Source organism: Mauremys reevesii, linkage group 17, assembly GCF_016161935.1.
Source record: "Mauremys reevesii isolate NIE-2019 linkage group 17, ASM1616193v1, whole genome shotgun sequence".
Taxonomy (NCBI): Eukaryota; Metazoa; Chordata; order Testudines; family Geoemydidae; genus Mauremys; species Mauremys reevesii.
Window position 1 is genome coordinate 8,669,438 of NC_052639.1, and position 141,988 is coordinate 8,811,425.

The 141,988-nt window shown below is 51.4% G+C and overlaps 16 non-coding genes and 1 pseudogene across 16 annotated transcripts; 10 read left to right on the plus strand and 7 right to left on the minus strand.

Moving 5' to 3' along the window:
* Positions 1 to 5,580: 5,580 nt before the first annotated feature.
* On the plus strand, positions 5,581 to 5,668 carry TRNAT-AGU. The gene has a single exon. It is a non-coding gene; the product is annotated as a tRNA-Thr (tRNA).
* A 1,941-nt stretch (positions 5,669 to 7,609) lies between these two features.
* TRNAT-UGU lies at positions 7,610 to 7,683 on the plus strand. The gene has a single exon. It is a non-coding gene; the product is annotated as a tRNA-Thr (tRNA).
* A 4,084-nt stretch (positions 7,684 to 11,767) lies between these two features.
* On the plus strand, positions 11,768 to 11,839 carry TRNAG-UCC. The gene has a single exon. It is a non-coding gene; the product is annotated as a tRNA-Gly (tRNA).
* A 5,915-nt stretch (positions 11,840 to 17,754) lies between these two features.
* Positions 17,755 to 17,827, minus strand: TRNAK-UUU. Its single transcript has one exon. It is a non-coding gene; the product is annotated as a tRNA-Lys (tRNA).
* A 5,240-nt stretch (positions 17,828 to 23,067) lies between these two features.
* On the minus strand, positions 23,068 to 23,149 carry TRNAS-CGA. Its single transcript has one exon. It is a non-coding gene; the product is annotated as a tRNA-Ser (tRNA).
* Positions 23,150 to 41,323: 18,174 nt separating this feature from the next.
* TRNAQ-CUG lies at positions 41,324 to 41,395 on the minus strand. Its single transcript has one exon. It is a non-coding gene; the product is annotated as a tRNA-Gln (tRNA).
* Positions 41,396 to 42,831: 1,436 nt separating this feature from the next.
* On the plus strand, positions 42,832 to 42,911 carry TRNAS-CGA. The gene has a single exon. It is a non-coding gene; the product is annotated as a tRNA-Ser (tRNA).
* Positions 42,912 to 55,318: 12,407 nt separating this feature from the next.
* TRNAA-UGC lies at positions 55,319 to 55,390 on the plus strand. Its single transcript has one exon. It is a non-coding gene; the product is annotated as a tRNA-Ala (tRNA).
* Positions 55,391 to 72,841: 17,451 nt separating this feature from the next.
* On the plus strand, positions 72,842 to 72,913 carry TRNAG-UCC. Its single transcript has one exon. It is a non-coding gene; the product is annotated as a tRNA-Gly (tRNA).
* A 6,165-nt stretch (positions 72,914 to 79,078) lies between these two features.
* On the minus strand, positions 79,079 to 79,150 carry TRNAC-GCA. The gene has a single exon. It is a non-coding gene; the product is annotated as a tRNA-Cys (tRNA).
* An 11,747-nt stretch (positions 79,151 to 90,897) lies between these two features.
* TRNAQ-UUG lies at positions 90,898 to 90,969 on the plus strand. Its single transcript has one exon. It is a non-coding gene; the product is annotated as a tRNA-Gln (tRNA).
* Positions 90,970 to 97,941: 6,972 nt separating this feature from the next.
* On the plus strand, positions 97,942 to 98,023 carry TRNAS-GCU. The gene has a single exon. It is a non-coding gene; the product is annotated as a tRNA-Ser (tRNA).
* A 1,896-nt stretch (positions 98,024 to 99,919) lies between these two features.
* TRNAT-AGU lies at positions 99,920 to 99,993 on the minus strand. The gene has a single exon. It is a non-coding gene; the product is annotated as a tRNA-Thr (tRNA).
* An 18,636-nt stretch (positions 99,994 to 118,629) lies between these two features.
* LOC120385256 lies at positions 118,630 to 118,759 on the minus strand (annotated as a pseudogene).
* A 9,795-nt stretch (positions 118,760 to 128,554) lies between these two features.
* Positions 128,555 to 128,627, minus strand: TRNAR-UCU. Its single transcript has one exon. It is a non-coding gene; the product is annotated as a tRNA-Arg (tRNA).
* Positions 128,628 to 137,599: 8,972 nt separating this feature from the next.
* Positions 137,600 to 137,679, plus strand: TRNAS-UGA. Its single transcript has one exon. It is a non-coding gene; the product is annotated as a tRNA-Ser (tRNA).
* Positions 137,680 to 138,916: 1,237 nt separating this feature from the next.
* TRNAF-GAA lies at positions 138,917 to 138,989 on the plus strand. Its single transcript has one exon. It is a non-coding gene; the product is annotated as a tRNA-Phe (tRNA).
* The last annotated feature ends 2,999 nt before the right edge of the window (positions 138,990 to 141,988 follow it).

Below are 141,988 nucleotides of genomic sequence, written 5' to 3' on the forward strand. Positions count from 1 at the left end.
TGGCAGGATCTGCTGGAGCTGTGTTGTATTGGTACGAAGCCCCAGAGGCCCTACTGCTCAGCATCCCAATTGCACAAAGGTCTCTCTTGTCCCTCCTGCTTGGTTACTAATGCCTACTCAAGGGAGATCTTTGGTCCAGATGGCCCCATGCTATTGAACCTGAGAGTCCAGCTAGAGATGCCTTCCCTCCTTTGGGGTGACTTATAGCTGCATTCCTGGCTGCCTCAGCTGATGACCACAGGCTCTTCGGCACCCCGGCCCCTAAGCCAGGGCAGGTGGAGGGTTTGGAGCTCCCCATAGTGGCTTGGGCTCCCTAGGTGGCTTTTACCATGGCCCTGCTTCAGCTTCTGTCCTGGCTTGGGGGCAGGGCCTCCAGGGGAAGAAGAGAGTTGGGGCCATGGAGAAGGGCAGGGCCTCGGGGCTCCCCCACTTCTACCGAGGTTCCGGTGCTTTTGCTCAGGAGCAGAGGCTGCATCATTGTTTAAATCTAAACCAACCCCAGATGGGGGTGGAGACATTCCCCAGGGATCTCAGTCCGAACCTGCAGCCCTCAGCTGTTGCTGCTGGAGGGCGTGAAGCCCTTTCAGTCGTATTGCCTAGTGTCCCTAGCTCTGAGGCCTTTCTCTCGCCTCGTCCTGAGGGACCTTCCACTCCATTCCCAACCCACCTCCTAATTATCCAGGGGCTCTTCTCCCAGAAGAGGATCACTCGGGGGCTGGATCCCTCTTTGCCTTTTCTCTGTGTCTAGCACAGTCCGAGGTGCCCATGGGTGGGGTGTTTGATCACAATGACCCTCCGTGGAGCTGCCATTCAGCTTCCCTCATTTGGTCTCATCTTTCACTGAGTCCAACATTTTTTCAATCCCTCATCACCATCCTCCCAAGCACATTTCAACTGCCTCCACATCCCTTCACCAGGCAGCGTCCCTGTAGTGTGGGCTGTCTGCATAGGCCCTTTCTCAATCTTTCTCACCCTCTTGTCTTGAGTCTCCTGTGTCTCTGCTTTCTAAGCACAGACTCACTCTGGCTGTTCAGAGGAGGGAGAACCATGCCTATGCGTGGCCAGCAGACAGCGACAAAGACCCCCAGCCAGCCTGCTCCCTGCCATGCCAAACACCCACTGAAGGCCACTCACAGACCAGCATGTGGGGAGGCTGCTGATGCTCTGTGGCCAACATCAGAAGACGGTAGGAAAGCAGGGTCAGCCCCCCCGGTGGGGCCTCTTACCGTTCCCACTCCAGGTGCTCACTTTGGCAGTGGGGCAGGAGATTTTACCCCGAGAGGCTTTTCCCCAGCTGGCGAGAAGCAGAGAAACACCCAGGCTCCCAAGGGGCTATGTAGCAAGTACCCTCCAGCACAGGGACAGGCGCACACTTGGAAGAGGGAAACTGCTCCACACACTAGCCCGGGCAGCCGCCCATTTTCTTTGGCAAGTCAGGAAGGGCAAAGGTGAGACTGGAAGCACCTGGGGCTCATGCCCCAGCCTTTGTGACACCCAACCCCCAACTCCTTCCCGGGGCTCTAGCTGAAGCCAGAGCATTGGCCTGAGCGGCCAAGAAGAGGTTCCAGCCCCGAAGGGAGCAGGACGTTCAGCACAAAGGTAAAACTGGACAAGCACAACCATGAAGGGACATGAACCCTCAATTGCCTGATCCAGACTCAGATGCCTTATCTATTAGGCCACATGGTCACGTATAATTTCTCCACCTACTTCTTTAGAGAAGACGGACACTGTGTTTCTCAGACTCGGGTCATCTACTGAGGGGGGTTGAGACTCTCTGGGCACAGAAGTCAAGTTCCCTGCGAGATGTGAGACTTAATTCTATGGAGCCAGGTGCAGGGCTTTGGCAGGGAGGCTCAGGCATGGGGGATTGGGGTGCAGCGGATGGACCAGCTGTCTAGGTGTGGAGATTTTGTTGCACTGAGGTACAGGAGGGAGGAGGAATCCTGCTGATGGTCAGTGGCTGTGCAGAAAAAAGGGTGTTGATTCCCCCATCCTAAATGGGCTGGTTGGCTTGACCCTTCTCCCCTCTGCAGAGCATGGTGGGGCTGCAGCTCACCCTCTTGTGGGGCAGGAGGGAACAAGTGCAGGGTGCTGGGCTCCAGTGCGGTGGGGTGGGGCAGGGCCTGTGGTTTACGTTCTGCGTTGCCTGGTGCTGGGCCATTGCACAATCCCCAGCCACGCCGCACAGCGCACCCCGAGAGGGGGCAGGGGGCCAAGCAGACGATCCAGCACGAGGGGGGAGAGGATGTGTGGTTGGGGGGAGGAAAGGCCTTGGGCTACACTGGGGGAGCGCAGAGCAGGGGTGACACCCCAGAAACCTGCAGCAAAGGGATGGACAGGTGGGGTGGGTGGATAGAAGAGGCAGCGAGCCTAAAAGAGGAGTGGGGTCTAGTGGTCAGAGCAGGGAGGGGGCTGGGCACCAGGCGCCAGGGACCTCTGGGTTCTATCCCTGACTCTGGGAGCAGAGGTGGGTCTAGAGGTCATAGCAGGGGGACTGGGAGCCAGGACTCCTGGGTTCAATAGTGGCGGCTGCTTTTTCCTGTCTCTCCCGCCCTACAGATCCCAGCCCAGCCCCCTAGCAGAATCTGACTGGGGGAGGGGTTTGTCCTGCCACTCCAGACTCGTGATTCGAACCACTCTCACCATAGGCTCTGACATCACGGAATCTCCCCCTCAAGACAGAAAGTAGGAGCCCCTCCCCACATGCGGAGGAAGCTAGTGAGTTTCTTGGGGGTCTCTGGTGGAGGTGACGGCACCCACCAGACACCCACTCATGGTTGCAAGGAGACCCCCCTGCACAGCCCCCTGCTACAAGGAGCCGGGGGCGCCCAGCCAGGGTCAGGAGGTGAGATGGGGATGCAGTGGCAGGAAGGGGGCAGAGCTGGGGGTGGTGCCAGGTCTGGTGCTGGCTACACGGGGAAAAACCACACTGCTCCCCCATAACACACACACACACACACACACACACACCTCCTGGTCTTGGGAGGGGAACAGGAGAAAGGACAAAAGAAGCAAGAGACAAAGAGAAAGGATGGATGGATGAAAAGGTGAAACAAAAAGGACAAACCCCAATGACCCCAGTGATTCTAAGGGACAAAATCCCAGGTGCGCAATAAAATTCTGCCTCCTTAAGCTCGTGGTTTCCATGCCTATAATTCAATGGTCACCAGATGGATCAGACTGAACAGGTTTCAAACCTCGAGGAGGCTCTTACCTTCTAAACAGGGACGGCTGTTTTCTAGTAAAATCAGGAAAAGGGAAGGAGAAAACTCGAAAGAGGTTCCTCCTGGCGCTCACGTCCGTGAACCCGAATACTCTCTCAGTCCTCAAAGAGAGACCTGGAGAAGGAGACTTGCTGAAGCAAAGCCACAGGGTCTCTGAGGTTTCCCTGGCCCCTCGCCCCTGTCCTGCCTGGCTGATGTCAGCATCTCTCTGTGAGGTCACCACCTCCCCACCACCTTTGACCAATAGTCTGAGGTCCTGCAAAAAGCCTTTGTGATGTCACTGCCACACCCCTCCCTTGCTGTGCTAATGTCCTGCCCCTGCCCAGGCACTTTGGAGGTTTGAGCTACTCCCTGTGGATCACCCCACTCAAGGAGCATTCGTTCTAGGAAGCAAGCCGGCTAGACAGGAAAACATCAGATGCTGCTCCCAATGCTACACTCAGTTTTTCAGAAATTAGTCGCCTTTATGGCCAGAAGAGACGATTAGAGCATCTAATCTGACCACTTGAGGATCACTTGAGCTGCAGTCATGCACTCTACCGCTGAGCTATACCCCCACAATGACCTGAGTAGGGAATCGTGATTTTCAGGACTTTGAAGGACAAACCCTGATTCATCGAGCTCCTTTGCCATTCCCAGACCACAGGTGGTTTTAAAAATGGGGTTTGATTAAACTTCTTAAATGTGGCAAACACCACAGCTTGCACACCCACCGATATAGCTTCTCCCACTGACATAGCTGCCACCTCTTGGGAAGTGGATTAACTACACCCCCAGGAAAACTCTCTCCCATCAGCATAGAGCAGTGGTTCTCAAGCTGTGGGTCAGGCCCCCAAAGTGGGTCATAACCCTGTTTTAGTGGGGTTGGCAGGGCTGGCGTTAGACTTGTTGGGGCCTGGGGCTGAAGCCAAATTTCTGAGCCCCACCACCCAGGGCTGAATCCTTCAAGCTCTGGTTTTGCCCTCCCCTAACTGGGGCAGGGCTCAGGCTTTGTCTTCCCTGCCTCTGCCCAGTGTGGAGGGGCCTGGTCCCTCTTTCCAGGGCCATGGAGTAAGTTTTTTCTGGGCAGAAGGGGGTTGCAGTGAAAGGAAGTTTGAGGAACCCTGGCATAGAGCCTCTGAGTATGTCTAGACTTGGCTCCCTGGGGCAGATCAGACACTGAAAGTGCAGCCATGGAGACACCACACACCAGCCTTGCCTAACAGGCAAGAATCAAACCTCCACAGAAAGACGCCTGTTGTTTTCTAACCCATCTCCCTAAGCCCTCAGCCACCACCACTTAACAAAGGGGCTTTTCTACACGATGGTTCTGGTCTCACTGAAGGGTCATTTCCAATTGTTTGCTCAGACCAGCATTAGGGAAAATGGTGCCCTGGGCAAAGCTTGTACTTTGGCACTTCCCCATTGCCCCTGGACGATCCCCACTCCCCCTTTACCGCTAGCTCCTGCACTCCCACCCCTTGCACCTCCTTCACCCCTAACTCCTGCCCCCTCCTGTGCCCCCTTTGCCCTTAACTCCCTGGGCCACCAGCCATTGCCCCTCTCCTGCAGCCCCTTCACATGGCTCCAGTGCTGGGGGCCCGCACTTGTTCTCCCTTTCCCTGGGCTTTGGCATCACTAGCCCCTGCTTAGCGAGTAGGGTTCAGTGGTTCCCAAAATGTGGGGCATGACTCCTAGGGGGACACAGAGGAACATTCATGGGGGCACCTCAGGGCCTGAGCCAGCCCCCATGGAGGGAGCACTCAGCCCCACTCTGCCCCAGCTCTTCCCCAACCCCAACGTCAGCCTGGGGCTCTGGCTCCCAGCTCAGCCTCGACCCCCTTACCCCTGTCTGCACCCCTCTCCCCAGCAAGCAACAGCCCCACTCTCAGCATCAGTTCTTGACTGCGGCTTCCAAGGGGCCACAGCCATGGCTAAGAGGGCACAGAGTGAAATGTTTGGGGACCACTGGTTTAGGGTGATGTTCTCAATCACTTCTATGAAGTCCAATAAAAGCTATTCCTCACCCACCCACCCACCCCTCCATCAGGACAGACTAGGTATGTTCTGCTGCCCTTCAATCATGCAGGAAGGATAATAACATTTCATTCCATTGAATCCTAAAGTGATTTGTAACCCACCACCAGCTGAAACTGGTCATTTTGGGAAAGCAGCTCCATCATGCTGCACACCTAGGCAGAGTAGGTGTGTCTGTGCAAACACGCTCTGTTCCTGAAGTCTTTCCCCCAGCTCCTCACTAGATGTGAGGGGGGAGCTCATTCAGCCCCTGCTTCTGCGTAGTATTTAAAAACTCCTTATTGGCCCTAGCTCTGCTGGCCTTAGATTTCTCCTCCTGTCCCTTTTTAACAGCTCAGATGAGGTAGCCAAGTGGTTAAGGTGATGGACTAGTAATCCATTGTGCTCTGCATGCATGGGTTCAAATCCCATCCTCAATGAATGCATTTAGTTTTCACCCCTTCTTTGTAGACAACCATCTCCCCCTTTGGTACAATGACAGCTCAAACAATCTTGCTTCTTGCAAACAAAAACCTTCTCAGAAACTCAGAACTCCCTTGCTTTAAATAAAATGTCTAAATCCCAGATTTCTTTAAAAAAGAAATTCTCTAGTGCTGTATTTCTTAGTTTTTATCTCAAGAGGTAACATCCTCATCTTCTCCCCCAAACACCCTGGGACCTGCCCAAATTATTAAAATACCCTCAACGCGAGCAAGGCCAGAGCAGTGAACCAGAGCTAGTGTCTAGGCCAAGCTGTTCTGAAGGAGGCAACTCCAACATTTTCTCCCTGCTTCCCTTGGCAAGGTCTGACTGAGAAAACAAAATTCCCCAAACTGAAAATTTTCTGCTGAAAAACCAGTACTAGTCTGTTAGGGGACTTTGGTTTGCAAGTATTATTGTTATTATTCTCTTCTGATTTCTGAGTCAGTTCAGTTCAGTCTTTGTCCTCCAGGTGTGTTTGCAGCTGCTGAGTTGTGGGGGAGAGAGGCCAAGTCATGATGTCTCTTCCCCTCTTTCATAGTTTCTTCCAACTTGCTAGGAAGCTCCTTTGCTACGATGTGAGTCAAGCAGTGTCCATTGTCGCTGTGCTATCTCGGAGAAGTCTGCATTGTACACGGTTCCTGGGATAGTCCTTGGGAGTGTGGATCCCTTCAATGGGCCAGCAGTGAGTCTGGCTCCTCCCTTGTCACACCTGAAAGGCTGGTGGGGGGCATTTCCCAACCTCATAACATATCTCAGTAACACACACAGAGCAAAACTTCATAACTTCCCAACCAATGCGAGCACACACAATCCAACCCGATATTAATGTTCAACAGATCAAGACTTTTGAAATGATACCTCACAAGGCAGACTTTGTACAAACCATCTCATCATTATATGAGAGTGGTGAATATGGGGCTTCCAGGTGCTGCTCTGAGCACAGCGTGCCACACCTGGGCTTACATTGCAATGGAGAGGTACCCTTAGAGTCCATCTCTCCTGGGATAAAGATGGCCCACACCTGACTCTCTGCCAATCCCCACTGGGCCCTGAGAAGTGTTGTTCGTGTTTGTATTCTATAAAGCAGAGGAGCAGATGAAGTTTTGCTCCCAAGGTGTGTGTGTGATTCTTTGGACAGCTCTACACTACAAAATTAGGTTGGTGTAATTACATGGCTTAGGCTGGCAATGCAGTTCTATCAAGCTAATCCCGGTTAGATAGTGGCTCAGCTGTCAGAACTTTCTGGAGCTATGAAAGGGGAGGGGCCCATGGCTCTGTAGCAGGAATGCAGGGCAGGCGAGTTCACGGCAGGCATTGTGGGATACTGGAGGAGGCCAGTAATGGTGATATAATGACCAGCAGCATTTACACTGACATTTGTCACTTTTAAGTTTGCTGCAAAAAGCACTAGGCCTCTCGTCGAGGTGGTTTTATTTTGTCACCAAAACAGGGCAATTTTGTCCCCAGATGTGGTATTGCAGTGTGTGCACCAGCCAAAAGCTGCTGACCGAGGGAGCGTTGTGTGTTTTTCACACAGCTGAGCAATATAATGATGCTGAAATAACTTTGTAGTGCAGACCTGGCCAAAGATTCCTTCTCTTTCTCTCTCTCTCTCTCTCACACACACACACACACACACACACACACACACACACACACACACACACACACACACACACACACACACACACACACACACACACACACACACACACACACACACACACACACACACACACACACACACACACACACACACACACACACACACACACACAGCTTGCAAGGAAAACCTGACCTGCTCCTCTGCTTTGCAGAATCCAAACACAAGCAAAGCTTGTCAGGCCCCGGTGGGGATGGCAGGGAGTCAGGTGTGGGCAGACACTGTGCTGTTGCCACAGGCAGGCACCATGGCTTAGCTGGCTAAAGCACCTGTCTTGTAAACAGGAGATCCTGGGTTCAATTCCCAGTGGTGCCTTATTAACTAGCTCTTGGGCAACCTGGTATTGGCTACTGTGGGAGGACAAAACACAGAGCTTTTTGGTCTGGTCCAGTATAGTTGTTTAAATTATACTCACAGGCACTGATAACAGACTTACTGAAAATTTGGGAGTTAAGAGCTGATAGGTCAGTGTTCCAGCCTGTCACAGATGATCCTGCTTCCTCTGGGACAGAGGCAGGTCTGGGCTCTCACACCAAATGGCTCATTGTGGCTGCCAGAACCTGTGGGCAGCTCATTTAGTTTACACCAAGGATTGAGTCCTGCTTCGTGCACCGTGTGTGAGAAAGAAAATCCTAAACCGCCCTTTGAAATAACAAATGCAGCAGGACGTGTTATTGTCCCTGCCCCAAAGCAGACAGACCAATGGAGAAATGCCATTGAGTCCAGGGTAATACTCCACTGCCATTTTACCTTTTTTGCTTGCTAAACTCCCTCCCAACCTTGAGGTCTCCCAGAGCCCAGTATTGACCCTGAGCCGAGATGTCTACGTGCAAATTTACCACCTCATGGCCCTTGCCTGGGATCCTGAACTGGCATGGGACACCCGTGGGTGTTTCATCGCAGTACGGATATAGCCTAGCATTATGTCTACACTGCCATTAACACACCCAAGTCACTATTCTCAAACCCTTGGTCAGTTGATTCAGGCTTGTGGGGCTTGTGCTGCAGGGTTATAAAATGACAGTGTAGACACTTGGGCTTCAGCCCAGCCTCCGAGACCCCACGAGGGGTGAGGGGCTCGAAGCCTGGGCTCCAGTCTGAACCCAAATGTCTACGCTGTAGTTTTTAGCTCCACAATCTGAGCCCATAGGAGCCCAAATCAGACCATCCAGGCCAGCGGGATTTTGTCACAGTCTAGATGCCCTCTCAGGGTATGTCTACACTGCAATGTAAGCCCAGGGTTAGCAGAAGTCATGTCAGCAGCCCCAACACATAAACCACGAGGGAAAGACCCACCCCCCAGATAAGCTGGACAGTGTCCTTCTCCCTACGGTTCGTAAGTCCAGCAACCAAAAGTCCTTTAACATGAGCCATCCCCGCTCTGCACCCCACTCACAGCTGTTGTCCTTAGTCAGAGCAAGCCCAGAGGTGCCTCTGTAGAGTTCACCTGCCATCCTGGGTGGAAAAGGGGGGAAAATAAGAAGGCTCCCTACTCACTATGTTGTCTAGGGACTCACTCATCCCTCCACAGCCACCCTGTCCTAACGTTGGTCTGATACCTACATTTTAGTATTGGGACGCAAGCCCCAGCCCACTTGGCTTTGGAACCCCTGTCCCCTGCCTAGCAAGTGCTATTGAATTGAGGGTGAGTCCCTCAGTCGGGGTCTGCCAAGCACAGTTGTGCTGCCCTCGATTCACACAACAAGGATAACAACCCTTTATTTCTCCTGCCCCTATAACATGGAGACTGGGAGTCCAACACCAACCACAAGTGATCATTTCGGCAAGCAACCCAACCTATTTCCAACATACTGTAAAATCCACATGCAGACTCATACACGAAACCCTGCAAGAAAATCTTCCTGAGGGGGTCTGAAGCACCTGCTGCTGGAGGGAAGGAGGGAGCTGTGGGTTGGGATTGAGGAGCAGCATGAGGAGAAGGGGCCTGTGGGTTGGGACAGAGGAGAAGGGTGAAGAGGAGCAGGCTCTGGTTGGGAGTGAGGAGCAGTGAGCATAGGAGGGACTGAGGGTTGGGTCTGAGGGGCACTGGGAAAAGAGGCGACATGGGTTTAGGCTGAAGAGCATCTTCATTTGGGGATCCAGCAGGACAGGGGAAGGAGCAGGTGATTCTAATTCCTTAGGGGTATTCTGTGTGTGTGTGTGTGTGTGCAGGGGAGGAACATGCTCTATGCCCAGAGGCCTTTATTCCTCCAGGCTGCAAGGACAGAGGGGCTGTCAGGAAGTTGCCCCTTCAAACCACACACAAAAGGGCCCTTCTGAGGAAAGGGAAAATCCTGAAGAGAAAAAGTAACATCAAAGAGGACTCCAGCAAGACAGTGTAAGATCTTGGGGAGTAGTTTATCACCTGACCAGGGACTTGAAACCTGGACCCTCAGATTAAAAGTTTGATGCTCTGCCCACTGAGCTAGCCAGGCTCACCAAAAAAAACAGCAAGTTGGTGCAGAGGAGAAACTAGTCAAGAAAACAAGAGTGGGAAACAATAGGGGAAACCTGCTGCTCTCTCTGGCCTGGTCAACACTACGAGTTTATATCGAATTTAGCAGCGTTAAATCGCATTAACCCTGCACCCATCCACACAACAAAGCCCTTTATATCGATATAAAGGTCTCTTAATACCGGTATCTGTACTCCTCCCCGACGAGGGGAGTAGCGTTGAAATCGGCATTGCCATGTCAGATTAGGGTTAATGTGGCCACAATTCGACGATATTGGCCTCCGGGTGCTATCCCACAGTGCACCATTGTGACCGCTCTGGACAGCAATCTGAACTCGGATGCACTGGCCAGGTAAACAGAAAAAGCCCCATGAACTTTTGAATTTCATTTCCTGTTTGCCCAGCGTGGAGCGCCGATGAACACAGGTGACCATGCAGTCCCAGAATCAAAAAAGAGCTCCAGCATTGACTGTAGGGGAGATACTGAAGCTGATCTTTGTATGGGGAGATGAATCTGTTCTATCAGAACTCCGTTCCAAAAGACAAAATGCCAAAACATTTTAAAAAAATCTCCAAGGCCATGATAGACAGAGGCCGCAACAGAGACTCAACACAGTGCTGAAACTTAAGGAGCTGAGGCAAGCGTACCAGAAAGCCAAAGAATGAAATGGACGCTCACGGAGGGAGGGGCGACTGACAAGTGTAGCTATCCCACAGTTCTCGCACTCACCGAAAACCATTTGAATTCTTGGCTGAGTTCCCAAAGCCTGAAGGGTCAAAAACATTGTCACGGGTGGTTCAGGGTATATGTCATCACCACCCCCATGAAAGCAAAGGGGAAAAATCATTTTTTGATTTATGTCGACTGGATGCTGCTGGCAGATGTGGTGCTGCAGCGCTACACAGCAGCATCCCCTTCCCTTCCATTCTGGCCGGCAGACGGTACAGTAGGACTGTTATCCGTCATCGTTGTCCCGTGAGTGCTCCTGGCTGGCCTCTGTGAGGTCGCCCGGGGGCACCTGGGCAAAATGGGAATGACCATTTACTCTCTGGTTCTTTAGTAGGTTTGCCCGATAGTCCAGACAGGACTGACTCTCCCATTAGACAATACTTAAGGAAGGGAATGACCTGGGGAGTCATTCCCATTTTTGTCCCTGTGACCCCAGCTGACCTCACCAAGGCCGGCCAGGAGCACCCATGACAGCAGCAGACGGTACAGTATAACTGGGAACTGTTATTGTCAACTTGCAAGGCAGCAGACAGGACAGTATGGCTGGTAACCGTCTCTGCTAACTTGCAAAGGCAAGGGATGCTGCTGTGTAGCACTGCAGTACCACGTCTGTCAGCACCATCCAGTAGAGATACGGTGACAGTGAAAAGAGGCTGAATGGGCTCCATGGTTGCCGTGCTATGGCGTCTGCCCGGGCAATCCAGGGAAAAGGGTGTGAAATGATTGTCTGCCGTTGCTTTCATGGAGGGAGGATTGAGTGACAACATTTACCCAGAATCACCCACGACACTGTTTTTGCCCCATCAGGCACTGGGATCTCAACCCAGAATTCCAATGGGCAGGAGAGACTGCGGGATCTATGGGATAGCTATAGCATAGCTACCCACAGTGCAACGCTCTGGAAATCAACGCCAGCCTCGGTACATGGACACACACGGCCGAATTAATGTGCTTACTGGGGCTCCATGCACTCGACTTTATACAATCTGTTTCCAAAAAACAGTTTCTGTAAAATTGGAATAATCCCATAGTGTAGACATACCCTGTGGTTAACAACTTTGGTGGCTAATTGAAAGGCTGATGGTTCAAACCCAAGTGAAGATGGAGGTGTTTTTTTTTTAGTGATGAGAATCCAGTACATTTTAACAGGCAGAAAATCTTCTCAATGCTGCTCTAGCCTCATTGGGCAAGCATAAGTATTGCTTTTCTTAGATGCATTGGTGGTATAGTGGTGAGCATAGCTGCCTTCCAAGCAGTTGACTTGGGCTCGATTCCCAGCCAATGCAGGGATGTGATGTTTTCTCTCCTGGGAATTGGTTTAATTTCAGTCACATTGTATCAGTTTATCAATGGAATGACAAAATCCATGTGCTGCAGGTCATTCAACACACAATGGAGGAAGAAAGGGGCAGAACTATACAATGAGCTGTTGGAGTTATCCTGGTATTACAATGTTAGGTTTATTTTTTTAAAAAAAATCCTTTACTTCCCTCTCCCTTTTAGACTCAGAGCCTTTAAGGTCAGAAGGGACCAATGTGATCATCTAGTCCGACCTGCTGCACCTTGCAGGCCAAAAGACCCCACCCACCCACTCCTGTAATAGACCCGGGAGGGGATGCAGCTCTGTGCACTGCCCCTACCCCAGGTAGCACATGGAGGCCCTCTGCTCCCCTCCCCATGGGTGTGCAGAGATGTGCCAGCAGCACTGAGGTGGCTCCCTGCCCACTCTGCCTCCGTCATACTGTGCCGCTTCTAGAAATGGCCGGCATGTCCCAGCATCCCCTGGTGTGGGGTGAGTGTCTCCATTCACTGCCCCTGCCCCGGGTACCAACTCCGCAGCGCCCATTGGCCAGGAACTGCAGCCAATGGGAGCTCTGGGGGCAGTGCCTGCAGGCAGCGGCACACGGAGACCCCCTGGCCCCACCCACCTACGAGCTGCTTATGCAGGGTTGTGTGTACCAGTCACTTTGGGAGCTGCAGTGCCCAGGGTAAGCGCCACCCCTCCTGCACTCCAACCCCCTCCCCCAGCACAGAGCCAGCACCCCGCACCCAAAGTTCCTCCCAGAGCTTTGCTTGTCTTCCTTTCACCCAGAACCATCCTTCTCCTGGGCTGCAAGTAGCCATCCCTGGGAAGCCAAGAGGCAGGCACAGGATTCTACCTCCCAGCAGCCAACCGCACCTCCCCAGGCTTTGCAGAACGAATGGTGATGCTCTACTAACCCCACTTAGCCGCACTGAGGCGCTGAGCTTCTGCCCTGCCTTCCTCAGCTCGACTTTCCTCTTTTGCCCCATTCCCGCCTCACTCCCTCCTTTGGCAAGTCACACAGAGGAGGCAGCAGGAAGAGCCGGCCGCCATAGGCCAACCTCCCAGGGCAGAGGAGACCAAACCACAAGTCTTCAAAAGGTGACTGGCCAAGATCCTCTAGCTTTCCCGTGCTGATGCCAAGGCTTTTTCCTCAGCTCATTTCACCACCCTCTGCCATGCAGGGGTTGGGGTTTATCGCAGGTGTTACCCGAAATTGGGCCAGCTAGTCAGCGTAGGGAGGACTAATGACCCACCAGAGTTTGGCAGAAAGCAGCACGTTTGTTATAATGACAGCTAAGCTCAAAAGAAGAAGCGGGAGAGGGTGTCACACTCGCATACTCACGCTCCCAGGACTGGCAGGGAACTGGAGATGTCAGGATTCTGCAAGGTAAGTGTCCCACAGCACAGCTATGGATGGTGCGATGAAGGTAACTCTCCCTGAGGCACAATGAAATACAACGCAGACAACCACTGGCCAGGCGGTCCGGGCAAAGAGCATTCACTGGAGGTACAAGCTTGTGAGTGCTCTCCTGAGCACAGGGCCCTTCCCCCTTTTAAGGGCCTGCACCTCATGGCCTGCGACTAGAGATGACTTGGCTGCATCTGGTTGGTCACACTCCACCCTGGGCAGTGTCCATGCTCTGGGTGTGTGAGTGCTGCCTAATTAGAGTCCCAGACACCTTGTCTACCTGGGAGCTCTTCTGCTCTTCAACCAGAACATTCATCCCAGGAGCATTCCAGGAGGGAGCGGGAGGGGAAAAGCCACTTCACAGGCATTCAGAGAGGGAGAGGAGACAAAAGTGGGAGCAGGGGAAGTATAACAGACCTTCTGCGCATAGAAATCACTCCTGCTCTTACAACAGCAGAGATAGGCCAGTAGGAGCTGGGAAAATTAAGCCATTGTGTTTCTGTCTGGTTTCAAACCAGGGACCTTTTGCGTGTTAGGCAAACATGATAACCACTACACTACAGAAACTCTGTCACAGTGTTTTGCCCCTCCCTTCATAAGAACATAAGAATGGTCACACTGGGTCAGACCAAAGGTCCATCCAACCCCACATCCTATCTGCCAACAGTGGCCAATGCCAGGTGCCCCAGAGGGACTGAACCTAACAGGTAATGATCAAGTGATCTCTCTCCTACCATCCATCTCCACCCTCTGACAAACAGAGGCTAGGGATACCATTCCTTACCCATCCTGGCTAATAGCCATTCATGGACTTAATCTCCATTAATTTATCTGCAAAAAGAACAAGGAGTACTTGTGGCACCTTAGAGACTAACAAATTTATTTGAGCATAAGCTTTGCTGGGCTAAAACCCATTTAATCGGATGCATGCAGTGGAAATAAAGCAGTAAGATATATATATACACACAGAACATGAAAAAAATGGGTGTTGCCATACACACTCTAACAAGAATGAGCAGTTAAGGTGAGCTATTAGCAGCAGGAGAAAAAAACCTTTTGTAGTGATAATCAGGATGGCACATTTCCAACAGTTGACAGGAAGGTGTGAGTAACAGTAGGGGGACAAATAAACATGGGGAAATAGTTTGACTTTGTGTAATGACCCATCCACTCCCAGTCTTTATTCAAGCCTAATTTAATGGTGTCCAGTTTGCAAATTAATTCCAATTCAGCAGTCTCTCATTGGAGTCTGTTGTTGAAGGTTTTTTGTTGTAATATTGCGACTTTTAGGTCTGTAAATGCGTGACCAGGAGATTGAAGTGTTCTCCGACTGGTTTTTGAATGTTATAATTCTTGACATGTGATTTGTGTCCATTTATTATTTTACGTGGAGACTGTCTGGTTTGGCCAATGTACAGGGCAGAGGGGCATTGCTGGTACATGATGGCATATATCACATTGGTAGATATGCAGGTGAATGAGCCTCTGATAGTGTGGCTGATGTGATTAGGTCCTATGATGGTGTCCCCTGAATAGATATGTGGACAGAGTTGGCAACAGGCTTTGTTGCAAGGATAGGTTCCTGGGTTAGTGTTTTTGTTGTGTCATTGCTGGTAAGTATTTGCTTCAGGTTGGGGGGCTGTCTGTAAGCAAGGACTGGCCTGTCTCCCAAGATCTGTGAGAGTGAGGGATCGTCCTTCAGGATAGGTTGTAGATCCTTGATGATGCGCTGGAGAGGTTTCAGTTGGGGGCTGAAGGTGATGGCTAGTGGGGTTCTGTTCCTTTCTTTGTTGGGCCTGTCCTGTATTAGGTGACTTCTGGGTACTCTTCTGGCTCTGTCAATCTGTTTCTTCACTTCAGCTGGTGGGTACTGCAGTTGTAAGAACGCTTGATAGAGATCTTGTAGGTGTTTGTCTCTCTGAGGGTTTGGAGCATATATGTGGTTGTATCTTAGAGCGTGGCTGTAGACAATGGACTGTGTGATGTGGTCTGGGTGAAAGCTGGAGGCATGTAGGTAAGTATAGCGGTCAGTATGTTTCCGGTATAGGGTGGTGTTTATGTGACCATCGCTTATTAGCACTGTAGTGTCCAGGAAGTGGATCTCTTGTGTGGACTGGTCCAGGCTGAGGTTGATGGTGGGATGGAAATTGTTGAAATCATGGTGGAATTCCTCAAGGCTTTTCTTTTCCATGGGTCCAGATGATGAAGGTGTCATCAGTGTAGCGCAAGTAGAGTAGGGGCATTAGAGGATGAGAGCTGAGGAAGCGTTGTTCTAAGTCAGCCACAAAAATGTTGGCATACTGTGGGGCCATGCGGGTACCCATAGCAGTGCCCCTGACTTGAAGGTATACATTGTCCCCAAATCTGAAATAGTTTTGGGTGAGGACAAAGTCACAAAGTTCAGCCACCAGGTTTGCTGTGACATTATCGGGGATACTGTTCCTGAAGGCTTGTAGTCCATCTTTGTGTGGAACGTTGGTGTAGAGGGCTTCTACCTCTATAGTGGCCAGGATGGTGTTTTCTGGAAGATCACCAAAGGACTGTAGTTTCCTCAGGAAGTCAGTGGTGTCTCGAAGATAGCTAGGAGTGCTGGTAGCGTAGGGCCTGAGAAGGGAGTCTACACAGCCAGACAATCCTGCTGTCAGGGTGCCATTGCCTGAAATGATGGGGCATCCATGATTTCCAGGTTTATGGATCTTGGGTAGCAGACAGAATACCCCTGCTGCTTTTTTGGCCTGCTGCTTCTCTGTCTGGGATGTTTTTGTCAGTCCTGGCACACAAAAGGGCATCATTGCGAGCGCCCATGAAGGCAAGATGAATTTTTCCTGCCTTGCTCAGCTTGACTTGCTTCCTCACCCCATTCCTGCCTTAGATCCTGGGTCACCTGGTGGCTGAAGATGGTCCATTGTCTCTAGCGGTGCCAGAGCCTGACACAGTGCCCCGGGAAGCCTTTGCTTTGCACATGCCGGCCGTGCACATTTGCAAATACTTTAAAACTCCTGTCAGTAAGTTCTGGGCACAGTTGCTCACCTTCAGAGGAAGCTCCTTAAAATTGACCTGTCTCACCCAGTGGTACATTGATCTCTGTTCAGACTGAGCCGAAGGGGGGGCCTTGCTGTTGTGGCTGCCACTGCTGTGAGGGTGGCCCCTGTTGTGGATGAAGCCATCCTACAAGCACCTTCCACCTAGCCACCCACTGAAAATCCTGTAGGATGTAAGGTGGGAATAGAAGAACACTGGGGGAGGGGAGGTTTCCTAATCTCCTCCCCCCTTCTGCCACCATCGGCCATCCCATACCTGGTGCTGCACCCAGTGGGGTAAAAAAAAAAATACAGCCATATTGGAAGAGTCGGTTGTGTTCTTCGTGGTTGCCCCACCATTCCCCTCGGGCCTGACCTGCCCTCCAGCTCAGCCACCCACTGAAAATTGAAAAACAAAAAAGTAGAGCCGTAAAAGTCTTCAAAGCCCACCAGGCCCAACCCCTCTTCTAATACAACAGAAAAGCCGCACTTCTGACTAGGTAGGGACGTCCTATGGCCCCACAAGAAGTGGAAGGCCATCGTGTTCGGTCTCAGCAGCACTCGTGGAGCAGGGGGAAATACCTGGCTGAAGATATTCCCCACAGATGGGTCTTGAGCATCACAACTTTGTAGGCTAATGACAAGGTCCACCTACATCACTGGCTGAGTCATTCCTCACAGGCCACCAACCATTTCTCCCAGTTCGTGTTCCCCACGTCATCCCCAGCCGAATGCTAGAAGGCCCAGCTCATCAACCTGCCCACTCTTGCAGCCCTTCTCTTCCACCCTGACTGATGGTGGGGGTATTGAGCGTCCCTCCCTTAGGCCCTTCAGCATCCCTGGGGAACACCAACACCGCCCAAGTGACTTTGGGCCAGTAGGTGAACCAACAGGGCTGCCTGCTAGGCCAGGCTGCAGCCCAGCTTCAGGACTCACAGGAAATGGAGCTTGTATCCCTACCTACAGGACTCCAGTCACGGCCAGGCTTCTGGATCAAACGTCCCCTCTTGTGCTCAAGTCACAACAGCTAGCGGGCAAAAGACAGGCATTCATGGCATTGGAGAGAGCAAGACAGAGCCTTGGAAGACCCAGCAGGGTTTGTGGCACAGGAATTGTCCTCAGATCCCACCGAGACTTCAGCTCAGATTGCAGGATTCAAAGTCCCGAGTGCTGGCCCTTACACCATGGGACCAATAGGGAACACCCAGACCTCTGGTGAGGATGACCCTGTGCAGGCAGCCCTGCATTTGCTCACCAAGTTGTCATGCAGCAGTTTGCTGCAGCTCCCAGAGGCCTTTCTTAATCCTGACTGAGAGGCCAGTGGGCGTGTGAGGAAGTTGCCCCTTCAGTCCCAGGCAGTACATGGCCCTTCCTAGTGAAAATCCAAGTACTGGGGAAAAAAAGGTGATGCCAAATAACATCCTGGAGAGACACTTTCTTCCATTTTGAGGGGAAGGGTTCCTTTTTCACCTGACCAGGGACTTGAACCCTGGACCCTCAGATTAAAAGTCTGATGCTCTGCCAACTGAGCTAGTCAGGCTCACATAGAAACAAAAACAAATTTCATGCAGAAGAGAAACTAGTCATGAAAATGAGGGCAGGAAACAATACAGAAAACCTGCTACTCTCGCTCTCTTAGCAGTCCTAGCCCCAGCCTGCTCCTCCATCCAGCGCCCTGAGGCCTTATTCTTTTTTTAGTTAAATATCAAATCCAGGAGAAAACACAGTTATACAAAGCAAAACGAAATCACAAACAGAAATGTCATTGGAAATAAAAAACTAAAAAAGGAAAATGCAATCCCCATCACTTTATCTGTCAGGGCCATTCCTGTATCAAGAGCACCTGCTAAGGTCCCTGTGTGCTTACAAGAAACCTGGAGGAACTCATCCCACAGCCTGAACATGAAACTCAACTGCTCCCAGGTGCCGCAGTAAAACCCTTTCCCTGCTGTGATGTTGATGATTTTATGAAACTATGCTAATGAGTGTGAATATAATAGGAGTACTTATGGCACCTTAGAGACTAACAAATTTATTTCAGCATAAGCTTTCATGGGCTACAGCTCACTTTAGATGCATCCGAAGAAGTGAGCTGTAGCCCATGAAAGCTTATGCTAAAATAAATTTGTTATTCTCTAAGGTGCCACAAGTACTCCTGTTCTTTTTGCGGATACAGACTAACACAGCTGCTACTCTGAAACCTGTGAATATAATGTAACTGGAACATGCTTCATGCAAAAGGTCTCTTGTACAGTATCATTACAAAGCTTATTATCTATTGTGTGTGTTCATCCTATTTGTATGACTCAATCATTCTTGTATCTGAAACGAGAAATATGAACTATAACTCTGAGGTCCTGTTGTAATGATGCAAAGTGTGGGCCATTAATAGTGGTTTGGACTCTTGATGGCTCCCATTAACCAGGACAATTGACTGGAGATGGCTCTGTCCTGCACCATCTGTGAGTCAGGCCAGGAAGAATGAAGGCTTGGGGGTCTCACAGGACATGTGACCATGTCACCTGGTACAGGAATCCATCTTAAACCTGGGGCTTTTCCCCAGGAGAGAGACAAAAGATTCCTGCCTTGTACCAAAGCTATATAAGGGGGTGGAACAGAAGAAAGGTGGCTGCAGTTATGAGACATCCCCTAGCTACCACCTGAGCTGGAACAAGGACTGTACTAGGTGAAAAGATTGGGCCCAGACAAGAAATAAGTCTAGTCTGCGAAAGAAGCTTATTGGAAGATCTCTGAGGGTGAGATTTGATCTGTATTGAGTTTCATACTGTATTAGGCTTGGACTTGCATGTTTTTGTTTTATTTTGCTCTATGGAGAATACAAACTGCACAGAGAAGGAAAAGTTAATGCCTTAGAAAAGTCTGTGTGTGTGTGTGAGATGGGTGGGAGGGTGTCTAGAAACCACTCTCCTATAGTTTCTTTTCTCTGATTTCCTTCAGAAAATCTGAAGCAGGGAGCTAAACCCACTGCCTTCTCTGAGGCTTGAACTCAGGACCTTTAGATTATGCAACTGACACGCTGCCAACTGCGCTAAAAAGGCTTGGAAAAGTTTGAGGCTCAGTGTATATAGGACCCTCCTACAGCCATGACTGGGGCAGGGAAGGAGCCAGAGATGTGCTGGAAGAAGCAGGGAGCTCTGGTGACCAGAGACTTTTCATGGCAGCTTTCACAGCAGCAAAGAAATCAATTCAGGCTGCCAGTGAACAATCTACTGGAACTAATAGCAGCACAGGGGGGATGTTTCCAAGCTATGCACCTACTGCCACCTTTTAGAACTTACTCTCCTTTTCCTAGTAGGGCACTTTCCATGGGAATTAAGCAAAGCAAGTTGGGGAAACTACACAGGTAATAAAAACCAGTGCTCCAAATAAGGCTTGAATTCATAACCCCAGCAGTAGCCCCCTCTGCGCTAACCAGTTGCACCAGTGCAGGTGCTTCTTTGGCAAAATTGGGAAGTAGGCAGTTATCAGTCTCTGTGATTCACACCTTTGCCTGGTCATTGAAAGGCTGATGCATCAAACCTAACTCAAGATGCGGCTTTTCAGCCATGAGACTCCAGGACATTTTGACAGAAAGAAAATCTCTGTTTTGGTTTAGCCCCATTTGACTCCTTCTGCTCATCTTCTCCCCCTCCCTCCAGTCTCTTTCCTTCCCCACTGGGGCCATGCAGAGAGGAGCCCCAGTCAGTCTCTGTCACAGAGTCTGTATCCCATAAAGGGAGGGAGGGAGGGAGGGAGGGATTGCTCCAAAACATTGATAATGGGGGGTGGGCATGGTTAGGGGGAGAAAGGATGGAGAATTAACAGTGGGGCCCAGAGAGATTCCCCCAGATTGGGGAGATCCCCTGCTGCCCCCCATCAGCCAGCTGTGGGAAGAACAACTTGGGATTGCTTGGGGAAGCCACCTTTAAAAACACAAGTGTAACATGCTAGTTACATTTTAATAAGACCAAAGCCTCCTCAATCCCAGGGTCACAATCACTGGAATGATTTTGCCTTGATATTTTACCAGCCGCAGACACAAAGCGAGTCAAATTACAGTTTCCGTTTGGAGTCAGTGCACACACAAGAATCCGGAGGCTTTTAATTCCTTAGGTTCTGCTGCCATTTCATTTCTGTCCTGTTCCAAGATTTATCATTGTGCAAAGCAACGTTAGGCCCTTGGGAATGTCCCCCTCAGTGCTGCCTGCCACCCTTGGGCAATTTAAAAGGGCCCAGGGACCCCCGCCACCACCGCCAGCAGGCCAAGGGGACTAAGGCAGTTTCCTGCCCGCCCTCACTCCATGTGGCACGTCACTCCCGGAAACGGCTGGCACCTCCCTGGTGTGGGGGAGGTCTCCGTATTCTGCCCCGCCCTGAGTGCCAACTCTGCCAGCTGTGGCAATGGGAGCTGCGGGGGTGAAGTGTGCAGGCAGCCATGCACAGAGACACCCCTGGCCCTCCCGCTTAGGGGCTGCTGCCAGAGGAGGGTGCAGGTTGCTTTTGGGAGATGCCCGAGGTAAATGCTGCACCCCTCACCCTCTCCTGCACCCCCAACCCCAACCCAGACCCCACACCTGCACCCAAACTCCCTCCAAGAGCTTGCCCCCTGCACACCCTCCTGCAGCACAACCCCCTGACTGAGTCCAGACCCTGCACCCAAACTCTCCCAGAGCCCAGCCCCTCTCCCTCCCTCACCCAAACTCCCTCCCAGAGCCTTAGGCAGGTGTGTGTGGGGGGGTGGGGCAGGACTTGATCCCATTCTGGGCACCACCAAAAATTGTACAAACCTGCCGCCCCGTCCAGCCCAACTTTCTGCTGATGCACCTCAGCCCACACCCGTGCAGGGTTTGAAGCTTCTATTGCTTAAACTCCAGGACACTGAGGGATTTCAGCTCCCCTTTGCCCAGAGGGAACTTCACCCCACTCCCAGCCAGGTTCTTGTCCATGGGATCACTGTAGGGGGGCTGGGTCCCGCTGGGTCTTTTCTCTCTCTGTGACAGGCCAGGGTGCAATAACTGGGGCATCTGAGCACCCAGGACCTTCTGTGGGGCTGCCATTCCCCTTCCCCTTCTGTGGTCTCGTCTGTCATTGACTCCAGACTCTTTTCTATCCATCGTCAGCACCGTCCCAAGCCAGCTGCACTCACCTCAAAAAGACAGTGTCCCCTGTTGGGTGTGAATCACTGACCTCTCTCCTCCCTGAGCACTGACTGCCCCTCTGTTTCCTTGCCTCTCAGTCTGTGCAGCAAAATATAATACCGTCTATTGAAGCAGGCAAGTGCTGCTTCTGACTTTCCACTTTTAATTGACCCTTGTAATCTTGTGGTGCCAACGTGTTGTAGCTTCATTTTATATCGGCTTACAGGGCGGGAGCGGGGGGAGGCACCACCAAAAGGTTATACAAGCCTGCCACCTCTGGCTGTGCTCCCAGAGAACAAACCACCTCCTGCACAAAGGGGATGAAAGGACCTGCCTTAGTCTGGGGTTGAAGCAGGGACCTTTAGATCTTCAGTCTAACGCTCTCCCAGCTGAGCTACTTTAGCAGCTGTGTAACAGCCCTTTGGCCTGTTGCTTCTCTGTCTGGGATGTGTTTGTCAGCAGTTGCACACAAAAAGGACAGGAAAACGAACGGCTGCTCCACACCCCCACCGGAGGAACCCGGCGCCCTTAGCTGTGGGGAGTAAGAAGTGGCTGTTGGCTGACAGGGCCTGTCCCCGAGGAGCTGGAACAGCAGCTGCCGCCTCCCCCTCGGCTCCAGGCTGTGGGAAATGCTCATTGCCTGGCTGCATGGGCGGCTGCTGCTCTGTGCTCTGGAGAGCGTCTGTATTGCTCTGTCAACTCCCCATCTTCACTGAGCCAGTCTGGTAAGGTCCCAAGTGCCCCCTCCGGCCTGGCAGCTGAGAGTCTGTGCAGACATCAGCCCCCCTGCCAGCCCCACAGGCAAAAGCAGCGCCAGCCCCCCAGCACCACAGGGACACTCAATGCACTTCCTGTGGGGAAATGGCTCCTTGGCGTCCAGCTGCTAGAGTGAGAGCCAGGAGAGAGCAGTGTCTGGCTCACCGTGGGGGAGAGAAGAGACCTGGTGAGTGCAGATCTCCCTCAGCCTCCCCCGCAAGGCTGGTCAGTTGTATTGTCACTGTGAGAGTCGGTGCTTCCCTGCAGGGCCGGCCCTAGAGGGGTGAAGGGCCCAGGACAAATCCCCCCCCCCTTCTGTACCAGGCCCTGCACTCACTCCACCCCTTCCCCCAAGCCCCCACCCCTGTCCCATCTCTTCCTGGCCTGCACCTTCCTGCCCCATTCCTCTCCCTCCCCCACCTCTTACTGTCCCTTCTCCTCCCCCTCCCCGCCCAGCGCCTCCTGCACCCCACTGAACAGCTGATCACTGGCAGGTGGGAGGGGCTGAAGGGGAAGAGGAGGAGCTTGTCAGCAAGGCCTGTAGTGGGTGGGGGGAGCTGGCTGCCAGTGGGCGCTGAGCACCTATTTTTTCTCTGCTGGTTCTGCAGCCCCATAGCTCCCATGGAGTCGCTGACTCAGCTCCTTTCACAAGCTAGAGAGAGGAGCCAGAACCAGGGCTAATCTATGGGGCACCAGGTGAGTGGCAGAGGCTTCAGGTGCTGAGAGTTTGCCTGACCCCTCAGGGACACAGGGTGAGGGGGTGTCCCAGGGATCTCTATGAAAGGAGCAGAACAGGATTTCCTTGGGGTGGGGAGAGAATTGAGAGTGTCTCAGGGGGTTGGACAGAGGTATTGCCCGGGTGAGGGACTGGCTAAAACACAGACCTCGCTGTGAGCAGGATTTGAACCTGCGCAGGGGAACCCTATTGGATTTCGACTCCAATGCCTTAACCACTCGGCCATCACAGCTCTAAGCCTAAAACTGCCCCAATGCCAGAGAAACTGGTAAAGAATCCCAATGCCCAGGTGTGAAGTTATCTAACTACAGAATTCCCACCACAAACCTGGCCCCCAAAGCACAGGTGGGATTGGGGGTTTGTTCTCTTTGCTTAGCCACGTGCAGTCGCACAGAGAGCGCGTTTAACAGTCTCCCCTCCCACAGAGCGGGAAGGGGAAATGATTCTCAACTTGGAGCCTGATGTAGGGTGACCAGACGTCCTGATTGTATCGGGACTGTCCCGATATTTGCTTGTTTGTCCCACGTCCCGACTGATGTTTGGTCGGGACACTGGACAAACAAATAATTTTGCCCTCTGCTCCGGCACACAGGCAGATCCTGGAGGGACACTCACCCCCCGCTCCCGCCCCCTCCTTCCCCCATTGGATCCCTCCCCAAATCCTCACCCTGGCCCTGCCCCCAGCCCCACCCCCTCACTGCCCCATTGGATCCCTCCCCAAATCCCCGCCCTGGCCCTGCCCCCCTCCCCCTCACTGCCCCATTGGATCCCACCCCAAATCCTCGCCCTGGCCCTGCCTCTTCCCCAAGCAGGCAGCATCCTCCTCCCTCCCAGGTTTGCACACGGGCCATGGCCATGGCCGGGAGCGCAGCATGGAGGCTGCTCCAGCCCTGGAGCCTGGAGGGCAGCGCAGTGGGGCTATGGGCTGTGCTGAGCAGGCAGGACCCATGTGGGAGGGGGGCGGGGAGACACGTGAGGCAGACACACTCCTCAGACCTGTCTGTCCTCAGCTCTGCAGGCAGAGGGGAAGGGGCATGATGGGAACACACACGCCCCATTCCAGACACCACGCAGCATCCACAGGGCTACCAAAGCACGTCACCTTCGGCCAAAACCATCCCCCACCCCGAGGGAGCAAAAAGCCTTTGTGAGCTCGGCACACACAAACCAGGAAAAGATTAACACCCCCACCGAGCCCAGCCAAAGTGGGAGCTTCCCCCCCTTCCCGGCCACAGGCCCACGGGGCTCATGGATGGAGGAGTTTGGGGGGCTGTGGGGGCCCCTGAAGGACTAGCTCAGCGTGTGAATGAGGGACTGGGATGTATGTGGGGGCCGGACTGTGGGTTGGGGTGTCCAGGAGGACCCCAGGGAAGGGACGAGGGGGATTAGGGATAGAGGAGGGTGGGGTTACCAAGGTGCATTGTGGGAATGTGGGATTTAGAGCCCAGTGTGGTGGGGGGGGGGCGGGTTGGAGGACCCCACGGTGGCTGAAAAGGGGAACCCGGCAGGTTGGGGGGCAGCAGAGATTGGAGATGAGGAACCTCACACCCTGGGGATGGACTGGGGCAGTGGGGGGATGGGAAAGTGGGGCCCAGCCATGGGGAAATGGGCTGGATGCAATTAGGGGGCAGGGCGCTGAGGACAGGGATGGGGGGGAGGAGGAGGAGGAAGGGGGCAGGGTGCTGAGGAGGATGTCGGGGTGGGGCTAGAGGAGGAGTTTGGGGTCGGGGCACTGAGGACGGGGAGGAGGAGGAGGAGGAGGAGGGCAGGGGGGTGAAGGGAAAGGCCAGGCAGATCGGACAGGGTGGGGGAGGGGACGCTGGGGGCCGAGGGATCCCCACAGATGGGGGTGGGGCTGCCGTGAGGGTCACAACAGAGGACGGAGGGACATGGGGGGGCAGGTTGGGGGGGCTTGAAGGGGCTATTGGGGCCCTACAGAGGGGGAGGAGGAGGGCGGGGCTGAGCCCTCTCCCCCGCTGCTGCCCCCCAGGCCCAGCTGGGGGGGGTTGTTAGCCAAAAGGGCTCGTTTCCCCCTGGAGCTTACCTAATTACACCAAGGAGGCACGGAGACAGGAAGACGAGTACCACACCCTTTATTGATCGGTCAGCTGAGCGGGTGTTCCTCTCGGCTAGTGCCAGAGAAAGAGACACACCTTTCATGGCCAAACGGCCTACCTTTATAGCCGGTAACAAATAACTTAGCCTACGTTTGTCTACGTCATTTGGTTGACCTATAAACCCTGTGGATAATTGGGTACGCAGGATACATATATCATTTTGTGGGGGCTACAAGAGACATACAGCTGTTGAGGATACATTTGTCATTCTGAAGGGGACACAAGATACATCAGTTGACCCTTTGTACTAGATACTTTGGATGCATACATGTGAACGCAGCTGCATACACTTGGGGAGCCAACATATACTTGGGGAGCCAAACAAAACTGATAAGCGAAATAGCTGACTTAGGTAGATACACGGCCTTCAGTCTAATGAGTTCTGTAAGCTTTCCAACACAGTTTGGACAAGCATAACATAACTTTGGTTTACTCAGGCCTAATACGGAAAGGCTTCATTAGCACTATGATTTTTCCAACAACTCCCCCCTTTGAGAATACTCACCAAACCTTTTGGCTGAGTTTTCTCACACTTTGAGGCCAAAAAGCAATGAAGCTCTGCAGAAATATTTACAACTGCTCTTTTAAGCTTAGTCACCCCAACCCAGGAATGAATGCATGGACAAAAGAGTGGAACCTTGTTCATTGAACAACTAAGGGATTGGGGCACTGACTATAACTCAGGTAGGTATACCTAATGGTTTAATTTCCCAGATGTCTCAGTGAATAATTTAGTCCCATATGCATCCTCCCCATGGACCCGGCAGGATTCGGTATGTGGGAGCCACACCCACCCTAACCGGTCCATATGCTTGGAAGGAGCACTGTAAATGTACACACTTTCATACAGAAAGTGTCCGAATATGTTTCCATGACCACAGATCAGATGGTACTTCAGATGTGTCTGTAAGGGCAGTGGGCCAAGTCTGGTACTCAAGATTACTCCAAATGGCCATCAGCTGGTCATTCAGGAAATCCTGAAATTTTAAACATACTAGATCCCACTGCAATGCCTTCCCAGCGTCAGTGATATTCAATACCATCTCTGTCAGTAACTTCTGGGTTATAGAACTAAGGGTGGAAATGACATGTAACTCACCAGCTCCAGCCTGTACTTAAGATAGCTGAGCTTAAAAAATAAGGCTAGTGGCCCTTTCTAGTCGGCCCAATTTCTTATTATGTTCTTGGCCTTTAAGAATATTCCAAATGGCTGTTACAGTGTTAGCCCCAGCCCACAGGGATCTGCCCAATTTCTTCTTTTTCCAGAGGAAATAACCCAGGCTCTTTGTTGTGCTAATCTAATGGCAGCCCCTTGTGAGCAATCTGGGTATGTAAAAGTGCTCTGAAAACTGGATAAAGGCAATGTCATTTAAAATCCAATTAGGGAGGGCAATACATACTAAAGGATTTATCCAAAACACAGGGCGCAGCCTGTAGAATAAACCCCAAAATTCAATTAATACCACATTTCCAAACAGGATCCCACAAGTTTCTTCCTGCCAGTGTAGAATTTTTGTTTCTTTACCAGGGTCAGTTCTCAATGTCCTTTTTAGTCAGGAATTCCTGGACTTTGGCAATGTCAGTGGAGTGAGTGGTTTTTTTCTTCTTTCCCCAAACAGTTGTAGTTCAGCATTCTACAGGGGAGGGATTAGGAATACACCAGCCTGTAATGGTTTTTGATTCTTCTAGAAAAGTTCAAAGGCACAGTAGGTCTGTCAGCGGACAAGGGAGAGGTTAGCTAGCACGTCACCTTGTCCTTTTTCCCTGCTGTCCAGAAGGCACAGTGGAGCTAGAAGAAGGAATAGCTAATCATATAGGAGAGTTCTCCTTATGTGGACGGGTCTTTTTGCAGTGAGAATCATGGGCCCAAGCAGTCAGTCTTTGGCACTTCACAGCGGTGTTGGTAATCAGCAGGACTCAATAAGGGCCTTTCCAGCGTGGAGCCAAAGCAGTCTTTTGTTGGTGGACCTGTACATTGATCCGGTCTCCAGGTTCCATGGAGTGGCAGGGCTGCTAGGGTCTTCGGGTAGTGCGTCTTTACCTGTGTAAAAAGGAAACCTAACACATTGCATTAGTGTCTTTGCAGATTGTACAGCCCCCCTTTTCTGGTTGTTAGCCAAGTGTCCTTGAACGAAGTCAGTGTATTTTTTTTTTTTTTTTGGACTGAGCTTGCTAGTTAAAGTATTTCAAATTTAACTCTTTCTTATTCCTTTTCCCCATTTTGGCTTCCTTTTTAACCTACAAAGGAAACTTTTACTTTGTACTTATACACCTTTTGTTAACAATGAACACATACACATTGCTGTTATACAGTACATTAGTCTTATTATTTAATGTATGCCACATGTATCCTTCTACTAAAATAACCTTATTACAGAGCTTTGGAACAACAAGCTAGGATAAGCACACCCACTTTGATGAGTTCATTTAATACAAGCTCTAGTTCAATAGCTTCCCACCATCCCCAGCCCTCTGGCTAGAAATCTGAGGTAGCCAGAAGGATCCCATGTACAATATGGGGAGTGGGTTAACTTTTTATGTCCTTGCTTCCAAAGACTGTTAGTATGCAATTTGGCCAATGCAGTTTTTTTTTTTTCTTTTACTTAAGAAAATACATAAGACTTTAGTATATTACATTTTTCTGATGTATTCAAACACTTTGTATTTTAAGTTGAACAAAACAAATATCTGCATTTCAATTCAAGCCTTCTGCTTTATTTCAAACCAGACCATCCCATGAAAATATTAAACACATTCTGGCCACTTGAGACAGACACCACGAGACAGAACATAGAACACAAAACATAATTTTTACTCTGCCAGTAAATCATGGTATGTTGTATGCTGTTTAGCTGGCATTAGTTTTCTTTGATTATCTGAAAGACAAAAACAGAGGTCTACCCCTTCTGGGCAGTCAATTATTGCTTAAAATATACAAATACCCTTGTTGATTTTAGGCAAAACAGGGGAATTACCCCATATTTTCTTGTATATGTTTTATAGGCAGCCCAGGTTTCAGTGGCTTTTACCTTATCAGTTAGATAATTTGCATTAATACAGATGCTTTCTGGCTTGCTTTTTACTTTTAACTCCTGCTTTTAAACACTGAAAGAAAACATCACCACTTATAGTGCCTTAGAGCCTAATAAATTTTCATTTACATAGCACTGTATACATTCTTCAGCTAATTCAACAAAATTGTTCATAGCCAAATGATTGCAATCTAATAATTTCTTTGCCTGAATTTATTTACAAACATTTAAAAAAAAAACACCAAGAACTTTTCTCTTTAGCATTTTTACAAAGTTCAACTACTATTCCCTCCAGCAACTACAGAGTTAACTTTTCACTCTCCTTCAAATCACTTGCTCTTTCCTTGTATCACTTGCTTTGTCTTTCAACAGCCACTTACCAATTCAAATCGCCATTCCAAATATCCTCCTGAGTATTTGAAATCCCCATGCTTACACTCACTTACTTCTTCCTTCCACGAGACCCTCAAAAGTTTCCAACCTGTTCTCCAAGCTCTCTGTCTGTTGCCCGCCCACCTGGGCCCGATCCTTTTTTTTTTTTTTTTTTTTGCGCTGAACCGTTTCTTTCATGGGCTTCTGCCCCCACCCTTCTGGTTTTTTTTCCTAAAACATTTTATTCACAAGACGACCCGAGTCCTCCCTCGTGAGGCTTGCCACCTGGGCAAAACGCATGGCCCACTGGCGTTAACTATTTAATTGCCTCTTGTAGCAAACACACTGCTGTTACGGGGTATGCTGAGCACGAATGGTTACATTTTAACAAGTCCCTGAAGGACTGGTACTTGCTTAGCCAGGGCTTCCTTTTCTCCAACTACTCTATTGCCCAGTCCTGCTACGACTGGGGGTAGATCCTTTCACCTGCCACCCTTCCTGGTCAACCAGGGTGGAGAGAGGAATGCTAAACCCTTCTCCAGTTCTCAGACTTACTGCAGCTGAGAATGGGCACATCTTTAATTATGCAATCCTCAACATATAACACCAACAGAACCAAATAAAACAAACATAAAACAACAAGGGTAAAACAAATAGATGGTGTAAATTCTACAGGGTTCCCCCATTCTCTATTGCTCACCAAACTGTGACAAATTTCTGTTACCAATTTATGCCTCATGTCAGGTGATCAAACTGACACTTCAGGACGGTGGGGGAGGATAGAGAAAATACACCATATAACCAAATTTTAAAGCTTCATTAAAATGATAAAACAACAATGGAGAGCATTGGGAACGCTTCCACATCACTCATAACAAATACGAATGCCCCATACTTACACATATCCAGACTGGCCACGTCTGTATATAACATTCAGAAAAGGGGAATAGGTGGACGGGAGATTATCCTGTATACAGCTTGTTCAGAATTTCCAACATGCTTCCGCTCTTGGGAGGGCTGTTCTTTTACACCCTGGAATCTCCTGCGGTGTCTCTTTCAGAGATTCTAGTCCAGGTCAGCTACCTGTGGCTTCTCCAGTGTCACCAAGCCACACCAGCACCGGCATCCGTCACAAAGTCAGACTGTTGGATCTCACCAAACAGTTAAGCTTTGCAAATGTAATCTCAGTTCTGTAACTTGTACTGCCTTTAGTTTGCCTGTCTCTATTTTTCCACAGCCAGCTGGGGCTGAAAGCAGTTGTTTTTTTTTTTTTTTTTTTTTTTTTTGTACTTAACATAGTCTGTACTGATTTTTGACCTTGAGCATAAAACAACTTTTTCTTCATCTCTCTGCCAAGCTGAATTTTAAATTAACCCGTTTCTAGACAAATTGCTCACACTGTGTCAGAGGCTTTTCTTTGGTGATTAAAAGCTCCTCTGAGATATATGATCTTATCTAGATTAAAGGTACCTTTTAATGGGCATTGTTTAGATGGATCTTCACGCGTATAAAGATTCCAATTCTCTAAATACCTGCAGGTTTTAGAACCATAATGTACGTACATATAATATGCTGGGGTACCCTTAGGGGGTGAGGTGGAATGTTTAGACTGTCCCTTACCCACACGGAAAAGAAGGGGGGGGAAGAGAAGATGGGTTCACACGCTCCTAGACCCGATTACAGTTTTGGCTTCCAGCATACCAATAGAACAAGAAACAAAAGTACCCCTACCAAAAAGAAAAGCCAGCCCTGGGGCTGCTCTAAGTCCCAGTAATTGTTCAGCACGGCCCACGGACTCGTGGAGTTAATGGAATTATTCATTAGCCGTGTCTGAACCTAGGTACCTTAACCAGAAAGCTTTTACCCACACACCTTCCTATTTGTGGGTTCCTTTACCGTTAGGGGCCCAAGGTCCCAACCCTCACTCTTCGGGGGCGTTAATCCTCAAACCCAGGAGGTAACGCACTTACCACGCCCGGAGTGGCCACGTCTGGCAGGTGGACTCCCCTCTTCTGGTACTGTCTTGCCTCCGTGTCGTTTGGAGTTCTCTATGGAGGGGGCGTAGCCGTCCCGGCCGATTGCGGCGACCCGGAGCTCGAGCAAACCAATAGCTCAAGGTGGCCACTCTCCTGAGCCGTCCTCGGTCGCCGGTCAGCGCCCCCAACAGGGAGAGAAGTCCCGGCGTGGAGTCGCCATTTGTTAGCCAAAAGGGCTCGTTTCCCCCTGGAGCTTACCTAATTACACCAAGGAGGCACGGAGACAGGAAGACGAGTACCACACCCTTTATTGATCGGTCAGCTGAGCGGGTGTTCCTCTCGGCTAGTGCCAGAGAAAGAGACACACCTTTCATGGCCAAACGGCCTACCTTTATAGCCGGTAACAAACAACTTAGCCTACGTTTGTCTACGTCATTTGGTTGACCTATAAACCCTGTGGATAATTGGGTACGCAGGATACAAATATCATTTTGTGGGGGCTACAAGAGACATACAGCTGTTGAGGATACATTTGTCATTCTGAAGGGGACACAAGATACATCAGTTGACCCTTTGTACTAGATACTTTGGATGCATACATGTGAACGCAGCTGCATACACTTGGGGAGCCAACATATACTTGGGGAGCCAAACAAAACTGATAAGCGAAATAGCTGACTTAGGTAGATACACGGCCTTCAGTCTAATGAGTTCTGTAAGCTTTCCAACACAGTTTGGACAAGCATAACATAACTTTGGTTTACTCAGGCCTAATACGGAAAGGCTTCATTAGCACTATGATTTTTCCAACAGGGTGAAGCCCTTTCACTCTGCGCTGCCTCTGCCCTGCGCCCCCCCCCAGCCCGGAACCCACGTGGGATTCGAATCCCAACGGCCGCAGCGCGCGCCCGGAGGGGGGGGCAGCAAAGCCTCAGGGCGAAGGAACCGGGGCCTCCCCCCACGCGCCGAGTCTCTGTCCCGCGCTCTCTCCGCCAATCAGGGAGGGGCGCGGCAAAGTGACGAGTTACGGCCCCTCCTCCAATAGAGGCCGCGTGTGTGAAAGGGAGAACTACGCTTCCCAGAGTGCACAGGGAGGGGGCGTTGTCTGAGCAACTGTCCGTCAATTCCGCTCTGAGACGAGCCAGGAACTACAACTCCCAGCCTGCCCCGGGGCGCCTCCGTCCTCCCCAGCCCAGGTGAGGGCGGGTCCCTGGGTCAACCCGACACCTCCCCCCCCCCAACGCAACTCCTCACTCCCGCCCCGCCCCCAGAGAGCCCCGGGCCCGCCCCCCCGGTGCAGGGTGTGACGCTGCCCGCGCAGGAACGTGCTGCGCCGCTTCGCCCCTTTCACCCCCCGCACAAAGCAGCGGGGGCAGGAGCGCGCAGGGGGGGCGAAGCTCCGGCTGTCGAAACGCCTCCCCCCCCCCACCCCGGGCGGGGCGGGGCCGGGTCTGGCTCTGTGCGGGGGCTGGATCCCGTGTCCGCCCGCGGGATGTTCCCGCGCCCTTGTAACCCCGGCTGGGTGTGAGCGGGTCCGGGTGGGTCCGCGGGCCCAGGCACCGGCGCGTGTCACCCCGACTCCGCTGCCCCGCCCGCCCCTGCCCGGGAGCCCGGCTCCAAACACCCGCTGCAGGGACAGCGACACCCACAGACAGACCTGCCCCTGCCCCCGCCCGCTGTGCCCGCCCCAAAGCCCCGCCCCTCGCTGTGCCCGCCCCAAAGCCCCGCCCCGGACCCCTTTCCTAAAGCCCCGTCCCCGCTGTGCCCGCCCCCAAAGCCCTGCCCCTGCACCCCGCTGTGCCCGCCCCTTCCCCAAAGCCCCAACCCCCTCGCTGTGCCCGCCCCAAAGCCCCGCCCCTGCACCCCCGCTGTGCCCGCCGCAAAGCCCCGCCCCGGACCCCCTTTCCCCAAAGCCCTGCCCCCGCTGGTCCTGCCTCACATCGCCTGTTCCCCTAATCCCGCCCCTTTCCTGAAGTCCTGCCCCGCCGTCCCTTCCCGCAAGGCACCACCTTCGCATTGCCCCTTTTCCCCAATACCTCACCCTCGCTCTGCCCCTTCCCGACTCCCCACTCCCACATTGCCCCCAATACACCCCTCCCTGCACCTTTTCCCCAGGACCCACCCCACATGGCCCCTTCCCCGAGTTCCCGCCCTTGAGCTTCCCTTTCTCCTCGAGACCCCGCCCCTGCACCGCCCCTTCCCCTGAGACCCCGCCCTGCACCGCCCCTTCCCCTGAGACCCTGCCCTGCACCGCCCCTTCCCCTGGGACCCCGCCCTGCACCGCCCCTTCCCCTGAGACCCCGCCCCTGCACCGCCCCTTCCCACTGGGACCCCGCCCTGCACCGCCCCTTCCCCTGAGACCCCGCCCTTCCCCTGGGACCCTGCCCCTGCCCCCCCTTCCCCTGGGACCCCGCCCTGCACCGCCCCTTCCCCTTGGGGCCCTGTCCTCACATTGCCCCAAGACCCCACCCTGAACCACCTGTTCCTCTAATCCCTGCCCCTGCATTGCCCCTTCCCCAAGACCCCGCCCCCGCAGCGCCACACCGCGCCCCAGCGCCCACTCCCGCCTGCTTCTCCCTTGGCCTCCTCTCTCCCAACGAGGGGGTAGGGGGGGCTGTTGGATTGAGCTATATGGAAATACGGGGAGGGGCAGGGCTGGGAGCCAGGACTCCTGGGTTCTCCCCCAGCTCTGGGAGGGGAGTGGGGCGAGGGGGGTAGAGTGGGGGAGGGGCAGGGCTGGGCGCCAGGACTCCTGGGGTCTCCCCCAGCTCTGGGAGGGGAGGGGAGGGGAGGGGGGTAGAGTGGGGGAGGGGCTGGGGTGCCTGCTGCCCTCGGGGTGACCAGCAGAGCCCCCTGCAGCTTGCCCCCCAACCAGGCACTGGGTGTGCTGGTGCCTGGAGCCGCCCCTGGTTCTAGCCCCTCTGCCCAGGCACCAACACACCCAGCCCCTGCACCCGTCCCACTCCAGGTCTGCTCAGCCCAGAGGGGAGCCCCCCGGCTGAGTGGGGAATCAGAACCCCCGAAATTACCCTGGGACCAGCATGATCAGCCTCCGCCCTGCCCTGCTCCACATGTATTTGGAGTGAGTCAGTTTCCTGTCCCAACATGTGTCCTGCCCTGTGTCTCTTCTCCTCCCCAGTTCCTCCAAACCACGCCATTTCCCCTGCACCCGGGCTGGGTCTCTGCCAACCCCCTTCTCCTCCTGCCCCAATAGCTCCCGGCCCCTACAGGTCTATAGGGCTGGATCCCTCTCTCCCCCTTCTCCCCTCATTTCCTGCCTCTGGGGTCTATGGAGATGGGTATCTCCTCTGCCATCCCCTCTCCTACCCCCCCATATCCCGCTGCCTCTAGGGGTCTATGGGGCTGGGTCTCTCCCCCCACCCACCCCACCCCAGCCCCCAAAATCCCTCAGGGGCACAGTGGGGCTGGGGCTCTCTCCCTGCCCCTGTGCTCCCCCCTGCACACGATGTCCTGGGAGTGACTCAGTTTCCCTGGACCAACATTTCACACCCCCCATCCCCACCCGACATGTCTCCCTCCACCCCACCCCATTTCCCCAGCACCCCGGGCTGGGGCTCTGCCAATCCCCCGTCTCCCCTCCAGACCCCAATATACCCAGTCCCTGCCGGTCGATGGGGCGGGGTATCTCCTTCCCCTTCTCCCCCCATCCCCCATCCCTTCCCCCAATGTCTCCCTGCCCCAGTCTGTCTATGGGGCTGGGTCTCTCCCTGAAGCCCCGCCCCCAGCGCGGGGCTCACAGACAATCCCCGCCCGGCGGCTGTGACGTGCGCTGGGGCTGTGACGTGCGCTGACGGGCTCACTCCCCGCAGGCGACTCGTTCACTGGAGACCAGAACGACAGTAGGTGTCACGTGTCCATGGGCGGGGCTATGCAGATGAGCAGTGTCTGGTGGCAGGACGGGGAGCAGCGAGAGGAACCGAAGGAGCCCGGCGGAGAGAATTCTCTGCGTGTGGACAGAATCCGGTGTGGGGAGTTCGTGCTGTGGGTGCCTGCACCGGAGTCACTTCGGGGCAGTGATTGCCACTGAGCTGCATAGTGACCAAAGGGGTGTGAATGGGGTGTGGTGCCTGGCGGGGAGCAGCTCCTGGTGAAAAGAAAGCAGCAGATCCTGTCCTAGCAGTGTAAGGTGACCATTTTTTTCTAATTTAAAACCAGGACATTTAAAATAGCTCAGCCAGCATGAGTAATAGTCGCTGTCGTAGAATATAAGTTGAAAAAATATTGCAGAGTATGCTTATCTTTTTTTTTCTTTAAGTGAAAGAATACAATAAAATGTACTTCTTTTATTTATATTATATATTATGAAAGTAATTTTGTGGAAAAAAAAATTTGATATGGGTAGATTAGTACATAATTGTATATTTAGGATTTTGGGATCCAAGTAATAAAGAAACAAGTGTAGCAGTAAAACAAAATGATTTTAATAAAAAATGGTACAAAAGTACTTAATCTACATTCCTAATTTTGCTTCTTATATTTTTGTGAAGAGTGGATTGATTTTAATAATAATTCATTTTCCTGGATGTTTTTATAAAATTCCATGCAAGTTTGGTTAAAATTATATTTAGTAATTAGCAAACATTTCAAAGTTTCAACGTGTACTTGAGTTTTATCACTGGACCAGATACTGTTCATCAAAGAAAAAAAGACGTTCGGCAGGTGCATTGGTTCCTGGTAAACAGAGACAATATTCTACCAATTTGCCAATATTTTTGTAGGAAACATCATTTTCACTGAAGGCTTTGAATATTTCAATCCATCTGTTCGATAGTGGTACAGAATTTTGTCTCCAGTGAGTAATTTTTTCATCTGTAATGTAGCGCAGGACAAAGCAGGTTTCATCAAACAGTTCATCTTCTACTAAATTGATTTCAGAAAAATACTGAAGAATGTAATCACTGCAAACTTGAATGTTGCCATGGGTGAGTTTAGTGTTTAACAAAACCCAATTGAATTTTTCGGTATGCTTAATAGGTCCTTCCCATTCTTCTAGATATTGAATACATGTGTCATAAAATTCTACCACTTTTTCTTTGAAAATAGCAGGTTTTAATATGCCTTCTTCCTCAAGCTGCTTTGCCGCACCTGTAACGGCAAGAAAACGTTTGCTTTTCTGTCAGCTAATTTTGTTTTTAAGTCACTGTAAATATTGCTAGTTTCTATAATAGAAATCTCCTGTCCTTCTATTTTCAAAATAGCATTGTGGAACATTGATGACACGTTATATGCAAAAAGTAAAGCCAAGACTCTGTCTCTGAATTATCAAAATAATTTGTGATAATTGTGGGGCTCTTCTCGTTTGAGGCAAAATATGATTTTAAGGCAGGATATATTTGTAGGGCGCGCTCAATCGCGGGTCGTAACGCCAACCATCATGTGACACTGTATCCCAAGACTTTCTTATATTCGATGTCCACGAATTCACAAAATTCTTTCAATTCATTAACGCGCACTGTATATATATAAAAGTATGAATAAATCTTGGTGATGAAAGTTTGCACATCAATTGGTACACAGTCGGCTGCAGTTTGTATAGCATTGTTCAAAATATGAGCGGCACAACCAATTCCCACAAGCTCTCTTCCACCCAAATTTGATTTCAGCTTGGTAAAAATGTTATTTTTCCCACTTCTTCGCATTCCTCCAAAGTTAGTATTGGTGTTGTCAGCACAAAATCCAAGTACTTTGGTATCTAAACGATACTTTTTTAACACTTCCAAAATATAACCAGTAACTATGTCAGATGTTTCGCCTGGCAAATCTCTTACTTCCAAAATTTTGACGTGTATTCCAGACTGGTATGAAAAATATCTTCTTATTATGGGAATCAACTTTACTTCCTTGTGGTTTGATGCATCCGAATAAATAGAAATAAAATGTGCAGCATCTAAATCCTCTTCCAATAACTGTTTCACATAAGGCACCAGCACATCGGTAACTATTGCCTCGCATTTTGTTCTAGAACATGTAAACCTGGCATCAAAACATGTTTTAATCAGTTTGCAGGTACAATCCATTGATCGGAATGAGTGATTATGCATTACTGTGTGGTACGCCCATAAACCTTCAGCTGCAGCTAGTTTTCTTTCAGCATCTTCAAATTGTTTTTTCTTAAAATATGATGTCACACTCGTACTTGCAATTGCTGCAGACACGGCCCGTTTATGTTTGACTGTTTGTATGTGGTTTTCAATGTCGGTTTTTCCACTGTTTGCAATAGAAAATATACTTCTGCATTTTACACATTCCACCTCACTATTGTCATTATTAGTACTTGCTTTGATGAATGTATATTTCGATTTCAACTCGTCATTGAAGACGCACTTTCATCGTTTTGACGCCATGGGTGTCCAAAAATAAACAATTATTACAAACTTCGTCGGATGTCGGTCTTGGTCCGAGGGGGAGAAGTCACCGGTCCAGGATCGAGGGGAGCGAAGACGCTGGTCCTGGTCCAAAGGGGCGAAGGCGTCGATCCTGGTCCAAGGGGGCGAAGTCATCGGGTCCTGGCGAAGCAGCGAGGTGCGCCGTGAAAACGGTGGAGCGAAAAGCTCGAGTAACCGAGAGAGCGCGGAGCTCTGAGGGCCAGTGTCACGGTCCGAAGATGCCAGATCACTGGTGCCTGTCCTGTGTTGCGGAGGGCCTTTTATAGTCCGAAGCTAACACCGAATTGGTCGATTTTGGCGGGCTCTGTGTGATGACATCATCATCGAGTTCCCACAGTCGGGCTGTATGTAATGCGCGGGAGTATTATTGAAGAGTCGCCGCGGCCACAATATAGTGAGAGTGCATGTGCTGAATGCTGAGTATTGCCGAGATCCAACGACGAGAACCGTCGTGTAAAATAAAACTAAAACTAGGATAAATTAATAAAATTGATTTAGGCTGGTTTATCAAGGATTGATTTGATGTACTCAATCTTTTGATAAATTAATAATTTTTGATTTTGTAGTCCTAAACTGTACTGGTTACATCTCACGACTAACCAGACCAATGTCCAAAAAACCAGTACTGTACTGGTAAAACCAGTACGTATGGTCACTTTATAGCAGTGGTTTGTGGGGATGTGGGGATTTCTTTGCAACCATGAGTGGGATTGTTGTGGGTGCAACTAAACCCCCCCTTCTCTGGGGGGGCGGGGCTTCTACTGTCTGCCTTGGGGAGGGAGGGGTCCATGATGTCACAGCCCATGGTGGAGGGGAGGGTTGAATCATGTGGGGGAGTAACTTCCCCTGCTCCCACTCACTCTCCACTAGGGGGCGGGGCTGGGATCTCTAGGGAGGGAAGTACAGAAAAAACAGTTTCCCCTATGGAACCCAGGAGTCCTGGCTCCCAGTCCCCCTGCTCTAGACCCCCTCCACTCCCTGGGCCAGGGATAGAACCCAGGGGTCCTGGTGCCCAGCCCCCTCCCTGCTCTGACCACTCAACCCCACTCCCCTCCCAGGGTGGTGCAGGGGTCACTGGGTCTGTGTCCCAGCTCTGCTAAGGGCCTTGACTGATTTTCCCAAAGTGCTTCCTTCTGAATCCAGCACATCTGCCCCCCCCCGCCCGGTCACTGCCCACCCCCGTGTGGGGGCACCAGCACTGTGCCGGGTCGTGATGGGAAATTGTCCAAGCTGGCCCAGGAGAGACGTGTGTGTCCCTGCTGCCCCCTGCTGGTGGGGCTGAGCCCCGCTCTGTGTGTGTGTGGGGGGGGTGTGTGGCTTTGCAGGATTTTGTATCCAGCAGCAAGTGACACACACACACACATTGACGCACAAAGGGACTCAGACAATCCCCAAAACACTCACACACAACACACCCAGAGAGGCATGCTAGCCCAACCCGCAAAGAGAGAAACGATCACACCCCCAGCCACACTCACAATCACACACACACCAGAATATTCACAACTGTGCTCAGAGACACAACCACACACAGTTCACTCCCACTGCTCCCAACACAAGGACTTCCTGCCCCACACAGCGTGTGCCGAGGCCTGTGGAACTCACTGCCACTGGACAGTTACCAAGGAGAATGGACCTTTCCAGGAGACCAATAGACATGGCCGTGGCGACAGAGGGGGCTGGCTCCCAGGGTCTGACCCGGGCTGAGACTGGTTCTGACCTAGAGGGGTCTATCCAGCAGGGGGCAGCGTGACCCACACACAAACCCACCAGAAGCGCCTTTCTTAGCGGGTCTCCCAGGCCATCCCCCACCCTGCCCCGGGTTGGGTAACAAAGGGGCAGTACGGGACTCTGGGCTGTGTCACAACCGGCCCCAGCCCCTCGCTCCCACACGCTGGTGAGTTGGGTAACTGCCGAGGGATTGCACAAGAGAGTCAGAGCCAGGGAGAGAACCCAGGAGTCCTGGCTCTCCCCCTGACACACTCTAACCACTGGACCCCACTCCCCTCCCAGGGCTGGAGATAGAACCCAGGAATTCTGACCACCAAACCCGCCCCCCCCCCGCTCTGACCACTAGACTCCACACTCCCCTTTTAGATTTTAGTCTCGCTGACTCTTCTATCCACCCAGCCCACCTGTCCATCCCTTTGCTGCAGGTTTCTGGGGTGTCACCCCTGCTCTGCGCTCCCCCAGTGCAGCCCAAGGCTTTTCCTCCCCCCAGCCACATATCCTCTCCCCCCTCGTGCTGGGTTGTCTGGCACAGGCTCCTTCAGGGGTTTGCATTTCTTGGTAGTTTTTAACCCCATCACCACTTCCTGCCCAGCTCCCTCCTGCTGTGCAAGATGGTTTGGGGGGGATGGGAAGAACCCAGGAGTCCTGGCTCCCAGTCTCACCTGTGCTAACATATGAGACTCCACTCTAACCCCAGCGCTGGGACTGGAACCCAGGAGTCCTGACACCCATCTTCCATTCCTCTAACCACTAGACCCCACTCCCGCCCTTTTGGGGAGCCAGGGCTCCTGGGTTCTGTCCCCAACTCTGGGAGCAGAGTGGGGTCTAGTGGTTAGAGCAGGAGGAGCCAGGACTCCTGGGTTTTATTCTCAGTGCTGCTGTGTGATACTGGGCCTCTGTTTCTCCTCCCACTTTTTGGGTGTGGAGCCTGTAAACTCTCTGGGGCATGGCCTGTCTCTCACTGTGTCTGGGCAGCGCCTGGCCCAACGGGGGCCTTGATTCTGCGCCGGTCTCTGAAGGTGCTGCTGTTGTACAGATAAATAGTCGTGATACTAAAAGATGTGGCAGTGCGTGAGTGTACCACCATTACCGTGCAAGGGCTAAATGTGATTCTTATCCCTCTGACCTCCCGTGCACCCTTCCCCCCCCCGATTCTGCACCCTGAGCCCCTTGTGCCGCTGCCCTTGTCAACGGCAGCGCAGGAAGCCACCCAGCCCTAGCCCTAAAACAAGAAGATGAGAGAAAAAAATAAAGCTCACACCAACAGGAAACCAGCCCCAGCAGTTTGTGCCTTCACTTCCCAAAATATTTTTTACACACACACACACACACACACACACACACACACACACACACACACACACACACACACACAGAACCCTGCTCAAACAGCCCCCTTTGCCAATGCACCACCTCACCTCGTCCAGGCAGGTCTAGGCGGGAAGCTCCGTGTGGGAGCGGTGATGGACGGCACCATCAAGGTAGGTTCTGCAGATCGTCCTCCAGGTACGGGCGTCTCGGCTCCAACTGGCACTGGGCTCATGCTGGGCTGCGTTCAGTTCCTGTCTCTGGTGTGCGTCCCGGCTCCACAAACGCCCCCGCCCCCTGCTCTTTCCTTCTGGTACTAAAAATATCCTCTTCCTTCGCCCCAGAGAGACACACCCACGGTGCTGCTCAGCACACGGCTTCCCCCCACCTTTCCCCATTCCCAGGAGGGTGCGGGGAGGGGGTCAGGATTGGGGAGAGCCCATGTCCCGAGGGGAGGGTATTTTGGGGCTTGTCCCCTGCTCAGAGCATGGGGGTACCAATAGGCACCTATGGATGGTCCCCCCAAGCAGGGCCAGGACTGAAATGGGAGGCCTGTGCCCCCAACATGGAGAATCTGGGGTGCAACCTTACTTAACGGGTCAGTCTGTCCTTTCTCTGACTCTCCCATTCCAGCTTCAACTAGCGCTTGTGGTTCATTCGTTCTTTTTCATTCCTTTCCTTCTCTAGCTTGTATGTTCTTGCTTTCTTTTTTCCCCTCTGCCTTTCACGCTCTTGCTTTCTTTCCTTCTTTTTCTAATATTTTTTCTCTCCCTTTATTTCTTTCTCTGCCTTTCACGTTCTTTTCGCTTGCTCTCTCACAAGTTATTTTGTTCACTTGCTCTTTTTCCTCGCTCCTTCTGAGCCAAGTGGGTTCTCCTCGCACACAGATTTTGACAGGTTTTCCTCCTGATCAGCAAGTGGATTAAGCACATCTTCAGTAGGGGTTTGCCATGCCAGGGAGCAGGCTGACCGAGTGTCTTTGTGGCCGTCTGCTGGCCACACATAGGCATGGTCCTCTCCTCCTCTGGCCCTGCCCTCGGTTGCTCGGTAGCTTTTAAGCCTTCCCTTGGAGCTGTCAGCACCAGCTGCCTCTGCTCTAGGTGCCCAGAGGAGGAGAGGTGCTGGGCTCCAGCCTGGGACTCTGCCTCCCTCCTGCCTAGCCCTGACTATGAAGCCTGGCCCTGGCCCTCCTTCCTTCAAGTGCCAGGTGGACAAGAGGTAACGTGGCTGCAAGCAAAATGGCCAAACTTGTGGGCCTCATGTGAAGCAGCAAGAATCCCAACCACCTGGTCAAACCACAGGAATCAGGGTCACAAGTTCTAGAGCCCCAACCAATTCTGGCCATTCACCACCCAAGACCTAGCTCCAGTGGGCGAGTCACACAGCAGGAGGGGAAAGATTGGCTCTTAGACAGCTGGAGACAAGGAAGTTGAGCACTGGGAGCTTTACCACAAGCCAGCACAAGGTCCCACTGAGATTTGAACTCAGATTGCAGGATTCAGAGTCCTGAGTGCTGCCCATTACACCATGGGACCAGCTTGTGCTGCTTTTTCTGTACAGTGGTGACCCTCACGGGGCTGGCTCATGTAAGGGACTGTAGGCCCCTTACTAAAACTTAGTGGGGTTTTTGGTTGGCTAGTTCCCAGTCCCAATAGAAGGGGGAAGGGCCAATGGGAAATCAGGACCCTGAGACTGACAGTCCCCAGGGGCAATGGGGAGAGGCCAAAGCTCCAAGTTAGCCACACTGACAGGCCAGGCAGTGTAATGAGGGAGTCACCAGGCCAGGGGGTCCCATCCTCCGCGGGAGCTGGAACTGCCTGGGTCAGAGTGGGGCAGAGCTAAGGAGAGAGCAGGAGCCCGAGAAGAGCCGGGGAGCAGAGCTGGGCAGGTGTAGTGCCAGAAACTGCTCCCTGTAGGACTTTGCTGCCTGCAGCAGTTACTGAGACCTGAGGTTGTTCTTATTTGCTGACTTGTCCTAACTGGCTAAAACTTGACAGTGGTTTCTCTAGCAAAGGCCAGTCCCTGCCCCCTTGGTCCAGACATCCTCATTCACATCAGGCTGGGGTGACCAGATGTCAAAGATGAAATATCGGGACGCGGGGGCAGAGCAAAAAAAAAAAAAAAAAAGCTGGAGGCTCCCCCCTCCCCCGCCAGGCGGCAGTGGCACAGCCCCGTTTCCACCCAAGTCTCCGCTCCGACCCCTGATACACCCCCAGCTCCCCTGTCCCCTCGCTCCTGGGCCCAGCCTGGGCTCCGAGCTCTGCAGCCGAGCCGCACTCCAGGTCCCTCCTGCAGCTCCCGGGCAAGGGGCGAACCAGGCAGCCGGGCCCGGGCCCTCCTGGCAGAAGCGTGTCTGCCCCATGTGTGTCTCTGCCCCCCACCCACATGGGTCCTGCCCGCTCCCCACTGCCATCAGCCCCACTGCGCTGCCCCGCAGGCTCCAGGGCTGGAGCAGCCTCCATGCTGTGCTCCTGGCCATGGCCCGTGTGCAAACCTGGGAGGGAGGAGGATGCCGCCTGCTTGGGGAAGAGGCAGGGCCAGGGCGGGGATTTGGGGAGGGATCCAATGGGGGAAGGAGGGGGCGGGGTCGGGGGGTGAGTGTCCCTCCAGGATCTGCCTGTGTGCCGGAGCAGAGAGCAAAATTGTTTGTTTGTCCAGTGTCCTGACCAAACATCGGTCGGGACGCGGGACAAACAGGCAAATATCGGGACAGTCCCGTTAAAATTGGGAAGTCTGGTCACCCTACATCAGGCTTCAAGTTGAGAATCATTTCCCCTTCCCGCTCTGTGGGAGGGGAGACTGTTAAACGCGCTCTCTGTGCGACTGCACGTGGCTAAGCAAAGAGAACAAACCCCCAATCCCCCCTGTGCTTTGGGGGCCAGGTTTGTGGTGGGAATTCTGTAGTTCAGATGACTTCACACCTGGGCATTGGGATTCTTTACCAGTTTCTCTGGCATTGGGGCATTTTTGTGCTGATGGCTGAGTGGTTAAGGCGTTGGAGTCGAACTCCAATAGGGTTCCCGTGTGCAGGTTCAAATCCTGCTCGCAGCGAGGCCTGTGTTTTAGCCAGTCTCTCACCCGGGAAATACCTCTGTACAACCCCCTGAGACACTCTCCATTCTCTCCCCACCCCAAGTAAATTCTGTTCTGCTCCTTTCACAGAGATCCCTGGGACACCCCCTCACACTGTGTCCCTGAGGTGTCAGGCAAACTCTCAGCACCTGAAGCCTCTGCCACTCACCTGGTGCCCCATAGATCAGCCATAGCCCTGGTTCTGCTCCCCCCGCACCCTGATCCTCATCCCCAGCCAGAGCCCTCATCCCCCCGCACCCTGATCCTCAGCCCGAGCCAGAGCCCTCATCCCCCTGCACCCTGATCCTCAGCCCCAGCCAGAGCCCTCATCCCCCTGCACCCTAATCCTCAGCCCCAGCCAGAGCCCTCATCCCCCCGCACCCCGATCCTCAGCCCCCGCCAGAGCCCTCCTCCCCCTGCACCCGCATCCTCAGCCCCAGCCAGAGCCCTCATCCCCCTGCACCCTAATCCTCAGCCCCAGCCCTGAGCCCTCATCCCCCCGCACCCTGATCCTCAGCCACAGCCCTGAGCCCTCATCCCCCTGCACCCTGATCCTCTGCCCGTGCCAGAGCCCTCATCCCCCCGCACCCTGATCCTCAGCCCCAGCCAGAGCCCTCATCCCCCTGCACCCTAATCCTCAGCCCCAGCCCTGAGCCCTCATCCCCCCCCACCCTGATCCTCAGCCCCAGACAGAGCCCTCGTCCCCACACCCTAATCCTCAGCCACAGCCCTGAGCGCCCCATCATGAACCCTCAGCCCCACAGCCCTCACCCCACACCCCAACCCTCTTCCTGAGCCCTCCTGCATCATGAACCCCTCATCCTCAGCCCCACAGCCCTCACCCCTGCACTCCTCCTATCCCCAAACTCCCTCCCAGAGCATGCACCCCTTCCCAGAGCATGCACCCTCCCCTTCCTACACCCCACCCCAGCCCAGAACCTGCACCCAAACTCCATCTCAAAGCCTGCACCCTGCACCCCTCCTGCACACTCACCCCTGCCCCAGCCCAGAGCCTGCACCCAAACTCCATCCCAAAGCCTGCACCCTGCACCCCTCCTGCACCCTAATCCCCAGCCCAGGATCTGCACCCTAGACCTCCCTCCCCCCCAGAGCCTTAGGCAGATGGGGGCGGAGTTTGGGGGGGCGGAGTTGGGGGGCGGGTTCTGGGCACCACCAAAATTTCTACAAACTTGCCACCCATGAATGTGTTAGTGAATGTGTAAATGGATTGTTGTTTGTGCAAGTCCCATATGGTCTAGTGGCCAGGATTATTGGTGTTTTCATGCAGGCAGCCTGGATTCAATTCCCAGTGTGGGAACAGTCCAGAGCTTTTGCTCAGAGGGGAGGCAGGAAATGAAAGGAATGGGAAGGGAACTGGCCAGCAGGGGAGTTGGACAGTGTTGGGAGGGGATCCCAGAAGTGGGGGTGGAGGGCAGAGGTCTGAGGGGAGATCAGGGAAGAATCCCAGCTGTGTGGGAAGTTGAAACTCTGGAGAGCACAGGCCTGGCATGGGGAGTGGGAGGAGTGACTCTGTCCTTTTAAACTCACCACCGGCAGACTCAGCAGGACTGGAAGAATTACGTATTTGTTGGTAAATGTCAATTTCTGTGTAAACACAAAACCCAATGGCAAAATATTTCCATCGATAATAATCAAAATTGACAGATGGGCAAAGTAAGAAACATGCTGCTTGAGAACGTGTCCTGTTCTAATCCTATAGGGGTCCCTTCTGCCTTAGGCACCAGCATGTGGGAGTTTCATTTCCCTCCCCATTTTCACACAGAAACACAATTTCCTTTGTACAGATCCAAGAACAGCAAAACCTCCCTGTGTCTCTTGTCTGAGCCAGGGCATTCGATTCCATTGAAACCTTCTCTCCTGCAATGGCAATGCTCAAACAGAGGGGATGTGGCCACCTTCCCCCCCATCCCCTCCGGCAGTGAGATATTCCCTCTCCTCTTCATGCTGCTGTTGTTATTCCATGAGACTTCAAGGATGGAATAAAAAACTGAGTTTACTCCAGGAAAGAAATGAGCCACCAACTCCCTGAAAAATCTCAGTGCCCAGAGAAAACCTGCCCTGCTATTGGAATCACAGAGGTGCTGGCGATATGACGGGAAAAGGGACTGTCTGAATTGCAAAGGCAGGGAATGAACAATCTACAGCAGCATCATTAACCATAAACACACTCTAGCCATGCTTCAGCCAGTAGGGAAAAGGGCAGGAATTCTTGCTGTTCAGCCATGGCCACACGTACAGAGCTGCACAGCAGTGAGTGTGCTGGGGAAGCTGGTCTGAGCAAACCATTGGAAATGACCCTTCAGTGAGAACAGAACCAGAGTGTAGAAAGGCCCCTGTGTTAAGTGCTTGTGGCTGAGAGCTTAGAGAGCTGGGCTAGAAAACCATGGGTGTCTTTCTGTGGAGGCTTGATTATTGCCAGCAAGCCAAGGCTGGTGTGTGGTATCTTCATGGCTGCACTTTCAGTGTCAGATCACCCACAGTGCGTCAAGTCTAGACGTATTCAGAGGCTAAGGACAAGTCAACATTTCAAACACTGTCTCTATGTCACTGCAGCTCATTAATGGAGATGCTCCATGCCAGGGTTTCTCAAACTTCCTTTCACTACAACCCCCTTCTGCCAAAAAAATTACTACATGGTCCCTGGGAAGGGAGGTGGAAGGATGCCATATCTTATACTGACATGGGCCAACTTCTCATAAACTCAAGGTTGGATCTGTGGGAAGAACGTCTCCCTACAGAAGAGACTAACACAATATGAACAGGGATTCTTTGTTCAATCTGCAACTCTGAATAAGACACAATTCTTTAGTTCTTAGCTCCAACACCTGGCAATTTGCTGACCAGGCCTATCTTAGCAAGCAAGGCTTTCTGTTTACCCAGCTTTCTCTTAGCTGATCACGATTTGCTAGGCCTCTGGTCCCTTGACCATACTCTGGACTTTGGGTCTGGAAAAGAGCTAGCAAAATCCATAGACCAGGTTGTTATACAAAATGCAGATGGATTTTAACCCTTCACATTCAGTAATGGCAAAGTTCTTGGTTCAGGCTTGTAGCAGTGATGGAATAAACTGCAGGTTCAAATCAAATCTCTGGAGTCCATCCACAGCTGGGATGGGTCACTCAGTCCTTTGTCTAGAGCTTCAGTTTGTAGCAAAGTCCCTCCAGAGGTATGAAGCAGGATTGAAGACAAGATGGAGATGAGGCATCAGCCTTGTATAGTCTCTTGCCAAGTGGTCTTTGCTTTCTTTGTCTTAAGGACACTCTATCCAGCATGTGGCATAGAAAAACCTTAGAGTTCTGTCCATAGGCAGGTCCCTGCACACCTTGCTGAGTGACAAGGGATATCTGCCTTCTCTCAATGGGTCGATTGTATAGCTGATGGTCCTTAATGAGCCATCAAGCAGGCTAGGCAGAACTGACACCAACTTGTCTGGCTGGGGTGTTCCCCGGAAGCGTAGCACAAGTTTGAAATACGGGCAGCATAGACCCAATATTCATAACGTCAACTACAAAAATGATACACCTATAGAGATAGCATAATTATAATCAGCCAATCAGAACCTCTCCATAGACCCCTTACACGACAACCTTTCTACCATATTGGCTGCAAATATAGAACAGTGGTCGCAACAGTGATCTATACAGTTACAGATTATGTCAATAACATCACAGGAGGTTGAAAAAGATGTTGTGAAATTGGAGCTGGGGCAGCAAAGAGCCACCAAATGTTCTGAGGGCTGGAGAAAAATGTCTTCTAGGGAGCTATTGAAAGACCTCAACCTGTTTAGCTTATCAAAAGAAGATTGAAAGGTGACTTCATTGAAGTGTTGAAGGGCCTTAATGGAAAGAAAATATTGGGTATTAAAGGGCTCTTGAATCTAGCAAAGAAAGGCATAACAAGACCCAATGGCTGGAAGGTGAAAAGAGACAAATTCATATTACAACTAAGGCACAAAAATTCAACAGCGAGGATGTTTCACCACAGGAACAAGCTACCAAGGAAAGTGGTGGATTCTCCATCTCTTGATGTCATTTAATGAAGACTAGATGCCTTTCTGGGATGTGTTTGCCCCAAAAGTAGCTATTGTGTCATACAGGAGGCCTGTGATATGCAGGGGGTCAGATTAGATACACTCAGATTAGATTTTCGACTAATTTCTGAAAAACTGAGTGTAGCATTGGGAGCAGCGTCTTGTGTTTTCCTGTCTAGCCAGCTTGCTTCCTAGAACGAACGCTTCTTGAGTGGGGTGATCCACAGGGAGCAGCTCAAACCTCCACAGTGCCTGGCCAGGGGCAGGACATTAGCACAGCATGGGAGGGGTGTGGCAGTGACATCACAAAGGCCTTTTGCAGGACCTCAGACTATTGGTCAAAGGTGGTGGGGAGGTGGTGACCTCACAGAGAGATGCTGACATCAGGCAGGCAGGACAGGGGCGAGGGGCCAGGGAAACCTCAGAGACCCCTGTGGCTTTGCTTCAGCAAGTCTCCTTCTCCAGGTCTCTCTTTGAGGACTGAGAGAGTATTCGGGTTCACGGACGTGAGCACCAGGAGAAACCTCTTTCTAGTTTTCTCCTTCCCTTTTCCTGATTTTACTAGAAAACAGAAGTCCCTGTTTAGAAGGTAAGAGCCTCCTCGAGGGAAGGGGTGTCCTGGGGGTGTCACAGTTCAGATGCCAGTGGCCCCCCATGTAAGGAAGTTCCCGCCGCCAGCTTTGTATTCGCAGTGCGGGAGAGAGCAGCATCCACGGCAGTGATTTGCTCCTGGCTGCTGGAGCAGAGCAGCAGGCTCAGCTGTGAGAACTTCCCGGAGCGATGAAAGGGGAGGGGCCCAAGGCTCTGTAGCAGGAATACAGGGCAGGCGAGTTCACGGCGGGCATTGTGGGATACTGGAGGAGGCCAGTTATGGTGATATAATGAACAGCAGTGTTTACTCTGTTAATTTAAGTTTGCTGCAAAAAGCTCCAGACCTCTCATCAAAGTCGTTTTATTTTGTCAGCAAAACAGGGCAGTTTTGTCACCAGACGTGGCATTGCAGTGTGTGCACCAGCCACAAGCTACCGACCGAGGGAGTGTTGTGTGTTTTTCACACAACTGAGCAATATAATTCTGCTGAAACAACTTTGTTGTGCAGACCTGCCCGCCCCCCCCCCCCCCCACACACACCTTGCAAGGAAAACGTCACCTGCTCCTCTGCTTTGCAGAATCCAAACACAAGCAAAGCTTCTCAGGCCCTGGTGGCGATGGCAGGGAGTCAGGTGTGGGCAGACAGTGTGTTATAGCTACCCACAGGCACCATGGCTTAGCTGGCTAAAACGTCTGTTTCGTAAACAGGAGATTCCCAGGTTCAACTCCCAGTGGTGCCTTGTTGAGTGGTTGTTGGGACACCTGCTATTGGCTACTGTCAGAAGACAAGATTCAGAGCTAGATGGGCCTTTGGTCTGGCCCAGTGTGGTTTTTCTTATGGTTTAAATAACACTCACAGGCACTGATAATAGAGTTACTGAAGGTTTGGGAGTTAGGAGTGGGTAGGTCAGTGGTCCAATCCCCACACAGATGACCCCCGTCTCCCTCAGGTACAGGGGCAGGTCTGAGCTCTCACCCAAATGCTCATTGTGGCTGCCAGAATCTGTGGGCAGCTTGTTTAGTTGATGCCAAAGGTTGGATCCTGCTTTGTGCACCATGTGTGAGAATGAAAATCCTAAACCTCCCTTTGAAATAACGAATGCAGCAGGACGTGTTATTGTCCCTGCCCCTAAGCAGACAGACCAATGGGGAAATGCCGTCGAGTCCAAGGTGATACTCCACTGCCATTTTACCTTTTTTGCTTGCTAAACTCCTTCTTATCTGCCCGGCCCAGGCTGTCCTCTGCCTCAGCTGCTGCTCCCGGCCTGCTCTAGAGTCAAACACGCAGGGCCCCCAGGGGAACAGAGGCTGGGACAGGGCAGCAGCCTGGGCTGGGCTGGGAAGATGCTGGGAGTTCTCGTTCCCTGAGAACTGGCCTGGCTCCCTTCTCAACAGCAAACAAATCAATTCCATTTCCCCTCCCCAGAAAAACCAGCCTGGAGCCAAGGGCAGCAGGGGACGATTCCCTCCAGTTCCCACCAAGGCAGGAGAGAAGCCAGGGTGTTTCTAGCAGAGCTTATGGAACAGACGTGGGGAAACCAGCCTTTACTAACAGGCAGTTCCTGTTTAAGCTCAGTGTTTTTAACAATTTCTACAACATTAAAAAACCCTTTAATCGTGGTGTCACCATCCATAAAATTGCTTCAGCCTTACAGGTTCCCAAGTGCACAACTAAACATCTCTTCAAATCCAAGGGAGTGGAGATCAGTCAGTGTTCAGAGTCATCCCACATAAAAGAACCATATTGTGGTACATACTGGCCCCATCATGTGGCCATCACCTTTCCCTCCTCCTCCAGAGTCAGAATGTGACCAGCTCACACTGAGGGGGTGCAACACCCCTCCCTTGGTCTCTGTGCCAGAGCTCCTATCAGCTCAGTGTCCTTCCCACAAGAGTTGGCTGCTGAGAGGCTTGCAATGGGGTAAATGAAGGCAGAGGAGGATTGTTCCTCATGGGTTTTCTTTGTGTTGCTCTGTGATCCTGCTGGAGGAAGCATCATTTGTGTTTGTTTCAGTGTCTTGGGTTGGGCTCAGGTTGTGACCCTGAGTACAGGGATTCCTGCACTTTCTGCTCTTAGCCCCATAGGGAACGGACAATGGAGCAGCTTCAGAAATTGGATAGAAAGTAGCCTAAGAAGAGCCTGGTCTACACTAGGCGTTTAAATCGGTTTTAGGAGCGTAAAACCGATTAACGCCACAACCGTCCACACTAGGAGGCACCTTATATCGATTTTAATGGCTCTTTAAATCAGTTTCTGTACTCCTCCCCGACGAGAGGAGTAGCGCTAATATCGGTATTAACATATCGGAATAGGGTTAGTGTGGCCGCAAATCGACGGTATTGGCCTCCGGGCGGTATCCCACAGTGCACCAGTGACCGCTCTGGACAGCAATCTGAACTCGGATGCACTGGCCAGGTAGACAGGAAAAGCCCCGCGAACTTTTGAAATTCATTTCCTGCTTGCCCAGCGTGGAGAGCTCATCAGCACAGGTGACCACGCACAGCTCATCTGCACAGGTAACAATGCAGTCTCCTGAGAATCGAAAAAGAGCCCCAGCATGGACCGCTCGGGAGGTACTGGATCTGATCGCTATATGGGGAGAGGATTCAGTGCTAACAGAACTGCGTTCCAAAAGACGAAATGAAAAAGTATTTGAAAGAATTTCTAAGGCTATGACGGATAAAGGCCACAGCAGGGACTCAGTGCAGTGCAGAGTGAAAGTTAAGGAGCTCAGACAAGCCTACCAGAAAACCAAAGAAGCAAACGGAAGGTCCGGGCAGGTCGAAAACATGCCGCTTCTATGCTGAGCTGCATGCAATTTTAGGGGGCTGCGCCACAAGTACCCCACCCCTGACCGTGGATTCCGAGGTGGGGGTTGTAATCTCTGCCATGTCTGAGGATTATGCAGACGGGGAAGATGAAGAGGAAGAAGAAGAGGAAGACCTAGCAGAGAGCACACAGCACTCCGTGAGCCCCAGCAGCCAGGAGCTTTTTATCACCCTGACGGAATTACCCTCCTCCCAGCCCTCACAAGCCACTATCCCAGACAATGACGCCATGGAAGGGAGCTCTGGTGAGTGAACCTTTGCAAATAGCAAACAGTGTTTTTTAAGCAAGCCTTTTTTAATGATTGATTTGCCCTGAGGACTTGGGATGCATTCGCAGACAGTGTAGTTACTTAGAAAAGTTTGTTAACATGTCTGGGGATTGAGAGGAAATCCTCCAGGGACATCTCGATGAAGCGCTCCTGTAGGTACTCCAGAAGCCTTTGCAGAAGGTTTCTGGGCAAGGCAGCCTTGTTCCGCCCACCATGGTAGGACACTTTACCATGCCATGCATGTAGCAAGTAATCAGGTATCATTGCGTGGCAAAGCATAGCAGCGTATGGTCCCGGTGACTGCTGGCATTCAAGAAGCATCCGCTCTTTATCTTGTTGTGTTATCCTCAGCAAAGTGATATCGTTCAGGATAACCTGGTTAAAAATCAGGAATTTAAGTAAGGGGGGTGGCCATTTTACTACTGGGTTCGTGGACTGCAGCAGCTTAAAAAAAAACCTTTCCTGCACGTAGCGAAGCGGGGGGAGGGGAGGAGTGAAATGCCAATGATATTTTTTGTGTTTGGTCACCGGCGATCTTCCCCAAGCTACCAGCCACGCAGTGGGTGGGGGGGTGGGAAGGTTGTTGATTAGCAGGGAGCTAGCATGGTATTAGCCATGCGTTGGGGGGGAGGGGTAAATCACTACAGAAGCCGAAAGACAGTGGCTTACCATGGCCGCATGCAAGCTGAATTCTGATGCCTGGACCTGTGTCTGTGAGATCTGTAACCCCAGAGCTGCAAGCACTCACTATTAAGATGAAAAATGCGACCTTGTAGGGAAATCATATGTGCTAGGTGAATAGTGCTGTTCACTGTGAAAGAGTATAACCATTGTTCTGTAAAATGTATCTTTCTAAATATTTATCTCCCTCATGCAGCTGCAAATTTTTCAACCATCCCTCCTCCATCCCAAAGGCTAGCACAGATAAGGCGGAGGAAAAAGAAGACGCGAGATGAGATGTTCTCGGATATTATGGAAGTTACACGCAATGAAAGAGCTCATCTGAATGAGTGGAAGGACGAGGTATCAAATTACAGGAAAGAGGCCAGTGAACGTGAGGACAGGAGGGATGAACGTGAGGACAGGAGGGACAACCGAGATGAGAGGTGGCGGCAGGAAAATCAGCAGTGGCGGCAGGAAGATCAGCGGTGGCGGGATGCAACTCTGGGGCTGCTGTGTGATCAAACTGACATGCTCCAGCGTCTGGTGGAGCTTCAGGAACAGCAGCAGGATCACAGAGTGCCGCTGCAGCCCCTGTATAACCACCCTCAACCCTCACCATGTTCCACATCCTCCTCACCCAGACGTGTAAGAACGTGTGGGGGGAGGCTCCGTGCACCCGCCCACTCCACCCCCGTAGACAGCCCAACCAGAAGGCTGTCATTACTGTGAATTTTTTTTAATGGCCTTCTCCATCCCTCCTATCCTCCTCCCAAACCACACCCTTACTTCTCTCCCTCTTTTTATAATGAATTAATAAAGAATTCATGCTTTTTAAATGAGAGTGACTTTATTTGCATAAGTAAGCTGTACTCGAAGGGGGAGGGGGAGTTGCTTACAGGGACTGAGTCAATCAAGGGGGTTGGGTGTTCATCAACAAACACAGCAGTCACACTGTACCCTGGCCATTGATGAAGCTCGTTTTCAAAGCTTCACACTTCCTGGTGTGCTCTTCTAATCTCCCTGGTGTCTGGCTGCGCGTAATCAGCGGCCAGGTGATTTGCCTCAGCCTCCCACCCCGCCATAAAGGTCTCCCCCTTACTCTCACAGAGATTGTGGAGAATACAGCAAGCAGCAATAACATAGGGGACATTGGTTTGGCTGAGGTCTGAGTGAGTCAGTAATGTGCGCCAGCGAGCCTTTAAACGGCCAAATGCACATTCCACCACCATTCTGCACTTGCTCAGCCTGTAATTGAACAGATCCTGACCACTGTCCAGGCTGCCTGTGTATGGCTTCATGAGCCATGGCATCAAGGGGTAGGCTGGGTCCCCCAGGATAACGAAAGGCATTTCAACATCCCCAACTGTTATTTTCTGGTCTGGGAAGTAAGTCCCTTGCTGCAGCCGTTTAAACAGAGTAGTGCTTCTGAAGACGCGAGCGTCATGAACCCTCCCTGGCCATCCCACGTGGATGTTTGTGAAATGTCCCTTGTGATCTACCAGTGCTTGCAGCACCATTGAAAAGTACCCCTTGCGGTTTACGTACTGGGTGCCCTGGAGCTGCGGTGCCAAGATAGGGATATGGGTTCCATCTATCGCCCCCCCACAGTTAGGGAATCCCAGTGCAGCAAAGCCATCCACTATGGCCTGCACGTTTCCCAGAGTCACAACCTTTCGTAGCAGCAGCTTAGTGATTGCTTTGGCTACTTGCATCACAGCAGCCCCCACAGTAGATTTTCCAACTCCAAATTGATTCCCGACTGACCGGTAGCTGTCTGGCGTTGCAAGCTTCCACAGGGCTATTGCCACTCGCTTCTCTACTGTGAGGGCTGCTCTCATCTTGGTATTATGGCGTTTCAGGGCAGGGGCAAGCAAGTCACAAAGTTCCATGAAAGTGCCCTTACGCATGCGAAAGTTTCGCAGCCACTGGGAATCGTCCCACACCTGCAACACAATGCGGTCCACCAGTCTGTGCTTGTTTCCCGGGCCCAAAATCGGCGTTCAATGGATAGAATCTGCCCCATTACCATCAGGAGCTCCAAAGCGCAGGGGCCCGCGGTTTGAGAGAATTCTGTGTCTACGTCCTCATCACTGTCATCGCCGCGCTGCCGTATCCACCTCCTCCTCGCCTCGGTTTGAAGGTCCTGGTTCACCATATACTGCACGAGAGTGCGCGAGGTGTTTAAAACATTCACGATTGCGGTATGGAGCTGAGCAGGGTCCATGCTTGCTGTGCTATGGCGTCTGCACAGTTCACCAAGCAAAAAAGGCGCGAAACGGTTGTCTGCTGCTTTCAGGGAGGGAGGGGTGAGGCTGTACCCAGAACCACCCGCGACAATGATTTTTGCCCCATCAGGCACTGGGATCTCAACCCGGAAATGCCAAGGGGCGGGGGAGGCTGCGGGAACTATGGGATAGCTACGGGATAGCTACCCACAGTGCAACGCTCCAGAAATCGACGCTAGCCTCGGACCATGGACGCACACACCGATTTAATGTGTTTAGTGTGGCCGCACGCACTCGATTTTATACAATCTGTTTTGCTAAACCGGTTTATGTAAATTCGGAATAATCCCGTAGTGTAGACGTACCCAAAGTGTAACATAAGTGAGAAGAAAAACAACAGCATCACCTCCCTAGTGGTTAGTTAGGATTTGGCACTTTCACTGCCAAGGCCTGGGTTCAATTCCTACGTTCAATTCCCAGTGAGGGAAAAGTGACTTTAAACCAAAAATGCTTCAGTTATTCTTCACTTACAACATAAAAAAATCCATGTTATTTTCCTGATTCCCCCCATCTTCCCAGTGTCTCCATGGCAGGGCTGGCACCAGCGCAGAAAGCAGGTCCCTGGGGCAGTCAATGGAAAGGGGAGGCTTCAGCAGCAATTAGTCCCTCTCAGAGGGAAGGACTTGTGGCCAAAAGCAGCAGAGGTAGAGCTGCAGTTGATTGCAGCTTTTTTTCCCCCCACTTGGGGTGGCAAAAACACTGGAAGTGGCCCTGCTCCAGGGAAGACAATTTGTTAAATCCCAGATGAGTGGGGTTATATCAGTTCTCAGCCTGAGTCCTTAGGTCTTAATCCTGAGGAAATTGTCCCATCATGGGGCCATTTCCCGCCTCTCTTTCCTAGGGAAGCACAATTTTCCTTGCACAGACACAGGAACAGCAAGATCTTTCTCTGTCCCTTGTGCAAAGCAGGGGGCCAAATTCCATGGAAACAATGGACAAGCAGGGGGCCCTGGGCACATCCAGCCCTGGCCATGAGATGTTCCCTCCCCTCTTTCTTTATGCCCCTGTTGTTATTTCATGGATTGTCTGGGATGGGGGAAAAGCTGAGTTCACTCCAGGTGGAGGGGAAAAGAACCCTGAAAATCTCAGGCCCCAACCCCTGCTACCAGGATCACCGAGGTGCTGGGAATCTGCATGGGAAAGGGACTGTGTGAATTGTCAAGGTGGGGAATGAATAACAATCTACAACTAGACCCACCTCATTAACCACCGACACAGGCTAATCCTGCTGATGATAGAAAGGAAACTGGGAGTGATTCTTTGCTGTTCAGCCATGGAAACAGTGACCCAATTGCACCACAGTGAATGTGCTGGGGAAAGCTGGACTTCACAGGCAGGTGGAAAGAGCAGATCCTAGAAACACCTGGAGCTTCCCACAGCACGGCTGCCACCAGGGTCAGGTGCTGAGAGACTCACAGCGCCCCTCCCCTCCCATTACCTTCCAGCAGGAGGTGGCAGCGCCCCTCACCCAATGCAGGGGAGAGGGCTGAGTGCATCTCTGCACCCTGAGCCCAGGGCACCCACTCTCTCTGCCCCACACATCGAATCTGGCCCTACTGCAAAGTGACCCCTAAGAACCAGCAGCCTCCAGGACCGCAGGTTTGGCCCTCAGAGCAGGGAATGTGTCCCCCAGGCTGCTCTTAGACCACTGGATGCTCTGGGAATAGGACAGCTCTGAGTGTAACCTGCAGCCCAGCTGGGGATGTAGCTCAGTGGTAGAGCACATGCTTTGCATGTATGAGGCCCTGGGTTCAATCCCCAGCATCTCCAAGCTCTTTTTTTCACCCTGGTGCTTTGCTCATGCCCAGAGGGGATGTGGCCCAGCAGTCTCCCTGCAGGAGTTTCAATCCTGCTCAGTGAGGGGCAAGTGCCAATTGCATGGAAGGTCTGGGGCGGTTTCTGCTCCTAAGTCACCTCAGTACATGTAAGATTCCCACCGGCTGTGCTGCTTGGGACAAGGGTAGATGAGAAGGGTGAATCCTCCAGCGCTGGAGGGAAAGGTCCCATCTGCACAGACTGAGAGGCCAGGAAACAGAGGGGCAGTCAGTGCTCAGAGAGGAGAGAGGTCAGTGATTTACACCCAACAGGGGACACTGTCTTTCTGAGGTGAGTGCAGCTGGCTTGGGATGGTGCTGACGATGGGTAGAAAAAAGGCTGGAGTCAATGACAGACGAGACCACAGAAGGGGAAGGGGAATGGCAGCCCCACAGAAGGTCCTGGGTGCTCAGATGCCCCAGTTATTGCACCCTGGCCTGTCACAGAGAGAGAAAAGACCCAGCGGGACCCAGCCCCCCTACAGTGATCCCATGGACAAGAACCTGGCTGGGAGTGGGGTGAAAGCTCCCTGTGGGCAAAGGGGAGCTGAAATCCCTCAGTGTCCTGGAGTTTAAGCAATGGAAGCTTCAAACCCTGCACGGGTGGGGGCTGAGGTGCGTCAGCAGAAGGTTGGGCTGGACGGGGCGGCAGGTTTGGATAATTTTTGGTGGTGCCCAGAATGGGACCAAGTCCTGCCCCACCCCACCCCACCCCACCCCCACACAGGGCCAGCTTTAGGCTGATTCTCCTGATTCCCCTGAATTGGGCCCCACTCCTAAGAGGGCCCCGTGCCTAAGCCCTGGTACTGCGTACTGGCAAGAGCTGGTGCGCTGTACCAGGGTGGCCCGGCTTCCTCAGGGGGCAATTTAAAGGGCCTGGGGCTCCCAGCAGGGGCTGGGATAGGGCTGGGGTAGGGCTGCGGGGTGCTGGGGGCTATTTAAAAAGTCCAGGGTTCCCATTGCTTCTACCGCCCCGGCCCTTTAAATAGCCCCCAGAGCCCCGCCGCTTCCCCAGGGCTCCCTCAGCTATTTACAGGGCTGGGGCGGTGGAAGCAGGGGAGCCCCGGGCCATTTAAATAGCCCCCAAGCCCCGGGCTGCTGCTGCTACCCCAGTGCTGACGGAGGGAGGTGGGGGCACTTACCGTACAGGGTGGGCTGGACCCTCTGTACCTGCACCCCGTGCCTGCACCCAGCCCCTCACCCCCTGCCCTGCCTGCACCTGCCTCCAGCCAGCCCCTCACCCCCTGCCCTGCCTGCACCAGCCCCTGCCTCCAGCCAGCCCCACACCCCCTGCCCACCGCCAGCCCGACTCCCGCCAGCCCCCCACCCGCTGCCCGGCCCGCAGCCACCCCCAGCTGCACCCCCGGCCCTGCCTCCAGCCCCTCACCCCCTGCCCTGCCTGCACCAGCCCCTGCTTCCAGCCAGCCCCACACCCCTGCCTGCAGCCAGCCCATCTCCAGCCAGCCCTGCACCCCTGCCCTGCCTCCAGCCCTCACCCCTGCCCTGCCTGCACAAGCCCCTGCCCACAGCCAGCCCCACACCACCTGCCTGCAACCAGCCCGTCTCCAGCCAGCCCTGCACCCCCTGCCCTGCCCGCAGCCAGCCCCTCCTGCCCACCCAGCCTGCCCCCGCCCCCCACCCCCTGCAGCCAGCCCTGCACCCCGGGCCCAGACTCCAGCCCACCCCAGTCGTACCCCCGGCGACCCAGCCGGAAGCCAGCCACCTCCCCACCCCCCTGCCCGCACCAGCCCTACACCACCGGCCCTGCAACTCCTGCCCTGTCTGCAGCCAGCCCAGCACCTCCTGCCCTGTCTCCAGCCAACCCCAGCTGCACCCCCCCTGCCTGAAGCCTGCCAGCCCCACACACCCCGTCTCCAGCCAGCCCCGAACCCCTTGCCCTGCCTGCAGCCAGACCCTACCTCCAGTCAGCCCCTGCCCTGCCTCCAGCCAGCCCCATGTCCACTGGTGCCTGCAGTTCCCAGGGCAGTAACCCTGCACACCTGCTTCAATGAGGGGGGCAGGGAGCAGCTGGGACCCACACATGTGCACACCGTAGGGTGACCAGACAGCAAGTGTGAAAAATCGGGACAGGGGGTGGGGGTTATTAGGATCCTATATAAGAAAAAGTCCCAAAAATTGGGACTGTCCCTATAAAATCAGGACATCTGGTCACCCTAGCACACCCCCAGGGAGTGGCAGGGACCCACACATGTAAAATGGAATTCGTTTCTAGTTCAGGCCCATCTTTTTTAAAAAGAACTTTAGGTAGGGTTAACATACACCCGTATTTTCCTGGACATGTCAGGCTTTTTGATTCTTAAATCACTGTCTGGGAGGAATTTTAAAAAATTAAAAATTTAAAAATTCCTCCTGGGAAAATACGGACGCATGGTAACACTATTGGTACAAAAAATACGTACTGTGGCACATCCCTTAAATCAGAACTTTTTATAGGGAACCGGTTCCTAAGGAATGAAAGTCTTTTTTATATATACATATATATATCTATATAAATTTTTAGTTATCTGCCGGGCCTCACGAAAATGACTGCCCAGAGTTCGAGAACTGTCCTTGTTCTCATTGGACAGATGGGGAGACGCCTGAAGTACAAAGAAGGGAAGCGACCTTCCCAAGGGCCTACACAGCAAGGTGGTGACAGAGCCAGAAAGAGAAGCCAACAGCCCTGACTCCTGTTCTAATGGACAAAAAAAAAACAGAGAAAGGGATAGAGGCCAGGAATCGAGATGGTGGGGAAATTTCATTGAAACCATTTCTGTCAGAAAATCCCCTTCAGACTAAACCAGTTTGTTTCTCTAAATCAAAACAAGTGGGATGAAAGTTCTTTGCAGAAATATTTTGTTGCAAAACAAAAGCATCTCCTGTTTGTCACAGTGTGTTAAACTGTCTCGTCGCACACAAAGAGGAGACACTTAGATCTCAAACATTAGATAAGATGCTTCAGTCTGAGCTAAGTAGTTGCTGCTCAACAATTTCAGAATAAAAAATACAAAGAAAATAGACTATTTCAGCTATTCTATTATGTCATAATCTGCTCTGAGTAAATGTGATAGGACACCGCATATTATGCACTACTCCTAGTGACACTCTCCAATGGATCCCCACCCACCGTGAGGTAGGTAGGAGAGGATCATTATTATCCCTACTTGAAAGAGGAAGAAGTTAAGGCTGAGAAAGGAGAATTGACTTTTCTTAGGTCACACAGTCAGTCAGTGGCAGAGTTGGGAATAGGACCCAAGAGCCCTGATTTTCAAACTAACCATCAGATCTTGAATTTCAGACACTGAATAACCTGAATAAAGTGCTCTCAGATGAGCTCCACACCAACAATAAATATTCAGCAAGTATTTGAAGAGAACTGCAACGTTAGAGAGAATCATGAACTGCTCAGACACAATTAATGCAGAGGAGCAGCAAAATTCATCAAACATATGACTGGTTCTGACTTATTTCCTTGGGCTTCAAAGAGAACAACAAGGACCTGAGTCTCCTCCCTGTCAATAACCCCCTGCTCAGCCAATCAGGGTAGAGACTGAGGACGGGAGGCTAAGGGTTCTCACCCAAAGGATGGCCCAGGTCACCGGTGGGGATCACTGCCTGAGCACTATTTCAGCCCCACATTTTCGGGTGGACCTCCCACAGTGGGAGCTGCCGAGCACTCCCCTGAGACACATACGCACACCCCTCCTGGTGTTGGGAGAGGAACAGGAGAAAGGACAAAAGAAGCAAGAGACAAAGAGAAAGGAGGGAAGGATGGATGGAGGAAAAGGTGAAACCAAAAGGACAAACCCCAATGACCCCAGTGATTCAAAGGGACAAAATCCCAGGTGCGCAATAAAATTCTGCCTCCTTAAGCTCGTGTTTTCTATGCCTAGAATTCAACGGTCACCCGATGGATCAGACTGAACAGGTTTCAAACCTCGAGGAGGCTCTTACCTTCTAAACAGGGATGGCTGTTTTCTAGTAATATCACTAAAAGGGAAGGAGAAAACTCGAAAGAGGTTCCTCCTGGCGCTCACGTCCGTGAACCCGAATACTCTCTCAGTCCTCAAAGAGAGACCTGGAGAAGGAGACTTGCTGAAGCAAAGCCACAGGGGTCACTGAGGTTTCCCTGGCCCCTCACCCCGTCCTGCCGGGCTGATGTCAGCATCTCTCTGTGAGGTCACCACCTCCCCACCACCTTTGACCAATAGCCCGAGGTCCTGCAAAAGGCCTTTGTGATGTCACTGCCACACCCCTCCCTTGCTGTGCTAATGTCCTGCCCCTGCCCAGGCACTTTGGAGGTTTGAGCTACTCCCTGTGGATCACCCCACTCAAGGAGCATTCGTTCTAGGAAGCAAGCCGGCTAGACAGGAAAACATCAGATGCTGCTCCCAATGCTACACTCAGTTTTTCAGAAATTAGTCAACTTTATGGCCAGAAGAGACCATTAGAGCATCTAATCTGACCTCCTCCATATCACAGGCCTCCTGTCTGACACAATAGCAACTTTTGGGGCAAACACATTCCAGAAAGGCATCTAGTCTTCATTAGATGACATCAGGAGATGGCAAATCCACCACTTTCCTTGGTAGCTTGTTCCTGTGGCGAATCATCCTCGCTGTTGAATATTTGTGTCTTATTTCTAATATGAATTTGTCTCTTTTCACCTTCCAGCCACTGGGTCTTGTTATGCCTTTCTCTCCTCGATTAAAAAGCCCTTTCATACCCAATCTTTTGTCTCCATTAAGGCCCTTCAACGCTTCAATGAAGTCACCTTTCAATCTTCTTTTGATAAGCTAAACAGGTTGAGCTCGTTCAATAGCTCACTAGAAGCATTTTTCTCCAGCCCTCAGAACATTTGTCATCAGACTCCTGAACTGCAACTGGATGTGGCTCTTGTTCTTCTGCACAGCACAGCCCTAGAGAAGAGGGATCTGCAAATGTACATTCGTATGATACCTTTGTATAATTGATGAAAACATAAACTAGACACTTAGAGGATTGGAACTGATTTCAGCGGATGGACAGCTTTGCTAGGTTTTTATGCATTTGGACAGCGAAATGTTGAGTGTTTACATTGATATCAAGCACTCCTGTATAGAGGAGCCCCTGAACATAATGGAGAATGGAAATGAAAATGTTTTCCTTTTTTTAAAAAAAAGAAAGAAGGTTATAAGAAAACACAGGGCTTTGAACTGAGAACTACTTGAGATGCAGTCAAGCACTCTAACACTGAGCAATATCCCCATGACACTAAGAGAACAGAATCGTGATGTCCAGGACTTTGAAGGACAAACCCTGATTCATCGAGCTCCTTTGCCATTCCCAGACCACAGGTGGTTTTAAAAATGGGGTTTGATTAAACTTCTTAAATGTGGCAAACACCACAGCTTGCACACCCACCGATATAGCTTCTCCCACTGACATAGCTGCCACCTCTTGGGAAGTGGATTAACTGCACCCCCAGGAAAACTCTCTCCCATCAGCATAGAGCAGTGGTTCTCAAACTGAGAGTCAGGACCCCAAAGTGGGTCATAACCCTGTTTTAATGGGGTTGCCAGGGCTGGCATTAGACTTGTTGGTGCCTGGGGCTGAAACCAAAAGTCTGAGCCCCACCACCCAGGGCTGAATCCCTCAAGCTCTGGTTTTACCCTCCCCTAACTGGGGCAGGGCTCAGGCTTTGTCTCCTGTGCCTGTGCATCTTTCTAGGGTCATGTAGGAAGTTGTTTGTTTGTTTTTTTAGCAGAAAGGGGTTGTAGTGAAAGGAAGTTTGAGAAACGCTGGCATAGAGCCTCTGAGTATGTCTGGATTTGGCTCCCTGTGGAAAATCAGACACTGAATGTACAGCCATGGAGACACCACACACCAGCCTTGCCTAGCAGGTAAGAATCAAACCTCCACAGACAAGTACCTGTTGTTTTCTAACCCATCTCCCTAAGCCCTCAGCCACCACCACTTAACAAAGGGGCTTTTCTACACGATGGTTCTGGTCTCACTGAAGGGTCATTTCCAATTGTTTGCTCAGACCAGCATTAGGGAAAATGGTGCCCTGGGCAAAGCTTGTACTTTGGCACTTCCCCATTGCCCCTGGACGATCCCCACTCCCCCTTTACTGCTATCTCCTGCACTCCCACCCTTGCACCTCCTTCACCCCTAACTCCTGCCCCCTCCTGTGCCCCCTTCGCCCTTAACTCCCTGGGCCACCAGCCATTGCCCCTCTCCTGCAGCCCCTTCACATGGCTCCAGTGCTGCGGGCCCCGCACTTGTTCTCCCTTTCCCTGGGCTTTGGCATCACTGGCCCCTGATTAACGAGTAGGGTTCAGTGGTTCCCAAAAAGTGGGGCATGACTCTTAGGGGGACACAGAGGAACATTCATGGAGTCTATGAAATCAATTGAGTTTCTTCAGTTTCTCGCTGGAGACATTTTCCTTGTTTTTAAAGGCAAAAATCCTGATCTTTCCAATGGGAGCTGCTGCTTCAATGTTCAGTTTGGGGAGGGATCTGGCTGCACTCAGAGATCTGCCCGCGGGTTACAATCTGCGATCCGAAGGGCCGAACGCAAACAGCGTTTAGATGGGACCGTTAGTGCTGCCCCCGTGTGGCCAAAGATCAGAACTGACCAGCAGAGTTTACAGCTGGAGCCTGGGACGCTCCTGAACAAACTGGGCACGAAGCCTCTCGCGTGGGACCCTCGCTGTGCAGCAGGAGGCGGAGGGAAGCTGATTGTCAGGGCTCAGGGCTGCACCCTGCCAGGCTGAGCCGGTGTCTGTGCTAAGCTCGGCATCAATCAGGTGATTCTGGGCGGTTCGGGGTCCCCGGGCTCCCGGAGGACCCCGAGGTCCTCCGGGAGCAGGAGGGTGAAGCAGGTCACCCCTGGAGCAGGGTAAAGCTGCAGGTTGACACTGGGGTTGCTGCCCCTGTGAACAGCTGCTGTAGCACCGCCTGGGCAGGACAGGGAGAGCCAGTTATACCCCCCCCCAGCCTGTATCGGGGGATGGGAGCACTCACACCCTGGGGACCCACCCACCAGAGATCTGCTGGGGGGAGAGTGGCACCCACACACCCAGGATGTTGTAGGGGGGGACAAGGGCATCCACACTCCGGGATCCTCTGCAGAGGGACGGACACCCACACACCCAGGATTCTGTATGGGGGGCAGAGGTACCCGGACACCTGGGCGGGGGAAGGGGGCACCGAAACATCCGGGATCTTACCTGGCAGGACAGCGGCGCCTGCAGCTCGACATGAGACGGGGGCGGGGGGAGCAGGAGCATTTCCCAGTTCCAGGCTGTCCCCGTCTGGCCAAGGCACAGAGCTCACAAGCAGAGCTTAAAGCTCCAGCTGCCAAGCCGCAAAACAAGCCGGGCCCCGTGGCTGGTGCCTGTGATCCCAGCTCCTGGGGAGGCTGAGGCCAGTGGATCGCTTGAGCTCAGGAGCTCTGGGCTGCAGGGGGCTGTGCCGATCGGGTGTCCGCACTAAGTTCAGCATCAATATGGTGATCCTGGGGGAGTTTGGGGTCCCCAGGTTGCCTAAGGAGGGGTGAACCGGCCCAGGTTGGAAACGGAGCAGGTCAAAACTCCCGTGCTGATCAGTAGTGGGATCGCGCCTGTGAATAGCCCCTGCAGTGTAGCCTGGGCAAGACAGTGAGACACAGTCTCTTTTTATACAGACACCCCCCACAGAGCCTGCAGGGGGGGATGGAAGCACCCACACGCTGGGGATGCTGACTGGGGGTGAGGGACGCACCCAAGCAACACAGATCTTGAAAAGGGGAACAGCGACACCCACAGATCCCGGATGGGGGCAGGCAGGGGAAACCACACACGGGAGCTAGTTCATGGGGTGGGGGACAGAGACACCCACCGGGGATCCTGGATGGGAGCACCCACATGATGGGGATCTTGAACTGGGAGGAGGGAAGCACCATGTACCAGAGGTTCTGAAGGGGAACAGAGACACCCACAAACCAGGTGTCTTGCAGCAAGAGCTACGGTCTTCATTTACACAGAGCAGTGATGGGGAATTAACCACGTCCCTTGCAGAGCTTGTTCCACTAGATGATTAGCCTCATTGTCAGGGCGGCTTCAGGAAGTGCGGGGCCCAATTCGAACAGTTTCGATGGGGCCGGGGCAGGGACGACTAAAACAAAAAAACCCTTAAAAAAAACCCCTTTCATTTCTTCCATGTATTATTTACTTTCCATGACTATATAAATAATAACAAAATTATCTATTACATACATTGCATCATATATTAATTAGCTGATTTGCACTTTCATATCAGGAAAATAATTTGTTTTGATAGTTCTCCAACTGATCTTCTTCACTGTTTATTTTATTAAAATTTATAAATATATCCTTATTAATATAAAATTGACCCCTCCTTCCCCCCCCAGCACCGCCCGGCCCCGTGGAAACAAACCCTCCTTCCCCAGCTCCGCCCCATCGAAACAAGGTTTGGTGGGGGCGGGGGGCAGGAAGAAACAGCACACATGGGGTGACCAGATCACAGCAGTAAAATAGGACCTGTCCCCTCCCTGCTCAGCCCCACCATCACACCCCTCTTCACCCCCTAGCCGCCCCGCTGGCTTGCTGCGTCCCTCCTAGTCAGTCCCCCCCCACCACTCGCCTCCTTTCACCTTCTCCCTCCCCTGCCAGAAACCCCCATGCCCGCCCCTAGAGCCCCTGCTGACTCACTGCTCGCCTCTTTGACCACTCGCCACTTACCCCCTCACCCTCCCCCCCAAGTATAATGCCTCATTCAAAGCCCCAGGGGTCACTATATCACTGCACACAGCAGTCAATCAATGCAGTTGTAGATAAATCTCTGCATTATGCATTTTTGTATAACTTGTATATCACTTTGTATTGAACCTTGGTAATATGTTATAGCAGGCCCCTAAGGTAGTGTAATTAAGGTAAAAGAAAAATGTCTTTTTGCTAGAAGTAGAATAAGATCTTCCCCCCACTTTGTAATCAGTTGCCCTGTTGAATGGATGAGGTGGGACTGAGGAAGGTGTGGAAGGCAGCACCTCCAGACACCTGCAAGCCTTGGAGAGGGGCTGGGAGCCAGACGGAGGAGAGCTTTGCCCAGGCTGAGTGGGACGGAGTTTGGGTGCTGGGTGCAAGCTCTGGGCTGGGGCACGGGGTGGGGTGCAGGAAGGGTGGAGGGGTGCAGGCTCTGGGAGGGAGTGCGGAGGGCTGGGTGCAGGCTCTGGGACAGAGTTTGGGGGCTGGAGAGGGGGTGCTGGGTGCGGGAGGGAGAGGGGAGGGGAGGGGACTGCCATCACATGTGGCTTCCTTCCTCCTCTGCTGCCCCTCACCATAGCCTCGGTGGGGAATGGGGCTGCCCCTTGCCCAGTGTTTGCAGGAGTGGTGGCTGGGGGGAAACTCAGTCAAACTCTGGTTTTACTCTTTCGTTGATGGGTCACTTTAACCCCTTACACACCCTTTCCCGTCTCTCTCACCCCCCTTTTCTACTGGGCTTGTTTGATCTTTTTGGTGGAGCCAGATGAAAACCACAAACCCCAGTGAGAGCAACAGGCTGGAAGACTAGACTGAACCCACCACCCAGCCTAGTCCATCCCAGAGCCCAGGACTGAGGGCAAATGTCCCCCCCCCCCCCGGCCCCCGGCGTCCACTCCTGGCCGCTCCCAGCGCTGCCAGCGATTCTGTATGGCTGCATCAGGCGGGATTTCAACCGGACCCCCCCCTGCTAAATTCACCCCTGTTTTGCAACCACTCTGCACCAATAGCACTTCCCTTCCCTGCCCTAGAGCTGCTGGATGGCTAGAAAGCTGAGCTGGGCATTTGATTGACCTGGAATATTATCATGCCCCCCCTCAAAAAACCCTTAATATCCACACAGCTTTGAGGGGGGAATAGCCCCTCCACCAAGCCGGTCTAATTTATTGTTGTAGGGCAAATGAAGGCGCCATAGTTTAATGGAAATATTCAGCCCCTACAGCGGTCTTGCAGCAGGGAAAGCAGAGTTGATGGGAAGGGAACTGGTCTGGATAGGAGCCCCAGTCCCCTTCCTTGTTGCGTTGCATGCGGGCCGGATAAAGCACAACAACCAATATGATTGCAAGCTGAATCATCATTATTTACAATGCATCATATTATATAGGCTTCTCCATATTAGCAAACGTCAGACACACCAACATTACATTGCTGCTGATTGGTTCTTTGTCTGATACACACACTTTTCACATGCATGGCCCTTTGCTTACTGGTTTCCCATTTCCCATGCAACTTATCTGATTCCAATTAGGCCACCTGGCATTTGCCTCGCTCTGGCAGTTCCCTACTTTCTCATAACAACTTTATCTAACTCCTCTATTCTTGTTGTCCTGCTGCTGTAACTTTCCACCAAGGCAGCATAGGGATGATGTAACCCGACATCTCCCCCTCTTTTCTTAAAAAAAAAGAAACATCCAATAAACCTCTTCAAACTTCATTGCAAAAGGCGTACAAAACAAAACAAAACAAAATAATATATCTTATGCTACAGGACTCACCTATAACCATGCAATTCATAACATACAACACCAACAACATCAAACACAACAAACATAAAGTAACAAATAAAACAAATAAATGGTGTAAATTCTGCAGGGTTCCCCCATACTCTATTGCACACCATCTTGTGACAAATTTCTATTATTAATCCATCCTCATGTGTCAGGTGATCAAACTGACACTGAGGGGGATTCACAGCAGAAAACACAACATAAACCACAACAATTCTGGCCAAAAACACATATCACAAACAAACATAAAACATAAATGTAAACTCTATAAATAAATGCATGGTACATTAAATACTATACAACTAACAATCAATTTTCTATAATTATCTAAAAAACAAAAGCAAATCTGCCCCTACTGGGCAAGCAATCATTACATACAATATACAAATACCCTTATTACTATCAAGCAAAAAAGGGAAAATTACATCATCAATTAAATCATTTACAATAATACAATTGCATCCTGGCTTACTTCTAAATTCAAAGCTATTCACAGCTTAAGGGTTCTTACTATTAACTTCTACTTTTAAACACAAAAAAAAATCACCACTTATATGCCCGTAGCCTAATACAATTACAATTACATAGCACAATATACAATCTTCAATTAATGCAACAAAATTATTTATGGCCAAACAATTACAAACTAATTTCTTTGCCTACATGTATTTACAAAAATTTCAAAACACCAAAACTTTTCTCTCTCAGCATTTTTACAAAATTCAGCTATTATTCCCTTTAGCAACCACAGAGTTAACTTTTTACTCTGCCTAACATTACTCGCTTGTAGTTAATTACCTTTTCTATCAACTACACCCTCAAGGTTATCAACCAGTTTTCCAAGCTTGTTGTCTGTTGCCCGCCGCCTGGGCCCGATCCTTTTTTCCTCTTGCTAAACCGTTCCTACATAAACACCAACTTATTTCACTATCAATTTAGCTAGGAGGGTGTACTTCTTAACTAGCCCCCACCCTTCTAATCTCTACTGCAAGCAATTATCTATACTTTCCCACCATGGGGGCTACATTTTATGCATAAAACTTTAATTACAACATCTGCAATCAGCCTATCTATTTTAAATATAGGCTACATCTAGTATCAAGCAATCTACAACAACCAATAATCAGCACATAACACAAAATTAACAAAATCTAATAAGGCTAACAAAAGCACTTTACATAAATTCAAAGCCATTCTCCCAAATTACCTAAATTTATGCCTAATAACACCATAAACTCCCCCCCCCCTTTGAGAATACTCAACAAACCTTTGGCTGAGTTTTCAAACTTTAAAACAAAAACAATTAAACTCTAAAAAACCGGGGTTAGTAATGGGGGGGGGTAATATCATTTACAATCCAGTTAGGGGGGGCAATACATGCTAAAAATTTTATCCAAAACACAGGGCGCAGCCTGTAGAATAAGTCCCAAAATCCAATTAACATCACATTTCTCAGCAGGAGTCCCAAATTTCTTCCTGCCAGTGTACAATTCTTTATTTCTTCACCAGGGTCAGTTCTCAATGTCTTTTTAGTCAGGAATTCCTGGTCTTTGGCAATATCAACAACGTGAGTGTTTTTTCTTCTTTTCCACCACCGTCGTGGTTCAGCTTCTACGGGGGAAATAATCAGGACGTGGGGGCTGCAGCGAACGAGGAGAGATTAGCCAGCACGTTACCTTGTCCTTTTTTCCTGCTTGGCTTCTTTTAAACTGTAAATCCTGTGTCAGAACACCCAGCTGTTGCTGCTCATACCGGAGAAGCATAACGGTATTCCCGGCACTGTCCCCGTACGAGCCTCTGCCTGTGCCATGCACTCCAAAGTTTTCCCGTCCAGGGCTCGCTTGCAGCGGAGCACCTCCTCACGTGCCTCTGCCTGCTCACGAGCCTCTGCCTGTGCCATGCACTCCAAAACTTTCCCGTCCAGGGCTCGCTTCCAGCGGAGCACCTCCTCACGAGCCTCTGCCTGCTCCCCCTCTTTCCACAATGATCCAGCTGGAAGACCTTGCATTTGATTTAACTTATTATAAATGGCCTGCAGCTGTTGACCCTGGCGCTCCATTTTCTTATAAAAGACATTAAACTGGGTAAACTGAATAGGCGTAGTCAAATTGGGATAGACTTGTGATGGCACGTGTCTCACCCGAGCCTCCTTTATTTCCCCGCATTCGTGACACCCCCAGGTCCCGTGGACACGGCATGGCTTGGGAGGGGGTGCATGCGGCAAAGCTGTTTTCACAGGCTCGGGCGTATTGGAGAGTAGTGGAACCATAACAGGGGCAACATTATCCAGGTCGGAAGCCAAAGGTATCACCGTGTCCTTGCCACCGAAAAACTCCCTGGCTCCAACCGACAACACAGAAGGCATTTCGGGCGTTGGGCGGAAAAGCTTAAAAAGGGCCGCCTGCACTCCTGCCTCGGCCACGAGAGTTTGTACTATCTTCTTTGTCTTATTCCATACTGGACTCAGGGAAAAGGCTTCCTTATCGCCCTGAGCCACCGACTTCCAAAGCTTGGAGCCTAGCCGCTCCCACACAGTTTTATTAAAAATTGTACTCGGCTTAACAAAAGGTTCCCTTCTCTGTCCCCACCGCAGCAGACGGGACAACATATCAGAGGGGAGCTTCTCTCCCTCTCTTCTTAATAAGTGAATCAGTGCAGCAGGGGAAATCTTTTCCCCCTGTCGGTTCATAATGTGCAAATAAAGCTTCTGTGTTATCTTTTCTTCAGCTGATACAGCGGTACTCACGTTAGCTGCTCTGCCCTTCTCCTCCGCGGCTTATAGCCGCTCTCCTCAGGGCTCAGGTGCGTCTCTCTTTTCGGACGCCCGGGGGCTTCTCCAGCACTCCCCGCTGCAGCTCCTCCGCTCGCCTCTGGGCTCAGGCTCCCGACACTATCATCATTCGATATGAGTCACGTCAGGGTCCGGGGGCTTCTCAAGCACTCCCCGCCGCGGCTCCCAGCTGCCCGCCTCTGGGCTCAGGCTCCTGGCCGTTCGCCTCTGGGCTCGGCTGCACCTCCCTTTTCAGACGCCCTGCGGCTGGCCGCTCGACACTGAGCTCAGGTGCGCCCTTCTTTTCGGACGCCCGGTGGCTCCTAGCCGCTCGACACTGAACTCAGGTGCGCCCTTCTTTTCGGACGCCCTGCGGCCGCCGCTCGACACTGAGCTCAGGTGCGCCTCCTTTTCTTCCTGCCTCTGGGCTCAGGCTCCTGGCCGTTCGCCTCTGGGCTCAGGGCTTCTCCGCCTGGGTCAGGCCACCGACACTTTCATTCGATACGAATCACGTCGGGGTCACCATTTGTTGCGTTGCATGCGGGCCGGATAAAGCACAACAACCAATATGATTGCAAGCTGAATCATCATTATTTACAATGCATCATATTATATAGGCTTCTCCATATTAGCAAACGTCAGACACACCAACATTACATTGCTGCTGATTGGTTCTTTGTCTGATACACACACTTTTCACATGCATGGCCCTTTGCTTACTGGTTTCCCATTTCCCATGCAACTTATCTGATTCCAATTAGGCCACCTGGCATTTGCCTCGCTCTGGCAGTTCCCTACTTTCTCATAACAACTTTATCTAACTCCTCTATTCTTGTTGTCCTGCTGCTGTAACTTTCCACCAAGGCAGCATAGGGATGATGTAACCCGACACTTCCTTTGCAAAATAATTTGGAGAGGGGAATCAGATCACCCCGTGCCTCAGTTTCTCCTCTTGCCAGGAAGTGGTGGGGGATAAGTCTCAGCCTGCCCTGTTGCAGACCTTTCGCATTCTCCCCTCTTGATGTATTTGGTTTCCTCCTCAAACCTCCCTCTCTCTCTCACCTGGAGTTCACAGCACTAAGTACCGGCTCGGGGCTTTTTTCCTGGGTTACATGATCCCGGCTTTAGTTTTGAACCAGACACAGTCAGGCACCAACTCACCCTCAAACAGCAACACCATGAAAACCACAACACCAGCCCAATATTACAACCCTGCGGGGAATCACAGGGTCAGACACTCACGGCTGGAAGCCCCAGCAGCTGCTCAGGTGAGTGAGGTGCACGGCAGAGATTCCTGTCTCCCACCGGGCCGGAAGCTCCCTCGGCGTCTCCTCCAGGTGAGTGCTGGGGGTGGGGGAGGGGAAGGAAGGCTGCAAAGCACATGTGCCTTCTCCCCCCTCCCCCCTCCTGACCTGCAACACCCACGCGGCTGCCTCTGCCTCAGCCCTCAGCCAGCCAGGGTCTCTCGTTGCCTAGCAACAACAGCTGCTGCTTCCAGGAGACGCTGCCGGCGCGGGGCCCTCTCAGGCGCGGGGCCCAATTCAGGGGAATCGGGCAAATCGGCCTAAAGCCGGCCCTGTGCTCAACATTACGAGTTTATATTGAATTGAGCAGCGTTAAATCGCATTAACTCTGCACCCGTCCACACAGCGAAGCCCTTTAGATCGATATAAAGGGCTCTTAATACCGGTATCTGTACTCCTCCCCGACGAGGGGAGTAGCGCTGAAATCGGCATTGCCATGTCGGATTCGGGTTAGTGTGGCTGCAATTCGATGGTATTGGCCTCCGGGCGCTATCCCACAGTGCACCATTGTGACCGCTCTGCACAGCAATCTGAACTCGGATGCACTGGCCAGGTTGACAGGAAAAGCCCCATGAACTTTTGAATTTAATTTCCTGTTTGCCCAGCGTGGAGCACTGATCAGCACAGGTGACCATGCAGTCCCAGAATCCAAAAAGAGCTCCAGCATGGACCGTACGGGAGATACTGAAGCTGATCTCTGTATGGGGAGATGAATCTGTTCTATCAGAACTCCGTTCCAAAAGACAAAATGCCAAAGCATTTGAAAAAATCTCCAAGGCCATGATAGACAGAGGCCACAGCAGGGACTCAACACAGTGCTGAAACTTAAGGAGCTGAGACAAGCGTAGCAGAAAGCCAAAGAATGAAATGGACGCTCATGGAGGGAGGGGCGGCTGATGACTGTAGCTATCCCACAGTTCCCGCACTCTCCAAAAATCATTTGAATTCTTGGCTGAGTTCCCAAAGCCTGAAGGGTCAAAAACATTGTTGCGGGTGGTTCAGGGTATATGTCGTTTCCCCCCCTCCCCCCTCCTGTGAAAGCAAAGGGGAAAAAATCATTTCTTGCCTTTTTTCAATGTCACCGTATGTCTACTGGATGCTCCTGGCAGACGCGGTGCTGCAGCGCTACACAGCAGCATCCCCTTCACTTCCCTTCCCTTCCAGACAGCAGACGGTACAGTAGGACTGGTATCAGTCATCGTCATCCTGTGAGTGCTCCTGGCTGGCCTCGGTGAGGTCACCCAGGGGCGCCTGGCCAAAAATGGGAATGACTCCCAGGTCATTCTCTTCTTTAAGCTTTGTCTAATGGAGATTCAGTCCTGCCTGCAATATCATAGCAGCTGGAGGCTGCCCTCCCCTCCCTCCTTTGAGCTCTACTTGCAGAGGCAATAAAGTCAGTGTTGTTTCAAATTCCTGCATTCTTTATTACTCTGTCACACAAATGGGGGATAACTGCCACGGTAGCCCAGGAGGGGTGGGTGAGGAGGGAAGCAATGGGTGGGGTTGTTGCAGGGGCACTCCCTAGAATGGCATGCAGCTCATCATTTCTGTGGGGTGTCTGGGGCTCTGACTTGGAGCAGCCATTTGCCTCTCTGGTTCTTTAGTAGGCTTGCCCGATAGTCCAGACAGGACTGACTCTCCCTTTAGACAAAACTTAAGGAAGGGAATGACCTGGGGAGTCATTCCCATTTTTGTCCATGCGCACCCGGCCGACCTCACCGAGGCCAGCCAGGGGCACCCATGACAGCAGCAAATGGTACAGTATAACTGGCAATTGTCATTGTCAAGTTGCAAAGCAGCAGACAGGACAGTATGGCTGGTAACCATCTTTGCTAAAAGAACAGGAGTACTTGTGGCACCTTAAAGACTAACAAATTTATTTTAGCATGAGCTTTCGTGAGCTACAGCTCACTTCTTCGGATGCATAGAATGGAACATACAGACAGGAGATATTTATACATACAGAGAACATGAAAAGGTGGAAGTATGCATAACAACAGGAAAAGTCTAATCAATTGAGATGAGCTATCATTAGCAGGAGGAAAAAAAACTTTTTGAAGTGATAATTAAGATGGCCCATAGAAGGTGTGAGGAGAACTTAACATAGGGAGATAGATTCAGTTAGTGTAATGACCCAACCATTCCCAACTTGCAGAAGGCAAGGGGATGCTGCTGTGTAGCGCTGCAGTACCGCGTCTGTCAGCACCATCCAGTAGACATATGGTGATAGTGAAAAAAGGCTGAACGGGCTCCATGGTTGCCATGCTATGGTGTATGCCTGGGCAATCCAGGGAAAAGGGCACTAAATGATTGTCTGCCATTGCTTTCACAGAGGGAGGATTGACTGACGACATTTACCCAGCATCACTCATGACACTGTTTTTGCCCCATCAGGCGTTGGGATCTCAATCCAGAATTCCAATGGGCGGGAGAGATCATGGAAACTATGGGATAGCTATGGGATAGCTACCCACAGTGCAACGCTCCAGAAATTGACGCTAGCCTCAGTACATGGATGCACACCGCCGAATTAATGTGCTTAGTGGGGCCGCGTGCACTCGACTTTATACAATCTGTTTCCAAAAACTGGTTTCTGTAAAATTGGAATAATCCCGTAGTGTAGACATACCCTGTGATTAACAACTTTGGTGGCTAATTGAAAGGCTGATGGTTCAAACCCAAGTGAAGATGGAGATTTTTTTTTTTTTAGTGATGAGAATCCAGTACATTTTAACAGGCAGAAAATCTCCTCAATGCTACTCTAGCCTCATTGGGCAAGCATAAGTGGCATTTTTGCCAGATGCATTGGTGGTATAGTGGTGAGCATAGCTGCCTTCCAAGCAGTTGACCTGGGTTCGATTCCCAGCCGATGCAGAGATATGATGTTTGCTCCCCTGGGAATTGGTTTAATTTCAGTCACATTGTATCAGTTTACCAAGGGAATGAGAAAATCAATGTCCTGCAGGTCATTCAACACAGAATGGAGGAAGAAAGGGGCGGGACTATACAATGAGCTGTTGGAGTTATCCTGGTATTACAATGTTTGGTATATTTTTTAAAAAAACTTCCTTTACTTCCCTCTCCCTTTTAGACTCAGAGCCTTTAAGGTCAGAAGGGACCAGTGTGATCATCTAGTCCGACCTGCTGCACCTTGCAGGCCAAAAGACCCCACCCACCCACTCCTGTAATAGACCCGGGAGGGGAGGCAGCTCTGTGCACTGCCCCTACCCCAGGCAGCACATGGAGGCCCTCTGCTCCCCTCCCCCAATGGGTGTGCAGAGATGTGCCAGCAGCACTGAGGTGGCTCCCTGCCCACTCTGCCTCCGTCCCTCCGTGCCACTCCCAGAAATGGACGGTATGTCCCAGCATCCCCGGGGCGGGGGGAGTGTCTCCATTCATTGCCCCTACCCCGAGTACCAACTCTGCAGCGGCCATTGGCCAGGAACTGCAGCCAATGGGAGCTCTGGGGGCAGTGCCTGCAGGCAGCAGTGCACAGAGACCCCCTGGCACGGCCCACCTAGGAGCTGCTGCCAGAGGGTTGTGTGTACCGGTCACTTTGGGAGCTGCAGTACCCGGGGTAAGTGCCACCCCTCCTGCATCCCAACCCCCTCCCCCAGCGCAGAGCCAGCACCCCACACCCAAATTTCCTCCCAGAGCTTTGCTTCTCTTCCTTTCACCCAGAACTGTCCTTCTCCTGGGCTGCAAGTAGCCACCCCTGGGAAGCCAAGAGGCAGGCACAGGATTCAACCTCCCAGCAGCCAACCGCACCTCCCCAGGCTTTGCAGAACAAATGGTGACGCTCTACTAACCCCACTTAGCTGCACTGAGGCGCTTAGCTTCTGCCCTGCCTTCCTCAGCTCGACTTTCCTCTTTTGCCCCATTCCCGCCTCACTTCCTCCTTTGGCAAGTCACACAGAGGAGGCAGCAGGAAGAGCCGGCCGCCGTAGGCCAATCTCCAAGTTCAGAGGAAGCCAAGCCACAAGGCTTCAAAAGGTGACTGGCCAAGGTCCTCTAGCTTTCCCCTGCTGATGCCAAGGCTTTTTTCTCAGCTCATTTCACCACCCTCTATCCTGCAGGGGTTGAGTTTATCGCAGGTGTTTCCCCAAATTGGGCCAGCTAGTCAGTGTAGGGAGAACTAATGACCCACCAGAGTTTGGCAGAAAGCAGCACGTTTATTATACTGACAGCTAAGCTCAAAAGAAGAAGCGGGGTGGAGGGGGTGTCACACTCACACTCGCATACTCACACTCCCAGGACTGGCAGGGAACTGGAGATGTCAGGATTCTGCAAAGTAAGTGTCCCACAGAGCAGCTATGGATGGTGCGATGAAGGTAAGTCTCCCTGAGGCACAATGAAATACAACGCAGAGAACCACTGGCCAGGCGGTCCGGGCAAAGGGCATTCACTGGAGGTACAAGCTTGTGAGTGCTCTCCTGAGCACAGGGCCCCTTCCCCTTTTAAGGGCCTGCACCTCATGGCCTGCGACTAGAGATGACTTGGCTGCATCTGGTTGGTCACACTCCACCTTAGGCAGTGTCCATGCTCTGGGTGTGTGATCACTGCCTAATTAGACTCACAGACACCTTGTCTACCTGGAAGTTCTTCTGCTCTTCAACCAGCCCATTCATCCCACGAGCATTCCAGGAGGGAGCAGGAGGGGGAAAACCACTTTACAGGCATTCAGAGAGGGACAGGAGACAAAAGTGGGAGCAGGGGACGTATAAGAGACCTTTTGAGCATAGAAATCACTGCTGCTCCTACAACAGTAGGGATAGGACACTAGGAGCTGGGAAAATTAAGCCATCATGTTTCTGAACCAGGGACTTTTAACGTGTCAAGCAAACGTGATAACCACTACACTACAGAAACTCTGTCACAGGGCTCTGCCCCTCCCTTCATAAGACCATAAGAATGGCCATATTGGGTCAGACCAAAGGTCCATCCAACCTCACATCCTATCTGCCAACAGTGGCCAATGGCGGGTGCCCCAGAGGGACTGAACCTAAAAGGCAATGATCAGGTGATCTCTCTCCTGCCATCCATCTCCACCCTGTGACAAACAGAGGCTAGGGACAGCATTCCTTACCCATCCTGGCTAATAGCCATTCATGGACTTAACCTCCATTAATTTATCTGCAAAAAGAACAAGGAGTACTTGTGGCACCTTAGAAACTAACAAATTTATTTGAGCATAAGCTTTCCTGGTCTAAAACCAACTTCATTGGATGCATGCAGTGGAAAATACAGCAGGAAGATAGATATATACATACACACACACACACACACACACACACAGAGAACATGAAAAATTGGCTGTTGCCATACACACTATAACGAGAGTGATCAGTTAAGGTGAGCTATTATCAGCTGGAGAAAAAAAACCTTTTGTAGTGGCTTTCATGGCCTTTGAGAAAGCAAGACAGAGCCTTGGAAGACCCAGCAGGGTTTGTGGCACAGGAATTGTTCTCAGATTCCACTGAGACTTCAACTCAGATTGCAGGATTCAAAGTCCTGAGTGCTGGCCCTTACACCATGGGACCAGCAGAGCACCTGTTGATTACTGTAGACTTCCAGCAGGGAGGACTCTGTGGGCAGGGGCGGCTCTAGGCATTTTGCCGCCCCAAGCACGGCAGGCAGGTTGCCTTCGGCGGCTTGCCTGCGGGAGGTCTGCCGAAGTCGCAGGACCAGCGGACCCTTCACAGGCATGCCGCCGAAGGCAGCCTGCCTGCCGCCCTTGCGGCGACCGGCAGAGCACCCCCCGCGGCTTGCTGTCCCAAGCACGCACTTGGTGTGCTGGGGCCTGGAGCCGCCCCTGTCTGTGGGGGACAATTTTTTCTGGCAGGGAGGACTCAGTGGGAACATGCCTCTCTGGCCAGCCCTGCATTTGCTCAAAAAGTCAGCACACAGCACTTTGCTGCAGGCCAGAGGCCTTTCTTCCTCCAGACTGTGAGGCCAGTGGACAGGTGAGGCAGTAGCACCTTCTGTCCCAGGCAGTAAAGGGCCCTTCCTAGGAAAGGCCATGTCCTGAAAAGGAAAAATGAAAGTCAAGGAGAGTCCTTCTAAAACTCTTTGGGGATGTCACAGGAGAAAGTGTTTTTTAGCCTGACAAGGGACTTGAACCCTGGACCCTCAGATTAAAAGTCTGATGGTCGACCAACTGAGCTCACCAAACTCACATTTAAAAAAGTTGCAAATTTTGTGCAGAAGAGAAACTAGTCAAGAAAAATGAGGGCAGGAAACAATACAGAAAACCTGCTACTCTCGCTCTCTTAGCAGTTCTAGTCCCCAACCTGCTCCTCCATCTGGTGCCTGGAGGCCGTATTCTTCTTTTTTAATAAATATCAAATCCTGGAGAAAACACAGTTATACAAAGCAAAACGAAATCACAAACAGAAATGTCATTGGAAATACAAATATAAAAAAGGGAAATGCAATTCCCATCACTTTATCGTGTCGGGGCCATTCCTGTATCGAGAGCACCCGCGAAGGTCCCTGTGTGCTTACGAGAAACCTGGAGGAACTCATACCACAGCCTGAACATGAAACTCAACTGCTCCCAGGTGCTGCAGTAAAACCCTTTCCCTGCTGTGACCTTGCACTCCATTGTGGGAGCCATTGAAATAATCACAGCAAAGTAGTTCAGGGAAACTGTTATTAATGAAGTGTGAGTGAAAGGTGAGAATCTGATGGTGTCAGTGTCACACTAGAGGGCGCTGAGATGGTTTTAAATTTGTCATCCAAACCCAGCCACCACCTAGCACATGGTTTAACCTCTTCTTCTCTTACCGTTGCTCCTTATCAGGGAAGGGGAGAGAGACAACGAGCAATAGAAACACAGACCTAGTGACCGAAGCAAACATTTCTTTGCTCCTTGCTTGGCTCTGTCAGTTATTTGGGTACAAACTCACCCCCCCACCCACTGTCTGGGCTGGGCTCAGTGGGCAGGAAGAGCTCAGCTGTCAGTGGGACTTGGGGAGCTCGGGACATTACAACATTTAAACTTATGTTTGACCTCAGAGAATAAAACAAATGTGTCTGTGAAAAGAGGGGAGTCGAGTTCAATCCCTTGTCACCATCGATGTGCAAACCAGGAACCTGTTGCTTTGCATTCCTGATGTGTCGCCCTCATGTGGCTATTCTCAGAGACTTTAAGGTCAGAAGGGACCATTATGATCATCTAGTCTGACCTCCTGCACAACGCAGGCCACAGAATCTCACCCACCCACTCCTGTAACAAACCCCTGACCTATGTCTGAGTAACCTATTCTGTTCAGTCCCTTTAATTAAAAAAATGTGTTTTTTTCATAGAAACTATATTTTCCTTGTAGAGACACAGGGGCAGATTAATTTACAAAGGGAAGGTGATTCCAAGGCAGTTCTGGAGGAGAAGGGAACGTTTTCAGCATCATTAAATTATTTTGTTGTGCCTCACAGAGAGAGAGAGAGAGAAAATAAACCTATTAATTTGAGCTACCGACACAATTCACAGCATGAAAAACACAATTTTGTGTTCAATGAGTTGTGTTCATTTACATAATATGAAAAATATGTATTAGGCAATGCATGAAAACCTCACTGCATTGAACAACCCACTTGATCTAGTCAATGTACTACAGAATATTTAAAGAAGTTAAGAAAGATGTGCTTATAAATCAACGTGTTGTGCCATTTACACACGTACAAGACACAGAAGAAACTGAATTATTTGAGCTACTAAAATTTCCATTTTCTCACAGCATTTTAGGTCTCAAGGTTGTTTTAATTTGCTCATTTTTTTGGAACTAGAAATGGGGAAAGAGTACACTGAAGTCAGTGGAATTACCGCAGTGAGGGATTAGTCTCATTATTTGCCACTAACAAAACCTTTGTTAACACAGAGTTAACTTTGACTGTGACTATCTCTTACCTTCCAGAACATCGAGTTCAGTAAAACTCAGACTCTGGAAAAACAGGGAATACAGAGTGAGGGTACATGCCCAGATAACCTTAACTCTGCCCTCTAGAAGAGAATCCCTGATAGCATATGAGAACAAGGAAAGATTTGGGGACAAATTACAGCTACTTCCCAAGAGTTTGTTTCTTCTGTAATTAATTGATCCTGGCCCCATCGATTGATCCTGGCCTGGTGTCTGGCTGTGGAATTTACTGTTTACTATTTTTATCCCAGCATATTTAAAGATGAAACTGCTTTACAAAAGCTCCTTTATTCTAGGTGATACAAACAGGTCACTTCCCAGCTAGTTCAAGGAGATGGAATTTTCCTGACCCACAGGGAACTTAAACTAACATGCTCAAGATCGCACATTCCTTAGGAGAAAACGAAGGGGGAAAAAAACCAAAACCCACCAAACCGTTGCTGTTTCTACCCAAATGATCAATGAGACCAGAAAGTGAGACTGTGCAATTAACTGTCTGTACTACACTGACTCTGCAGTTACTTGGATGCAGACACACCCAGCTCTATGGTTGGTAAACGTACAGAGACTCTGCTGCTGCTCATGAACTAGCAGCACATGACCTCTGAACAGCTGCCATTCGAATGTATCTGAAAGTCACAAGGAACAACGATCTGTGTTAAAGGAAGGCTGCCATTTATTAGAGCCCCAATTGATGCCGTGTGCACAAACAGAGGATTGAATGCGTGACAGGGAGTTGGGTAAATCTTGGTTATTTTAGTTTTGTAACAGGCTCCTGTCCACCCCCAGTAGATTTTTCAGTCCCAATGGCAACTTACTTACCAAATGTAATACAGACTAGTCCATGTCAACCAAGTGGATGTGGTTCTTCTTCTTCTGCACATTGTAGCCCATAGAGGCCAAGGACCTGCAAATGTGTCTTCATGTGCCTTTGTTTCATTGATGAAAACAAACCTAGACACTTAGAGGATTGGAACTGATTTCAGCTGGGGGCCATGTTTGCTAGGTTTTTATGCATTTGCACAGGAAAACATTCAGTGTGTCCCATTCAAGAATGCTTATTTAGTGGAGCTCCTGAACATACCGGAAATGGAACTATTTTTATTGAGGGAACAGGTTTGGGAGGAGGCACTTGGATTTGAAGCAAGGACCACTTAATCTGCAGTCAAACACTCTACCACTGAGCTATACCCCCATGACATTTGCAGAGGCAAGTCTGTGATCTTAAGGATTTTGAAAGACGGGCTCTGCCTCAGAGAGCTCCTTTTCTATTCCCAGACCACAGGGGTTTAAAAATGGGGTTTGATTAAACTTTATATACCCATGTAGACACCACAGCTTGCACACCCACCAGCATAGCTTCCCCCCACTGACATAGCTACCACCTCTCGGGGAGATGGGTTAACTGCACGGACAGGACAGCTCTCTCCCCTCCGCTTAGAGCAGCTTCATTATTTATGAATAGGTGGGAAATAACCTCCTGAATGGACAGGAACCAATGTATCAGATATTGCTGTGTCTGCATTCAATATGGGTAACTGGTCATATTGGGCTGGATTAGTAGGAGCATTGCCAGCAGATCGAGGGAAGTGATTATTCCCCTCTAGTCAGCACTGGTGAGGCCACATCTGGAGCATTGTGTCCAGGTTTCACCCCCCCCCCCCCCCGACAGAAACAAATTGGAGAGCGGGGAGGGGCGGGCCACAAAAATGATTAGGGGGCAGGGGACTTACGAGGCGAGGCGGAGGGCAGGGCCGCCCAGAGGGAGGGACGGGGGCGGGGCAATTTGCCCCAGGCCCTGCAGGGCCCCCAGGAGAATACAGGATTCTATAGTATTGCAACTTTTTTTTCTGGAAGGGTGTGACGATGCTGTTCTGGCAGGACCCAACTGAGAGTGCCAAATCAGGACCAATTTCTTAAACAGGGCAGTCACAGCCCTAGGCTGGGGTTTTTCCACCTCTAAGGCAAACCAAACCAGCCAGACAAAAAGGACTTTGGTCTCACCCCACTGGCTAACCACAAGTCACACAAGCAATTTCCTTAGACACTCCAGTCTCCCAGTATCACCACCAGTGCACTCGTCCTGGGGATAAATGGTTATGAAAACCAACACCGCAATAAAAGGAAAAGGTTCTCTCGATCCCAAAGGACCAAGCCCCAGACCCAGGTCAATATACACATTAGATCTTACCCACAAATCACGCTGTTGCCAATCCTTTAGAATCTAAAATCTAATGATTTATTTACAAAGGGGAAAAGGTAGAGATGAGAGGTAGAATTGGTTAAATGGAATCAATTACATACAGTAATGGCAAAGGTTCTTAGTTCAGGCTTGCAGCAGTGCTGGAGTAAACTGCAGGTTCAAATCAAGTCTCTGGAACATCCCCCGCTGGGATGGGTCGTTCAGTCCTTTGTGCAGAGCTTCAGTTTGTAGCAAAGTCCCTCCAGAGGTCAGAAGCAGGATTGAAGACCAGATGGAGATGATGCATCAGCCTTATATAGACTTTTCCAGGTGTAAGAATCTCTTTGTCCTCACTGTGGAAAATTACAGCAAAATGGAGTCCGCAGTCACATGGACAAGTCTCTGCATACTTTGCTGAGTCACAAGGTGTGTCTGCCTTCTCTCCATGGGTCAATTGTGTAGCTGATGGTCCTTAATGGGCCATCAAGCCAGCTAGGCAGGGCTAACACCAGCTTGTCTGGGATGTTTCCCAGAAGCAGAGCATAATACAAAATACAGACAGTACAGAGCCAATACTTATAACTTCAACTACAAAATGATACACAGACATACAGACAGCATAATCATAACCAGCAACCCAGAACCTGGTCTTAGACACCTTATATGACCCCCTTTACTTAAGATTTGGTGCCACTACAGGACCTTGGTTGCAACCCATGTTCTATATGGTCCCAATTTATATCAATAACGTCACAAAGGGGCCCCTGAAATTGTTTTGCCCCAGGCCCCTGAATCCTGTGGGCCCCTGCCCAGACCGTGGTGCTGTCCCCGCTCCACCCCTTCCCTCGTTCTCCTCCCTCCGAGGCCCCACCTGTGCTCCGCCCTCACTCCCATTTGGCCACTTCCCACCCCTGCTCTTTGGCTGAGGCCTGCTGGTCGCTCGCTCCTCTCCTCCACCTACCCCATGGTCTGCCTGCTGCCCCCACCTCTCTGCCCCCTCCCCTGAGACCTGCCCTGCCTATCGCCCCCACCTCCCTGTCCCCTCCCCCGAGACCTGCCCTGCCCACTGTTCCAACCTCTGCCCCTCCCCTGAGACCCCGTCCACGTTCAGTCGTCTGTTATTCCATGACACCTCAGGGATGGAATAAAAAGCTGAGTTTACTCCAGGGTGAGGAAAGAAAGGAGCCATCAACCCCCTGACATTGCTGCTTTATTAACATGTTTTAAACAAACAGCTATTGAATGTCCACCCTATGCCCCTTGTGTCACCAGAGCACATCCATGCTAGCAGTTTTGGGATGGCCACAGACAGCAGTGCACTGTGGGTAGCTATCCCACTGTGCAACTGGCTGCAGAGTGCTTTGGGAAGGGGTTGCAATGCCTCCTGGCTGGTACAGCATCACATGATGCAGGTTTCTCTATCCCATTGTTCCATGGGCATCCTACTAGATTGCCAGCTGCTTTTCAACTGCCGTGTGCGTGGCAGGATAGAGCCTGTTTGTGTGTGGGGAGAGACAGTGAGTGTGTTGAGGTAGGTAGGAGCGGATCATTATTATCCCTACGTGAAAGAGGGAGAAGCTAAGGCTGAGAAAGGAGAAGTGACTTGTCTCAGGTCACACAGCCAGCCAGTGGCAGAGTTGGGAGTAGGACCCAAGAGCCCTGATTTTCAAACTAACCATTGGATCTTGCATCCGAAGAAGTGGGTATTCACCCACGAAAGCTCATGCTGCAAAACGTCTGTTAGTCTATAAGGTGCCACAGGATTCTTTGCTGCTTCTACAGAACCAGACTAACACGGATACCCCTCTGATACTTGACATCGGATCTTGAATTTCAGACATTGAATGACCTGAATAAAGTGCTCTCAGATGAGCTCCACACCAACAACAGTGCACAGTAATTATTCAGCAAGTATTTGAAGAGAACTGCAATGTTAGAGAGAATCATGAACTGCTCAGAGACAATTAATGCAGAGAAGCAGCAAAATTCATCAAACATAGAACTTGTTCTGACTTATTTCCTTGGTCTTAAAAGAGAACAACAAGGACCTGAGTCTCCTCCCTGTCAATAACCCCCTGCTCAGCCAATCAGGGTAGAGACTGAGGACGGGAGGCTGAGGGTTCTCACCAGAGAGCCCAAAGGATGGTCCAGGTCACTGGTGGGGATCACTGCCTGAGCACTATTTCAGCCCCACGTTTTGGGTGGACGTCCCACAGTGGGAGCTGCCGAGCACTCCCCTGCAACACACACACACACACACACACACACACACACACCTCCTGGTGTTGGGAGGGGAACAGATGAAAGGACAAAAGAAGCAAGAGACAAAGAGAAAGGAGGAAGGGATGGATGGAGGAAAAGGTGAAACAAAAAGGACAAATCCTAATGTCCCCAGTGATTCTGAGGGACAAAATCCCAGGTGTGGAATAAAATTCTGCCTCCTTAAGCTCGTGTTTTCCATGCCTAGAATTCAACTGTCACCAGATGGATCAGACTGAACAGGTTTCAAACCTCAAGGAGGCTCTTACCTTCTAAACAGGGACGTCTGTTTTCTAGTAAAATCACTAAAAGGGAAGGAGAAAAGTCGAAAGAGGTTCCTCCTGGTGCTCACGTCCATGAACCCGAATACTCTCTCAGTCCTCAAAGAGAGACCTGGAGAAGGAGACTTGCTGGAGCAAAGCCACAGGGGTCTCTGAGGTTTCCCTGGCCCCTCGCCCCTGTCCTGCCTGGCTGATGTCAGCATCTCTCTGTGAGGTCACCACCTCCCCACCACCTTTGGCCAATAGTCTGAGGTCCTGCAAAAGGCCTTTGTGATGTCACTGCCACACCCCTCCCTTGCTGTGCTAATGTCCTGCCCCTGGCCAGGCACTTTGGAGGTTTGAGCTACTCCCTGTGGATCACCCCACTCAAGGAGCATTCGTTCTAGGAAGCAAGCCGGCTAGACAGGAAAACATCAGACGCTGCTCCCAATGCTACACTCAGTTTTTCAGAAATTAGTCAACTTTATGGCCAGAAGAGACCATTGGAGCATCTAATCTGACCCCCTGCATATCACAGGCCTCCTGTATGACACAATAGCTACTTTTGGGGCAAACACATTCCAGAAGGGCATCTAGTCTTCATTAAATGACATCAGGAGATGGCGAATCCACCACTTTCCCTAGAAGACATTTTTCTCCAGCCCTCAGAACATTTGGTGGCTCTTTGCTATTGAACGAGCTCAACCTGTTTAGCTTATCAAAAGAAGATTGAAAGATGATTTCACTGAAGTGTTGAAGGGCATTAATGGAGACAAAAGATTGGGTATGAAAGGGCTCTTTAATCGAGCAGAGAAAGGCATAACAAGACCCAATGGCTGGAAGGTGAAAAGAGACAAATTCATATTACAGCTAAGGCACAAATATTCAACAGCCAGGATGATTCACGACAGGAACAAGCTCCCAAGGAATGTGGTGGATTCTAATTCTAATTTGTGACGGAGCGATTCTGGCGGGACCCAACTGAGAGTGCCAAATCAGGACCAACTGCTTAAACAGGGCAGTCACAGCCCTAGGCTGGGGTTTTTCCACCTCTAAGGCAAACCAAACCAGCCAGACAAAAAGGACTTTGGTCTCACCCCACTGGCTAACCACAAGTCACACAAGCAATTTCCTTAGACACTCCAGTCTCCCAGCATCACCACCAGTGCACTCGTCCTGGGGATAAATGGTTATGAAAACCAACCCCCAATAAAAGAAAAAAGTTCCCTCGATCCCAAAGGACCAAGCCCCAGACCCAGGTCAATATACACATCAGATCTTACCCACAAATCACGCTGTTGCCAATCCTTTAGAATCTAAAATCTAAAGGTTTATTTACAAAGGGAAAAAGGTAGAGAAGAGAGGTAGAATTGGTTAAATGCAATCAATTACATACAGTGATGGCAAAGTTCTTAGTTCAGGCTTGCAGCAGTGCTGGAGTAAACTGCAGGTTTAGATTAAGTCTCTGGAGAGCATCCCCCGCTGGGATGGGTCCTTCAGTCCCTTGTGTAAAGCTTCAGTTTGTAGCAAAGTCCCTCCAGAGGTCAGAAGCAGGATTGAAGACAAGATGGAGATGAGGCATTAGGCTTATATAGACTTTTCCAGGTGTAAGAATCCCTTTGTCTTCACTGTGGAATTTTACAGCAAAAATATGGAGTCTGGAGTCACATGGGCCAGTCCCTGCATACTTTGCTGAGTCACAAGGCGTGTCTGCCTTCTCTCCATGGGTCCATTGTGTCCTTAATGGTCCTTAATGGGCCATCAAACAGGTTAGGCAGAGCTAACACCAGCTTGTCTGGGAGGCTTCCCCCAGAAGCACAGCACAAACTTGAAATACTGACAGCATGGAGCCAACATTCATAACTTCAACTAACAATGATACAGACATACAGACAGCATAATTATAACCAGCAACCCATAACCTGGTCTTAGACACCTTATATGACCCCCTTTACTTAGGATTTGGTGCCACTACAGGACCTTGGTTGCAACCCATGTTCTATATGGTCCCCATTTATATCAATAACGTCACATAATTCCTTATGAATATTCTGTGTGTTTGTGTGTGCAGGGGAGGAACATGCTCTATGCCCAGAGGACTTTATTCTTCCAGCCTGCATGGACAGAGGGGATGTCAAGGAGTTGCTCCTTCAATCCCGCCCCCCGCGAAAGGCCCTTCTTAGGAAAGGCAAAATCCTGGAGAGAAAGAGTAACACTGAACAAGATTCCAGAGAGACAGATTTTTATAATCCCAGTGAGAAGTCTTTCACCTGACCAGGGACTTGAACCCTGGACTCTCAGATTAAAAGTCTGATGTTCTGCCAACTGAGCTAGCCAGGCTCACATGTGAAAAGTACAAGTTGGTGCAGAGGTGAAGCTAGTCAAGAAAAAGCGAGATGGCCACAATAGGGGAAACCTGCTGCTCTCTCTCTCTTCCCAGCCCTGGCCTGGCTGGGTATTAGTGCTGGTTAAAAAGACAGGAAAATATCGGCATCTACCAGCCATTCATAGCTGTACAAGACTCAGGCACAATACAGAGGTGCCCATCTGTAAGTGCCAAATGGTTGGATTGGCTAATGCAGCCTGTAGACGTCCAGGGCACTCTGGGATATACAGCCAAGTGTCCATCACCATCATCATTTCAAAGGGATAATGATAATGGTAGCAAGGTTCACAACTGACTCAGCAGTTGCATACAAAGGTGCACGTTTGGCAGTTACGTTGGCTCAGGTTGGCCACCCCGGTCTAGATGTAGAAGTTACAACATTTAAACTTGAAAGAGGGGCCAATTTCCCCATCATTTCCCACCTTTACATCCAAACACGATGAAGGTAGCAGATAGAGCCAGAGCAGGTTGTCTATGGGACCAGGTATATGAAGAGTATCCTCGACAGAGGTTTGTTCAACCTGTTCTTAAAAACCTCTGAGGACAGAGACACCAGAGACGCCTTTGGGAGCCTATTCCAGAGCTTAACTGCACTCAGAGTCTGACATTGGTGAAGTAGGAGGCTGAGAAAAACAACACTGGCTGTCAGAAAAAAACAACCTTCCCTAGTGCTTTAAGCAGTAGGTTCTGGTGTTTTAACAGCCATGGCCTGGGTTCAATTCCCCCTAAAAACCAGAAGTTTTTCAATGAAAATCTCCATTCATTTTGCATTTGAAATGGAAAGGAAAAGAGGGCTTCTTGTCCTTATCAACAAGGCAAAGAATGGCTTTTTTCTCAGTAAATATTTTTAAAAGGCGCTGACTCGACCTGAAGATCTCATTTCATTTGTATTTACAATGGAATGATTCTCTCTAGGATAGACAGAAATTCTTCAGCTAGACTCGGATTCCACGGAATACGAGAAGCGATTGTGTCTAACACCTGCCTTTTTTGGACAACAGTGATGTCCAGGTTTTCCATGGACATTTCCTTCCAGCACCTCAGGCCCCATCCAACAATACAAGCAACTGAAATGCACAGAAAGCTTCTCACCATAGGATTCAGTGACCAGGCCGGGGGGAAAGTTTTGCCATTTGAAGATGTTTGAATTCCCTCCAACTTCTCTCCTACAAATGCTGAATAGTTTGTGGTGTAATGTTACAGGAGAGGTTGAAATTAGGCTATTTCGTCAGATAGAAGACAGTGATTGTGTCAGGAGTGGGATGTGAATGGAGCCTAGAGCAACAAATGACAGTGTTAGAGGGCTTATTCCTTCACCCTCTCACTTCCCTGGCCCTTCTCGCATGACCAGAGAGCAGCAATACCCAAAGTCCAAAGGCGCAAACAATTCGGTGTTTATTGGGGTGAACGTCCAGCAAGCATGATTCCAGTTTCCTTCCATAGTGTCCCCTTCCCAGCTCTGACACCACAGAGCCTTGTCTGTGTCCCTGTTTCTGTTCCCATCCCCTGTTCCCATTTCCCCCTGTAGCAAAAACATGATCCCAATTCCCCATCCCCAGTCCCTGTTCCCATTTCCCCCGCCTTCCTCACTGACTGCAGACTATATAGTAAAACCTGAGTTCTGCTTAGCTATTCCTTAACCAATCATTTTACTGAAATGTAACTAACCAATCCTAACATACTGTAACATGATTATCTAACCAATTATATTCCACCACCTTCATTGGTTTACACCCAACAAAATTAATTATACAGCAGACAGAAACAATCACAGAACCAGACAGAGACCATGCAAATAAAACATACAAAACAATACAGAAGGGAGGATTTCACAACTACATCTATACAGACATAAGGGTTTTCCAGCTGTGTCTATTGATAAGTGAGTTCTTGCCAGACAGGATGCTACCAAACTAAGTTTCCCTTTCTCTGGAGGTGATGGAATATCAGGGCAGGATTGTATTCCTAACAGCCCAATCGCACCTTATTTCAATGTGACTAGTTGGGAATGTGTGAATGTGACCATACACTTCCCACCTTATGGCTGCCTTTGCTGCTTAGCCGAAGAACCAGGCCTCAGACTGTCACAGTAAGAGAAGGCCATTACACAGACAGACAGTGATTTTTATTCTTTCTTTTATACCTTTATAACTAGCTAAGTGATAAAAATACACCTAAATTCTTAAAGTACAGGCCTTTGCAGACAGGCCTGAATCTCTGTATCCTAACAGTCCTCGAGGTCAGGCAGCCTCTGGGTAAGGGGGTGGGGACTCAGGTCCTTCCACAGGCCAATTCCACCAGGGTTGTGTATAAACCAGGGAAGTTCCCCACAATAGCCAGACCAGATGCCCCCTTTACACTTGTGCTCTGTCCTCATTGCTTCTCTCTCTCCCTTCCCCCCATCTCTGCTGCTCCCCCTCTGGGCTTTCTCAGCACCTGGCCCCAAAGCACTTCCTGGCAGCCAGAGACTGCACTTTCTGCATCTGCGGATGTGGCCTCTCTCCTGCTTGCTAAGGAAAGGAACCTTTCCAGGAAATGGCCACAGCTTCTGGGAATCCCTGTGTAGCTGTGAACAGAGTTTGGGTCCTGGCACACAAGGCAACTTAAAAGCTGAGCACCCAGACAGGGGCTTGAACCCTGGACCCTCAGATTAAGAGCCTGATACTCTACCAACTGAGCGACCGGGGTTTGTTAGGAAACACCTTCACCATTCACCACAAGAGTGAGCAGGCAGGCAAAGTGGGGGCAAAAAAAGTCCCTGGAACCCCTCCTCTTTTTCTGCACAGCCACTGCCTGTCAGCAGGATTCCTCCTCCTCCTCAGGGAGACTAAATCTCTGTGCCTAGACAGCCGGTCCATCCGCTGCACCTCAATCCCCCATGCCTGAGCCTCCCTGCCAAAGCCCTGAACCTGGCCCCATACAATTAAGTCTCACTTGTCGCTGGGAACTTAACTTCTTGTGCCCAGAGAGTCTCGGCCCCCTCAGCAGATGACCTGAGAAACACAGTATCCGGCTTTTCCAAAGAAGTGTTTAGACCCCCTCATCATGTGGCCTAAAGGATAAGGCATCTCCCTGTGGATCGGATGATTCAGGATTTGAGTCCCCTCGTGGTTGTGCTCACTTTGTGCTGCAAGTCCTGCTTTCTTCACAGCTGGAACCTCTTCTTAGTCACTCAGGCCAATGCTCTGGCTTCAGCTAGAGCCCCAGGAAGGAGTTGGGGGGTGGGTGTCACAAAGGCTGGGGCATGAACCCCAGGGGCTTCCAGTCTCGCCTTTGCCCTTCCTGACTTGCCAAAGAAAATGGGCGGCTCCACTGCCAAAGTCAGCACCATGAGTGGGAACAGTAAGGGGCCCCACCACGGGTGCTGGCCCTGCTTTCCTACCCTCTTCTGATGTTGGCCACAGAGCATCAGCAGCCGCCCTGCATGCTGGCCTGTGGGTGGCCTTCAGTGGGGTTCAGCACAGCAGGGAGCAGGCTGGCCCTGTGGCTGTCTGCTGGCCACACATAGGCATGGTCCTCCCCTCCTCTTGCCCTGGCCTCCGCTGCTTTTAAGCCTTCCCTTGGAGCTGTCAGCACCAGCTGCCTCTGCTCCAGATGCCCAGAGGTGCTGGGCTCCCACCTGCCCAGCCCTGCTTCCTTCAAGCACAGTGGCAAGTGCCAGACTTGTGGGCACCAGGTGAAGCCGTGAGAATCCCAACCCTCAGGTGTCAGTTCTAGAGCCCTGACCCATCCAGCAGGAGGGAAAAAATTGCTCTTGCAGAGCTGGAGACAGGGAAGTGGAGCAGCGTGAGCTCCAGGGCTTTAGCACAAGGTCCTACTGAGATTTGAACTCAGATTGTAGGATTCAGAGTCCTGAGTGCTGCCCGTTACACCATGGGACCAGTGCATGCTGCCTTCTCTGGCCATCAGTGACCCTCATGGGGCCGGCTCATGTAAGGGACTGTTGGCCCCTTACTAAAGCTTAGTGGGGGTTTTGGTTGGCTAGTTCCCAGTCCCAGTAGAAGGGGGAAGGGCCAATGGGAAATCAGGACCCTGAGACTGACAGTCCCCTGGGCAATGGGGAGAGGCCAAAGCTCCAAGTTAGCCGCACTGACAGGCCAGGCAGTGTAATGAGGGAGTCACCAAGCCAGGGGGTCCCATCCTCCGTGGGAGCTGGAACTGCCTGGGGCAGAGTGGGGCAGAGCTAAGGAGAGAGCAGGAGCCCGAGAAGAGCCATGGAGCAGAGCTGTGCAGGTGTAGTGCCAGAAACTGCTCCCTGTAGGACTTTGCTACCTGCAGCAGTTACTGGTACCTGAGGTTGTTCTTATTTGCTGACTTGTCCTAATTGGATCAAACTTGACAGTGGTTTCTCTAGCAAAGGCCAGTCCCTGGCCGCTTGGTCCAGACATCCTCATTCACATCAGGCTGGGGTGACCAGATGTCAAAGATGAAATATCGGGACGCGGGTGGCGGAGCAAAAAAAAAAAAAGGCCAAAGCCCCACTCTGGCCCAGGCAGTTCCAGCTCCCACGGAGGACGGGACCCCTTGGCCTGGTGACTCCCTCATTACACTGCTGTGACGGAGCTGTTCTGGCGGGACCCAACTGAGAGTGCCAAATCAGGACCAATTGCTCAAACAGGGCAGTTACAGCCCTAGGCTGGGGTTTTTCCACCTCTAAGGCAAACCAAACCAGCCAGACAAAAAGGACTTTGGTCTCACCCCACTGGCTAACCACAAGTCACACAAGCAATTTCCTTAGACACTCCAGTCTCCCAGTATCACCACCAGTACACTCGTCCTGGGGATGAATGGCTATGAAAACCACCACCCCAATAAAAGGAAAAGGTTCTCTCGACCCCAAAGGACCAAGCCCCAGACCCAGGTCAATATACACATCAGATCTTACCCACAAATCACGCCATTGCCAATCCTTTAGAATCTAAAATCTAAAGGTTTATTTCCAAAGGGAAAAAGGTAGAGATGAGAGGTAGAATTGGTTAAATGGAATCAATTACATACAGTAATGGCAAAGTTCTTAGTTCAGGCTTGCAGCAGTGCTGGAGTAAACTGCAGGTTCAGATTAAGTCTCTGGAACATCCCCCACTGGGATGGGTCAACAGTCCTTCGTGCAGAGCTTCAGTTTGTAGCAAAGTCCTTCCAGAGGTCAGAAGCAGGATTGAAGACAAGATGGAGATGATGCATCAGCCTTATATAGACTTTTCCAGGTGTAAGAATCCCTTTGTCCTCACGGTGGAAACTTACAGCCAAAATGGAGTTTGCAGTCACATGGACAAGTTTCTGCATACTTTGCTGAGTCACAAGGCGTGTCTGCCTCCTCTCCATGGGTCAATTGTGTAGCTGATGGCCCTTAATGGGCCATCAAGCCAGCTATGCAGGGCTGACATCAGCTTGTCTGGGACACTTCCCAGAAGCAGAACATAATACAAAATACCGACAGTACAGAGCCAATACTTATAACTTCAACTACAAAATGATACACAGACATACAGACAGCATAATCATAACCAGCAACCCAGAACCTGGTCTTAGACACCTTAGATGACCCCCTTTACCTAATGTTTGGTGCCACTACAGGACCTTGGTTGCAACCCATGTTCTATATGGTCCCCATTTATATCAATAATGTCACAACTGCCTGGCCTGTCAGTGCGGCTAACTTGGAGCTTTGGCCTCTCCCCATTGCCCAGGGGACTGTCAGTCTCAGGGGGCTGATTTCCGATTGGCCCTTCCCCCTTCTACTGGGACTGGGAACTAGCCAACCAAAACCCCCACTAAGCTTTAGTAAGGGGCCAACAGTCCCTTTCATGAGCCGGCCCCATGAGGGTCACTGATGGCCAGAGAAAGCAGCATGAGCTGGTCCCATGGTGTAACGGGCAGCACTCAGGACTTTGAATCCTGCAATCTGAGTTCAAATCTCAGTGGGACCTTGTGGTAAAGCCCTGGAGCTCACACTGCTCCACCTCCTTGTCTCTAGCTCTGCAAGAGCCATTTTTCCCCCTCCTTCTGGATGGGTCAGGGCTCTAGAACTGACACCTGAGGGTTGGGATTCTCATGGCTTCACCTGGTGCCCACAAGTCTGGCACTTGCCACTGTGCTTTCCCTCTTGCCCACCTCGCGCTTGAAAGAAGCAGGGCCAGGGCCAGCCTTCATAGTCAGGGCTGGGCAGGCGGAAGCCCAGCACCTCTCCTCCTCTGGGCACCTGGAGCAGAGGCGGCTGGTGCTGATAGCTCCAAGAGAAGGCTTAAAAGCCACAGAGGTCAGGGCCAGAGGAGGAGAGGACCATGCCTATGTGTGGCCAGCAGACAGCCACAGGGCCAGCCTGCTCCCTGCTGTGCTGAACCCCACTGAAGGCCACCCACAGGCCAGCATGCAGGGCGGCTGCTGATGCTCTGTGGCCAACATCAGAAGAGGGTAGGAAAGCAGGGCCAGCCCCCCTGGTGGGGCCTCTGACCGTTCCCACTCATGGTGCTCACTTTGGAAGTGGAGCCGCCCATTTTCTTTGGCAAGTCAGGAAGGGCAAAGGCGAGACTGGAAGCACCTGGGGCTCATGCCCCAGCCTTTGTGACACCCACCCCCCAACTCCTTCCCGGGGCTCTAGCTGAAGCCGGAGCATTGGCCTGAGCGGCCAAGAAGAGGTTCCAGCCCTGAAGGCAGCAGGACTTGCAGCACAAAGTGAGCACAACCACGAGGGGACTTAAATCCTGAATCATCCGATCCACAGGGAGATGCCTCATCCCTTAGGCCACATGATGAGGGGGTCTAAGCTCTTCTTTGGAAAAGCCGGACACTGTGTTTCTCAGGTCATCTGCTGAGGGGGCCGAGACGCTTTGGGCACAAGAAGTTAAGTTCCCAGCGACATGTGAGACTTAATTGTATGGGGCCAGGTGCGGGGCTTTGGCAGGAAGGCTCGGGCATGGGGAATTGAGGTGCAGTGGATGGACCGGCTGTCTAGGCACAGAGATTTAGTCTCCCTGAGGAGGAGGAGGAATCCTTCTGACAGGCAGTGGCTGTGCAGAAAAAGAGGAGGGGTTCCTGGGACTTTTTTTGCCTCTCATTTGCCTGCCTGCTCACTCTTGTGGTGAATGGTGAAAATGTTTCCTAACAAGCCCAGGTAGCTCAGTTGGTAGAGCATCAGGCTCTTAATCTCAGCGTGCAGGGTTCAAGCCCCTGTCTGCGTGCTCAGCTTTTAAGTTGCCTTGTGTGCCAGGAGCCAAATTCTGTTCCCAGCCACATGCAGATTCCCAGAAGCTGTAGCCATTTCCTGGAAAGGTTCCTTTCCTCAGGAATCAGGAGACAGGCCACATCCGCAGGTGCAGAAAGCACAGTCTCTGGCTGGCAGGGAGAGCTGTGGGGCCAGGTGCTGAGAAAGCCCAGAGGGGGAGCAGCAGAGATGGGGGGAAGGGAGAGAGAGAAGCAATGAGGACAGAGCACAAGTGTAAAGGGGGCATCTGGTCTGGCTATTGTGGGGAACTTCCCTGGTTTATACACGACCCTGGTGGAATTGGCCAGAGGAAGGATCTGAGTCCCCACCCCCTTACCCAGAGGCTGCCTGACCTCGAGGACTGTTAGGATACAGAGATTCAGGCCTGTCTGCAAAGGCCTGTACTTTAAGAATTTAGGTGTATTTTTATCACTTAGCTAGTTATAAAGGTATAAAAGAAAGAATAAAAAATCACTGTCTGTCTGTGTAATGGCCTTCTCTTACTGTGACAGTCTGAGGCCTGGTTCTTCGGCTAAGCAGCAAAGGCAGCCATAAGGTGGGAAGTGTATGGTCCCATCCTCACATTCCCAACTAGTCACATTGAAATAAGGTGCGATTGGGCTATGAGGAATACAATTCTGCCCTGATATTCCATCACCTCCAGAGAAAGCGAAACTTAGTTTGGTAGCATCCTGTCTGGCAAGAACTCACTTATCAATAGACACAGCTGGAAAACCCTTATGTCTGTATAGATGTAGTTGTGAAATCCTCCCTTCTGTATTGTTTTGTATGTTTATTTGCATGGTCTCTGTCTGGTTCTGTGATTGTTTCTGTCTGCTGTATAATTAGTTTTGTTGGGTGTAACCAGTGAAGGTGGTGGAATATAACCATTTTACAGTATATTAGGACTGGTTAGTCTAGAGAAGGAGTGAGGGTGCCAGGTGGCACGGTGGTCGGGGCCGCATGGTGAGTGCCCCGCTGAAGCACTGGCCGCCCCACTTCTCTCTCCCCCCGCTCCCTCCCCGTCCCCCCCGCTAGACCGGGCGCGCACTGTGCAGCACAGGGAGTCCACTGGCTCTGGCCGCCATGGAGGGTTTTTTGTTTTGTTTTTCCCCTGCTTTGCCGGCCGCACCGTTGTGTTTCCCACTGCCCCTCTGCTTTGCTGCTCCAGTCCCACCGTTTTTCTGTTGTCGTCCCCCCACTTTGCCGCTCCAGCTGTGCCGTTTTTCCCCCCTTGTTTTGTTGCTTTGGTGGCCCCACCCCATTTTTTTTTTGCTTGGGGCGGCAAAAAAGCCAGAGCCGGCCCTGCCCACACCTGACTCCCTGGCATCTGTACTGGGGCCTGACAAGCTTTGCTTGTGTTTGGATTCTGCAAAGCAGAGGAGCAAAGGAGGTTTTCCTTGCAAGTTGTGTGTGAGTGAATCTTTGGCCAGGTCTGCATTACAAAGTTGTTTCAGCAGAATTATATTGCTCAGGTGTGTGAAAAAAACACACCGCTCCCTCGGTCAGCAACTTGTGGCTGGTGCACACACTGCAATGCCACGTCTGGCGACAAAACTGCCCTGTTTTGCTGACAAACTAAAACAACTTCGATGAGAGGCCTAGAGCTTTTTGCAGCAAACTTAAAGTGACAGAGTGTCAGTGTAGACACTGCTGTTCATTATATCACCATAACTGGCCTCCTCCAGTATTCCACAATGCCCGCCGTGAACTCGCCTGCCCTGCATTCCTGCTACAGAGCCATGGGCCCCTCCCCTTTCATCGCTCTGGGAAATTCTGACAGCTGAGCCTGCTGCTCTGCTCGGGCAGCCAGGAGCAAATCCCTGTCGTGGATGCTGCTCTCTCCCGCCCTGTGAACATAGAGCAGTGTGGCGGGAGCTTCCTTACAGTGTAGGGGGGCCACTGGCATCTGAACTGTGACACACCCAGGACATCCCTTCCCTCGAGGAGGCTCTTACCTTCTAAACAGGGACATCTGTTTACTAGTAAAATCAGGAAAAGGGAAAGAGAAAACTCGAAAGAGGTTCCTCCTGGCGCTCACGTACCTGAACCCAAATATTCTCTCAGTCCTCAAAGAGAGACCTGGAGAAGGAGACTTGCTGAAGCAAAGACACAGGGTCTCTGAGGTTTCCCTGGCCCCTCGCCCCTGTCCTGCCTGGCTGATGTCAGCATCTCTCTGTGAGGTCACCACCTCCCCACCACCTTGGACCAATAGTCTGAGGTCCTGCAAAAAGCCTTTGTGATGTCACTGCCGCACCCCCTCCCTTGCTGGGCTAATGTCCTGCCCCTGGCCAGGCACTTTGGAGGTTTGAGCTACTCCCTGTGGTCACCCCACTCAAGGAGCGTTCGTTCTAGGAAGCAAGCCGGCTAGACAGTAACACATCAGATGCTGCTCCCAATGCTACACTCAGTTTTTCAGAAATTAGTCGACTTTATGGCCAGAAGAGACCATTAGAGCATCTAATCTGACCCCCTGCATATCACAGGCCTCCTGTATGACACAAGAGCTGTTGTGAAAGGGGTCTATGGAGAGGTTCTGACTGGCTGATTATAATGATGCTATCTCTAGATGTGTATCATTTTTTGTAGTTGATGTTATAAATATTGGCTCGATGCTGCCCATATTTCAAACTTGTGCTCTGCTTCCGGGGAACACCCCAGCCAGACAAGTTGGTGTCAGTTCTGCCTAGCCTGCTTGATGGCCCATTAAGGACCATCAGTTATACAATTGACCCATTGAGAGAAGGCAGATACGCCTTGTGCCTCAGCAAGGTATGCAGGGACCTGCCTATGGACAGAACTCTAAGGTTTTTCTATGTCACATGTTGGATAAAGTGTCCTTGGGACAAAGAAAGCAAAGACCACATGACAAGAGACTATAAAATGCTCATGCCTCGTCTCCATCTTGTCTTCAATCCTGCTTCATACCTCTGGATGGACTTTGCTACAAACTGAAGCTCTCTAAAAAGGACTGAATGACTCATGCCAGCTGTGGATGTACTCCAGAGTCTTGATTTCAACTTGCAGTTTATTCCTTCACTGCTACAAGCCGGAACCAAGAACTTTGCCATTACTGTATGTGAAGGGTTCAAATCCATGTGCAGTTTATATAACAACCTGGTCTATGGATTGTGCCAGCTCTTTTCCAGACCCAAAGTCCAGAGTATGGTCAAGGGACCAGAGGCCTAACACATCGTGATCAGCTAAGAGAAAGCTGGGTAAACAGAAAGCCTTGCTTGCTAAGATAGGCCTGGTCAGCAAATTGCCAGGTGTTGGAGCTAAGAACTAAAGAATTGTGTCTCATTCAGAGTTGCAGATTGAGCAAATAATCCCTTTTCCTATTGTGTTAGTCTCTTCTGTAGGGAGACGTTCTTCCCACAGATCCAACCTTGAGTTTATGAGAAGTTGGCACATGTCAGTATAAGATATGGCATCCTTCCACCTCCTTCCCAGGAACCAATGCCTGCCTTAAGACACACACAAAACAATCTTTATTGTCATATACTTTCACTGTTTCTTTGCTTTAAACCCTAAGAATGTACCTGTTGGACAATCAAAGGAGTTGCTCCATTTCAATGGACCCCAAATCAGAATTCAACATAGATATTTTATACTAATAATATTTTATCAAAGTATTCATTAAATGTTAACTTGCTAACTTGAGACCATGGGCGGAGACATTATGTAACCTGTTAACCACTGGCTAATGTGCTTATCTTGTCTTGCTGCAAAACCTATCCTGGGGTGTGGAACTGCCTACCGCGTCACTTTCCCCCACCCATGGAAAACCTACATATTCTATTGTAATCAATTGACTGACAGTGCCTCTGAGCCTAATAAGCCAGGTGACACTCCGCCAGCGCTGTGTGTAATAAACGCCTCTGCTTGACCTCTACATGGTGTGATTTACGTCCTTCAGAGAACAAAGAAGGAGCTGGAGGCCGGGTGAGCAGGTTGCCAGGGAAACAGAACAAAGGACAGAAGAGGGACAAAAGGGTCTGGGTGAGTTGGGCTGTTGGAAGCAAGGAGTCTGCTGGGGTGGGGACTCGAGGGGAGAGCCCAGGCTCTGATGGACGTTGCTGAATCTTCCTGCTTCCTGTGCTAACACAGAACTTTCCCAGGCTGGATTCCAGACCCCTAACGAACCTTCTGTTGTACAGCCCTGGCTGAGAATCACTGGTGATCAGGGCCGGCTCCAGACCCCAGCGCGGCAAGCACGCGCGTGGGGCGGCATTTGCCAGCAGAGGCGGCAGGCTGGGCCGGTGGACCTGCCGCAGTCATGCCTGCGGGAGGTCCACCAGAGCCCCGGGATGAGCGGACCTGCCGCAGGCATGACTGCGGAGGGGGCGCTCCTCCCGCGGCTCCAGTGGACCTCCCGCAGGCATGACTGCGGCCGGTTCGCTGGTCCCGTGGCTCGGCTGGACTTCCCGCAGGCATGACTGCGGAAGCTCCACTGGAGCCGCCGGACCAGCTAACCGTCCGCAACCGCGGAGGTCCAGCTGAGCCGCGACCAGCGGACCCTCCGCAGTCATGCCCACGGGAGGTCCGCGGCTCCCGCGTCTCCGGGGCGTCTCCCGCGTCTGACTGCTTGGGGCGGACAAATATGTAGAGCCGCCCCTGCTGGTGATTGTGTAAGTTGGGGGTGCAGGACTCCTTTGTGGGGTGGGGGGGTGTAAAGCTTTCCCCGGGGTCCTGCTAAGGTGACTCACTACAGGAAGCTCCTGGCATGGAACAGGGGGGCTGAAAGGTCCAAGGTCAGTCCCAGGACGTGCTGCAGGCAAGGAGGTTTCCCCCAGTGACAGCGTCCCCTGGGCGGTGTCACACTGATGAGGGCTCTGCCTGGGTTTGGTTCAGAGCTGTCCCAGAGCACGGAGCCTGGGTCAGCCCCCCAGCATGTGACCTGCAGGCTCCACTCTGGCACAGCTCCATGTCCCTGGGCTTTGGCATCACTAGCCTGCTTAGTGACTAGGGGTCAGTTTAGGGGAGTGATTCCCAAAATGTGGGGCATGCCTCCTAGGGGGGCTCAGAGGAATGTTCATGGGGCACCTCAGGGTTGAGCCAGCCCCCATGGAGGGCAGGGAGGGAGCAACACTCAGCCCCACTCTGTCCCAGCTCTTCGCCCACCCCACCCTAAGCCTGAGCCTGAGCCTCCGGCCCAGCCGTGACCCCCTTACCTGTGTCTGCACCCCTCTCCCCAGCAAGCCACAGCCCCACTCCCAGCCCTGGTTCTCAACCGCAACTTCCGGGGGGCCTTAGCCATGGCTAAGAGGGCACAGTGTGAAATGTTTGGGGACCACTGGTTTAGGGTGACGTCCTCAATTGCTTCTATGCAGTCCAATAAAAGCTATTCCTCACCCACCTACCCCCTATCAGGACCGACTAGGTATGTTCTGCTGCCCTTCACTCATGCAGGAAGGATAACAACATTTCATTCCACTCAATCCTAAAGTGATTTGTAGTCCGCCACCAGCCAAAACTGGTCATTTTGGGAAAGTGGCCCCATCATGCTGCATAGCTAGGCAGAGTAGGTGTGTCTGTGCAAACACGGTCTGTTCCTGAAGTCTTTCCCCCAGCTCCTCACTAGATGTGAGGGGGCAGCTCATTCAGCCCCTGCGTCCACTTAGTGTTTCAAAACTCCTTATTGTCCCTATCTCTGCTGGCCTTAGATTTCTCCTCCTGTTCATCTTTCAGCAGCTCTGATGAGGTGCCCGAGTGGTTAAGGTGATGGACTGCTAATCCATTGTGCTCTACATGCATGGGTTCGAATCCCATCCTCATTGGACACATTTAGTCTTCATCCCTCCTTTATAGACAACCATCTCCCCCATTGGTACAATAACAGACCCAACAATGTTGCTTCTTGCAAACAAAAACCTTCTCAGGAACTCAGAACTCCCTTGCTTTAAATTAAATGTCTAAATCCCAGATTTCTTTAAAAAAAGGATTCTCTAGTCCTGTATTTCTTAGTTTTTATCTCAAAAGGTAACATCCTCATCATCTCCCCCAAACACCCTGGGACCTGCCGAAATAATTAAAATACCCCCATCCTGAGCAAGGCCAGAACAGTGAACCAGAGCTAGTGTCTAGGCCAAGCTGTTCTGAAGGAGGCAATTTAAACATTTTCTCCCTGCTTCCCTTGGCAAGGTCTGACTGAGAAAACAAAATTCCCCAAACTGAAAATTTTCTGCTGAAACACCCATACTAGTCTGGATGGGGACTTTGATATGAATGTATTATTATTATTATTATTCTCTTCTGATTTATCTCAGTTCAGTGTTTGTCCTCCAGATGTGTTTACAGATATTGAGTTGTGGGGGAGAGAGGCCAATTCATAATGTCTCTACCCCCCTTTCATACTTTCTTCCAACTTGCTAGGAAGCTCCTTTGCTACAATGTGAGTCAAGCAGTGTCCACTGTCTCTGCGCTATCTCGGAGAAGCCTGCATTGTACACGGTTCCTGGGCTAGTCCTTGGGAGTGTGAATCCCTTCAATGGGCCAGCAGCGAGTCTGGCTCCTCCCTTGTTGCACCTGAAAGTCTGGTGGGGGGCATTTCCCCACCTCATAACATATCTCAGTAACACACACAGAGCAAAACTTCATAACTTCCCAACCAATGCGAGCACACACAATCCAACACGATATTAATGTTCAACAGATCAAGATTTTTGAAATGATACCTCACAAGGCAGACTTTGTACAAACCATGTCATCATTATATGAGAGTGGTGAATATGGGGCTTCCAAGGCGCTGCTTTGAGTAGACTGTGCCACACCTGGGCTTCCATTGCAATGGAGATGTACCCTTAGAGTCCATCTCTCCTGGGATAAATATGGCAGCAAGGCTGGCCTGGGTCATCTGACTTGGGCTCATGGAGCTAAAGCTGAGAGGCTAAAAACTGTGGTGCAGATATTTGTGTTCACACTGAAGCCTGGGTGATCTCCAGGGCCTGCAGACATCAAACGATGAGGAATTCTGCACACAGAGAGGACCCTGCTAGTGGAAAATGCCTTTGGAAAAGCCCCTTCTGTCACCAGCTGTGGTCGTACAGTGCTCAGTGCTCTGCGTTGTGGCCTCAAGAGCCATGGATGCAAGTTGAGTTACGATGACCTTTTCCTTGTCTCCATGTTTCTTAGGTGCCTCCTTCCGACACTTTCAGAAAAACGACTGGTTTCTTTTGGAAGCATCTGCACTGCAAGGCAAAGGCATCTTCTCTGCTTCCTCAAAAGATTGACCAAAAGGTGGGAAGAGCAGACACATTTGGCAAGGGACCACTGGGTGCTGCATCCCTAACCTCCACTTTACCTGGCAGGTGCCTGGCCCAGCTTAGCCACAGTGCTGCTCTCTGGGACTTTTCTCCCAGCTGCTCCATTTCTCATCACTGACAATCAAAAGGAAGGTGACATGACCTCTGTGTGTGGACATCCCCAGCAAATCACAAGGACGTGTGGCACAGGCTCTCATGTTGCAGCAATTGCAGTCGAAGCAACCGCCATGCCAATGCCAGTCACAGCAGCCTTTTCATCAACTCCAGGCTTGTGATTTGATTCTTTCCAATGCTTCTCTCCAAAGAAGCCTTTTCCTTAGCAAGCAATTACTTGGATACCAAGAGAGGTCTCTTCTGTTTCCTAGAAAGACACAGGAAAATGTGAACAGAGGAGACAAAAGCCATGCAACAAGGCACCACTGGGAGTTGAACCCAGGATCTCCTGTTTACTAGACAGGTGCTTTAGCCAGCTAAGCCATGGTGCCTACCTTGCAAAAGGGTTTACAACTGTTCCATTTGATGGTTCAGGATAACACCTGCAAATTCCAAAGTACAGACGTTCCCCATTTCCCTCAAGACTTGCAGACCTTGAGGTGCCTGGATCTCCGTGCACAGCAAGCCACAGCTGAGTTGACAGAGGGCTTCTAGCATGTGCTTCTCCCACCAGCCACTGTGATCATATAGTGGTTAGTGATCTGTGTTTCAGTCGCAGCAACCTTGGCTCAGTTCTGAGTCATGGTAACCTTTCCTTCAGCTCTAGATTTCTCATTTGCTGCTTTCCAAGTGTGGTGGGGTGGCTGCCCCAAACAAGCAGAAGAAAGATTAAGGCAGCCTTGCAGAGGCTGTGCAGAACCCAGCCTATCAGGAAAGGGCTTATTGGGAGAGCCAATCAGGAGAAGGCTTGCTGGAGCAGCCCATATATAAAGGGCTGCTCAGCACAGCAAGAGTCAGTCACTCCTTGGAATTTGAGGAAGGAGGATTGGCTGCCCTGAAGGAAGGGCACCATGATCAGAGTAGTGCTGGGTGGGTAAGGGGAGCATGAGTGACCTCCTGGCCGACTACTGCCAGACTGAGGCCCTGATACAAAGGCGGAGGAAGGTGCTAGGTCTGTGGGGAAGTGGTCCAGAGAAACAGATGGCGGGGGTTGGAGGTGCACCCCTTTTGCCTCAGTCACCACTGACATAGGTGGCTACACCCTGGACTGCAGCTGGCCACTGAGGCAAGTGTCTGGGTAGAGGACGGCGGCCCCCGGGAAGGGGGGAGAGACCTGAGTGGGGCACAGCCAGAGGGCTGTGTCCATAAGAGGACATTGAAGTCCTGAGAGCGACATGGGTCCTAATGATAGAACAGATGGCAGCCAGACGCCACTAGATGAAGGTGCACCAGGGGACCAGAGCTAACTGCCAGGATGGCCAACAGGAGGCACTGCAGTGATGAGACATGCCCCATGGCACCAAGACTTAGCCGCAAGGAAGGCTCTCTCGGTCTTGAACCACTACTTAGAAGGATTCTGCTGACAGGTCTTTTCTTTTTATGAAAAGAGATACAAAAAAGGAGCCAACAGAGACATTAGATTCAGCAAGGAAGAACTGTCAGGCCAAGCCAGGATTTCCTGGTTACTAGGAAGGCTCTTCAGCCAGCTCTTCCCAAAGACCACTATCCAGAGGCCTTTTAACAGCCACTGCAGATGTTCATCGACAAAGAGATGCCAAAATAGAGTTCTCCACTGCCTGCAGCCATCACACTACCAGGAGTTCTGTGCACAGAGAGGCCCCTGCTGGTGGAAAAAGGCTTTGGTAGAGACTCTTCTGACATCAGCCATGGTCATATAGCGTTTAGCACTCTGTGTTGTGGCTTCAGCATCCACAGATGCAAGTTCAGTTAGGGGATGTTTTCTTGTCTCAACATTCGTCTAATGGCTCCTTTCAACACTTGTCACCAAAAAGACCTGTTTCTTTCGCAAGCAATGTACAGCTAGGCAGAGGCAATCTTCTCCATTTCCTCAAAAGATCACCAAGCTGCGGGGAGAGGAGACGCATTCAGCCAGGCACCACTGGGTGCTGCATGCTGAATCTCCTCTTTATTCAGCAGGTGTCTGTGAAGGACATAATCTACACAGTGTAGAGGTCAAGAATAGGAGTTTATTACACACAGCGCTGGCGGAGTGTCACCTTGCGTATTAGGCTCATAGACACTGTCAGTCAATTGATTACAATAGAATATATAGATTTTCCATGGGCAGGGTAAAGTGACGGGGTAGGCAGTTCAACACCCCAGGATAGGTTCTGCACCAAGACAAGATAGCACAGTAGCCAATGGTTAACAGGTTACATAATGTCTCCACCCATGGTCTCAAGTTAGCAAGTTAACATTTAATGAATAATTTGATAAAATGTGAGTAGTATAAAATATCTATGTTGAAATTCTGATTTGAGGTCCATAGGAAAGGAGCAACTCTTTTGATTGTCCAACAGGTACATTCCTAGGGATTAAAGCAAAGAACCAGTGAAAGCATATGGCAATAAAGATTGTTTTCTGTGTGTCTAAAGGCAAGGCATTGGTCTCTTGGGAGGGAAGTGGAAAGATGCCATATCTTATACTGACATGTGCCTACTTCTCATAAACTCAAGATTGGATCTGTGGGAAGAACATCTCTCTACAGAAGAGACTAACAGAAAAGGAAAAGGGATTCTTTGCTCAATTTGCAACTCTGAATAAGACACAATTATTTACTTCTTAGCTCCAACACCTGGCAATTTGCTGACCAGGCCTATCTTAGCAAGCAAGGCTTTCTGTTTACCCAGCTTTCTCTTCGCTGATCACTATTTGCTAGGCCTCTGGTCCCTTGACCATACTCTGGACTTTGGCTCTGGAAAAGAGCTGGCACAATCCATAGATCAGGTTGTTATATAAACTGCACATGGATTTGAACCCTTCACATCCAGTAATGGCAAAGTCCTTGGTTCCGGCTTGTAGCAGTGATGGAATAAACTGCAGGTTGAAATCAAGTCTCTGGAGTACATCCACACCTGGGATGGGTCAGTCAGTCCTTTGTACAGAGCTTCAGTTTGTAGCAAAGTCCCTCCAGAGGTATGAAGCAGGATTGAAGACAAGATGGAGATGAGGCATCAGCCTTTTATAGTCTCTTGCCATGTGGTTTTTGCTTTCTTTGTCCCAAGGACACTCTATCCAGCACGTGGCATAGAAAAACTTTAAAGTTCTGTCCATAGGGCAGATCCCTGGATACCTTGCTGAGTCACAAGGCATATCTGACTTCTCTCAGTGGGCCAGTTGTATAGCTGATGGTCCTTAATGAGCCATCAAGCAGGCTAGGCAGAATTGACACCAATTTGTCTGGCTGGAGTATTCTGAAGCAGAGCACAAGTTTGAAATACGGGCAGCATAGAGCCAATATTCATAACGTCAACTACAAAAATGATACACATCCAGAGATAGCATAATTCTAATCAGCCAATCATAACCTCTCCATAGACCCCTTACACAACAACCTTTCTATAATATTGGCTGCAAATATAGAACAGTGGTCGCAACGGTGAGCTATACAGTTACAGATTATGTCAATAACGTCACAGGAGATGACACGGCATCAGTGAGACTGATACTGGAATACTGCCTCCAGTTTTGGTGTCCTCATTTGAAAAAGATGTTGTGAAATTGGAGCTGGGTCAGCAAAGAGCCACCAAATGTTGTGAGGGCTGGAGAAAAATGCCTTCTAGGGAGCTATTGAACAAGCTCAACCTGTTTAGCTTATCAAAAGAAGATTGAAAGGTGACTTCATTGAAGTGTTGAAGGGCCTTACTGGAGAGAAAAGATTGGCTATTAAAGGGCTCTTTAATGTAGCAGAGAAAAGCATAACAAGCCCCAATGGCTGGACGGTGAAAAGAGACAAATTCATATTACAACTAAGGCACAAATATTCAACAGCAAAGATGATTCACCACAGGAACAAGCTACCAAGGAAAGTGGTGGATTCACAATCTTCTGATGTCATTTAATGAAGACTAGATGCCTTTCTGGAATGTGTTTACCCAAAAAGTAGCTATTGTGTCATACAGGAGGCCTGTGATATGCAGGGGGTCAGATTAGATGCTCTAATGGTCTCTTCTGGCCATAAAGTCGACAAATTTCTGAAAAACTGAGTGTAGTATTGGGAGCAGCGGCTGATGTTTTACTGTCTAGCCGGCTTGCTTCCTAGAACGAATGCTCCTTGAGTGGGGTGATCCACAGGGAGTAGCTCAAACCTCCAAAGTCCCTGGGCAGGGGCAGGACATTAGCCCAGCAAGGGAGGGGTGTGGCAGTGACATCACAAAGGCCTTTTGCAGGACCTCAGACTATTGGTCAAAGGTGGTGGGGAGGTGGTGACCTCACATAGAGATGCTGACATCAGCACGGCAGGACAGGGGTGAGGGACCAGGGAAACCTCATAGACCCCTGTGGCTTTGCTTCAGCAAGTCTCCTTCTCCAGGTCTCTCTTTGAGGACTGAGAGTATTTGGGTTCACATATGTGAGCGCCAGGAGGAACCTCTTTTGAGTTTTCTCCTTCCCTTTTCCTGATTTTACTAGAAAACAACCATCCCTGTTTAGAAGGTAAGAGCCTCCTTGAGGTTTGAAACCTGTTCAGTCTGATCCATCTGGTGACAGTTGAATTCTAGGCATGGAAAACACGAGCTTAAGGAGGCAGAATTTTATTCTGCACCTGGGATTTTGTCCCTTAGCATCACTGGGGACATTTGAGTTTGTCCTTTTTGTTTCACTTTTTCCTCCATCCCTCCCTCCTTTCTCTTCTTCTCTTGCTTCTTTTGTCCTTTCTCCTGTTCCCCTCCCAACACCAGGAGAGAGGTGTGTGTGTGTGTGTTGCAGGGGAGTGCTCGGCAGCTCCCACTGTGGGAGGTCCACCCAAAAATGTGGGGCTGAAATAGTGCTCGGGCAGTGATCCTCACCGGTGACCTGGGCCATCCTTTGGGCTCTCTGGTGAGAACCCTCAGCTTCTCATCCTCAGTCTCTACCCTGATTGGCTGAGCAGGGGGTTATTGACAGGGAGGAGACTCAGGTCCTTGTTGTTCTCTTTGAAGACCAAGGAAATAAGTCAGAACCAGTTCTATGTTTGATGAATTTTGCTGCTTCACTGCATTAATGGTCTCTGAGCAGTTCATGATTCTCTCTAACATTGCAGTTCTCCTCAAATACTTGCTGAATAATTACTGTGCACTGTTGTTGGTCTGGAGCTCATCTGAGAGCACTTTACTCAGGTCATTCAATGTAGGAAATTCAAGATCCGATGGTTAGTTTGAAAATCAGGGCTCTTGGGTCCTATTCCCAACTCTGCCACTGCCTGCCTGTGTGACCTAAAACAAGTAAATTCTCCTTTCTCAGCCTTAGCTGCTCCCTCTTTCAAATTGGGATAATAATGATCCACTCCTACCTACCTCAACACACTCACTCTTCCCCAACATACACGTTATCTCTCCCCCCACACACAGTCTCCACACTGCAGTTGAAAGGCAGCTGGCAATCTAGTAAGATGCCCATTGAGCAATGGCTTAGGGAAACCTGCTGGCATTAGACTTGTTGGGGCCTGAGGCTGAAGTCAAAAGTCTGAGCCCCACCACCCAGGGCTGAATCCCTCAAGCTCTGGTTTTGCCCTTCCCCCACTTGGGCGGAGCTCAGGCTTTGGCTCCCCCCTGCCCTGTGTGGGTGGGGCTTGGTCCCTCTTTCCAGGACCAAGCAGTAAGTTTTTTTGGCAAAAGGGGGTTGCAGTGAAAAGAAGTTTGAGAAAACCTGGCCTAGAGCATCTCCATTACTGAGCTGCAGCAGCAATGTTGCGGGGGAGTTTGAAATGTTGACGTGTCTTTAGCCTCTGAACACATCTAGACTTGGTTCCCTGTGGCACCCTGGGTGATCGGACACTGAAAGTACAGCCATGGAGACACCACACAGCCTAGCTGGCAAGAATCAAACTGCCACAGAAAGACACCTCTGGTTTCCTAGTCCAGCTCCCTAAGCCCTCAGCCACAACCACTTAACACAGGAGCTTTTCTACACACTGGTTCTGTTCTCACTGAAGGGTCATTTCCAATGGTTTGCTCAGACCAGCTTCCCCAGCACACTCACTGCTGTGCATCTCTGTACGTGTGGCCATGGCTGAGCAGCAAGAATTCCTGCCCATTTCCCCAGTGGCTGGAGCATGGCTAGAGTGTGTCTGTGGTTAATGATGTTGCTGTAGATTGTTCGTTTCCTGCCTTGGCAATTCAGACAGTCCCTTTTCCCAACATATCTCCAGCACATCAGTAATTCCAATAACGGGCAGGTTTTCTCTGGAGCACTGAGATTTTTCAGGGAGTTGGTGGCTCCTTTCTTTCCTCACCCTGGAGTAAACTCAGCTTTTTATTCTATGGTTCATGTTTTATGGAATAACAGCAGCAGCTTGAAGAAAGAGAAGAGTGAATATCTCACTGTCAGGGCTGAAGGTGGCCATGTCCCCTCTGTCTGACCATTGCCATTGCAGGAGAGAAGGCGTCAATGGAATCGAATGCCCTGGCTCAGACAAGAGATACAGGGAGGTTTTGCTGTTCATGGATCTGTGCAAATGAAATTGTGTCTCTGTGTGAAACTGAGGAGGGAAATGAAATGCCCACAGGGTGGCGCAATGCCCTAAGCTAAGGCAGGAGTGGGAAGGACTAGAGCTGAGGAATGACTGAAGTGGACTCACGTGGGATTGAAATGACATTTGTTTCTGTCAGGTAGTGAGAAATGTGACATTAATTCAGATGCGGGGTTGAGGCTTCCTTAGCTCCTTGTAAAAACTTGAACTTGATTTCCCAGAAGGGAGAAAGGGAAAGTCTGGGGCTGCCTTTAGTCCCTGGCTGGGGTCTCCTCGCCAGTGGAAAACATCCCTTGTTTGGTGCTGCCAAGGGGATCGTGCAGAGCTGAGACGTCCCTCAGCTTGGAACAAAGGGGGAGTTGGATGGAATTTATCACACAACCCTCCCTGCTCCCCAGAGCCCCATGGGGAGAATCTAGAGAGGGGGGAGTCATTCCTCCCCTGCGCTCCCAGAAGAGCTGCTAGGGCTCCTTCCTGCCAGCTACTCACCCCTGGATTCACCCTCAGCTCCTGGGATCTTTCTGCTCCAAAGGCTCCAGAGGCCTGGGGCGGGGAGGGTGTCACTGCACAGTCTGAAACACAAGGGAGGTTTCTGGAATTGAAGGAAGGAGCAGAAAATGGAAAGGAAAGAAACAGAGAGAAAACGCCTCTTCTCTCTCCCCTCCCTCTCCCAGCAAGAAATGTGACCAAGGACCAGCGTTAGGGGAACTGGTGCCCTGGGCAAAACTTGTACTTTGGCACTTCCCCATCACCCCTGGGCAATCCCCCTCCCCCTTTAGTGCTAGCTCCTGCACTCCCAACACTTGTGCCTCCTTCACCCCTAACTCCTGCCCCCTCCTGTGCCCTAACCGCAACGCTGTGTCCCCTTTGCCCTTAACTCCCGCACTCCCCTCCTGTGCCACCAGCCACTGCCCTGCTCCTGCACCCCCTTCACCCCTAACCCCTGCACCCCCTCCTGCACCCACGTGGGGACACTGACCTGTGTGCATGGCACAGCTGGCATTGCTGCCTGCTCCTCCCTGGGATGCTGCTCCTCTGGGCACCCCGAGGGGCTGCAGGGGCAGGGCGAGAAGCGACATCATCCGAGCTCCCTGCATCCAGGTCACTTTCCTCAGCCGGGCTGCATCAGGGGAAGGCAGAAAGCAGCAGCTTCTGATGCTCCCCTCACAGCACAGCCCAGGTGGGGAAAGTGACCAGGACGCATGGAGCACATAGTGTTGCTCCTCGCTCCCCCCAGCCCTCTATGGGGCCACGGAGGAGCATTGGGGCAGGGGAGAGCAGTGAGCACCTTTGCACTGGCACATGGTGCCCTTTGACCCCCTGGAGCCCTGGGCGGCTGCCGGGGGGCCCCACCCCTAAGGCCGGCCAGGCTCCCCAGCACGAACAGCAGAGACACAGGGAGACTGGCCACCCACTGAACAGTGGTAGCCTGGGTGGCATGTAATGGAGGCTCGGGGGGCTCAGCCTCCCCAAACCTTGTGTCGCCAAGGAGACAGTGGGGCCAATAACTAGGTTCCCTGGCCAAATTGGGCCCCCCTGGAAAAGTCTCCCCCATGTCAGCCCCAGGGCTGGAGGAGCTCCCACTCCCTGCTACGGCCTGGGGGCTGCAGCAGGGGCAGAGAGCGTCTCTGGTCTCGGGGCCACAGTGGGACAGGGGTAAAGGAGTGACAGGGTGGGGCCAGTGGTGGAACAGAGGTGACAGTGGATGGGGCCGTGGGTGGAAGGTGTGGAAGGAGGCGGAGCCACAGACAGAAGTGGGGGGTTATGGTTCCAGTTCTGGGGCTCCCGCACTTGTTCTCCCTTTCCCTGGCTTTAGCATCACTAGCCCCTGCTTAGCGAGTAGGGTTCAGTGGTCCCCAAAATGTGGGGCATGACTCCTAGGGGGACACAGAGGCAAATTCATGGGGGCAGCAGCACTCAGCCCCACTCTGCCCCAACCCCACCCGCAGCCTGGGCCCCGGACTCCCAGCCCAGCCTCGACCCCTCAACCCTGTCCGCACCCCTCTCTCCCCAGCAAGCAACAGCTCCACTCCCAGCCCCGGTTCTCAACCGTGGTTTTCAAGGGTGCCACAGCCATGGATACGAGGGCACAGTGTGAAATGTTTGGGGAATCACTGGTTGAGGGTGATGTTCTCAATCACTTCTATGCAGTCAAATAAAAGCTATTCCTCACTCACCCCTCCATCAGGATGGACTAGGTATGTTCTGCTGCCCTTCACTCATGCAGGAAGGATAATAACATTTAATGCCACTCAATCCTAAAGTGATTTGTAACCCACCACCAGCCAGAACTGGTCATTTTGGGAAAGCGGCCCCATCATGCTGCACACCTAGGCAGAGTAGGTGTGTCTGTGCAAACACGGTCTGTTCCTGAAGTCTTTCCCCCAGCTCCTCACTAGATGTGAGGGGGGGAGCTCATTCAGCCCCTGCTTCCGCTTAGTATTTAAAAACTCCTTATTGTCCCTAGCTCTGCTGACCTTAGATTTCTCCTTCTATCTCTTTCTTGACAGCTCAGATGAGGTGGCCAAGTGGTTAAGGTGATGGGCTGCTAATTCATTGTGCTCTGCACACATGGGTTTGAATCCCATCTTCCTGGAATGCTTTTAGTTTTCACCCCTCCTTTGTAGACAACCATCTCCCCCTTTGGTACAATGACAGATCAAACAATGTTACTTCTTGCAAACAAAAACCTTCTCAGAAACTCAGAACTCCCCATGTCTAAAATGTCTAAATCCCAGATTTCTTTAAAAAAAAATTCTCTAGTCCTGTATTTCTTAGTTTTTAATCTCAAAAGGGAACATCCTCATCATCTCCCCCAAACACCCTGGGACGGCCCCAAATTATTAAAATACCCTCAACCCGAGCAAGGCCAGAGCAGTGAACCAGAGCTAGTGTCTAGGCTGAGCTGTTCTGAAGGAAACTCAAACATTTTCTCCCTGCTTCCCTTGGCAAGGTCTGACTGAGAAAACAAAATTCCCCAAACTGAAAATTTTCTGCTGAAAAACCAATACTAGTCTGGTTGGGGACTTTGGTTTGCAAGTATTATTGTTATTATTCTCTTCTGATTTCTGAATCAGTTCAGTCTTTGTCCTCCAGGTGTGTTTCCAGCTGCTGAGAAGTGGGGGAGAGAGGCCAAGTCATGATGTCTCTTCCCCTCTTTCATAGTTTCTTCCAACTTGCTAGGAAGCTCCTTTGCTACCATGTGAGTCAAGCAGTGTCCATTGTCGCTGTGCTATCTCGGAGAAGCCTGCATTGTACACGGTTCCTGGGATAGTCCTTGGGACTGTGGATCCCTTCAATAGGCCAGCAGCGAGTCTGGCTCCTCCATTGTCACACCTGAAAGGCTGGTGGGGGGCATTTCCCAACCTCCTAACATATCTCAGTAACGCACACAGAGCAAAACTTCATAACTTCCCAACCAATGCGAGCACACACAATCCAACACGATATTAATGTTCAACAGATCAAGACTTTTGAAATTATACCTCACCAGGCAGACTTTGTACGAACCATATTATCATTATATGAGAGTGGTGAATATGGGGCTTCCAGGTGCTGCTTTGAGCACAGCGTGCCACACCTGGGCTTCCATTGCAATGGAGACGTACCCTTAGAGTCCATCTCTCCTGGGATAAAGATGGCAGCAGGGCTGGCCTGGGTCATCTGACTTGGGCTCATGGACGTAAAGCTGAGGGGCTAAAAACTGTGATGCAGATATTTGTGTTCACGCTGAAGCCTGGGTTCAGAAACCCTCATGGGGCCTCAGAGGTTGGGCTCAAACCCATTTGTCTGCACTGTAATTTTATAGAGGTTGGGAGGGAGTTTAGCAAGTGGAAATGGTAAAACCACATTGAGGGGACTGGATCACTGACCTATCAGCTCTTAACACCCAAACTTTCAGTAACTCTATTATCAGTGCCTGTGAGTGTAATTTAAACCATAGGTCCATCTAGCTCTGAATCTTGTCTTCTGACAGTAGCCAATACCAGGTGCCACAAAAGCCATTCCCAAGGGACTACTGGGAGTTCAACCGAGGATCTCCTGCTTACAAAACAAAGGCTTTAACCAGCTAAGCTATAGTACCTGCTATTATTTAAAGTATCATGTTTGCCCACACCTGACTTTCTGCCAATCCCCACTGGGCCCTGACAAGTGTTGCTTGTGTTTGGATTCTGTAAAGCAGAGGAGCAGATGAAGTTTTGCTCCCAAGGTGTGTGTGTGATTCTTTGGACAGGTCTACACTACAAAATTAGGTTGGTGTAATTACATTACTTAGGCTGGCAATGCAGTTCTATAAACGTAATCCCAGTGTAGATAGTGGCTCAGCAGTCAGAACTTTCTGGAGCTATGAAAGGGGAGGGGCCCAGACTCTGTAGCAGGAATGCAGGGCAGGTGAGTTCACGGCAGGCATGGTGGGATACTGGTGGAGGCCAGTTATGGTGATATAATGACTAGCAGCATTTACACTGACAATTTGTCACTTTAAGTTTGCTGCAAAAAGCTCTAGGCCTCTCGTCGAGGTGGTTTTATTTTGTCACCAAAACAGGGCAGTTTTGTCGCCAGACGTGGCATTGCAGTGTGTGCACCAGCCAGAAGCGCGCGCACACACACACACACACACACACACACACACACACACACCTTGCAAGGAAAACCTCACCTGCTCCTCTGCTTTGCAGAATCCAAACACAAGCAAAGCTTGTCAGGCCCCAGTGGGGATGGCAGGGAGTCAGGTGTGGGCAAACATGATACTTTAAATAATAGCAGGTACTATGGCTTAGCTGACAGACTGCAGATTATAACCCAGCAGGCAGATTATAACCCAGGAAGCCAAATCCTTCCCCAAACTGACAGTTGAAGCAGAAGATCCCCTTGGAAAGATCAGGATTTTTGCCTTTAAAAACAAGGAAAATGTGCATTGTTCTCTTCTGTCTACAGCGAGAGATTGAAGAAGCGCAATAGATTTCATTGACTGGAGGTTAAGAGGGGATTTAATCACTGTTTTTAAATACACAGTTTTAAAAATTCCCAGAGGGGGGAATATCTGATTTTAAAGGGTTCTTTAATTCACCAGATAAAGGTTGAACAAGACCCCATTGGTTTGCAGTCAATGTCACAAAATGCCAACTGGAAATTACCATTTTTTAACTGTGAGGCTAATTATCTAGTGGAACAAGCTCCATAAGGGACATGGTTAATTCCCCATCTCTGCCCTGTGTAAATGAAGACCGCAGCTCTTGCTGCAAGACACCTGGTGTGTTTGTGTCCCTGTTCCCCCTTCAGAACCTCTGGTACATGGTGCTTCCCTCCTCCCAGTTCAAGATCCCCATCATGTGGGTGCTCCCATCCAGGATCCCCGGTGGGTGTCTCTGTCCCCCATCCCATGAACTAGCTCCCGTGTGTGGTTTCCCCTGCCTGCCCCCATCCGGGATCTGTGGGTGTCTCTGTTCCCCTTTTCAAGATCCGTGTTGCTTGGGTGCATCCCTCCCCCCAAATCAGAATCCCCAGCATGTGGGTGCTCCCATCCCCCCATCCAGGCTCTGCAGGGGGTGTCTGTATAAAAAGAGACTGTGTCTCACTCTCTTGCCCAGGCTACACTGCAGGGGCTATTCACAGGTGCGATCCCACTACTGATCAGCATGGGAGTTTTGACCTGCTCCATTTCCCGACCTGGGCTGGTTCACCCCTCCTTAGGCAACCTGGAGACCCCAAGCTTCCCCGGGATCACCATATTGATGCTGAACTTAGTGCGGACACCTGATCGGCACAGCCCCCTGCAGCCCAGAACTCCTGAGCTCAAGCAATCCGCCAGCCTCAGCCTCCCCAGGTGCTGGGATCACAGGCACCAGCCACAGAGCCCGGCTTGTTTCACAGCTTGGCAGCTGGAGCTTTAAACTCTGCTTGTGAGCTCTGTGCCTTGGCCAGACGGGGACAGCCTGGAACTGGGAAATGCTCCTGCTTCACCCGCCCCCATCTCATGTTGAGCTGCAGGCGCCGCTGTCGTCCCAGATAAGATCCCGGATGTTCCAGTGCCCCCTTCCCCCGCCCAGCTGTCCGGGTACCTCTGCCCCCCAGACAGAATCCTGGATTAGCAGACAGACCAATGGAGAAATGCCGTTGAGTCCAGGGTAATACTCCACTGCCATTTTACCTTTTTCGCTTGCTAAACTCCCTCCCAACCTTGTGGGGTCCCAGAGCCTGGTATTGAGCCTGAGCCGAGATGTCTACGGTGCAAATTTACCACCCCACAGTGCAAGCCCCGGGAGCCTGCACTGGCACGGGGCAGCCGTGGGTGTTTCATTGCAGTGTGGACATAGCCCAGCATTATGTCTACACTGCCATTAACACACCCAAGTCACTATTCTCAAACCCTGGGTCAGTTGATTCAGGCTTGTGGGGCTTGTGCTGCAGGGTTATAAAATTACAGTGTAGACTCTTGGGCTTCAGCCCAGCCTCCGAGACCCCACGAGGGGTGAGGGTCTCTGAGCCTGGGCTCCAGTCTGAGCTCCAGGATCCCAAATCAGCTCATCCAGGCCAGCCGGGCCAGCGGGATTTTATCACAGTATAGATGCCCTCTCAGGGTACGTCTACACTGCAATGTAAGCCCAGGGTTAGCAGAAGTCATGTCAGCAGCCCCAACACATAAACATAAACCACGAGGGAAAGACCCACCCCCAAATAAGCTGGGCAGTGTCCTTCTCCCTACGGTTTGTAAGTCCAGCAACCAAAAGTCCTTTAACATGAACCATCCCCTCTCTGCACCCCACTCACAGCTGTTGTCCTTAGTCAGTGCAAGCCCAGAGGTGCCTCTGTAGAGTTCACCTGCCATCCTGGGTGGAAAAGGGGGAAATAAGAAGGCCCCATACTCACTATGTTGTCTAGGGACTCACTCATCCCTCCACTGCCACCCTGTCCTAACGTTGGTCTGATACCTACATTTTAGTATTGGGATCCAAGCCCCAGCCCGCTTGGCTTTGGAACCCCTGTCCCCTGCCTAGCAAGTGCTATTGAATTGAGGGTGAGTCCCTCAGTCGGGGTCTGCCAAGCACAGTTGTGCTGCCCTCGATTCACACAACAAGGATAACAACGCTTTATTTCTCCTGCCCCTATAACATGGAGACTGGGAGTCCAACACCAGCCACAAGTGATCATTTCGGCAAGCAACCCAACATATTTCCCACATACTGTAAAATCCACATGCAGACTCATACACGAAACCTTGCAAGAAAATCTTCCTGAGGGGGTCTGAAGCACTTGCTGCTGGAGGGATTGAGGGAGCCGTGGGTTGGGATTGAGGGGCACTGGGAATGGGAGGGGCTGTGGGTGGGGATTGAGGGGCACTGGGAATAGGAGGGGGCTGTGGGATGGGACAGAGGAGAAGGGTGAAGAGGTTCAGGCTCCTGAGTTGGGAGCAGTGAGCATAGGAGGGACTGAGGGGCACCGGGAATAGGGGGGGCTGTGGGTTGGGACAGAGGAGAAGGGTGAAGAGGAGCAGGCTCTGGTTGGGAGTGAGGAGCAGTGAGCATAGGAGGGACTGAGGGTTGGGACTGAGGGGCACTGGGAACAGAGGGGACATGGGTTTAGGCTGAAGAGCATCTTCATTTGGGGATCCAGCAGGACAGGGGAAGGCAGCAGGTGATTCTAATTCCTTAGGGACATTCTGTGTGTTTGTCTGTGTGTGTGTGTGTGTGTGTGTGCAGGGGAGGAACATGCTCTATGCCCAGAGGCCTTTATTCCTCCAGGCTGCAAGGACAGAGGGGCTGTCAGGAAGTTGCCCCTTCAAACCCACACAGAAAAAGGCCCTTCTGAGGAAAGGGAAAATCCTGCAGAGAAAAAGTAACATCAAAGAGGACATGAGGAAGACAGTTTAAGATCTTCATGAGTAGTTTATCACCTGACCATGGATTTGAACTGTGGATCCTCAGATTAAAAGTCTGATGCTTTACCAACTAAGCTAGTCAGGCTCATGAAGCACAGGAGCAAGTTGGTGCAGAGGAGAAACTAGTCAAGAAAACAAGAGCAAGAAACAATAGGGGAAACCTGCTGCTCTCTCTGGCCCAGTCAACACTACGAGTTTATATCAAAACGTCTGTTAGTCTATAAGGTGCCACAAGACTCTTTGCTGCTTCTACCAACTGAGCTAGCCAGGCTCAGGAAAAGTGCAAGTTGGTGCAGAGGTGAAGCTAGTCAAGAAAATTCTTGGGTGAGTTCCCAAAGCCTGAAGGGTCAAAAATATTGTCACGGGTGGTTCAGGGTATATGTTCACCCCCCCCCCCCAAAAGCAAACGGAAAAAAATTGTTTCTCGCCTTTCTTCAATGTCACCGTATGTCTACTGGATGCTGCTGGCAGACGCGGTGCAGAAGCGCTACACAGCAGCATCCCCTTTCTTTCCCTTCCTGAGGGCAGCTGCTATGGGAGGACTGGTATCTGTCATCGTCGTCCCGTGAGTGCTCCTGGTTGGCCTTAGTGAGGTCGGCCAGGGGTGCCTGGGCAAAAATGGGAATGACTCCCAGGTCATTCTCTTCTTTAAGCTTTGTCTAATGGCGATTCAGTCCTGCCTGGAATATCATAGTAGGTGGAGGCTGCCCTCCCCTTCCTGCCTTTGAGCTCTACTTGCAGAGGCAATAAAGTCAGTGTTGTTTCAAATTCATGCATTCTTTATTACTTCATCACACAAATGGGGGGATAACTGCCACGGAAGCCCAGAAGGGGTGGGGGAGGAGGGAAGCAATGGATGGGGTTGTTGTAGGGGCACCCCCTAGAATGACATGCAGCTCATCATTTCTGCAAGATGTCTGGGGCTCTGACCTAGAGCAGCCATTTGCTTCTCTAGTTCTTTAGTAGGCTTGCCTGATAGTTTAGCCAGGACTACCTCTTCATTAAACAAAACTTAAAGAAGAGAATGATCTAGGTTGTCTGTGGGCGAGGACTGGCCTGCCACCCAAGGCCTGTGAAAGTGTGGGATCATTGTCCAGGATGGGTTGTAGATCCCTTAGACATACCCTTAGAGCCCCGACCAGGGCTATTCTATCTACTGCCCAAAATCCACAAACCCGGAAATCCTGGATGCCCCATCATCTCTGGCATTGGAACTCTCACTGAAGGACTGTCTGGATATGTGGACTCTCTACTCAGACCCTATGCCACCAGCACTCCCAGCTATCTCCGTGACACCACTGATTTCCTGAGGAAACTACAATGCATTGGTGACCTTCCATAAAACACCATCCTGGCCACCATGGATGTAGAGGCCTCTACACCAACATCCCACACGCGGATGGAATACAAGCTGTCAGGAACAGTATCCCTGATGATGCCACAGCACAACTGGTTGCTGAGCTCTGTGCCTTTATCCTCAGACACAACTATTTCAAATTTGATGACAATATATATCTCCAGATCAGTGGCACCGCTATGGGCACCCGCATGGCCCCACAATATGCCAAAATTTTTATGGCTGACCTGGAACAACGCTTCCTCAGCTCCCGTCCACTCACGCCCCTTCTCTACCTACGCTACATTGATGACATCATCATCTGGACCCATGGGAAGGAGACTCTGGAAAAATTCCACCACGATTTCAACAGCTTCCACCCCACCATCAACCTCAGCCTGGACCAATCTACACGGGAGGTCCACTTCCTAGACACTACGGTGCAAATAACTGATGGTCACATTAACACCACCCTATACCGAAAACCTACCGACCGCTATGCCTACCTTCATGCCTCCAGCTTCCATCCCGGGCACACCACAAGATCCATTGTCTACAGCCAAGCACTGAGGTACAATCGCATCTGCTCTAACCCCACAGACAGAGACCAACACCTACAAAATCTCCACCAAGCATTCTCAAAACTACAGTACCCGCACGAGGAAATAAGGAGACAGATCAACAGAGCCAGACGTGTACCCAGAAGCCTCCTACTGCAAGACAAACCCAAGAAAGAAACCAACAGGACTCCACTGGCCATCACATACAGTCCCCAGCTAAAACCCCTCCAGCGCAACATCAGGGATCTACAACCCATCCTGGAGAATGATCCCACACTTTCACAGGCCTTGGGTGGCAGGCCAGTCCTTGCCCACAGACAACCTGCCAACCTGAAGCATATTCTCACCAGTAACTGCACACCGCACCATAGTAACTCTAGCTCAGAAACCAACCCATGCAACAAACCTCGATGCCAACTCTGCCCACATATCTACACCAGCAACACCATCACAGGACCTAACCAGATCAGCCACACCATCACCGGTTCATTCACCTGCACGTCCACCAATGTAATATATCCCATCATATGCCAGCAATGCCCCTCTGCTATGTACATCGGCCAAACTGGACAGTCTCTAAGGAAAAGAATAAATGGACACAAATCAGATATTAGGAATGGCAATATACAAAAACCTGTAGGAGAACACTTCAACCTCCCTGGCCACACAATAGCAGATCTTAAGGTGGCCATCCTGCAGCAAAAAAACTTCAGGACCAGACTTCAAAGAGAAACTGCTGAGCTCCACTTGATCTGCAAATTTGACACCATCAGCTCAGGATTAAACAAAGACTGTGAATGGCTTGCCAATTACAGAACCAGTTTCTCCTCCCTTGGTTTTCACACCTCAACTGCTAGAACAGGGCCTCATCCTCCCTGATTGAACTAACCTCGTTATCTCTAGCTTGCTTCTTGCTTGCATATATAAACCTGCCACTGGAAATTTCCACCACTTGCATCCAAAGAAGTGTATATTCACCCACGAAAGCTCATGCTGCAAAACGTCTGTTAGTCTATAAGGTGCCACAGGATTCTTTGCTGCTTTTACAGATCCAGACTAACACGACTACCCCTCTGATACTTGATACAGTACAGCTAATAACCATCTTTGCTAACTTGCAAAAGGCAAGGGGATGCTGGTGTGTAGCACTGCAGTACCGCGTCTGTCAGCACCATCCAGTAGACATACAGTGACGGTGAAAAAAAGGCTGAATGGGCTCCATGGTTGCCGTGCTATGGCGTCTGCCTGGGCAATCCAGGGAAAAGGGCGCGAAATGATTATCTGCCATTGATTTCATGGAGGAAGGATTGACTGACGACATTTACTCAGAATCACCCACGACACTGTTTTTGCCCCATCATGCACTGGTATCTCAACCCAGAATTCCAATGGGTGGGGGAGACTGCAGGAACTATGGGATAGCTACCCACTGTGCAACGCTCTGGAAATCGATACTAGCCTCAGTACATGGGTGCACACCGCCAAATTAATGTGCTTAGTGTGGCCGTGTTCACTTGACTTTATATAATCTGTTTCCAAAAACTGGTTTCTGTAAAATCGGAATAATCCCATAGTGTAGACATACCCTGAGACAGCTTTAGAACCCTCTACCCACTATACGGCCAAGAGACAGCAACTCTCAGATCCTGTGTGGATTGTCTGATGGGCTTGGGGCCAAGAGCAAACTGCGTACCCCCTGGCAGAGCAGGAGAAGTAAAAATAGGGGCTTCCCAAAAAATGGGACAGGAAGAAGAGAGAAGCAAGTGGAAAAGGAAGAGAACGTGCAGACACAGAACCCTACCTAAATTCTGAAATAGATTACAAGAAAAAAAGAGAGAGAGAGCAGCATAAAGCAAACTTAAAAAACTTTCAGTAAGAACTGAATTAGAAACCTTTAAAACACCAGTTTTCACACTACCTTTACTTTTCTTCCAAATTCTACCAAAAGAAATTAAGACTTGCCACTAAACAACAGCTTTAAACAAGCTCAGATAACAGAAAAGAAAACCAAAACATTTATTTTTAAATTTGTTTTATAAGAACTAACCACTCAGTTTGTGTTCTCTTCTTCTCAGCTTCCCAAAAGGAAAGCAAGAACACTCATCAATAGCAGATAGCAGATGCATTATAGAAGCAGATAGAAGCAGATAGAAGAGCAACTAAAATGATTAGGGGTTTAGAGAGGGTCCCATATGAGGAAAGATTAAAGAGGCTAGGACTCTTCAGTTTGGAAAAGAGAAGACTAAGGGGGGACATGATAGAGGTATATAAAATCATGAGTGATGTTGAGAAAGTGGATAAGGAAAAGTTATTTACTTATTCGCATAATACAAGAACTAGGGGTCACCAAATGAAATTAATAGGGAGCAGGTTTAAAACAAATAAAAGGAAGTTCTTCTTCACGCAGCGCACAGTCAACTTGTGGAACTCCTTACCTGAGGAGGTTGTGAAGGCTAGGACTATAACAATGTTTTAAAGGGAACTGGATAAATTCATGGTGACTAAGTCCATAAATGGCTATTAGCCAGGATGGGTAAGAATGGTGTCCCTAGCCTCTGTTCGTCAGAGGATGGAGATGGATGGCAGGAGAGAGATCACTTGATCATTGCCTGTTAGATTCACTCCCTCAGGGGCACCTGGCATTGGCTACTGTCAGTAGACAGATACTGGGCTAGATGGACCTTTGGTCTGACCCAGTACGGCCTTTCTTATGTTCATTAAGGCACCACTGTCCACTCGCTTCATGCTCAGAAGAGAACAGTTTAACTCCTCATCATGGTTAGCAAGGTCAGACACTTTCAACCACCATCCTCTAGTTACAAACTATAGAAATGATCCCTGAAAGTATAGTCTTAACAAAGCTGTTCTCGGCTACACACCCAGGCTAATGTGCACAAGCTTTCTTCCCATGGTGAATGTTTTCATACAACGGGTTTCACCCCCAGCGAATTAAAGAACAAAAATCTAAAACCAAGTTCCCATTTCATTAAAGCACAATCGAGGCAGCTTTAGCACACTGGCCATTAGAAGATGTTTATGTCGCTATTTACAGACACACACACACACACCTCCTGATTAGCATGTGGAGCTCCTACCGACCAATCAAACCCTCTTGCTGTGCCATACCTCTCACAGGCTCCTCTGTGCCACATGACAGCTTGTCAGGTACAGACAATCCGGACGGGTCAGCCTTATCTAGCATGCTCCGCAGCTGTTTCTCTCTGGCTTGCTCTCAAATTCATCTGCACTAGAAGTTTTTGCAGGGTTCTATGTTACCGGTGGTACCTGCACTAAATCAGTGGCTCTCAACCTTTAGAGACACCTGTACCCCTTTCAGGAGTCTGATTTCTCTTGCATTCCCCCAAGTTTTACCTCACTTAAAAACTACTGGCTTACAAAATCAGATGCAATATTTATAAAAATAAATCCCTTGAATATAAGTATTGTACTTACATTTCAGTGTATAGTAGAGAGAACAGTATAAACAAATCAATGTATGAATTTTAATTTGTTACGAATTTGCTAGTGCTTTCTATGTAGTCTGTTGTAAAACTAGGCAAATATCTAGATGAGTTGCTGTACCCCCTGGAAGACCATTGGATACCCCTGTTTGAGAACCACAGCACTAAATCACCCTTACTTTTAGAACCGGTGCCACTTGACCCAAGGCATTGTGAACCATTTCAGGGCTAGCAGACAGTGGCAACACAGCTGCACTAGGTCTGTTGTTCCTCCCTGCACAATTCCCACTTGGAAAGAAGAGATCTTCTGCTCTGACCCTATTTACTATTGTGAGCTGCATAGGCAACTTTCTCTGTTATATGAGCAGAATCCACACAATATATACTACCTGCATGCAGGGCCGGCTTTAGGCCAATTCAACCAATTCCCCTGAATCGGCCCCACCCCTAAGAGGGCCCCGTGCCTAAGCCCTGGTACTGCGTACTGGCAAGAGCTGGTGCGCTGTGCCTGGGTGGCCCGGCTTCTCCAGGGGCAATTTAAAGGGCCTGGGGCTCCCAGAAGGGGTTGGAGCCCCAGGTCTTTTAACTTGCTACCAGAGCCCCACTGCTGGAGCCCTGGGTAGGGCTGCAGGGCTCTGGGGGCTATTTAAAAAGTCCAGGGCTTGCATTGCTTCTACCGCCCCGGCCCTTTAAATAACTCCCGGAGCCCCACCACTTCCCCAGGGCTCCTCGGCTATTTACAGAGCCTGGGCAGGGGATGCAGGGGAGCCCCGGGCCCTGTCAATAGCCCCTGAGCCCTGGGCTGATGCTGCTACCCCGGTGGGGGAGGAAGAAAGAGGGGGCACTCACTGTACAGGGTGGGCTGTACCCACACCCCCTGCCCACACCAGCCCTGCACCCCCTGTCCCGCCTCCAGCCAGCCCATCTCCAGCCAGCCCTGCACCCCTTGCCCTGCCTCCAGCCCCGCACCCACTGCCCTGTCTCCAGCCAGCCCTGCACCCCTTGCCCTGCCCGCACCAGCCCTGCACCCCCTGCCCTGTCTCCAGCCAGCCCGTCTCCAACCAGCCCTGCACCCCCTGCCCTTCCTCCAGCCCCGCACCACCTACCCTGTCTCCAGCCAGCCCGTCTCCAGCCAGACCTGCACCCCCTGCCCTGCCTCCAGCCCTGCACCCCCAGCCCGGCCCCCACCAGCCCCACCCCCCCAGCCCGGCCCGCACCAGCCCCTGCCTCCAGGCAGCCCCGTACCCCTGCCCTGCCCGCACCAGCCCTGCACCCCTTACCCTGTCTCCAGCCAGCCCCTGCCGCACCCCCCTGCCTGAAGCCAGCCAGTCCCGCACTCCTCTGTCTCCAGCCCTGCCAACCCCTGCCGCATGCCCTGCGACCCTGCCTGAAGCCAGCCAGCCCACCCCACACACCCCTGTCTCCAGCCAGCCCTGCACCCCTTGCCCTGCTTGCAGCCAGACCCTACTTCCAGTCAGCCCCTGCCCTGCCTCCAGCCAGCCCCATGTCCACTGGTGCCTGCAGTTCCCAGGGCAGTAACCCTGCACACCTGCTTCAATGAGGGGGGCAGGGAGCAGCTGGGACCCACACATGTGCACACCCCCAGGGATTGGCGGTGACCCACACATGTGCACACCCTAGGGTGACCAGACAGTGAGTGTGACAAATTGGGACAGGGTGGGGGGTTATTAGGATCCTATATAAGAAAAAGACCCAAACATTGAGACTGTCCCTATAAAATCAGGACATCTGGTCACCCTAGAACAGCCCCAGGGAGTGGCAGGGACCCACACATGTAAAACGGAGCTCGTTTCTAGTTCAGGCCCATCTTTTTAAAAAATAACTGTAGGTAGGGTTAACATACACCCGTATTTTCCCTGACATGTCAGGCTTTTTGGTTCTTAAATTGCCATCTGGATGTACGGTAACCCTATTGGTACAAAAAATACATACTGTGGCACATCCCTTAAATCAGAACTTTTTATAGGGAACCGGTTGCTAAGAAATGAAAGGCTTTTTTTTACTTTTTTTTTTTAGTCATCCCTGCCGGGGCCCCGCCAAAAATGTTTGAATTGGGCCCCGCACTTCCTAAAGCCGGCCCTGCCAGCAGCCATGGGTGGCGGGGGAGCCCCCACAGCCCCACTCCACTGCGTATGGACCCTGCAGCTCCCAGCTCCTACGAGTGGACCCCAGAGCTCCCAGGTGCTGCGGATGGACCCAGGATTTCCCAGCAGGCATTGATGGCGTGAGGACCCTGCAGCCCCACGTCATTGCGAACAGACCCTGCAGCTCCGAAGCCCCTGGAGCTCCCAGCCGCCACAGGCAGGAGAGGGAGCCCCCAGCGCTCAGACACTGCAGGCAGAGCCTGGCGTTCCCAGTCACCATGCGGGGTGAGGAGAAGCAGCAGCCAAATGCCATTGCAGGTGGCGCCGTAGCTCCCAGCCACTGCAGGTGGGTGCTAGAGCCTCCAGCTGCCATCGGGACCCCACGGACCCTGGCCACAATGGGCAGCGAGGGGACCCCACGGCTCCCAGCCGCCACGGGCAGCGAGGGGACCCCACGGCTCCCGGCCGCCACAGGCAGCGAGGGGACCCCATGGCCCCCAGCTGCCACGGGCAGCGAGGGGATCCCATGGACCCCGGGTGCCACAGGCAGCGAGGACCCCGGCCCCGGCTGCCACGGGCAAGGGGACCCCACAGCCCCCGGCTGCCACAGGCAGGAACCGTCACCCAGCGACCGGCAGAAAACAGCAGCGGGCGAAGGCATCAAGCAAAACCTCAGCTTCTGCTGCTGCCACTCCTTCAAGTGGCTCTCGGTTTGCCCTGTTCACTCTGCATCGCTGCTGCTCCACGGCATTGTCCTTCACCCTGCTGCTGAGAGCTCCTGTGTCGCCACCAGGGCCGGCTCTAGACCCCAGCGTGCGCTGGCGTGGGCGGCATTTTCCGAGGACGGTGGCAGGAGGGTCCGGCGGACCTCCGGCAGGCATGCCTGCGGAAGCTCCACTGGAGCCGCGGGACCAGCGCACCCTGTGCAGGCACGTCCCCCCGGAGCCGCGGGACCGGCACCCGGCAGCGCACCCCCTGCGGCATGCCGCCCTGCTTGGGGCGGCCGGATTACTAGAGCCGCCCCTGGTCGCCACTTCCCCTGCTGTCACCTGCCTGTCTCCTGCAGCCTCTGCGCAGCCACCTAGTGGGGGAACCTCGCTACAAGTGCAGCCTGGGCAGCCTCTGTCATTGCAACACCATGGGCAGGGCGTGAACCACCAGCTGGGGGAGACTAATGCCCTGCCCCGCCCCTTCCACCTGAGGCCCCGCCCCTTCTGCGAACACCCCTGTGCCCAGCATACACCAGCCCCTAGATCCCTCTTGGTATTTCAATGCAGGCACTGACCTGTGAGAGGAAAACATCAGCTCCAAACACAGAGACTGAATTCCCCACATTTAATCTCGCTGCACTTTCCAGAAAGTCACAACATTCATTTAGTTCTTGTTAGGACAGAGAAAAAATAAGTGACACTAAGTTTTTGGCTCAGTTAAATAAAATTAAGTATTTAATTAACATAGTAAAAATATGTCCTCATTCCGCTAAATAACACCGCAACCGGAAATAAGAAGAGACAAATCTTGTCAGTGACGACTAATTTCACAAATGACCTTCCCATTATTAATTTCCACACCGCCCCCTTTGGAGGTCTGGGCACCTCCAGTGTCACTGCTCTGCATTCACCTTCCCCTTAGAATTGTTCTCGGACATTCCCAAATTTGGAAAATTATGCAGTTCACAATGTGAATAGTGACCCCGGCTCCTTCCTGCACCTGCTCTACATTGCTCCACAGCAGCTTCTCCCCCTGCAGAGTCACCCCAGCACTGCAGTGCAGCCGCCCAGGGTTTTGCAAAAATTAATAATACAGAGTTTGGAGGAAAGGAAACATTTGTGAGTTGTGGAAATAGCAAAAGGCAACAGTTGTGGTGTTACAAGAAGGGCAGTTTTTGGTTTAATAATAAAACCCAGTTATATAAATGTAACTGTATGTGCAGCTCTGTGCACTCACGTTGGATGGAAGCTTAGTAATTAAATTATACAAGAGGGTCAGGTAAAGTGGCTGCTACCATCACTATGTTTTGTCCCGAGAAACCTTTACAGCCATTCTGAGGGGAAATGGGCCCTTTGCCCACAGAAATGGTCTATAGGGGACGGCTGCAGGCAGCAGGCGGAGAGATAATCTCATCAAAATGATTTGACTCCTGGGTAATGTAAGCAAAATCACTAAAGGAATGTCCGGGGTTTCTATTGGCACTTAACTTGCCTGCCCCTGGCTGGCTCTGGTTGTACAAGATGGACGTGTAATCGGGGTACAGTTGTGTAAAAAAAAATTATTACAGTGTAAGGGCTGTTAGACAAAACAAAATGTTTTGTGTAATTGTGTAAGGTTTTAAAAACCTAAACTGAGACTTATGGTTTGTAATATAATGTCATGAAGGTTAAACTATGGAAGGAATGTGCTTTTTCCCAGGACGTGTGCAGTGTATATTGGAGAAAGGGTAAAAGAAATGCAAACAAAACATGGTACTTAGCTCAAACCCCATTAGGGCTCCAAAGGGAGCCACAATAGGTTGTGGTTTCTTTTTCAGATCTGTGTGTTTTGAAGCAGAAGATGAAAGTGGAAAGTAATCAGAACTCGGGTGGAAGTTGATTGTGTCCCTTTTAAGACAGTCTCTGAGCTGCTGATGGCTTTGGATCCAAAAGCCAAGCCCGAAAGCCGGTGTGAATGCAAATGACCTAGCTGATGGGGGAAGGAGAGAACTGCCCATCAGTGGCAGCACAAAGGAGCTGCAAATAATAAATACATCTGGTCAGCAAACAAGCTACTGGAAGACTCAGATTGTGGCCCTCCAGGAAAGGGAGGTGAAAAAACAAGTCAAGCCTGAAAATAAGGTGGACAGGTTAACCCTAAGGAGTGTGTGTGTGTATGTACAGTGCTAAAGCTAAATCTAAAGCTGTCTCTCAGCTATTACCTGAGGATAAACTTAAAGCTTGGTGCAGCAGAGAAACTATTGCAAACCGTGTCTGTTGTACAAGAGGGGAAACTGAGGCACACCACCTCATGAATTTCATAAATGACCAGTGAGTGGGGTAATTCACTATCTAACTATAGAACAAAATAAGGACAGCCTGGAGGTAATTCTTCTGTTTTTCCTGCAATTAGCAAGGAAATTTGTAAAAGGAAGTGGTATTATTATTATTAAGCACTAATCTGTCCCCACTGGGGGTGTGTGTGGAAATTGTTTCTTTTGTTTTTCAGACACTCTACAAGCAAGCTGGTGCCAGCAAAAGACTAACCCAGAATACCATGAATCTATGTTTTGTGTTGTTTGTCTGTGGTGTTTGTCTTGTTGTTAGCATTGTTGTGTTTCAATGAACAGAAAACCTCATGACATGGGTGGGGGTGGCTTCAAAAGGCTGACCTGGGGGAAGATGTGTGTGGACATTCAAAATGCTCGACTAGGAGGCCAGCACCTGTGTAATAGCTACCGTGGTATCTGGAAGTGAATCGGCAGCTGAGGTGGGCCCCACAAGCCCTATGGGAATAATGAGAAGGGGATTTGCTCACTGGGAATCAATGGAGGGGTGTGTAAAATGGTGTAAATCCAGAGAAGATGTTTGAATGTGCCCCTCCCTGATGGCCGTGGAGGAGCACACCCAATGGCCCATGGCAAGGGGTGGACAATTGGGTGTACTGTGTATGAGGTGTTTTGCTGGAAATGTACATATTACTGGGGGCACAATTACACCAGCCCCTAACCAAATTCCACACTACACGCTGCTCTCTGGGCTTTGGCGCACAGATAGATCTGTGACTCTTACTGCTGTGAATAATCGAACCAGCGCATTACAGCCTGATTCCACACCACGTGGTTAAGTTGGTTTGGACAATAACCCATTTCTCTGAGGACATTCAATGGACTTATGCTATGGACAAAAGCACGAAAACCTGCAATGGCAGCGTATTGCAACTGCCAGCAACTGGGCATGTTAAGGGCTTGACCCCGTCGAAGGAGGAGAGGAGGTGTTTCGGTGGTGGCCGGGATGTTGGACCATGCTGCAGTGCTCAGGTCTCTCGGTGTTGCTGTGGATTGTTACAGCGGCTGGTGTATTGCTAAGTATACTTGTGATACGTTGCCTACGGAAATAACCTAGAAGTAATGGAGTAAGCCCCTCCCCCCTGTACTAGACAACCTGGATCCAACCTTCCCGGGCCCACTATAGTGGGAAGTCTGGAACACTAATTGGAACAGGTGTGGCAGGCCCGTACGAGAGAAGGTGCAGGGCACTGTACTACACACGGGGCAGTGGGACAAATGGAATATCAACACCTTCCACCTTGATGCCTGGCCCTATCAGGAAATGTGTCACCACGTGTCCTATGTTTTGCTAAGGGGGAGAATGGGAACAGGGACACAGGCAAGGCTCTGTGGCGTCAGAGCTGGGATGGGGACACCGAGGAAGGAAACTGGAATCGTTGCTTGCTACAAGTTTAATCCAATAAACATCTAATTGTTTGCACCTTGGGACTTTGGGTATTGCTGCTCTGTGTGTACGCAAGAAGGACCCGGTAATGGGAGGGTGAAGGGATAAACCCTCTAACACTAACTAACATCTAACACACATTTCAACCTCTTCTTTTCACACCGTTGCTCATTTTCAGGGGCTGCTTTGTCTCCAGACAGATCCATTCTCTTTCAGAACAGCCTTGCTCTTTCCCTGTGTTTCACTCACTGAAGCCTGGTCTACACTAGGCGTTTAAATCGGTTTTAGGAGCGTAAAACCGATTTAACGCCAAAACCGTCCACACTAGGAGGCACCTTATATCGATTTTAATGGCTCTTTAAACCGGTTTCTGTACTCCTCCCTAACGAGAGGAGTAACGCTAGTATCAGTATTAACATATCGGATTAGGGTTAGTGTGGACGCTGATCGACGGTATTGGCCTCCGGGAGCTATCCCACAGTGCACCAGTGACCGCTCTGGACCGCAATCTGAACTCGGATGCAGTGGTCAGGTAAACAGGAAAAGCCCCGCGAACTTTTGAATATTTCCTGTTTGCCCAGCGTGGAGCTCCGATCAGCACGGGTGGCGATGCAGTCCGAAATCAAAATAAAAAAAGAGCTCCCGCATGGACCATGCGGATGTGATCGCTGTAAGGGCAGGCAAATCCGTTCTATCAGCGCTCCGTTACAGAAGATGAAATTCAGAATCCTTTTTTAAAAATCTCCAGACAGACGCCATAGCAGGGACTCAGCGCACTGCAGCGTGACAAGCGTAACGGAAAGCCAAAGAATCAAATGGATGCTCATGGACTGGAAGCTATCCCACAGTTCCTGCAGCCTCCGAAAAGTATTTGCATTCTTGGCTGAGCTCCAAATGCTTCTAGGGTCAAACACAGTGTCCGCGGGTCAGGGCATAGCTTGGCAATCTACTCACCCACCCCCCACCCACCCCCAGAAGCGAAAGGTAAAACAATCCTCTGACTCTTTTACATGTCACCCTATCTTTACTGAATGCTGCAGATAGACGCGATAGTGCAGCACTCAACACCAGCATCCTTGCTCCCCCCCCCCCCCCGCCATGGGCGGCTGATGGTACAAAAAGATAGAAATCCATCCTCATCATCAGTCTCAGCTGATGGTACAAGAGGACTGGTAACCGTCCTTGTCATCAGCCTATTGGCCCTAATTTTTTCTGGTGGATGGATGGTGCAATATGGCTGGTAACCATCCTCATCATAGCAACAGGGGCTGAGCTCCATCAGCCCCCACCCTTCATGTGTAAAGAAAAGATTCAGTTGCCCCTGGACTAGCAGTGGGATGCTGGGCTTCTCTTCTACACACTGCTTAATGTCCTGTCTGGACTATCATAGCAGCTGGAGGCTGCCTTCCACTCATTTCTCACTAACAAGTCAGTGTGTCTTATTCCTGCATTCTTTATTAATTCATCACACAAGTGGGGGGACAATGCTACGGTAGCCAAGAAAGGCTGGGGGAAGAACGGAATCAACAGGTGGGGTTGTTACAGGAGCACCCCCTGTGAATAGCAAACAGCTCATAATTTCTGCAGGCTCTGACACAGAGCAGCTGTGCTCTCTGGTTCTATGATACGGTGGTTCTCTAGTACACTTGCCTATATTAGGCAGCACTGATTCTATTTTTAGATACCAAAAAGGAGGGATTGACTCAGGAAGTCATTCCCAATTTTTGCTTTTGCGCCCCTGGCTGATCAGCCAGGGGCACTTATGACAGCAGCAAATGGGACAAAACAATGAAAGGTGCAATATGGCTAGTAACCAATCTTGGCTTTTGCACCCCTGGCTGATCGGCCAGGGGCACTAGCAGCAAATGGTACAAAAGGACTGGTAGCCATGATCATCCTCAGTTCCAATTTATGGAAGGGTTTGGATGGTACAATATGGCTAGTAACCATCTCTGCTGTCATGCAAAAGCAAAAGCATGCTTCTGTGTAGCGCTGCTGAATCGGCTCTGTGAGTGGCATCTAGTACACATACGGTGAGAGTCACAAACGGCAAAACAAGCTCCATGATTGCCATGCTATGGCATCTGCCAGGGCAATCCAGGGGAAAAAGGCACGAAATGCTTGTCTGCCGTTGCTTTCCCAGACGAAGGAGTGACTGACGACATTTACCCAGAACCACCCGCGACAATGATTTTTGCCCCATCAGGCACTGGGATCTCAACCCGGAAGTTCCAAGGGGCGGGGGAGGCTGCGGGAACTATGGGATAGCTAGGGAATAGCTACCCACAGTGCAACGCTCCAGAAATCGACGCTAGCCACGGACCATGGACGCACACCACCGATTTAATGTGCTTAGTATGGCCGCGCTCCAACCGATTTTATAAATTCTGTTTTACAAAACCGGTTTATGCAAATTCGGAATAATCCCGTAGTGTAGACATACCCTGAGGTGTGGGAGTAAACACTCCCCTTCCCTCTAGTCTCAGACAAACACTAGTATTAACTGTTTGCTACTGAGGGGTTTAGAAAGCATTTGTCAAAATGTCATTTCTGGGGGATTTTTCCCAAGATCCAGTATTTTGTATTCAGACATCTCCCAGCTTCCTTGGTGAAAATAAGGCCAAGATTTCCTTGCAATATACAGGAAAAGGCAGTTTTTCACCCCAGATGGGACTTGAACCCACAATCTCTGACTTAGAAAGCCATTGCCTTGTCCATTAGGCCACTGGGGCTCTGTGAAAGAATGGAAATGCTACCTCCTAAATGCATATTTCTCATAAGTTGGAAGTCTCTGTCTTACCCCCCATGAGGGATCCAGTGGCTGTGGGTGTTCTCCACGCTACTGGGGGTGTCTGGTGCCCCTGTCCCTCCTGGTTAATGGAGTGTGTGGGTGTCCCCCCGCCCGTTAAGGATCCCTGTTGTGCGGATGCCCCTGTTCTTCTCATTAAGAATGGTGCAATGGAGCGTCCCCCACCCCATGAACTAGCTCCCGTGTGTGGTTCCCCTGCCCCCATCCAGGCTCTGTGGTGTGTGGGTGTCGCTGTTCCTCTTTTCAAGATCCGTGTTGCAGGGGGGCGTCCCTCCCCCACAAGTCAGAATCCCCAGCATGTGGGTGCTCCCATCCCCCCAGCCAGGCTCTGCGGGGGGTGTCTGTATAAAAAGAGACCGTGTCTCACTGTCTTGTCCAGGCTATGCTGCAGGGTCTATTCACAGGTGCAATCCCACTACTGATCAGCACAGAAGTTTTGACCTGCTCCATTTCCAACCTGGGCCGGTTCACCCCTCTTTAGGCAACTGGGGACCCTAAGCTTCCCTGGGATCACCATATTGATGCTGAACTTAGTGAGGACACCTGATTGGCACAGCCCCTGCAGCCCAAAACTCCTGAGCTCAAGCAATACACTGGCCTCAGCCTCCCAGGAGCTGGGATCACAGGCACCAGCCACAGAGCCCGGCTTGTTTCACAGCCTGGCAGCTGCAGCTTTAAACTCTGCTTGTGAGCTCTGTGCCTTGGCCAGACAGGGACAGCCTGGAACTGGGAAATGCTCCTGCTCCCCTCGCCCCTGTCTCATGTCGAGCTGCAGGCGCCGCTGTCCTGCCAGGTAAGATCCCGGATGTTTCGGTGCCCCCTTCCCCCGCCCAGGTGTCCGGGTACCTCTGCCCCCCATACAGAATCATGGGTGTGTGGGTGTCCGTCCCTCTGCAGAGGATCCCGGAGTGTGGATGCCCTTGTCCCCCCCTACAACATCCTGGGTGTGTGGGTGCCACTCTCCCCCCCCCTACAACATCCTGGGTGGGTGGGTCCCCAGGGTGTGAGTGCTCCCATCCCCCGATACAGGCTCTCCCTGTCCTGCCCAGGCGGTGCTACAGCAGCTGTTCACAGGGGCAGCAGCCCCACTGTCACCCTGCAGCTTTAACCTGCTCCAGGGGTGACCTGCTTCACCCTCCTGTGGGAGCCCGGGGGACCCCGAACTTCCCAGAATCACCTGATTGATGCCGAGCTTAGCACAGACACCGGCTCAGCCTGGCAGGGAGCTGCCCTGAGCCCTGACAATCAGCTTCCCTCCGCCTCCTGCTGCACAGCGAGGGTCCCACGCGAGAGGCTTCGGGCCCAGTTTGTTCAGGAGCGTCCCAGGCTCCAGCTGTAAACTCTGCTGGTCAGTTCTAGTCTTTGGCCACACGGGGGCGGCACTAACGGTCCCATCTAAACGCTGTTTGCGTTCGACCCTTCGGATCGCAGATTGTAACCCGCGGGCAGATCTCTGAGTGCGGCCAAATCCCTCCCCAAACTGAACATTGAAGCAGCAGCTCCCGTTGGAAAGATCAGGATTTTTGCCTTTAAAAACAAGGGAAATGTCTCCAGCGAGAGACTGAAGAAGCTTGATTGATTTCATTGACTGGCGGCTAAGAGGCGATTTAATCACTGGTTTAAATACGTTTTACAACTTCGCAGAGGTGGGAATATGTGATTTGAAGGGTTCTTTAATTCACCAGACAAAGGTTGAACAAGACCCCTTGGCTTGCAGTCGATGTCAGAAAATCCCACCTGGAAATGACCATTTTTAAACTGTGGATAAATTCCCCATCACTTGCAGTTTGTAAATCAAGACTGCAGCTCTTGCTGCAAGACACCTGGTGTGTGGGTGTCCCTGTTCTGCGTTTCGGGATCCCTGGTACATGGTGCCTCCCTCCCACCAGTTCAGGATCCCCACAATGGGTGCTCCCATCCCCCCATACAGTCTCTGCGGGGGAGGGGGGGTGTCTGGTGCCCCTGTCCCTCCTGGTTAATAGTGGAGTGTGTGGGTGTCCCCCAGCTCGTTAAGGATCCGTGTTGTGCGGATGCCCCTGTTCTTCTCATTAAGAATGGTGCAATGGAGCATAAGGGTGTGTCCCCCACCCCATGAACTAGCTCCTGTGTGTGGTTCCCCTGCCCCCATCCAGGCTCTGTGGTGTGTGGGTGTCGCTGTTCCTCTTTTCAAGATCCGTGTTGCTTGGGTGCGTCCCTCCCCCCAAGTCAGATTCCCCAGTGTGTGGGTGCTCCCATCCCTCCCTCCAGGCACTATGGGGGGGGGTGTATAAAAAGAGACTGTGTCTCACTGTCTTGCCCAGGCTACACTGCAGGGGCTATTCACAGGCGCAATCCCACTACTGATCCGCACAGGAGTTTTGACCTGCTCCGTTTCCGGCCTGGGCCGGTTCACCCCTCCTTAGGCAACCTGGGGACCCCAAGCTTCCCCGGGATCACCATATTGATGCTGAACTTAGTGCGGACACCCGATCGGCACAGCCCCCTGACCAGGCCAGAGAGAGCAGCAGGATTCCCGTATTGTTTCCCGCTCTTGTTTTCTTGACTAGATTCTCCTCTGCACCAACTTGCTCTTTTTCTATGTGAGCCTGGCTAGCTCAGTTGGCAGAGCATAAGACTTTTAATCTGATGGTCCAGGGTTCAAGTCCCTGGTCAGGTAATAAACTACTCCCCAAGATCTTCAACTGTCTTGCTAGAGTCCTCTTTGATGTTACTTTTTCTCTGTAGGATTTTCCCTTTCCTCAGAAGGGCCTTTTTGTGTTGGGTTTGAAGGGGCAACTTCCTGACAGCCCCTCTGTCCTTGCAGCCTGGAGGAATAAAGGCCTCTGGGCATAGAGCATGTTCCTTCCCTACACCTACACACACACACACACACACACACACACACACACACACACTATCCCTAAGGAATTAGAATCACCTGGTGCCTTCCCCTGTCCTGCTGGATCCCCAAATGAAGATGCTCTTCAGCCTAAACCCATGTCCCCTCTTTTCCCAGTGCCCCTCAGTCCCAACCCTCAGTCCCTCCTATGCTCACTGCTCCTCACTCCCAACCAGAGCCTGCTCCTCTTCACCCTTCTCCTCTGTCCCAGCCCACAGCCCCCTCCTATTCCCAGTGCCCCTCAATCCCAACCCACAGACCCCCCCTCCTCAAGCTGCTCCTCAATCCCAACCCACAGCTCCCTCCCTCCCTCCAGCAGCAGGTGCTTCAGACCCCCTCCGGAAGATTTTCTTGCAAGGTTTCGTGTACGAGTCTGCATGTGGATTTTACAGTATGTTGGAAATAGGTTGGGTTGCTTGATCACTTGTGGCTGGTGTTAGATTCCCAGTCTCCATGTTATAGGGGCAGGAGAAATAAAGGGTTGTTATCCTTGTTGTGTGAATCGAGGGCAGCACAACTGTGCTTGGCAGACCCCGATTGAGGGACTCACCCTCAATTCAATAGCACTTGCTAGGCAGGGGACAGGGGTTCCAAAGCCAAGTGGGCCGGGGCCTGGGTCCCAATACTAAAATGTAGGTGTTAGACCAACGTTAGGACAGGGTGGCTGTGGAAGGATGAGTGAGTCCCTAGACAACATAGTGAGTACGGTGCCTTCTTATTTTCCCCTTTTCCACCCAGGATGGCAGGTGAACTCTACAGAGGCACCTCTGGGCTTACACTGACTAAGGACAACAGCTGTGAGTGGGGTGCAGAGAGGGGATGGCTCATGTTAAAGGACTTTTTGTTGCTGGACTTATGATCCGTAGGGAGAAGGACACTGTCCAGCTTATCTGGGGGATGGGTCTTTCCCTCATAGTTTATGTTTATGTGTTGGGGCTGCTGACATGACTTCTGCCAAACCTGGGCTTACATTGCAGTGTAGACATACCCTGAGAGGGCATCTAGACTGTGACAAAATCCCGCTGGCCTGGCTGGCCTGGATGATCTGAGTTGGGCTCCTGGGGCTCAGACTCCTGCATGAGTGAAGGGCAGCAGAACATACCTAGTTGGTCCTGATGGAGGGCTGGGTGGGTGGGTGGGTGAGGAATAGCGTTTTTGGACTTTGTAGAAGTGATTGAGAACATCACCCTAAACCAGTGGTCCCCAAACATTTCACACTGTGCCCTCTTACCCATTGCTGTGGCCCCTTGGAAGCCGCAGTCAAGAACCAAGGCTGGGAGTGGGTCTGTTGCTTGCTGGGGAGAGGGGTGCAGACAGGGGTAAGGGGGTCGAGGCCAGAGTCCCAGGCTGAGGGTGGGGTTGGGGAAGAGCTGGGGCAGAGTGGGGCTGAGTGCTGCTCCCTCCATGGGGGCTGACTCAGGCCCTGAGGTGCCCCCATGAATGTTCCTCTGTGTCCCCCTAGGAGTCACACCCCACATTTTGGGGACCACTGAACCCTACTCACTAAGCAGGGCCTAGTGATGCCAAAGCCCAGGGAAAGGGAGAACAAGTGTGGGGCCCCCAGCACTGGAACCATATGAAGGGGCTGCAGGAGAGGGGCAATGGCTGGTGGCACAGGGAGTTAAGGGCAAAGGGGGCACAGGAGGGGGCAGGAGTTAGGGGTGAAGGAGGTGCAAGGGTTGGGAGTGCAGGAGCTAGCAGTAAAGGGGGAGTGGGGATCGTCCAGGGGCAATGGGGAAATGCCAAAGTACAAGCTTTGCCCAGGGCACCATTTTCCCTAATGCTGGTCTGAGCAAACAATTGGAAATGACCCTTCAGTGAGACCAGAACCATAGTGTAGAAAAGCCCCTTTGTTAAGTGGTGGTGGCTGAGGGCTTAGGGAAATGGGTTAGAAAGCAACAGGCGTCTTTCTGTGGAGGTTTGATTCTTGCCTGCTAGGCAAGGCTGGTGTGTGGTGTCTCCATGGCTGTACTTTCAGTGTCTGATCACCCACAGTACCACAGGGAGCCAAGTCTAGAAATATTCAGATGCTCTATGCCAGGGTTTCTCAAACTTCTTTTCACTGCAACCTCCTTCTGCCCAAAAAACCCTACTATATGGCCCTGGAAAGAGAGACCAAGCCCCTTCCCACTGGGCAGAGGCAGGGGAGACAAAGCCTGAGCCCTGCCCCAGTTAGGGGACGGCAAAACCAAAGCTTGGGGGATTCAGCCCTGGGTGGTGGGGCTCAGAATTTTGGCTTCAGCCCCAGGCACCAACAAGTCTAATGCCAGCCCTGGTGACCCCATTAAAACAGGGTTATGACCCACTTTGGGGTCCTGACTCATAGTTTGAGAACCACTGCTCTATGCTGATGGGAGAGAGTTTTCCTGGGGGTGTAGTTAATCCACTTCCCAAGAGGTGGCAGCTATGTCAGTGGTAGAAGCTATATCGGTGGGTGTGCAAGCTGTGGTGTTTGCCACATTTAAGAAGTTTAATCAAACCCCATTTTTAAAACCACCTATGGTCTGGGAATGGCAAAGGAGCTCAATGAAGCAGGGTCTATCCTTCAAATTTGTGGAGATCACGATTCTATACTCCTATCAGTATGGGGGTATAGTTCAGTAGTATAGTGCTTAACTGCCGCTTAAATGGTCCTCAGTTCAAACCCCACTGTTCTCTTATAACCTTCTATTTTTTTTTAAAAAGGAAAACATTTTCATTTCCATTCTCCATTATGTTCAGGAGCTCCACTATACAGGGGTGCTTGATATGAATGTAAACACTCAAGATTTTGCTGTCCAAATGCATAAAAACCTAGCAAAGCTGTCCATCGGCTGAAATCAGTTCCAATCCTCGAAGTGTCTAGTTTATGTTTTCATCAATTAAACAAAGGTATCATACAAATGTACATTTGCAGATCCCTCTTCTCCAGGAGCTGTGCTGTGCAGAAGAACAAGAACCACATCCAGCTGCAGTTCAGGAATCTGATGACCAAAGAGCCAATAAATGTTCTGAGGGCTGGAGAAAAATGCCGTCTAGTGAGCTATTGAACAAGCTCAACCTGTTTCGCTTATCAAATGAAGATTGAAAGGTGACTTCATTGAAGTGTTGAAGGGCCTTAATGGAGAGAAAAGATGGGGTATGAAAGGGCTCTTTAATCTAGCAGAGAAAGGCATAACAAGACCCAGTGGCTGGAAGGTGAAAAAAGACAAATTCATATTACAAATGTAACTTTAGCGCCCTCATAGCCAAAATGGAGTCTGCTCTGCAGGCAGCTCTGGCCAAGAGACAGCGCGCGCAGGAAGGCAGCAGGAGAAATCCCTTCCACCCCAGGGGCACCTGTTCCAAACCCCCCAGAGTGAACACACACACCCACCCACAGGAAAAGTACAATGGACATAACAAAGGGAGAGATTTATTTACAGAGGGATGAGAGGAGAAAAACAACAAGGTGAAATATAGAGGGAGCAGTAGAACAGGGTTGCATTTAAACCCAGGTCCCACGGGCCCAGTGGGAGCACAGTCTGACAGGGCAGACACTGAGCAATGTGTCTGCGCACAGAGTTCACGAGTCCTGAGCAACGTTCCAGTCCAGTGGTGAGTCTTGGGTGCTCCTGGTCATCTTCAGTGCCAGTGAACTCTCCCCAGCAAACCCCTCCGGTGCCCTCTTCTGCCGCTCTCTGCAAAGCCCCAGAGAGCGACCCCCCTCCCCACTTAACTAGCTACAGCCTCCTTCCTTGTTCCCAATGCAGAGTCACCAGCCCCAGTACTCACAGCCCCATGCAGCTCTGGGCAGCCATGATACAGGGTCCGGCTCCAGCCTGTCCTTCTTCGGCGATTCCCCCCCTGGCACAGTGCACCTCCTGGCTCCTGTCCTGGGCTGTCCCCGACTGGGCCTGTCCTTCTCAGGCTTTACGCAGGTTTTTCCCCTTCCTTTTCCAGGGCCTGAAGACTGCCTTTCTCCTCCCTCCTTCTGGGAAAAAGATTTATAGGGGCCATGCTCTCTATACCCCAAAGGGGTTACACAAATAAGATGCAAATATTCAACAGCGAGGATGATTCACCACAGGGACAAGCTACCAAGGAATGTCATTTAATGAAGACTAGCTGCCTTTCTGGAATGTGTTTGCCCCAAAAGTAGCTCTTGTGTCACACAGGAGGCATTTGATATGCAGGGGTCAGACTAGATGCTCTAATGGTCTCTTCTGGCCATAAAGTCGACTAATTTCTGAAAAAACTGAGTGTAGCATTGGGAGCAGCGTCTGATGTTTTCCTGTCTAGCCAGATTGCCAGGGGCGGCTCTAGAAATTCCGCTGCCCCAAGCAGGGCGGCGCGCTGCACCGCTCGCGCCGCCCTTCCCGCGGCCAGGGCAGAAGTGCCTGCGGACGGTCTCGTGGTCTCACGGCTCCGGTGGAGCATCAGCAGGCATGACTGCGGAAGGTCCGCCGGAGCCAAATGCCGCCCTGCCAGGACAATGCCGCCCCACACGCCTGCTTGGCGCGCTGGGGTCTGGAGCCGGCCCTGCGGCTTGCTGCCTAGAACGAACGCTCCTTGAGTGGGGTGATCCACAGGGAGTAGCTCAAACCTCCAAAGTGCCTGGCCAGGGGCAGGACATTAGCACAGCAAGGGAGGGGTGTGGCAGTGACATCACAAAGGCCTTTTGCAGGACCTCAGACTATTGGTCACAGGTGGTGGGGAGGTGGTGACCTCACAGAGAGATGCTGACATCAGTCAGGCACGACAGTGGCAAGGGGCCAGGGAAACCTCAGACACCCCTGTGGCTTTGCTGCAGCAAGTATTCGGGTTCACGGACGTGAGCGCCAGGAGGAACCTCTTTCGAGTTTTCTCCTTCCCTTTTCCTGATTTAACTAGAAAACAGCCATCCCTGTTTAGAAGGTAAGAGCCTCCTCGAGGTTTGAAACCTGTTCAGTCTGAGCCATCTGGTGACAGTTGAATTTTAGGCATGGAAAACACGAGCTTAAGGAGGCAGAATTTTATTGCGCACCTGGGATTTTGTCCCTTAGAATCACAGGGGATATTAGGGTTTGTCCTTTTTTTTCACCTTTTCCTCCATCCATCCCTTCCTCCTTTCTCTTTGTCTCTTGCTTCTTTTGTCCTTTCTCCTGTTCCCCTCCCAACAGCAGGAGAAGTGTGTGTGTGCGTGTGTGTGTGTGTGTGTGTGTGTTGCGGGGGAGTGCTCAGCAGCTCCAACTGTGGGAGGTCCACCCAAAAATGTGGGGCTGAAATAGTGCTGGGGCAGTGATCCCCACCAGTTACCTGGGCCATCCTTTGGGCTCTCTGGTGAGAACCCTCAGCCTCCCGTCTCTACCCTGATTGGCTGAGCAGGGGGTTATTGACAGGGAGAAGATTCAGGTCCTTGTTGTTCTCTTTTAAGCCCAAGTAAATAAGTCATAACCAGTCATATGTTTGATGAATTTTGCTGCTTCTCTGCATTAATTGTCTCTGAGCAGTTCATGATTCTCTCTAACATTGCAGTTCTCCTCAAATACTTGCTGACTAATTACTGTGCACTGTTGTTGGTCTGGAGCTCATCCGAGAGCACTTTATTCAGGTCATTCAATGTCTGAAATTCAAGGTCTGATGGTTAGTTTGAAAATCAGGGCTCTTGGGTCCTATTCTCAACTCTGCCACTGGCTGAGTGTGCGACCTAAGACAAGTCAATTCTCCTTTCTCAGCCTTAGCTTCTCCCTCTTTCAAGTAGGGATAATAATGATCCGCTCCTGCCTGCCTCAGGGTGGGTGGAGGATGGGGATCCATTGGCGAGTGTCACTAGGAGTATCAGAGGGGCCGTGTTAGTCTGGATCTGTAAAAGCAGCAAAGAGTCCTGTGGCACCTTATAGACTAACAGACGTATTGGAGCATGAACTACTGCACACGGCTAATCAAAGAGAACAAACCCCAAATCCCCCCGTGTGCTTTGGGAGCCAGGTTTGCGGTGGGAATCCTGTAGTTCAGATGACTTCAAGCCTGGACGTTGTGATTCTTTACCAGTTTCGCTAGCATTGGGATAGTTTTGTGCTGATGGCCGAGTGGTTAAGGTGTTGGAGTTGAAATCCAATAGGGTTCCCCTGTGCAGGTTTAAATCCTGCTCACAGCAAGGCCTGTGTTTTAGCCAGTCCCTCACCCGGGCAATACCTCTGTACAACCCCCTGAGACACTCTCAATTCTCTCCCCACCCCAAGGAAATCCTGTTCTGCTCCTTTCATAGAGATCCCTGGGACACCCCCTCACACTGTGTCCCTGAGGGGTCAGGCAAACTCTCAGCCCCTGAAGCCTCTGCCACTCACCTGGTGCCCCATAGATCAGCCATAGCCCTGGTTCTGCTCCTCTCTCTAGCGTGCGAAAGGAACCAAGTCAGCGACTCCATGGGAGCTACGGGGCTGCAGAACCAACAGAGCAAAAATAGGTGCTCAGCGCCCACTGGCAACCAGCTCCCGCCCCCCACTACAGGCCTTGCTGACAAGCTCCTCCTCTTCCCCTTCAGCCCCTCCCACCTGCCAGTGATCAGCTGTTCAGTGGGGTGCAGGAGGCACTGGGCGGGGAGGGGGAGGAGCAGGGAGAGGAAGAGGTGGGGGAGGGAGAGGAATGGGGCAGGAAGGTGCAGGGTGGGAAGAGATGGGACAGGGGGGGGGGCGGGGGGGTAGGGGGGGGGTGGGGTGGGGGCGGGGCCTGGGGTGGAAAGTGGGGCTTTGTCACAGACCCCTCTAGGGCCGGCCCTGAAGGGAAGCACCGACTATCACAGTGACAATACAACTGACCAGCATTGCGGGGGAGGCTGAGGGAGATCCGCACTCATCAGGTCTCTTCTCTCCCCCAGGGTGAGCCAGACATTGCTCTCTCCTGGCTCTCACTCTAGCAGCTGGACACCAAGGAGCCATTTCCCCACAGGAAGTGCATTGAGTGACCCTGTGGTGCTGGGGGGCTGGCACTGCTACTGCCTGTGGGGCTGGCAGGGGGGCTGATGTCTGCACAGACTCTCAGCTGCCAGGCCGGAGGGGGCACTTGGGACCTTACCAGACTGGCTCAGTGAAGACGGGGGGCTGACAGAGCAATACAGACGCTCTCCAGAGCACGGAGCAGCAGCCGCCCATGCAGCCAGGCAATGAGCATTTCCCACAGCCTGGAGCCGAGGGGGAGGCGGCAGCTGCTGCTCCAGCTCCTCGGGGACAGGCCCTGTCAGCCAACAGCCACTTCTTACTCCCCACAGCTAAGGGCGCCGGGTTCCTCCGGTGGGGTGTGGAGCAGCTGTTCGTTCTCCTGTCCTTTTTGTGTGCAACTGCTGACAAAAACTTCCCAGACAGAGAAGCATCAGGCCAAAACACTACACCGCATCTGCCAAAGTAGCTCAGTTGGGAGAGCATTAGACTGAAGATCTAAAGGTCCCTGGTTCAATCCCAGGCTTTGGCAGGCCCTTTCATCCCTCTTTGTACAGGGGTGGCTTGTTTTCTGGGAGCACAGCAGTGCCTGCACCCAAGGTGAGTCCCTGAGTTTGGGCTCTGCAGTAGGAAAACATAGAAGGGGCTTCTGCCCCTAGTTGGCCCACCTGACCTTTAACAAGGCGAGATGGGAGCTGCCTTTCCCAACACGGCAGGAAGAGAGCGAGGCAGGTTGACCCTCAGGAATGGTGCCAGAGGGCTGCTGGGCAGTGACAGGCAGGGATTGGGGATGGAAGCTCCTCTGCGCAGCTGAGCAAGGGCAGTACCAGGGAAGGGGCATCTGTAAAAGTGACCCAGCAACACCTCTCCTCCTCTGGGCACCTGGAGCAGAGGCAGCTGGTGCTGACAGCTCCAAGGGAAGGCTTAAAAGCCACAGAGCAACTGAGGTCAGGGCCAGAGAAGGGCAGGACCATGCCTAGGTGTGGCCTTCAGACAGGCACAAAACACCCAGCCAGGCTGCTCCCTGCCGTGCCAAACACCCACTGAAGATCACCAGCATGCGGGGCGGCTGCTGATGCTCTGTGGCCAAGGTAACAAGATGGTAGCAAAGCAGGGCCAGCCCCTGTGGTGGGGCCTCTGACTGGTCCCACTCTCCATGCTCACTTTTGCAATGGGGCAGGAGATTTTACCCCAAGAGGCTTTTCCCAGCTGGTGAGAAGCAGAAAAACACCCAGGCTCCGAAGACACTGTGTAGCAAGTACCCTCCAGCACAGGGACAGGCGCACACTTGGAAGAGGGAAACTGCTCCACACGCTAGCCCGGGCAGCCGCCCATTTTCTTTGGCAAGTCAGGAAGGGCAAAGGCGAGACTGGAAGCACCTTTGTGACACCCAACCCCCAACTCCTTCCCGGGGCTCTAGCTGAAGCCAGAGCATTGGCCTGAGCAGCCAAGAAGAGGTTCCAGCCCTGAAGGGAGCAGGACTTTCAGCAAAACAGTAAAACTGCAGAAACACAACCACCAAGGGACTTGAACCGTCAGTCCTCTGATCCACACTCAGACGCCTTATCCATTAGGCCACATGGTAACATGATAAAAACCCCTCCAAGCACTTCTTTGGAAAAGCCGGACACTGTGTTTCTCAGGTCATCTACTGAGGGGGGCCGAGACTCTCTGGGCACAAGAAATCGAGTTCCCAGCGACACGTGACACTTAATTCTCTGGAGCCAGGTGCAGGGATTTGGCAGGGAGGATCAGGCATGGGGGATTGGGGTGCAGGGGATGGACCGGCTGTCTAGGTGTGGAGATTTAGTTGCACTGAGGCACAGGAGGGAGGAGGAGGAGGAATCCTGCTGACAGGCAGTGGCTGTGCAGAAAAAGAGGAGGGGTTCTGGCAGGGCCGCCCAGAGGGGGGGGCAAGAGGGGCAATTTGCCCCAGGCCCCGGGTCCCGCAGGGGCCCCCACGAGTGTTTTTCGGGGCCCCTGCAGTGGGGTCCTTCACTCACTCCAGGGGGCCCAGAAAACTCTTTTTCTCCCGTCTTCGCCGGCGGAGGGGGGGAGGTCGTTCCGCTCCGGGGCGGAAGGAGTCCCCACCGGTGAATTATCGCCGAAGCGGGACCCGCCGCTGGGTCTTCGGCGGTAATTCGGTGGCGGGGGCCCCCCGCCACGGGTCTTCGGGGCACTTCGGCGGCGGGTCCCGGAACGGAAGGGCCCCCTGCTGCCGAATTACTGCTGAAGCGGGGACCCCCTGCCGCCGAAGACCCCGGGCCCCCGGAATCCTCTGGGCGGCCCTGGGTTCTGGAGACTTTTTGTGCCTCTCGTTTGCCTGCCTGCTCACTCGCTCTTGTGGTGAATGATTAAAAGGGTCTCAACTAGCTCAGTAGGTAGCGCACCAGGCTCTTAATGTGAGAGTCCAGGGTTCAAGCCCTTGTCTAGGCACTGAGCTTCTAAGCTGCCTTGTGTGCCAGGAGCCAAATGATTCCTGGTGCTGCCCACCAGCCACATGTGGATTCCCAGAAGCTGTGGCCATTTCCTGAAAAGGTTCCTTTCCTCAGGAATCAGGAGAGAGGTCACATCCACAGGAGCAGGCCTGGAACACAGTGTTTCTGGCTGGCAGGAAGCGCTGTGGGGCCAGGTGCTGAGAAAGCCCAGAGGGGGAGCAGCAGAGATGAGAAGCAGAGAAGCAGTGAGGACAGAGCACAAGTGTACAGGGGGTTCAGGTCTGGCTATTGTGGGGAACTTCCCTGGTTTATACACGACCCTGGTGCAATTGGCTGGAGAAAGGATCTGAGTCCCCACCTACCCAGAGGCTGCCTGACCCCAAGGACGCTCTTTCTACTCTCCTGTGCGGCAGAGACCTCGTCACCCCAACAAGGCCAGGCCCAGGAATCCTGGGGGGTTTGATGACCCCCAATCTTGTCATGATCACTTGAACAGGGCTACAGTGTCCCCACTCTGGGCACTTCCCTGACCCACTCCTCATTGCATGTGCTTCAAGCAAACACCATTTATTACCCAGCAATCAATGCAAAACATAAGGAAAGATGGGAAAGGAAAACACGTCACCCTGTTCTGTGGCGCAGGGAGATCACAACCAGCGTCTCTGGAGGGTCAGGGCAGGTCACAGTCTCTCCCTCACATGTCCCAGGCCTCCTCCCCAGGCCCTGGCTGTGCTGCAGGGACACCACGGGCTGGACACTTGCTCTGGCAGTGGCCATGTGCTCTAGGTGACAGGCCCCTTGCTCCCAGTGTCAGCCCCCATGTAGGGGATATGATCCCCCCTCCCCCTGAAAGTCTGGCCTGCAAGATCTCTTGACGGGTGGCATCTCCTTGCACTGGGCCTTCTGCCCAGGGTTCCCCTCGCTCTCCCATGCTGCTCACTGCACCCACCTCCAGCCCCAGTGCTGCTGCGGCTCTGCCTCCAGCTCCCTGGGCTGCTCCTCTGGCTCCGCTTGCTGCAGCTCTTCTCCCAGCACAGATCTGCTCTGGTTCTCCCCGGCTGGTGCAGCTCTGCTCCCTGGCTCTTCTCGGGCT